Source organism: Gopherus flavomarginatus, chromosome 3, assembly GCF_025201925.1.
Source record: "Gopherus flavomarginatus isolate rGopFla2 chromosome 3, rGopFla2.mat.asm, whole genome shotgun sequence".
Lineage (NCBI taxonomy): Eukaryota > Metazoa > Chordata > Testudines > Testudinidae > Gopherus > Gopherus flavomarginatus.
The window spans coordinates 237,819,525-237,963,703 of record NC_066619.1 but is presented as its reverse complement, the minus strand read 5'-3'; the positions used below and the strand labels follow the sequence as shown (position 1 = coordinate 237,963,703).

Below are 144,179 nucleotides of genomic sequence, written 5' to 3'. Positions count from 1 at the left end.
CTGTAAGATTCTTCTGATTCAGCAGTTTATCATAGAGGAAACAGAGAATTAGAGCCCCACCCCCGAATTAGAGTGCTCCATTGCTAGGGAAGCACTCTATTCCTCAAAATTGCCATGTGTTTCCACTCCCTTTCAGAGAAACAGTTGCCAACAACCAGTGCAATGTTTTAGTAGCAATGGGGAGCCCCATTGTCTCTGATCAATAGTTGAATTAGCAGTCTTTGGTAGCTTCTGGTTCAGCTTTCCTGCTATCAAAAAGCTGTTAGTTGGTAGAGAGGAGTGAGGCAGGAGATGGAGGCCGGGGGAAGATAAGAAAGAAGGGAAGATGTTTAAATACTGCCCATCTTTTACGGTTGCAAGGAAATCTGGAAAAAAAGTACTACCAACATTAATTGACAAGTAGCTGCACAAGGAGATATTTTAAAGAATTATTTCCTTCCCCACAATAATATTGACAGAGGTCCATTTTTCAATAGCAACAAAACTGAGGGTGTGTGTCATGCTGGAACATCTTCCTATTCTCATTCCAATTTCAATATTGCCAACTCCCACAGATCAAAAATCGTGAGTCAGAGTCTCAAAAATCATGAGACTGGCCCAAAAAAGCATGCAATTTAAAAATAATAATCATAATCAAATCACATTTTTTCATCTGTCTTTTGACTTTAACTCTGCTCTATTCCTCTGCCAATGTGTGTGTGATAATTGCAGGTTGAAAAGCCAACCTTTAATGCACACAAAATTGCATGCCTCTCTGGCTGCTCAGATATAGACTTCACTTACCCTTTCCTCACCCCTAAGATAAGGGAATTGCCAGCCATTTCCTGTTGATGCCTCCTGCTGCCCCATGACTTCATTACCTGGGACCAAGCAGCACCACTTCTCTGACTTCACCCTTCCCTTGCTGCCTGCTGCCTAAGAACCCTTTCTTTGCTATAAGCCCACATAGGAAAGCAGGACTCGGTGGCAGGACAGGTCTGTGTCCTTAGCTCCAAGCCTTTTACACACAACTTTGCCCAGCTCTGAAAATCATGGGATCAGAGGAGCTTCTCACATCATACCTCCTAAATCCTGTGACTTATGAACAATTTACTAGAGTGGGCAAAGCTGCCTTCCCCTGGCTGCTCAGAGGGACTCCTCATACCCACCACTGCCCCAAGGCTGGGGGAGCTACCATTTTATCCCCTCAATCTCCCACTCCATCACTGTCCTCTGCACCTCCCCCAGCCTCCCTCTTCCACACCTAATCCCCTGCTTTACCCTATTCCCTTGCAACTCCTAAACCTGCTTCCTGTTTTCCCCAGTGCTCTGCTCCCCCTCACTCTCCCCATCCAACTTTCACAGTGTCTCTGCTGCTTCTCACAGTCCCTGTGTCTTGTTTAGCCCCTTGAACCACAAAGTGGCAGCCATTTTGCTTGTGGGGATAGCTTCAATCTCACTGGAAACATGGGGAGGTGGCAGCCAACATTGTTAGGAGAAGTCTGACTTCCACATGCAGCTAGACTGAGGGAAATGGTGGCCATCTTGCTTTTTTCAGCCCCTTTGACAATAATAGGAGATGGTGCCATTTTGAATAAGGGGGAAATTGTGACTTGGCACCTTTCATCATGTTTTCATGAGACAGGTAAAAACACCCCAATATGGCTAGAGTCACATTAAAATGGCTAGAGTTGGCAGTACTGTAACGTAGGTCTTGACCCTGCAAGCTGCTCCATGCGGTGAACTCCTTGTGAGTGAGTGGAGCCTCTTGACACATACATTGCATAAAATCTCTCTATATATAGGGCACATATGCCCAGAAAATATGCCCTGCTTTTATACTTTTATTGAAATCATTTTACTGTGTTACATCAAGGTGTAATTTTATATTTAAATACTGTATGTATAAGCTGTACAGCGAACAGATGTTCTTATATCCACTCTCATTAGACACTGAAGCAAACGTTTCATTTTGTACCTGCTCAGCATCTTCCAAAACTGCACACAGTTGTTATTTTACAGTTATGAACTTTACAATCTCATGACTTCTGCCTTACTGTACCAGTAGCAGTGTCGCTCCAAGGGCCAAACAGAAAACCATAGGCCCAGTCAGGTCTGTCTCATTCATAATACTGCCATCCGCTGGTTTTATTGGGTTTAGAACTGTTAATGTTTTCTGCCATATGTGATCAAAATTAATCCCCAGTTCTGCAAAAGGAAAGTTCCATAATTATCCATGATTTTTAGAAGCTTTTATATACAAATCCGCTAGATACCACAAGTCCAAAGTAACAAGATGAGCTGTTTTCTCCCCCCCGCAAGGAAATAAGAATGCAGTAGAATGTGTTCTGATTCCAGCTGCTCATACAGTGTCTTTAGGACTGAATTCTGACTTCAGGCTGGGATGATTAATTTATTAAATTGAATCTTATGTGATGGACCAAAAATACTGACAACACTGTTCACATGTTTGGTTTTCCTATTTTTACAATGTATATGTTTCTAAAATCTTATTAACTGAGACCTCAGATAATATGCTGATCAGCAGTAACTGCAGAATTCAAGGCTTTTTAGAACATCGAGGACATCAGAGATACACGTTTTAATTGTGAAAATCTGACAAGAGAAGTGTCGTAATGCTGTGCTGCTAGAGGCATTTAAAAACATGACACACTTCGCTTCAAGGAAAAGCAAAAATAACATACATAGGATTTTATGGGCTTTTTGCACTTGCACAATTATTCCTGTGGATCACTTGATGCTGGATGAAATCCTTCCCCATTGAAGTTAATGGGAGTTTTGTCATTGACGTCAGTGGGGGCAGGATTTCATCCTTAATCTCTGCATAAATATTCAAACTCTCTGGAGTAACTTTTTTTCCTGTGATGCTCCAGTACTGGTTAGGGCAATATTGGAATTGGCTAGCCAGCATTTGTGGGACCAACATCCAACTCAAAAAGCAGATGTCCATGTTTTGCACTCTGCCAGGCCATTTTTTTGAGAGAGAACATTGAGGCCAGATATTTCGCATGCACTGTCTATACTCTAATTATGTTACTGTAAATATACATTTTAACTGGAAATGGGCCTGACCCACATGCCAGATCTGAACACCTCTGGAACGTTGTGGATCAAAACAGCCTTGTTATAGGGTGAACTGCGTGTGGTGCTTGCTGCTTGCGGGTTTGGGACTTCTACATTCTATTTACAATAGGCACAACAATCTGGCTCTTATGGAAGTCAATGGTGCAAATCCCATTGACCTCAATGGTGCAGTATCCAGCTGAATTTGCCTAGAATTTACTTTGCTTCATTATGTTGAATCAGTGACAAATAAGTCCAATTTTACCCTTATCTATTTGTTATTCATAAAGCAGCAATATTTCTGTAAATAGAAAGAAATCTTCACCTGTTTATTAGCTACAAGTATTAAGGCTTGAACATACCTTGCTAATAATAAACAGTCCTTTTTTACAGTCGAATGGTCAACTAGCTGAAGGTATGCAGGGTGCACAAACTTTCTCCAGTTTTCCACTGAAAGAAGCCGCCTTAAGTCTTTTTAACTAGTAAATTTATTACTAGGTATGCAAACTTTATTATAATACATGTTTATTAATTATAGGTACCCTCACATGATGTCTTATTGTGCAATATAAATACAGAGGGGAAAAATTGCTATGAAGCCTTAATACAAAATTTATTGTTATGCCGTCACCTAGTGGTAGTAAAGTATATGATCTATGTGCCATAAAAATGAATTAATACTTTTATTTTCTATGCAAATTTTGGCACTGCCCTTCCAATCATAAACATGTGAATATGTTAGAAATACAAAATAACAAATCAACAGTAATTTTTTTCTGATTTGACAGTCTAGGATTGATTATTATTTTTTAAAATGCACAAGTAAGGATTTTGATTGTGTGCTGTCAACTAGCCAAGAGTTACAGTTCTTATACAAAAGCTTACCAAGTGAATTTTTACAAAGTCTGGCTTTGAGACAAGGTATGTCAAAGCAAAGGTAAATGAGGTGAGGTTTGGTTGGTTGTATTTATTTTGAAGAGGCTAGGGGATTTAATATTACTTCCAGTTTAGGACAATATCTAATACCTGTTCATATGTGACTTGGATCTGGGCCCTGGTACAAAGTTCTGCCTGCATGTATGCAATGCAGGAACTTGGACACACTCTCCTTTTTTCTCTTCTCTAAACCTGATCCTGAAATCCCCACTAAAGGGTATTTGGAGTGTGCAAGAACTGCAGGATCCAGCTCCTGGCAGATGTCCATCCTGCAGGATTCAGGGATCTTGGCTGAAGTGATGGAGAGGTACAGGCCAATATCAAGTCTAACTATTGGAGGCGGTGGCTCTACTGGATATTAATGTTTCTCTAGTGTCTTTCATGAGTTAGCAAAAAGAACCATATATGCAGCTGGTAACCACTTAAAGTTAATATTTTAATTCTTTACCTTCTAGCAAAGGAGGTTCTTCGTCAAAACTGTCAGCATAACTAGAGTGAGATAAAAACTCTGGATTGTATGTTGGCTGCAACATCTGGCCTATGTAACTTTGAGAAGACGAAAGCATTTCTAGAGGAACAAAAGCACCAGATTGAGGCGACTCCTGTCCCTGGCACCTACAACAATAAGTACATTTAGACATCTGGGTAAGTAGTCAGTCAAACAGGCAACTTGTGACAATCAACCTCACAATAATCCAAAGCTGTCCACTGCTGTATTTCCTTTGTGATCAGACTACCAGCTCCCTCCCTACCCAAATACCCTGCACTCCTTCCTCTTTCATTGTGTCCTTCACCCAGCACACTGAATAAGGAAGAGGTCTCCAGGATAAAATTATCTGTAATTTCATGATTACAAATGATCATAATACAGGAACACACTAGGTCATTTAAGGTTGCAGGGTTAACCTGAGCGGTTTTTTTTTTTTACTTTGCAGCCTCAATGACACCCTCAAGTTATTTATCTATTTTTAATGGAATATTATATATATAATTATTTCTGAATATATGTTTTTCTTAAACACCTGTAAAAAGTTCTAAAAATGTGTGATTAAAAATCTGTCTTAATATCATGAGGCCCAATTATTTCCTAACTATTATTATATAGTGTATTTGTATTCCTGTAATGCCCAGAGGCCCCAGCCAAGACTAAGCCCTCATTGGACTTAGCACTGCACGTATATATAGTAAAACAGCCCCAGAGACTTTATACTCTAGATAGTGAAGACAGACAAAAGATGGGGAAAATCCATGTTGCTGATGTGGCATGAGGTACAGAAAGAATAAAGTGATTAGCTCAAGGTCACCCAGAGTTGGGAGCTGATCACAGATCCACTGATCCCCAGTCTTAACCCACAAACCATTCTTATTCCCTGTGATTTTCAAGATGGAGGGGGCCTGATCCTTGGATCACTTGTACAGACTGGGAGAACTAATTGTTTCCCTGGCATCATTCAATTTAGCTGCAATAGTGTTGGGGATATGCAGCTGGGAAAATGATTGGCTGAAGGCAGCAGGGAAAGGGATTGTGGGGTGTGTTTCCCATAGGCAGTGGTGGCTAGGGGATTCCAAAGGAGTTGTGCTGTCAGGGAGCCCAAAGGGAACGGGGGAGAGTGATTAACCTGGCTTTTAGTAGATCACCTTGCCTCTACAAACTCTCTGATTAAGGGGGGGCCTGGGCAAAATCTCATCTGCTATGACAACATAGCCTCTGTCTTCACAAACAAGGTCAGCACCCAGACTGCTGCACTGGGACTGACCAGCCCTCTGTGGAGAAAGAAGTGGTTTGGAACTATTTAGAAAAGCTGGATGAGCACAAATCCATGGGGCCCGATGCGCTGCATCCGAGGGCGCTAAAGGAGTTGGTGTATGTGATTGCAGAGCCATTGGCCATTATCATTAAAAAAATCATGGTGATTGAGGGAGGTCCCAAATTACTTGAAAAAGGCTAATATAGTGCCCATCTTTAAAAAAGGGAAGGAGGAGGATCAGGGAACTACAGGCCAGTCAGTCTCACCTCAGTCCCTGGAAAAATCATGGAGCAGGTCCTCAAGGAATCAATTCTGAAGTACTTAGAGGAGAGGAAAGTGATCAGGAACAGTCAGCATGGATTCACCAAGGGCAAGTCATGCCTGACTAACCTAATTGCCTTCTAGGAGGAGTTAACTGGGTGTGTGGATGAAGGGAAAGCAGTGGACATGTTATTCCTTGACTTTATCAAAGCTTTTGATATGGTCTCCCACAGTATTCTTGCTGTCAAGTTAAAGACATATGGGCTGGATGAATGGACTATAAGGTGGATAGAAAGCTGACTAGATCGTCGGGCTCAGTGGGTAGTGATCGATATCTAGTTGGCAGCCAGTATCAAGTGGAGTGCCCCAAGGGTCGGTCCTGGGGCCAGTTTTGTTCAATATCTTCATTAATGATCTGGAGGATGGTGTGGACTGCACCCTCAGCAAGTTTGCAGATGACATTAAACTCGGAGGAGTGATAGATATGCTGGAGGGTAGGGATAGGATACAGAGGGACCTAGACAAATTAGAGGATTGGGCCAAAAGAAACCTGATGAAGATCAACAAGGACAAATGCAGAGTCCTGCACTTAGGATGGAAGAATCCCATGCACTGCTACAGACTAGGGACCGACTGGCTAGGCAGCAGTTCTGCAGAAAAGGACCTAGGCATTACAGTGGACGAGAAGCTGGATATGAGTCAACAGTGTACCCTTGTTGCCAAGAAGGCTGACGGCATTTTGGGATGTATAAGCAAGGGCATTGCCAGCAGATTGAGGGACGTGATCATTCTTCTCTATTCGACATTGGTGAGGCCTCATCTGGAGTACTGTGTCCAGTTTTGGGCCCCACACTATAAGGAGGATGTGGAAAAATTGGAAAGAGTCCAGCAGAGGGCAACAAAAATGATTAGTGGGCTGGAATACATGATTTATGAGGAGAGGCTGAGGGAACTGGGATTGTTTAGTCTGCAGAAGAGAAGAATGGGGGGGGGGAATTTGATAGCTGCTTTCAACTACCTGAAAGGGGGTTCCAAAGAGGATGGATCTAGACTGTTCTCAATGGTAGCAAGTGACAGAACAAGGAGGAGTGGTCTCAAGTTGCAGTGGGGGAGGTTTAGGTTGGATATTAGAAAAAACATTTTCACTGGGAGGATGGTGAAGCACTGGAATGGGTTACCTAGGGAGGTGGTGAAATCTCCTTCCTTAGAGGTTTTTAAGGTCAGGTTTGACAAAGCCCTGGCTGGTATGATTCAGTTGGGAATTGCTCCTGCTTTGTGCAGGGGGTTGGACAAGATAACCTCCTGAGGTCCCTTCCAACCCTGATATTCTGATTCTATGAACATCATTTTTGGAAAACTTGATCATAGGAACCTCCCAGACTCTTCCTTCTATCAGAGCCTCTCTCTATGTTTGTATTGCTACTGCATCCATTTGGCTAGTCACATAAAACCTTAAATGCCGTTGAACATTTTGACATCATTTCTGGCAATTAGACATTGTACTTTGTTGCTGAATGAAAACCCCTTTTTAAAAAATAAATTAATAATTTCTTCTTACATGAGGTACTTACTTTTGGCTTCCATAAAATATTTTATGGGCCCCTGTATCACTATAACCTTGATCTTGAATATCAGTGGCATAGTTAGACTGGTAAAAGTCTGATTCAGATTGCTCAAAGTTTGACATTCTGGGGAAGAAAAGATTGATAATATTGATGAAATAATGTTCATTAAAGTAAATCTCTCTATTTTTTTTTAGAAGTACTAAATAGAAATAACTCTAGTGCCTAAAATTTAGAGATGTAGTTTCTCTGGGTGAACTAACATTAATTTGAAGTGACAGAAATAAATTGAATTTGAGCTCACTTTTGGTATCACCGCAGAAATAATTTCTTACCTGCCAGCTCTCATGTGTGCTAGTGTGTATTACTTTCAAAACTTAAGAAGATGAAAAAAATTACTAACTCTGAAGAAATCTCATATGACTGCCTGCCTGGCAGTAATATCAAAAGTAACTCAGTAATTAGTCATCTTCATAGGCAACATCTCAGTCAACATTGGTTTAGAAAGATTCATTTTCCTATTTTAAAACAAAATGATGGCCATATCTGAGACTCAATGAGATGAGCTATTACTTTTTTAAAAAAACAAATGGTTTGGGAACTGAAGACAATAACTCATTGACTTTAAGGCTAGAAGGGATCACCACAATAATCTAGTCTGACCTCTTGCGTATCTCAGGCCATAGAACCTGACCCCCATACACATTCCTGTAGTGGCCCCAGGACCTGTGGCTGAATTAGTGAAGTCCTCAAATCTTATTTTAAAGACTTCAAGTTACAGAGAATCTGCCATTTATTCTAGTTCAAACCAGCAAGTTACCCACACCCCTTGCCGCTGAGGAAGGCAAAAACCCCCAGTGTCTTTTACAGTCTGATCTGGGGGAGAATTCCTTCCTGATCCCAAATAAGGTGATAATTTAGACCCTGAGCATGTGGGTAAGACAGCTGGGAAAGAATTCTCTGTAGTAACTCAGAGCCCTCCCCATCTACTATCACATCTCCAGCCACTGGAGATATTTGCTAATAGTTCATGGATGGGACATATGCCAATATAGGTAATCTCATGATACCACCCCTTCCATAAACTTATCAAGCTCAGTCTTAAAACAAAATTAGTTTTTTACCCCTACTGCTCCCTTTGGAAGGTCTTTGTCTAATTTCTAACCTTAACTTATTGATGTTCAGTTTGTATAGTTATATATAACTATTTTCTAAGTATTGCTTGTTTTAATATACTGCATAAGTATCATAAAATAATGGTCTGCTTAAAATTGGGAAATGGAAATGTTACAGAACTTGGTTATATGATTTCTATATATCAATACTCCAATTGGAGTATTGAAATTGGAGGACATGTATTTTAAGTGGTGATCTAAAAAGGGATGAAATATTGTATAATTTGGGTAATAAACTAGATATACAAAACCAATTCTCGTTTACACTGGTTTTACATTAGTTCCCCTAACAGCCCCGGCAGTTGTGGCACAGGCCAAGCAGAGGACAGCAGACTCTCTGGGACAGTTTGTTTGAGAAAGATTTTTTTACATCACCCCAGGAAGGGGAATACGTAGGATGACACACCCAGAGGGCCGAGTCATAGGCTGAAGTTCTTGGAGTGAGAGGGGCAGCAGGATGAGAGGATGATGAGAGAGACACCGCCAGAGGAGGATGTGGCAGCTGGAAGAGCTAATCTTAAGGATCATCAGGAGGAGGCACAACTAGCAGTGAGCTGACCCTATGATAGGGGCCCTGTTTTATTTGTTCTGTAAAGTGTCATGCATGTTTATGGCATTATAGAAATTAATAATATATTCTACACACTGTATACATCTTGCATTAGTAAGTCAGTTGCACTCTCAAATTTGACTGAGGTGCCTCTCCCACTCTAATTACAAGTAACTATGGTCCAATATACTGGTTCCAAACCTGCACTCTTACTCACATTTGTAATCCTATTTTCTTTAATGGGCCCACCACAAGATTAAAGACTGAGTCTCTGTTGTACAATTAGTACAAATATGCTGATATCCCATGACTGGCAAAGATGTTGATCCTTGTGCAGCCTCCCAAAATCGTGCAGTTCCTGCTCAGAAGAACTGCATTAGTTCGTGTGCATGCAGGGACTTAGGCAATGCAGAGCCAGTGGGTGAGCAGAGTTTGCCCCAAATGTGTATATGAATGTAATCATTTGGCAAGCAGTCTAGAAAATGCCAGAATTTAAAAGGTTAAACTCTTAATATTTACTGAAGTTAAGCAGCCTGATTCATAACCATGACCATGTCTGATTTGTTTGACTTCTTACTGGATTTTAATATTTGATTTAGGATTTGTATTATTTTCTGCATTCCTTACCTTGCCCTGCTTTCTGCTGTCATCCCACATTCCTGATTCAAAATATGCTTTTCACCTAGATTACTGTACAATTGGTGCCTAGCCTTTCCATGTATCAAGCACTCCTGCTCACAGAGAAGCTCTTTGCCTAAACAACTTATTAAAGTTAAAAATATCAGTAATTCCTTGGGGTGCACATGAACTGTGTATTCAAAAGTTTCATATTATATCGCGTAATCAGACTAATCTGCTAGAACCTGATCCCTTCACTTATCTGAAATGTTTAAAGTAACAATCACATCATAAATCGGTGTTTTCTTAACAATAAACAAGTCATAGGTTTCCCTAATTTAGGAAAAATTGATTTATGTTTGCGAAATTGAGTAACACATTTTTTTATTAGAAATCCGACACTAGTTCTGAGTTATGCACAATAAAAATTAGGAACTCAAGTATAATAAAATCTTAGAACACAATCTAAATCTTTTAAAATTTAATTTCTAGCATATCTTATGCAGAGATGCTTTTCACATTGCTCTAATGTGTGAAATAACTTTACAAGCCATTATTTTTCGAAGTATACTAAAATCCATGTATTACAGAAGGTGTAAACTCAATTTCTTAAACAATTTGGAAATAAATGTGGGTAACATACCTCTCAATATATAAGTAAAAAATCCTCCTGTATACTGAACTTACATGTTGGAAAAACAACTGATATCCTGTTGCATTAACAGAGATGAACTTGTGCTATTTATAATGTTCTAAATTTGTCCTTTGAACAGATGCAAATGATTGAAAAGAACCTGTCAGTATCATGGACAACATTTAATACCACTTGCAAGAGTTTACTAACAACAATACTAAGCAATCATTGGAAAAAAAAAAGTTCTAGGATTTTAAAACCCAATTTTAACTTAGATTGTAAAATCTTCAGGAGTAAAGTCTGTTTTTTTACTACATGATTATATAAAACGCAGTAAAATGAAGTCTTCAGCTAAGCCTCTAGGTGCTACTATAACTGTAATAATATATAGCATGCATATAACTTTCATTAATGCTGCATAAATGAATATACATATGGATGTGTGTTCTATAGTCTGGGTTGCTACAAAACTTCTAGTATGGTAAGGATTTACAAATAGGGTACTTAAGCAATCCCCAAAGATAACTCTCAATTGGCATGCATTTTAGCACCAGATATTTAGCCAATCATAACAATCTCTGCCTTTCTTGAACCATTTACCTGATCCTGTCTTGATGAGCACTCGGGCTGATTAAGGAACAGGACATTAAATGGGATGTATTATTGGGTCATTAATCTATGCCTCAGGTGCATTTTAAACTATTCAAGGTTAAAGGCCAGATTACTTCAATTTCACAAGAGGTGTATTAATGATCCATTAATACATGCCCTACAGTGCTTTAAAACTAGCATAATATAGGTGCCATTTCATTTAAAAAAAATACTGATATATTACACTTTCACTGCATATATGCCTCCCAAAAATAGTTGAGAGATGAAGGCTAGGAGAAAGTAGGAGAAAAATATAATAGTTTCAGCTAATTAAAAGGGTTTTCAAAAGTAATTTAAACTGTAATATTTATTAGGGCTGCTATTCAGGGCTTGTCTACATTGCCCCACAGTTCTAATCATGGGAATGTGGATAGCAGTGCGCACCAAAGTCCAGTGCTGCAACTGCATTGTGTGGATGCTGCACATGTGATCTAAAGGTTCCTAGTCTGCGTTTTGTAATCTCTTCAAACAGGATTACTGTGAGTGAACTCGGAACCTTTTAGTTTGTGCCTCCACCATCCACATGGAGGAGTTACAGCACACTGCTATTCAAATCTTTGTTTAAATAAGAGTTTGTGTTTTTTAACTGTTTCTTTCTCCTTTTCTTACTGGTATTCCCAAACTTTTTTACCTGTGTACCTTAAAATGATGTTGAGACTTGTATTAGAGAAATCCCAAATTTTACACTATTTTATGGAATCCCACAATAACTAAAGCTTGCCAAAGTTCTACAATTATTGGTTAAAGTTAATCTCACGATGACAGTATTTTGTCAAACTAGTATGAAGAAATCTTCCAAGTTCTGGGAAGCCAAATGGAATTTCACATTGGACATCAGCAATAGAAACTTCATTATTACATGACTAAATAGGCACACAAGCACTGTACTAATTCATGGGAATAGTGCTTGCTTGGTTAACATTGTCAGTCTGAGGTTGAAAAAGATGACAAATTCCAGAATGGCATCAGCAGATTAGAGCAGGGCTCTTATGCACTTACACCAAATCTCCTGATATTGACACTCTAGAAGTCAGTTTATGCTGAAAAGTTAAAAAAATAATTTGTCAGTCATAGGGTGACCAGACAGCAAATGTGAAAAATTGGGATGGGGGTGGGGGGTAATAGGAGCCTATATAAGAAAAGACCCCAAAATCGGGACTGTCCCTATAAAATCAGGACATCTGGTTACCCTAGTCAATCAAAATGGGACATTACCCCCTCCCAACCTCCCCACTTCCCCCCCAAAGAACCCAACCTTCCAGCTAGGAGTAAGGATTAATTTTAGTATAGTGCTGAGAGACTTTGCCACAGTCAGAAGTAACTTACAACCTAATACTGAGAAGTGCTGAGCACCCATATCTCCCATTAAAATCCACTGGAGAGGCAGGTGCTCAGCACCACTCAGGACCTCTAACTGTGAGAACTGGGCCTCAGCCATGGATGATTAAAGGGAGTGGTAAATAATGAAGGGGACAATATGCATTTTAATACAATCACCTCTGAAATCAAACCTTTAGGAACAAAGAATGCAGGCCATATTTACAGAATGAGAAACTCTATCCTGGGAAACAATGATTCTGAAAAAAAATTTGGGATCATGCTGGATGATCAGCTGAACATGAGCTCCCAGTGAGACACTGCAGGTAAAAAGGCTAAAGCAATCCTTGGATATATAAACAATATCAGTTAGGAATAGGGAGGTTATACTTGTTATTTGGCACCAGTGCGCTCACGAGTAGAATACTGTTTCCAATTCTGGTGCCCGCTCTTCGGGAAAGATGTTGAAAAATTGGAGAGGGTTCAGCGCAGAACAATGAGAATGATTAAAAGATTAAAACCATGCCTTACAGTGATAAACTAAATAGATTGAGCTCCTTGAGTCTATCAAAGAGAAGGTTAAGAGGTGACTTGGTCACATATATAAATGGGCAATGGAAATTTGGTAGTAGAGTCTAGCGTAGAAAGGTATGACACGATCTTGACTAGAAATAAAGTGCAAATTTTTAACAGTGAAGGCAATTAATCATGGGAACAATTTGACAAGGCTTATGGTGGATTCTCCATCGCTAGACATTATAAATCAAGATATGCTCTGCAACCACAGCTACTGGATATAAAGCAGGAATTAAATCAGGAGGTCAGCTTAGATGATCCCATTGGCCCCTTCTGGCTTTAAAATCTAAGAAAAAGAAATTAGAATACTCAAAGAGAGGTTAGAAGACATGGAGAACCATTCTTGAAAGAATAATCTTAGACTAAGAAGGGATCAGAGAGAAGTATTAAACAGAAGATGGAAAAGAGTCTGAGGTAAAATGAACACAATATGTTATCTTGTTTAAAATGGCTTCAAGGCAATGACTCTGAGTGATGGGACTACTGTACCCAACAGTTATACAAATATTAGCTGAATCACCACCGACTTACCACAACAAAGGAGGCCATGATACAACTGGATGTATTTTTAAACAGAAGTAATTACCTGTGCAGGCCTCATCACATAATACCTATCTAACCTAGAGACTTCTTCTAGTCACAAGTATGGAGAATGTTAATAACTTGGGAACAGACTGTCATATATAAGGATGAACATTTTATTGTCTGTTCCAAGGGAAGGTGACAACTGAAGCCACTAGAAATGATAATCATGTTTTGTGGGGGGAAAAATGAGATTTTTTTCTAAGAGAAAATCAAAATGGTATTGGTTTTCAAAATCAAAATTGGTTTGTGTTTTCTACCTTCTCTCTTCCTCCCAACCCTTTCCTCAGTGACAAAATTAAAAAAAGAGAAAGGGGAAAAAACAAAGTATTTCAGTTTTCAAAAACAGACATTTTAAATTTTCATTTTTTTCAGTGGGCAAAAGGCAAAACAGGGAAATTTTCAAAATGAAAATGTTTCATTAAAAAAAATCTGTTTTTGAAAAATTGTAATTAAACATTTCTATTCACTCTAGTGAGGACAAGAAAGCGATGACCAAAATGGATTGTTTGGGTTATGAAGATGCTATCTTATACTATATTAAATATTATAAGTTTCTTTGTTAGCATGGAGGATCAGTTATGATTATCAGATCAGTTATTCAATAGGTTTTTCAAATGATTCAATTAATCACATCAAGGAATAATTCAATAGTGAAAAGTAAGTTTAATTACTTACATTTACAGGCAATATTGATAATTTCATAAAATTTGCCACCATAGAACATAGGGTAACTTAATTATTTAATAGTTATGTAGTTTAATACAGCTATTAAGTAATTATTTACTGAATTATTTATTTACCATATAAAGTGCATACTAAGTTATTATTTATTCCCAGCATATGCCTGCTAACTGAATATATGCTAAGGGTCAAAAAATTGTTGCAGAAATACCCAGCCTAGTAACGTCACACATGAATATCTACAGAGCACAAACAGTTTGATAGACTTTGAATACACAGGTAGAAGGTATGGGTTCCTGCTCTAAAGATTTTATAAAGCAAGGCAGACAATGTATACTCAAAGGATACAGGAAGTTAGATGATTGACTAGCGATGCTTAGCAAGCCTCTTAAGATACATCTGCACTGTGATAAAAGACCCACAGCATGGCTGCAGTTGGCCTTTCTCAGCTGTCTCGGGATGGCAAGGCTTGGGCTGTGGGGCTAAAACTTGCAGAGGAACCACCTGTTAGTGCTGCTGTGTGCCTGTGCGTTGCTCCTCTGCTGTTCATGGAGCTCCTGCATTAGCTGCACCAGCGTAGCTTGCAGCTTGTTGATTCAGCAGACCTTGATGTTACTCCTAGAGAAAAACCTCAGGCTCAGTTCAGTGGCAAAGATGCTCGACTAGGTTTATTGTCAACAAAGCATTGTCCTAGAGCACCACAGAAGCTACAGGTACTCTAACACATATATGCCCATGACAATCAACATAACATGATGCTGTCCCCCACGCCAATACAAAAATGACTTCTTTTATACATTGAAACAAACAAGTTACATATTACACTCCAGTTGTTGTTACCATCTTGTACCTCATAGTTTGCATAGTTTCATGCCTTATCCTGTCATCCCATCCTTATCTTTGCGAAGGGTTGTGTGTTCTTGTACCATCCTCTCCTGTCAGAAATGTGCTTACTTGATTAGCTGGTATGTAGATGTTACTATTCTGACAAGGCCTATTTTGGTTCACTCAGGGAATGCAGAGGAATAAAAAATTGGCCACTTTTGGAGGGGCACTTTCTGTGCCCCTGAAGCGGAGAAGCTGGCTTCCCCCGACCCCTTCCCTGGCAGCCAGAGGAACTGGTTCTCACCTCGCAGCCCCATGGTCAGAGGAGCTGCCATCTCTTGCCTTGGTCCAGGGCCAGAGGAGTTTGCTCTTCTCGCCCCGGCCCCAGAGGAGTTCTGTGCCCCCTCTGATTGGGGGACCTGTGCCCCTGCTTGCCCTCCCCTGCCAGTGTACACCTCTGGTTCACTGCCTTTGGTTCATAGTGTTAACCATGCCTAGGAGAGGATAGGGGAGGGCTCCAGCAAGGCCTACGCAATCATTAACAACTTCAATTAAATTGGTGAAGACTGGATCCTTTTCTGCTGCCCCCTTTAGAGTCTGTCCTTTTTGGCTCCCCTCAGAATGTATTTGTTTCTGTATTTTATAGATGTGCGATCCATACCAGCCTCTACATTTGAGGAAATTAAATGACAAAATGACCACATACATCAGTTTATAAGCATATAAAGGAGAAAGTGAATATAAACCCCAGAAGAACTTTAATGCTTCAAGGCTTCAGCCGGCCACCTGCAGAAGTTGGGAGGAGATTCTCTGCCTCCTGCAAAAATTTATTCTGTTTTGGTTTTTTTTGGTGGGGGACAGGGAGCTTGATTTCTTTCCTATGAAGCACCAGGGATGGCCGCGCCTGGAGATGGGACACTGGGTGGGGTAGACCGGGCTCTAAGGTGGCACTGAGCATTCTCTGTCTCAGTTGCTTACCTGGCTGGTTCTTGCTCACATGTTCAGGGTATAACTGATTGCCTGATGAGAGGTTGAGAAGGAATTTCCCCCCAAGTCAGATTGACAGAGACTTTGGTGTGGGGGGGCAGTCCCCTTGCTCTCTGTGTGGGCGCGGATTGCTGGCCCGTATTACCTGGCTATGTCTCACTTAATCATTTCCCTGCCATTGCAGAGGCCTCAAGCATTGGTGCACCTCAGTCCCTCCTATTCTGTGCCTGTGGCCTGTGTGCCTGTGCCTAGTCTCATCTCATCTCCTATGTGCTGTAATACTTTGGTCTACTTTTGGTTGTTGGGTTTAGTGTGCAGGTGCTGGGTGCTGTTGGTGGCCTGTAATATACAGGAGATCAGAGTAGATTATCCCTTCTGACCCTAAACTCTCTGACACTCTATGAATGTAAAACAGAGATTTGTATTTAGGGAAGAAAAGAACAGCATGGTTAATATTTGAAGTGTATTTGTTTCCATTATAATTGTTTTCTCTTTATGTTGTATTTACATGTATATTAAACTAATCAGTAATAAAAGTAATATTTCAAATAGATTCATAATAAAAGTAATAAGTGATTTTCATCCATAGATCTAAGTGCTTTACAAAGGAAGTAAGTACCCTCTTTGTTTTACAGATGGGGGAACTGAGGCACAGAGAGGTGAAGTGAATTGCCCATGGTCACTCATCAAGCTGGTGGAAGACTGGGAACAGAACCCATGTCTTTTGAGTCCCAGTCCAGTGCTCTATCCACTATTAGAGATATGGAGTTTTACCAAATAATCTGTGACTGTTTCTAGAAGAAACCTTGAACAAACTCCTGGGACTGTTTGCAGGAAAAGCTGTGACATTATTTTGAAAAACACTATTAAGATACTCAAGTTAATGTTTGAAAAATAGGCTGCGTAGTAGTTTTGCTTTTCACAACATTCTTAGTGGATCCACAACTGCTTGAATAACACATCCTACATAATCATAATGATCCCACTGAAATTGTATTGGGATCAAGAGACTTGGTAGCATTTTAATGGAAGTTTCCTATACTCTTCCACTGAGGTTATGAGACTTCTAAGGCAGGACTGCCTGGGGGGGGGCAAGTGGGGCAATTTGCCCCAGGCCTGGGCCCTGCAGGGGCCCCCATGAGAGTTTTTTTGGGCCCCTGGAGAGGGGTCCTTCACTCTCGCGGGGCCCGGGCCCCTGGAGCTTCTTCAGCAGCAATTTGGTGGCCGGGGGTCCTTTCACTCCGGGACCCGCCACCTAAGTGCCCCGAAGACCCGCGGTGGTAGGTCCTTCCACCCTGGGACCTGCCGCTGAACTGCCGGGTCTTCGGTGGCAATTCGGCAGCGGGCCCCCTGAATCCTCTGGGCGGCCCTGTTCTAAGGTAGCACTGTAATGATTTCTTTACAATAGCATGCACAAACACTGTATACAACGTTAGCTAGAAAAGAGCAGCTACAGGGGGTCTGTGTTAATAATCAATGGATTAAGAGTTGCCCAAAGGGAGTGTAAACTACAGAAGATTTGTTCTAATTTTTGGGAAAAAATACATACTCAGGCCTCATACTCCTAAGGGGAGGTACAGCAGCATGGGAATTTTGGAGTAAAATCTCAGCTTCCTACCTGACCTTAAGTAGGGGCAGATGAGCATAGTTGGGCTCAAAGCCTTGTAAAGGAGCTGGACTGCTTTCAAGGGAAAAAAACCAATTTGGTTGTTTGTAAATGAGGACAGGGAACTCTGGAGACACAAGATGCTTTGTATACATTACTTTGTTTATATTGCTTGCTTAGAATTTAAACAATGTTACACTTTGTGAACCAAATATGGCTAGAGACTGTTGGTTAGTGTTATTTTGGTTCCACCTGGTGGGGGGAGTGGGGAACCCAAACCTTGTGAATAAACCTAAAACACCAGAAACAGTTTTCACTGATTAATCTGGGACTCCTGGTGAATTTCTGTTTAGCTGAGTGGACCCTGACCTTGTCAAAAATTGGAACGCACAGATAAAATGCAGGTTACAGTGGAAGGAAAAAGAGTCAGTCAAAACTGAATCACTGGTAGGAGAAATATGAACCAAGGATGGCCCATGAGCTGCACATATATAGTTCATGGCTACTTTGTCAGGTAGTCACTAGAAAGAATATGTCAGGTGGGGTGAAAGCTTCAAGCAAACGAAGTCATATGCGGTGTTCCCCCCTTCCAACCAGAGGAGTAATAGAGGGTTAATAGGACTGTGTAAGGCGTTACATGGACAAGCAATATGGACATGAAAAGAAATGGAACCACATACCAATCAAGAACCAAGTCTTTAACCATTATTGCACAGTAGGGTGCCAAATCAGACACAAGAGAGAACAGAGACTGCAGGAATCTGACCCTCCAGGATCATAATGCAAAGGGCCCAGCCTCATCAGAAATGACATAGGTCACAGAGTGTATACTCAAACATATTCCAAATAACAGATTGGCATTGCAGTAGGATACACTGTCAACAAAGGCATAAGTTGGTAGCACCATCTATAGTTAAGGATGACCAACACTCTCCATTATAAAAGCTGGTTTTCTGTTACTTTAAACTTTGCCAAATCTTAAATGCTCAGGCTGAAAATTTCCCATACCAGGTGTCTGCTTCAAGCTGAATGTTTTTTTAAGCTTCAGCAAGAATAGTTCACCCATTACTGAGAATGAGTTTAGAGAAAAATATGTTGTGGAAAAAACAGTATGTGATTTTGCAATTACAGACTATATTATAATGCGTACTCACAATTATTGTTATTTATTGCTTGTATTTGTTAGCATTATTTGTTCAAATTAAGGTTGCATGGACACACTTAATTCTGACATTTCCTAACTTTTAAATGCTTAACACACAATCTTAACATTTTTAATGTCGTTCTTGTGTGTATTTATTATTTATATTACAGTAGTATATGTAATTTGCTAGATATCCATACCATTTGATATCCATGCCATTAGGATCACACCAACTGGCCAAAAGTCAATAGCAAAAGTTTGACAGACAATTATGTCAGAGCATCCAGAACATCCACATAGAGCAGGCGAAGTTATTTGCAGCAAAGGACAAACAACATGTTGGTTGTGTGAATATCCAGAGGCAAAATTGGCAGCGGGAAAAATGCGCTTAGGAATGTTTATTAAAATGATCATTGTTCAATGTAAACTTTGCTAGAGTTGGTTCCAAATGAGAGAGAAGTCAGTCTGAGTTTAAACTTTGCTGGCAATTAAAAGAAGAGGAAGAGGTAAGAAAGCTCAATTTATGGTCTGGTTTGTATCAATTTACCACTTTCAAAACAGGCATATCTGATAAAACTCAGTTATTTTCAGAAAACATGTCATGATCTATTATGTTAAATAGTTCCTGATTATTATCATTTAGGGCTGCAGCAATGCCCCCAAACTGTGCTGTTTCCTAAAACAGTGGCAGACAGAGTACCTGCCCTGAAGATCATGCAATCTAACCAAAATAGATATTGCCTGCTTGTAGGAAAGTCACCGATCATAGGCCAACCATCATAAGCTTAAGAAAGATTGAGTGCGGGAAATCTTTGCTTAAACTTTCTCTGAAAAAAACAAAAAACACATTGTGTTGCAATAATCATCCACAAAATGGTAGAATTTTAAGTATCAAACCACTCTGGACAGACAGGATCCTTCAAGCCATCCCTTTGGGATATCTATATCAATCGATAGATATCTTAGAAACAATCCTCCCTCTTCAGAATGTTCAAAAGCATTTGGTTTACTTGTGACTCATATCCGGGATTACTAGCATTCTGAGATATAATTGACTGTCTCTGTCCATTGGATTAATCTAGCTGTATAACACAGACAATTTACTCCGAGAGAAAAGCAATTAAAATAGGGATTAATGACCTTGACTTGATCTGTGTCTGGAGGGAATTAAATGGAAATAGCAGGGAACATGGATTTTATTCTTTCAGACATGGATCATATGCACTCATAGATTACTGATTTGATCCTCCCAAATGCCTCCACATAATGTGACCTCATGTACAAGCAACAAAATGAAAATCTCTGACCATGTCATAATTTGTCATTTGTTTCCATTTCAGGCCTGGAAGACCTAAAGAAAAGAAGGTGTGACAATACTTTCCTCTTCCAAGAACTTTGGTTGGAGAATTACTTTAAAGATATATTTAATCAAAAGAAGCATAGTGACTGTATTATAGGAATCAAACTGTGTTATACCATGGTTGGGGGACTGTTGCACTAAAAGACATTCTCCCAGTATGATTAACTTTCCTATGTTGGTGGGCCCTTGGGCACAGTAATGAAATCCCAAGGCCATGGTTTTTCAATCTTGAATATTTAAATTTAATTGCCTAAATCCATATTTAGGTACCGAAATAATTAGCCTGATTTTTCAGCGACACTGGAGCTCCCACTGATTTCAATATGTTCTGACACTAATGCATGTTGTGTTCATGGTTGTAACATTTATTTTGCTGTCTCTTGACAAGCCCTCTTCAAATCAATGACCTCAGCTTAAATAGTTGTGTGTAAAAGCCTGTTGAAGTGATATACTTGGAAGAGGGTACGTGAGAAGGCTGGATTCCTTTGTAGGTTTGAAACTTGCATCTGTACTGCACAAAATCAACACCTATATTCTGCTTGAGCCACCATAATGCCAAGTATCATGCACAGGCCTGGGGATGTGGTTGACTTCTGCACTCTCCTCATTCAAATACTTCTCAGAGACCCACTTCCTCTGTGAGGCCCACATATTAAAATATATAAGGATAAGGAAATATACACAGAGTATATGAAACTTTCTTGTGACCATTCAGCACATTTTTTTCTATGTCTTTGTCTCAGATAGTGGTATCTCTTGGACTGAAAACTGGGACACAACTTCTGGGTAAGATTCAAAGCCCGTGAGTCTCGGTGTTATAAAACATGGCATGCTTGCTGTGTATGTGCCAAAGGGTCAATGTACCACATCAGGAACAGTGATCAAAGGACCACCCTCTATTGCCACCAAAATATTCTGGGCAAAGTGACAGAAAATCAGGACATTACCATGCTCACAAGCTTTGAAGAATGACAGGTCTGTGTGCTGCATCACTGCTGTGGGACTACCTGCCTTCATTCACACCTTACATTACACAAGCCTTCAATTGCCATGATAGTCAGACACTGATTAGTTAGTTTATGTTTTTTCAATACAGACATAGGAGGGTCACAGAAAAAGGGGGGGAAATGGGGCACAATATAGTTTGGGGAGAAATGCTCCTGGGACCAACAAGCAAAAATGCTGTTAATTTTCTGCACCACACGTATAGAGTAGGTAGAGTGCTGATAATTGTATGAGCATGCAGTCACCAAGCATGGCTATCTCTGAACTAACTACCATCAACCAACCCAACAATCATAGACTTCCATGTCAAAATGACTGGCCTCTTGCCATTGGCTACTCCATATGAACATCTCAGTTCCTTTGTCCTTTCCCGTCCCTTCTACCAACTAAATTAAGGTAGCTGTTCCCAGTGCATCAGGAGCATTTGCTGCCATGGGCCACCACCTGTAGCATATATGGCTTTGTAATGGTTCCCAGTCCCCTTCTTTATGGCATCATTTATGTTGTAGCTCACTGACAGATTGATAGAAGTCTTGCCTGCAGCATTCATAGCAAGCAAGCCAGCTCTCCAAGTGGCTATCTTCACATACTGTGGGACACTGCTCAGACCCATGCAGAAGATAGTGCTCATCTTGTTTATCACCTTCCCCATGAAGATGTTACACATGACTAAAATTGAGGTTTCTGCATTTCTCCTTCTCTGCATCCTCCCCAGTTTGCTGGAACAGAACTGGTAGAGAACCATTCTGGATTGTGTTTGGAAATTTTGCAGGAAGAGTATTGTACACTCCCAACGATGGATTCTTTGAGAGGCCAAGTGCCTGTGGAGCCACGGATGTCTGTTCCATAGGTTTTTCCACTTACTATGGCCTAACACAATGAGGTGATGCAAAACTGTGGGATATAAACAGAGTTTGCAACAGCAGCAAGTAATGATTTTACATCTTTCACTAGGAAATCGCATCACTTTTCACAGATAAGGACCTAGACATTGTCATACAAACTTTCATGTACAGCTTAAACCAATGGCTCTCAAGCTTTCCAGACTACTGTATCCCTTTCAGGAGTCTGGTTTGTCTTGTGTACCCCAAGTTTCACTTCACTGAAAAACTACTTGCTTACAAAATCAGACATAAAAATACAAAAGTGTCACAGGTCACTAATACTGAAAAATTGCTTATTTTCTCATTTTTACCATATAATTATACAATAAATCAATTGGAATATAAATATTGCTCTTACATTTCAGTGTATAGTATATAAAGCAGCACAAACAAGCCATTGTCTGTATGAAATTTTAGATTATACTGACTTTGCTAGTGCTTTTTATGTAGCCTGTTGTAAAACTGGGCAAATATCTAGATGAGTATGCCCTAGAAGACCTCTGCATAGCCCCAGGGAAATGTACCTCTGGTTGAGAACCACTGGCTTAGACTACTGCAATTATCTCTACCTGATGTTGAGCAACCCTCCACAAAAAAAAAGCTGAAGTTGGAATAGCATATAGTAGCATATTTCATATGAAACAAAGGCAGGTGCCAACACATTATACTTGTGCTTCACAAACTTCACTGGTTCCCCTTTCTGTTCAGGGCAGATTTCAAAGTCCTGGACTTAATTAATAAAGATCTTAAATGGATTATAATTGACTATCTCTGGACCCTTCTGACCCTGCAAGACAAATATAGTTCATAAGACAATTCAGATTGAAAGTCCAAGCTCGGACTGTTGGGATCTGTGGGCATGGTCTGATAATGCACTTTATGGGGTGTGATTTCTAAAGCACACTAACATATGCACTAATTGGTCTGTGTAGAACCTGCTGGTGTACATTAAAGGCTCCCTAATGTACTTTAATATAGTGCTGTTTCAAACAGCACTACGTTAAAGAGCACCAGCAGGTATGTTAAAGTATTTGTGCACTTTAGAGATCACACCCCGTAGAGCTCATTATTCCATGTAGACAAGCCCTAAGGGGCAGGACAATGACTATGGAACTTCTTGCCAGTAGATGTCAAGTTGATCTCAAGTCTGACTGTGTTTATGTCTACACCTTTTAAAGAAAGAATAGCACCTATACACTTTACCAAAAAACCCCACCACCAACAAAATAATATAAAACCTTACAATTTAAAATCACACACTCCTGTTCCCGGGAAAGGGGGAGAGGACATCATTTTCTCTATAGACTCTGACACGTCTTAATCTTGAGTATTGGGACTAGGGTGACAGGCATTTTAGAAATACCTAAAGCAGATAGATCTGTAGATTAAATTAAAACAGAATGCATCACTGAGCAAACCTCTAGCATCTTCATGATACAGTTCCAGGCCTTGCATACTGGTGATAGCAATGATGCTCAAAAGAACAATAGCCCATCAGAAATGTTTGCTTTTGCTGAAGGACAGGTAATTACAACAATCAGTATGTACACTGACAGAGGCATCACTTCTAAAGTTTAATACTAAATGGAAATTTGAACTAGCAACATCCATATTGCACAGTGAAATGAGACTCAGAATGTAGAAGATGTTTTCATTTTGTTGGTGCAGATTCTGTGCAGCAAACCAGAGCTCTCCATACCAAAATATTTTTAACTGGTTGGCCTTCAATCTCTTCAGCTGCTGAGCAGTCTATGGTGCTGCCACTTCATTAATTAATGCACTCTGCAGCTGGATGTGGTAGAATTATTCACTTTTAAAAAATTATTTATTGAGATTCCCTCTAGCCACATGTGTAGGACTGATCTTTTATTCCATTCCTCCTTTGCCCCTTCCCATTAACTCTGGAACATCTGCTTTCCAATTGTACAGTCAGTAACTGGGATGACATGGATGTACAATAACATTAGTTAAATCTGATCTGGAAAACCTGTATGTAAAGGTAGAATTTGGTTCTATAGCTTAGATTAATGCTAGCCAGTTTCTTATCCTACTGTTTGAGGGGATAAGGAAAGGTAAGTATAGTGCCAAAGTTTTGCGTAATAAGGCCCCAAATAGTTTTAAAAAGTTTGACATATATTTATTAAGTGGCTAAAAGAATTGGGATGTGATAGACAGAGATGGTTTTGTGGTCTAGAAGCCAGAAACATTAGCATTATAATTCAGACTCTGAAAAATGAATTTCCTATAGTGCTGAGCAAATAAATTGACTTGTCTACCTCAGTTTCCCCATACGCAATAACAGTACTTCCCCCAGCCTTCTTACTGTAATGCTAACACATAACGCGTAATCACCAAACTGTTACGAGGGCAGCACCTCACTTAAAGCGGACAAGTTTTAACAAAGGAAAGGATAAGGGAAATCAAAAATGATTTCTATTTTAATTAAATTGCAATATAGTTTTGGGTGTCTAAGTTCATACTGAAATGGAAGTAAAATGTTAACAAGTAGCATTCCACTCCTTAAATGCTCAAATGCCTGGTTAAGGAGCTTCAAAAAAACCCTTAATTCTATAAATGCTGCAAAGAGTCCTGTGGCACCTTAAAGACTAACAGACATTTTGGAGCATGCGCTTTCGTGGGTGAATACCCACTTCTTCGGATGCATGTATCCGAAGAAGTGAGTATTCACCCACGAAAGCTCATGCTCCAAAACGTCTGTTAGTCTATAAGGTGCCACAGGACTCTTTGCTGCTTTTACAGATCCAGACTAACACGGCTACCCCTCTGATCCTTAATTCTATATCTTCCCTATTCCTAGGATTATTCATAATCCTGCTAGGCTTTTTTACTTGTTTTCCTTTCACCATCCTAGCAGTAATAGTCTCAGGACTGCCCTGTATATTACTTCTATCAATGACTCTAAAACCAGAAGTAGAATAAAGGCAAGAAATTGTTTTTATAGTTAATTATTTTTGACAAGACCATGGAAGAGACTGCATTCTTTTGTCTCCCCCATCTTTATTTGTAACAGTAAAGAAATCTATGCAAGCTATTCAGACTGAACCTACTATAAGTTAGTATTAGAGGTTTGATTTTTTTCAGAGGTGTGGGTCAGGGGACAGCGGCAAGGATAGCCATTAAATTGAAATAAAACAATAAGAAAGAACTAAAAATGTTTTACACTTAAACACTAAATGTTTTTTTTAAATAATAGCTATAAACAAGAGTATAACTCATATGGACCTAATCCACAAAGTTCTGATTCTAGTTTTTTCAAAGATTGGAAGTGTTCAGATCCTGGATTTTGGTTCACTGCCATGTCTAATATAAAAAAATTTACTTTGTTAAACTTCTGATTTATCTATGTACACCATAATACATCAGTTGCAAAATATCTGTAAGATTTAGAACCTTCCTGAAAGATTAATCTGATAACACAAGGATGAAAACCCACTTTAAAAATGTCACATTACTATGCAAAAGAGGATTCATTAGCAATAAAACTTTTCTAATCAATAATGTTTACTGGTCAAATATTCTCTTCAATATGCAGTTTGTTAAAATGATGCAGCCTATAAATTTGTTTGAACTATTTTGAAATCACAAATCCAGAAGAATATGCCAACACTCTTCAGGCACACCCAAGGAATTCTAACCAATTCTAAGCCAAACTGGTTAGCTCATGTAAAGTTACTAATTACACTTTACATCCTAAGAACTTAATTTGGGGCGTGGGGAAGAAATAGCTTTCTGTACGGCTGACTAGGATGTGCTGGAATTATGAATGCTAGAAAGTAAATTAGAAAATAACTCTGCTACGCTGATGTTCCACCAAATGGACTGTAGAGGATGAATGCCATGTATGAGAGACCTTCCTGATTTCCCCTTTGCGTATCAAATATCTTTTTTTCTTAATTTTATCTGGTGCAGCTAAGAGGAATTTTGATGCCTAAAGGGTAAAGCTTCTCCATTTAGGGATATTACAGTGTCTATTGATGGTCTCCCATGTGGGAACTTGGTAAGGTCTTATATTTTATAAGTAGCTAAGTGACTCTCTCATTTTGGTACCTGAAATGTTGTGCCACTCCTTCTCTTTCCACATATGTTCACTATTCCCATAGACTTTCTTTAATTCAAGGTGATATATTCATGCTGATCACCAAGATAAAAAGACATCACAGCCTTGTCTTGCAAATTTCCACTCATCTACCTTTCACACTGACAACAGGGTTCTAACAATTAGGGCAGCATTAAGGTACTCTGATGTCTTAGCACACCATGACATGGCATCCCATGGCCCTGTCCCTGTGATCCTATCCTTTCTCTTAGAGTGGCAGAGGGGCCCCCTCCTAGAGAGGCAGGGGGAGAGGTGCAGGACCCTACTCCCTCAGAGAATGGCAGCAGCCCCCGCCCACACACACACTTGAGTGGGTGAGGAAGAAACATTGGTCTTTTCTTCCCTACTCTGGAGACCAAAGAGCAGCAACAAGAGAGCCCCCTCCTAGAACTTACCCAACAGTGAACGTGTTTCTGCTGGGGTAGGTGGGTTAGGCACATTGCATTCGTCTCCTCCTGACACAGTGCTGTGCTGGGATTGGCATTGGCATCTGCCCCCAACCTTTTGAGTGTGGTTAATGTTCTATTAGGATGCCCAGGGCAGTTCAAATTTCCCAGAGTGATTGTTTCAGGCTGGCTACACTCACATTTTCAAGCATTTCTTCACAACCACAAGGGTTAGAGAATTTACCTGTTTTTTCAAAAAATGAAAGCTAAGATTTTTGACATCATCACGACTCCAGAAGCTGGGGCCCTCAGCACAGGCCTATATTATCGATGCCTTATTCTGGGCCTGCTGAGATAAGCACCTTTTACATTGATCAAGAGGCATCCCTCCCTTCATCTGGAACCTAAAATGTGACAAGAAAGGGATCCTGCATGGACTCAGTGTGGTGAGCTTTAAATTTTAACAGGAAAGAACAGGAATATTTAGACTTACTGATTGGCATTTAGTGTTTTGGAGCAGCACAAAATTGGAAAGCAGCTTCCAAAGCATTGATTTCCCAATGGATTAACTGAGCTCTTCTTCAAGCATGCTTTATTGAAAGGGTCCTTTGGCCCCTATTAGTCAAAGCCCATCAGACCAGGGGTCTTGATCCAAAGGGGCCTGCCTCTGTAAAAAAGAGATTTGCAAAGTGGTCTCTTGGCATTCCACCTACTCATATATTAAATATTAGAGGATACATGCTAGTATCTTGTCTCACACACCTCATGGCCAGGGTGGTCTAAGGGCTGAAATCCAGTAGTCTTTTTTTTCCTCTCTTTCAAGAGTCAAAAGGTATATTTTCCCCTCGTTAATTCAGCTCCTTGGCGATGCTGGTTAAAGCCTATGAATATGGATTTTGGAGCTATCCCCAGCTGAAAAGGGTATTTTCTGTTTAAGTGTTATATCACTTCTCTGTGAGATTAGTTCAAGTTATCCTTATGCCTGCCCAGTTGTTATTCTGAACATGACATTTGATTTCAATTCATTCTGTGAGTGTTAGTTGTAGAGAAGTGACTCGTGTGTGTGGTGCCCAACAGAATCCATTATTTTCACAGAAACCCATTTGACAGATTAAAAAAGAAAAGTACTTTTCTTTTTACTAGCATCCTGGAGACTATTTCTATTCTCACCTTTTAATCTCCATAATCTCACAGTACTACTGCAGATTGCTCCCAAATGATTGTATTTGATTGAATTGAAAGAGGCATGTTTTATACTATGCTTAATAGATACTATCAATTACTGATCTGTTTGTTGTTGTGTACGCACCTATATCATGCTAAGCAATTTTGGCTGAATTTAATAAACTTGTATATTTCCATAAGGGGAAAAACTTGTTTACTTTTTATGTTATGTATCACATTGCTGTATGCTATTTTATCTCATATACTTTTTAACTGGTTGCACTTATGAGCATTTTGATGATGAATAAGATTACTGGTTTGTATAAATGCTTACTCTTGCAATTTGGTCAACTTATAGAAAAACAAAATGTAACACTTCCTGTCAAACCTGAGGTAATTCATGGTATGACAGCATTTCAATTAGGAGTCATATTTGCTTATATTGCTTTGGATTGCCAGTACCTCATGGTCTACATCTACCTGCCACCTGGTCTTCACTGGGGGCAGAGATTGATCTAAGTTATGTAACTTCAGCTACGTGAATAACATAGCTGAAGTCGACGTGCTTAGATCTACTCACCACGGTGTGTTCACTGCAGTGAGTCAACTGCTGCTGCTCCCCTGTTAACTCTGCCTGCGCCTCTCGCGGCGGTGGAGTACAGGAGTCAACGGTAGAGCACTAGACATGATAAATCAACCCCTCTTGGATCGATTGCTGCCCGCTGATCTGGTAGTATAGACATACACCATCAGAATGAAATTGCACTGATGAGCACAAAATTGAATACTAATTGATTGTAAACCCTTTGATTTCAATAATTGACAGTCCTTTCAACATTTCATCAGTGTGTAGCTACCTTTACCTTGCGAATTACCCAGGAAATTAAATCAATATATATTTGCATTACACGGTATGGACCTAGCTAATGTATCCTAAATATTGTGGGTTTTACATTTTAAATCCTGAATATCAATAAGTACCAGAATTTTTCATAACATGTAGCTGATTTCATGTTATGCAACATAACTAAAACAATTTACACAGACAACTTTTATTTACAGTACCTTCATATCCCCAATAACGGCTGGTGCAGTACAGAATATGCTAATTGAAGTGGTATGCACATCAAACATAATAGGATCATAAAGACCCTAAATTCCAGCCATGTACCACTCGTAAATTTATATGTAGGGAAGCACCTTGCTCTCTAATACTTTAGCACGTGTAGTTTTCTTTTTGAATGGGACATATTTTTATGACCGTACTCATGGATTGTTTATGATTGTGTATTGCTCTGTATTGCGATTGTGTATTAACTGCCTAACAATCTCAGCATTGCCTACATACTATATATTTATGTGCCCTAGCAATAGTAGGTGAAGATGGATGACATGACAATGACTCTACCATCTTATCATGCTTTTGCCTGACTCAGTGATCTGCTACCCACTTACCATGCTTACATGTTTAAAATACTGCACCTTATAATATGATTATTTGGTGCAGATTGTTGTATAGCCATACAATGCTGTATACTGTACCATCTCCTCACAGACCTCCTGCCATGATCCTTGATATACATATTGTAGTGTTTACTTGCACATGTAATGATTGTGTGTTAGTCTGCTGAAATGCAATATTTAGCTTCACCTGTGGGAGTGGTTTTTCTGGGCTCCTCTCAGATCTCATATAGATGCTATGTTGCGTACACACCGTTGTGGTGCTTCACCCCACTGGCCTACGTAAACGCATGAACACATTCCTTTAACACACTCAGAAACTGTGTCTGGTGATTTTGTACCCTTCTGCTGCTTGAACAGTCTTATGATGTGTCAAGACAATATCCATTGTATGTAATTTGGGACCAGATACTGCTGTATACTGAGCTCTCAATTGAATGGAAGGTGGGTGGTTGTTCTCATGTTACATTTGGTGTAGGGTACCAGGTATTACTGGATGGCTCTTGCAGTGAAAGTGTGTATATATGTTCTGCATCACTACATTCAGTTAAACCAACATTTGCAATGCATCTAACTTATTCACATGCAGCAGAAAAATGACTGATATATTCCTCATTTGTACCCTACGGATCATGCTTTTCTGGATTCATGGCCCTTGCCATACCCATTCTCCATTTCCATTGGACCTAGAGGTTATTTTTTTTCTCCTGCTGATGATAGCTCATCTCAGTTGATTAGACTTTTCCTGTTGGTATGCGTACTTCCACCTTTTCATGTTCTCTGTATGTATAAATATCTCCTGTCTGTGTGTTCCATTCTGCGCTTCCAAAGAAGCGAGCTGTAGCTCACGAAAGCTCATGCTGAAATAAATTTGTTAGTCTCTAAGGTGCCACAAGTACTCCTGTTCTTTTTACTTTGTTATAGATATTAAAGGCAACAGTGAGGCTTTTGCTTCTATTTATCATATAGTTTTATACTATTATGATCTTTGTTAGGCCAAATAACTAAGTTAAAATGAAAGTCTACCACAATTTTATTTTTAAATCATTATCTTCCTTCTATTAAGTTGTCTCTAAAATGGCATTACTCTCAAAACATACTGAATGTCTTGCTTTATTTGACATGTCTTTAGACAAAGAATTTGATACAAATCTTTGCAATTGTCTTAGCTGAGTGTCATGCTGGTATTACCTAAACATTTTATGCAATTACAGCTGAAATCCTGATTAGACTTGTCAAGGTATTTTCCCCCCAGTTTGAACTTTAGCGTCCAAAAGTGGGGACCTGCAGGGACACTTCCAAGGTTACTTCCTAGCTTAGATCTGATATCGTTGCCACCAGCCAAAATATAGCGTTTGGCACACTTTTTGTTCCCCTAAAACCTTCCCTGGGGAACCCAAGCCCCAAGCCCCTTGGGTCTTAAAACCAGGAGAAATAAACCATCCCCCCTCCTTTCCCCCTCCCAGACTTTCCCCTCCCTGGGTTACCCTGAGAGGCTACACTGATCCAAACTCCTTGGATCTTAAAACAGAGAGGAATTAACCTTTCCCCCTGCTCCTTTCCTCCCCACCAATCCCTGGTGAGTTCAGACCCAATCCCCTTGGGTCTTAAACAAGGAAAAAAAAATCAATCAGGTTCTTAAAAAAGAAAGCTTTTAATTAAAGAAAAAAGTAAAAATTATCTCTGTAAAATTTGGATGGAAAATGTTTACAGGGTAGTCAGATTTATATAGCCTAGAGGGACTCCCTCCCCCCAGCCTGATATTCCAAGTTACAGCAAACAGAGGTAAAACTACTTCCAGCAAAATACACATTTGCAAGTTAAGAAAACATACATAAGACTAATCCGCCTTTTCTAGCTAGTACTTACTATTTTGCACACAAGAGACTGTTTCAGAAAGATTAGGGAAACCTGGGTTGCACGTCTGGTCCCTCTTAGCCCCAAGAGCGAACAACGAACAAAAAAAAACAGCACAAACAAAGACTTCCCTCCACCAAGATTTGAAAGTATCTTGTCCCCCCATTGGTCCTCTGGTCAGGTGTCAGCCAGGTTTACTGAGCTTCTTAACTCTTTACAGGTAAGAGAGACATTAACCCTTAACCATCTGTTTATGACAAGACTGGACAAGTGAGAATAGAAAATCAAATATATCTAAACTGAGTAATCAGAGAAATTAGGCTCATAGACGTTCACCGCTCTCTGGGAAACATTTATACAATTTTTCCATGTAAGAAAAAAAACATGGACACTAAAAATATATGATAAGGGTTAAACTGAGGGAGGGGAGGATTTGAAGGGTTCCTATAAGATTCAAGGTTAAACAAGACACCAAATTATACTAAAATGATATCACACACCCACACACACAGATCACCATAAGCTGGTCTGAAATATGTGAAAGATTTGATAAGATCAATTTGCAATAATTAACATAAAGAAACACAGATAGGAGTGACAGTTTTCTTAAAGTACTCTTCTTGTAAAAAAAATTATTAAAGCAGAATGGACAAGCTTAAATAGCTATGCTTTGAGTTAGGTGTAAACAGATAACATCAGATAAAAATATGAAATGCTTTCAAGGTAACAAACTATTATTTATTATTTGTACTGTAGTAGCATTTAGGGATTTTAATTAGGAATCAAGTTTCTATTGTGCAAGGCACTTAAAAAATACAAACAAGGCAGTCCCTGTCCTGAAGAACTTACAAGTATAAGATGAAAGACAACAGGTGGATGCAACAAACAGATTGGGGGGGGGGGGCAAGACAATAGTGAGACAATTATGAACAGTATGTAACTATCTGATAACACAAGAGATTTGGCAAATAGTGAGAAGAACACACTCCACCAGTATTTCTGTCTCACTGAAGGAATTTCAGTGAAAGTCTATTACTAAGTTATTTCAAACATACTATACTATGTTATGTATAGTATAAAACCAGTGTAAAGTTCTCAAAAACACTGAAGGAAATGTAATCAGAAATGATCACAAGAACATATCTGTGGACAGCTCCAGAAGTTAAGAGAATCCTGGTAATAAAGAAAAGTATATTACTTTAATACATAGGAACAGAAAAAGTGCTTTCCTAGTTTTTTTATATTATCCATTTTTATTTTTTGAAATTGAAAACAAAAACTATTTAGAATGTTGACTCACATTTACTCTACATTGCCTATATTTTCTTTGTGGTTAACAGATAAAGAAATGTTAAAAATTAATTAAATGTAATACTTTAAATGGATTTCTACCAAAAGAGATGGTCCATTATGCGTACCTTGTTTTGGAAGAATATGATGTCAGAGTAAGGAATTAACAGTTGGGTCAAGTTATCTTATTTCTCCATTTATATGTAGGAAAGTTTTCTGTAGCAGAGACTTTCTTGTACATATTCTTATATATTATTAATAAACCTTATATTTCTTCATTACCTTTCATCTGAAATGCTTTATAAAAATAGGCCCAAATCCTGAAAGGGGATCCATTTAATGGATCCTTATTCATGTATGTACCATTTGTGGATTAAGGCCAAAATAAGCTCGCTCTTGTATAGAAGAATTTCATTCTCACTGCTGCACTAAAAATTTTACTGATGAATTTAAAGTATGATTTAACAGAGTCAAGGCATCCAGTAACATTACAACTAAAGATAGCCACATTTACTTTAAAGGCTTCTTCTATACAAATTTATTTAATCAATTATTTAGATTAACATACGTTTATTCAAGTATCAGACGGGTAGCCGTATTTGTTGCTTTTTACAAATCCAGACTAAGAGTCCTGTGGCACCTTATAGACTAACAGAAGTATTGGAGCATAAGCTTTCATGGGTGAATACCCACTTCGTTAGATGCATGTAATGGAAATTTTTCACCCACGAAAGCTTATGCTTCAATACTTCTGTTAGTCTATAAGGTGCCACAGGACTCTTTGTCGCTTTACACATTTATTCAGATTCTTCATTTTTACATTTTTATTATTTTAGTAACAGTGAAGGATGCATTTATTTAATAGATGATTAATTTTGTGCTTGTGATTTGTGTCAAGCTGCATTAGGATGGAAATAGGTTTTCAATTAAAAGTGCACAAAAATTGCATTTTTAAATTGTTTTTCATTAGTTAAACAAAACCACCTTAAGTATGCTAAACATACTTGTTTTCTTTGTATTTATCAAAACATGTTTTGCATTTAAAAATAACAGATTTACTAAAAAAGGAATAATGATCTCTAGTCAGGGAATTGGGTGGGATCCACAAATGGACTGAGGTGCCTAACTCTCATTTTAAGGCACCACTATGGTCCACAAAACTCCCAGTCAGCTGACACCAAACCCTGTAGGGGCCTATGATTTTGCCTCTGGACAGGCACATGGTAGCCTCACTCTATTGGACCATCTTAGCATGCACACTACTGCCTCATGATAGGCATCCAGATACCTATCTCCCTCCTAAGACCCAGACTGGTTCCCAAACTGGAAAAGATAGGTGTTTGGCTGCCTAAATTACACGTGGGGGCCCAATCCAATAGGAAGCTTTGCCTCCCTTTGAGACCTGCTGCATGACCCAGATGGGAGAAGCAGCAGGGACTAGTGAACGCGGCTATGATGCGCACAGCTCCATGAGGAAAGGGTGCATATGCAGAGCAGTTATCATTCAGCCGTGGTCTACACTGCAGTTAGTTCAATGCAAGTTAGCTTATGCTGACCTGTATCAGTGAACACGCTACATACAGTCTTGGTCCTGCTAATGTAAGTGCCCTACTTACACTGACATAACTCCACCTCCAGGAGAGGTGCAGGGCTTATGTCAGTGTACTCAGGGCAATGCAGTGTCCATGTAAGGTGCCACAAGTACGCCTGTTCTTTTTGGGGATACAGACTAACAGGGCTGCTACTCTACAACACCTAGACACTGTGTTACTTACACCAGCTGTTGGCTGTTATTCTTTCTTGACTTTCCTGTCCAATCCCTAAAATTGACAAAAGTCCCCCCTGCTCCCAGCCCGGTTACTAACAGGGCCTCCCATTTGGAAGAGGGCTGCTCCCGCCTCTCTGCTCCCGGTCTGGCTGCTGACTGCGGAGTTGGGCCACCCCCGAGAGCCGGGGGATGCCAGGATCCCAGCAGGGAATGGCGGGGGGAGGGGGGGGGGCGGCAGCAGCGTGCAGCCAGGAGCGGCGCGAGGCAGCCAGGCTCTGAGGGGGTGGGGGAGGAGCTGCTACGGACTCGAGAGCCCAGGCTCTCAGCCCCCCACATGGGGCCTCTTAGGTCAGTCCCTGGTGAGGACACGCACCGCCCCCCAGGAGCAGGAGCTGTACGTTGCCTTAACGCGGGTTGCCTGAAGGGCACAGGCTAGAGGTGCCCCCAGGGCCGGGACCAGGAGAAAAGAGCTGTCCCTCGCGTCGCCAACTGCCCTTAAATCCGACTTAGCGCATGCGCAGTGCTACAGAGGCCGCTGTCCCTCCTACTACCAGTCCCGCCCTTGAGCTTCCGGGTCAGGCTCTCACCAGCGCGCGCAGGGGTCGGTTTGGGACTGGGGCCTTGGCCGCAGGCAGCGCCTGGCTCGTGCAGCTTGGCGGTGAGACCCGCCTGCCCCGAGCGGCTCCTGCTCCTGCGGGCGCAGCCCCAGCCGGAGCTCTGCGGCCCGCGCCGGCAGGGCCCCCGGTGCAGGGACCGGGGGAGGCAGTAACAAGCCGGTGCGGCTGGCCCGGGGGCGGGCTCGCTCTCCTGGGCCCTCGTGTGACTCTGCTCCCGTCTCTCCCGCCGCTGACCGTGGGCGGGGCAGGTCCCGCTGGAGTGTCCCTGGATGGATCCCGAAGCTCCCCTGGTCCGGAGCCGGAAGGAGCGGAGGCGGCTCTGCGGAGCCCGCGGCTGAGCCCCGCGTGGCCTCTGCCTCCGTGCTAGTTGCGTGTGATTCCGGCCCCTTGGGACAGCATGTTGTCGCGTGTGACCAGGGCAGCGGGGGTCGGGGTCAGGCTGCGGCGCGCCTGTAACGCTGCAGCTTTGTTATGCTCTCAGCCGGGCATGGAAAAATGCCCTGCGGCTCATGTTGTGTTCTCCAGACCCTACAGTTCCCAAAAGGTGATGAGATTTTTTTTGTTTGAAATAGATACAACATTTGAAAACTTGTACTACTGTCGGGTAGGGGATGGAAATCCCTTTTAACCCAACTGGATGTCTCTTGGCCCTTCAGCTTTTAATTCTACTCTAGCAAGAAGGCCTCACTCACCCTGTTTAATCCATATCAGTCATTTCCCAAAAATGTTGTTTTGGTGCTTGCCTATTTTCAGTCAGTTGGATTTTAATATTGTTTGCTCTGGTTCAAAATAAAGTGTGAAACTCAACTATGTCTAATGGTCTGAGCTCAAATTGGGAGCATAGGTACTTGAATCCTAATTGTGGCTCTGCCACTTGCTATTTGAGGTGTGATTTAGAAGTATGCAAATATTGATTAAACAAAGCAGAGTGCTAGTATTACCATAACTTAAAAGGCTCCCAAATCTTTGGTAATAGATGTGGAAGGATAGCTTATCTATTTACTAAAGCATGAGCTTTCGTGGGTGAATACCCACTACTTCAGATGCAAGTGGGTATTCACCCACGAAAGCTCATGCTCCAAAACGTCTGTTAGTCTATAAGGTGCCACAGGATTCTTTGCTGCTTTTACAGATCCAGACTAACACGGCTACCCCTCTGATACTATCTGTTTACTGTTCTGAGGTTTTTTTATGCACTTTTTCCCTTGTAAAGAAGAAACAGAAGACAGGTCCCATTGTTTCTGCTGAACATAATGTGATAAAAATATTGCTATCACAGTAAATATATGCTTTTTTGCTTCTAACGGTACTCTAATTCAGTGCAGTTGGAGACTAAGCAGTCCCTAAACCAGGGATTGGCAACCTTTGGCACCCAGCCCACCAGGGTAAGCCTCCTGGTGGGCTGGGCCAGTTTGTTTACCTGCCATGTCTGAACGGTCGCTGCTCCAGCCCAATGGGAGTGGCGGGAAGCAGTGGCCAGCACATCCCTTGGCCTGCACTGCTTCCTGCAGCCCCCATTTAGGGTGACCAGATGTCCTGATTTTATAGGGACAGTCCTGATTTTTTGGTTTCTCTTATATAGGCTCCTATTACCCTCCATCCCGATTTTTCACACTTGCTGTCTGGTCACTCTACTCCCATTGGCTGGAAGCAGCCAGTGGGAGCCGCGATCAGCTGAACCTGTGGATATGGCAGGTAAACAAACCGGCTGGGCCTGCCAGGGGGCTTACCCTGGCAGGCTGAAGGTTGCCCAACCTCTGCCTTAAACAGTGCATGGTTTTGTTTTTTGGGGGGGAAATGAGTTACAGCATGCATAATATAGTGCCTGTTACATGGCCCACAAAATGCCATATATAGGAGACGTAGGGTCTGAACTTGCAGTCCTTATACAGATAGCACCCATGGAAGTCAGTGGAAGATTTTTGCCTAAAAATTTACATAATTTGTTTCTGAGACACAGTTGCACAATCTTTGTAGCTGAAGGAAAGCTAAAAGTCAGCCACAGAGCAAGGGTTGCTTCAGAAATGTATAACATCCTACCAAAAAGGACTTGAATGACCACTTGATGTACTTACCTAGCCTGCTGCAGAGTCATTCTGCAGAATTTAAACTTTTATTAAGGTTAAAATACGTTTGTCATAGTTGTAAATGTATTTTACAACTGTAAACATTTATACATTGTTTTTCCTGAGTCTGCAGACAGTTCGAAATAGTAGCTGTTAGATATTAACACTCCACAACATCAGTTAAACTTATTGGGATGTTAATACCAAAGACTATAACTTTAAAAGGCAGCATTATTTTATTTTGTATGTATTAGCAGATAGGATGGGGAAAGAGTTGGGTGGGGGTTAATTGCTGCAGAAAAGCAGATGTAGATGGGAGAAAGAAGCAGAGGAGGTAGTGAACCAAAGGAGTATGGGGAAGGAGAGACAAAAATAGGAGGGGTCATAAAGCTGAGCATATTTTCTTGCTGAATGGGCAATAAAATATTGACTAATTAATTACAATCTTAATACGTAGAGGTAGAGTCTTGCCAGAGTCTTTGCACCATACTTGCTGATATCAGTGGGTGTTCCACTTCGGATTGTTCATAGTATGCTGGCCTCAATTTATACCCTGGTTCTGACTACAGCTAAAAGTGGAATTCAGTCTGCTCCAGAACAAGTTTGACGCTCTTCGACTAAAATATACAGAGGGTCATAAGCAAGGACCATGTTCAGATTTATTTTATTTTGGTTTAGGTGACTTGGTCCTCTTCCATCTGTCTCCTCTTTCTAACTTTCTCCCTCCAGTGCCTGAACTGGCAAGTTGGTGACCAATCTGTCTTTGAAAAGCTGTTTGTGTCTTTTGTTTGCCCTCTAACCTTCCTTCCTCTTGGTAGTTTCAGACAGAATTGATACTTAGTAATTATTGGAGGAATTGTTCCCAAAAGACTAATTGTGTAGAGGAATTAATTTTTCTCAGGTTACACTTTTGCAGCTGGAAATGAAACTTGATAGAATGAAGAGGTGAGCCATAGCCTAATCTCAGCAACCTAGTGTCTGAAACACTTGCATTAGTTACCCTTTTCCCTAGCTTGTCCTCAGAATTATTTTAGAATGCTAAAACAACCTGCAAAGCTGCTTCAAAATACTCTAATGAATGTTCTATCAGGGGGCAAAAATTTAAATAGATTTAATGGTAGCTGTTCATGTACTAATCTCGCAAATGTTTGTACAAGTTAAGGAAACAGACACGAGTGGCAATGCAAACATTGAGGGGAAAACAAAGGAAGAGGAGATGAGGGAGAAATAAGGATGAAACTTTTTCAAGTTCCAAAGAAATGAGGAGTTACTAGTTACATGTATTAGGGTGACCAGACAGCAAGTGTGAAAAAAATTGGGACAGGCAGTGGGGGGAGTAATAGGAGCCTATATAAGAGAGATTCAACTGTGCCTGTAAAATCAGGACATCTGGTCACCTTATTCACGTATACAGGTATTCTGCATCCTGATTTGTGAAATTACACCCTAATCGCTTTTTGAATAGGAATCTCTCTACATTTTATGTTTTTCAGGAAAAACTGGATATGTCTATATTTCCTGTTGAAAATATTAGAAATTTCAGTATCATAGCTCATGTAGACCACGGCAAAAGCACTCTAGCAGACAGGCTCTTGGAAATTACAGGTAAACATTGTGATTTTAGATGTGTTTTTAGTTACCTTTACTTGTCACGTGGGCAGGTGCTGTGCAGACTTCCTAGTACAGTTCTACCACAGCATCTCTAATACCCATGCTATTCTAATCCTGGGCTTCTCATGCACATACACCATCACTTGTACAGCAGTATAGATTTTGGTGTATTGCAAACAAATCTCAACTAGACAAAATAAAACAAAAGGGGAGGGTAGAAAGAACCAAGGAAGTGATGTGTTGGGGAATGGGATGAATAGATTACATTTCTAAATACAATGTTCTCTGTGCAACTCTTGATACACGATAAGTAGGTCAGTCCCTACAATATTTATTGTACTTATAGTCAGAGTTTGAAGGGCATAAAAAATTTTGGGCAGTCAGAAGGGGACTGTTGAAACCTGGAAACTTAAGACAATGGTTTTAGGGGGTAAAACTTAACACAGGTACTTCATGGTTAGCCCTCCCATTTCAATGGAGAGAGAGATAGAACTGACTTACTTTGGAGCAAAAAATCTTTTGTATGGGCTTGGGAAATGGAATGGTCAGGGGAATGTATGCATCATACATTTTATAGCTTGGTGTGCTGGGCTGGGATGTGGGAGATCCAGGTTAATCTTTCTGCTCCGTCTGATTTAGAGCAGAGTTCTTCTCTAAGTGCCCCAGGCTCAAAAACCTTCCTGGAAAAATGCTACATCTCTATAAAACATTTAGGTGTTAATCATACAACACATTACACAGAAATTTCATTTAGATGAAAATATTTCAACCTACTCTAGTTCACATCACTCTTACGATGAAATAGTGGACCTTGTTTCATGACTATGGAGGTGTAGCTTGTATTGAAATCAGTATGGTTATATTATATTCTGTGTGAGTCTATGCTGGGAATGCACACCCATTTGTTGACCTGGCTCTGCCATGTGCACATTAAGAATTCAGTGTGGATCCTGTGGATTCTCTGTTATGCAGATCTGCTGACTGTTTCATGCCTCAAGTAGAAAGAGTGCAAATAGCAGAGATGCTGCTTCATTTGTGAGTTTGGATTTCTAGTAGACATGGAGGGACTGTGCTGCTATTGAGTGATCCAAGGGGGAAGGATTCCTTCAACCCCGACCCCAAAGGAACTCTCAGGCTATGATCTGGAGTATGATTTATAGGTCTTAAGCCTCCCTCAGTGTGTCTGTAGATCCAGAAAGATATTACTCATCATTTCATGTTACAAGAAGTTATTTTTGTAATCACCAGATCATGCAACAATTTTATTTTAATTGAAAGCTTAGATTCTGCATAAACTGATAGATAAGCCCCATCTCATGAAGGAAAGTGCCCTGTGTGCCTTTGGAAAGTGAATTTGTCGAGCTTTGCTCTTATGTAAAAAGTCACCCTTTAGATCTAGATTTAAAATTTTGAGGGAAGGAATCCTTTCCCCTTGGATAACTCGATAGTTTCCAATGGTCTGTATTAGAAACTAAACAGAAGCTACCATACTCCTTTTGGACAATGCAAAATTATACTTGTTTAAAATTCAATTTTTAAAACATGTTTTTAGGAACAATTGCTAAAACTGACCAAAATAAACAAGTGCTGGATAAACTGCAAGTGGAACGGGAAAGAGGGATCACAGTTAAGGCACAGACTGCATCTCTCTTTTACAGTTATGAAGGAATGAACTACCTCTTAAATCTCATTGACACACCAGTAAGTAAAGTATAAATATTGCTAAAAAATCACATGAATCTAAATGTCTTCACTTTAAAATACTCACTCTTTTGAAATGTTAGGTTTGCCCATTATTCTGTGGTATTAAATTTGTAAGTTAATCCTCAATATTTTTCCTCCTCAGAAGCTTGAGCTGATGTGTTATCATACAAATGAAATCAGAGATTGTTACTGCAAGTGACTCTAGTTAAAGTTGTACTTGGAGTTCTAAATACCAATTTTTCTCCACAGGGTCATGTAGATTTTAGCTATGAAGTATCACGGTCACTGTCTGCCTGTCAAGGTGTCATTCTTGTAGTGGATGCAAATGAGGTAGAGTTCCAAATTCTCCTGTTCTATGTAGTAAAAAGTATTACCTTACGAAGTTTCCCAAGTCACTTAAACTTGCACTTTGTTACCCTTTTACCCTTTGGAAAAAGCGCTATTGTCACCTCAGACAAAGAATAAGAAAGCGACTTAGGAAGTACCAATTAGATATGTATCTGTGGATACGCTCGTCCTATGAAATGAACATGAAATAAGCTTAACCAGTAATATTGCAAGATTAGTGCCCTGCTTCCTACAAAGTGCTGAACTCATCCTCTGGGCTGATGAGGGCCTTCAACTCCACAGACTTTACTGGAGTTGAAGGCACTCAGCTTCTTCCAGGAAGTGCTCAGCAGCTCACAGGATAAAGCCCCCAGAGCCAAGTTGATTCTGGAATTCTGATGCAGTAACAATGCAAATCAGACCAGTGTTAAGACGAGTATACTCATTTTGTTTAGTTTTGTGATACAGTCTGCAGCACTTCAAACTGTTGGAGATTTTGAATTTAAAATTTTGCTTTGGGGAGACATTCCTCACTCTAGCTATAGTATAGTATTACTAAAAACATAAGCACAAATGTCATTAAAAGTTGTGCCTATTTAGAGGGACAGAAAAGATATCTAGTAAACAGTTATTTACAGGAAAATTAATCTTGTTAAAGCAACAGGATATCAGAGAACATTAGATCTTGCTATATTTCTGAAAGTGCACCTAAGTCAGTAGTTGTAGGCAGGTAAATAGTGTTAAACTGTGTTTAATTAAACTTTAATTTCAAATAAGATGTGCAGTTGAAATCTGAAGCGCTTCCCAATAATGGAGCTATAGAACACTGAAATGAGATTGATTTGTACAAGTATGTCACACTTTATATTAAGGTTTCATTTATAAGTAGTTTATAAGGAGTTAAATGATTATTAGCTGTTATAACCATGTTTCAAACACTAATATCATCTGCAAACTAAGTGTATTCCCTATGCCATGATCCAAAACATTTATGAATATATTGCATATGTTTCCCTTCTCTTACCATTCTGTTAGCTTTTTTGACTGCATCTGAGTGGATGTTTTCAGGGAACTATCCACGATGATTCCAAGATCTTTCTCGAGTTGTTACAGCTAATTTAGACTGCATCACTTTGTATGGATAGTTGGGATTATTTTTTCCCCGTGCACATTAATTCATACTTAACACTGAATTTCATCTGCCATTGTTACCCAGTCACCTAGTTTAGTGAAATCCCTTTTTAGGTCTTTGCAGTCAGATTTGGTCTTAACTATTTTGAGTAATTTTGTATTGTTTGATAAGTTTGCCACCTCACCGTTCATCTCGTTTTCCAGATCATTTTTCAATATGTTGACCAACACAGGTCCCAGTACAGATCCTTGGAGTACCCTGTTACTTACCTCCCTTCATTGTGAAAGCTGACCATTTATTCCTATTCTTTGTTTCCTAACTTTTAGGCAGTTTGCTGATCCATGAAAGGACCTTCCACCTTATCCCATAACTGCTTACTTTGCTTAAGAGCCTTTGGTGAGGGACCTTGTCAAAAGCTATCTGAAAGTTCAAGTATGCTATATCCACTGGATCACCTTTAGCCACATATTTATTTGTTGATCCCCCTCAAAGAATTATACAAGATTTATAAAGGGAAATCATGCTTTACCAAAGCCATATTGACCCTTTCCCAACATATGTTCATCTAAAGTGTCTGATAATTCTGTTTTTACTATAGTTACAATCAATTTGCCTGATGCTGAAGTTAAGCTTACCAGCCTGTAATTACCAGGATCCCCTCTGGAGCTTTTTTAAAAATAAAAATAAAAATTGTGACTTAGCAACAGGGTCACTCACCACACTGGCGCCTCTTGCTGGGCGTCTCAGGAATTAGCTCAGTCCCAGTGGGTACACTCTTAGGTGGCGGCAGCAGCGGCTCTCTCCTCCTCGCCTCCGCACCCGTTATAGCTCCTTTCTCTTGTCATCTGCTTCATGGCACAGCCCTCCAGCCATGTCAACATCTGGTCCCCTCAGGGGGACTCCTCCAACAAGAGCTGAGCCACTTCTCACAGCAGCTTGGCAGTCCTCAGCCAGGCCACTCCTTCCCTGCTAGCACCTGCCCATTCTCTGGTACTGAAGCCCTGTAGGAGGCCAGTCTTCTCCCTAGGGCTCCCTGCAGTAGACTAACTCACTCTGGTCTGCGGCTTCCTTTTATATTGGCCGGCTTTGCCGTGACTGTCTGGTCCAGCTGCCATCTTAATTGTCTGCAGCCACCACCCTAACTGGCTGTTTTGCCTGCAGCCACTCCTTTGGCTGGCAGCTGCTCAGCCTGGATATCTGGCTGGTCACAGAAGCTTATTTAAGTGATAGGCTATGTAACACAATTAGTACTTCTGCAGTATCCTATTAGTGTTCCTTCAGAGCTCTTCAGTGAATATCATCTGGTGCTGATGACTTCTTATTGTTTAAGTTATCAATTTGTTCCCACACCACCTGTATTGACACCTCAGTCTATGACTGTTCCTCAGATTTGTCACCGAGGACATCAAATGGCTTCTCTGTGGGGATCTCCCCAACTTCCTCTCAGTGAAGACTGATGCAAAGAAATCATTTAGCTTCTTTGCAGTGGCCTTGTCTTCCTTGAGTGCTCCTTTAGCACCTCCATCATCTGGTGACCCCACTGATTTTTGGGCAGGCTTCCTGCTTCTGCTGTACTTAAAAAAAAAAAAAAAAAAAAAAAAATTCTGCTCTTCATTTTTCTGTCCTTAACCAGCTGCCTCTTCAAATCCTCTCTTGTCCTGTTACCTTATACTTTTATGCTTGATTTGCCTGAGTTTATGCTCCTTTCTATTTTCCTGAGTAAAATTTGATTTCCAATTTTGAAAGGATGCCTTTTTGCCTGAGACTGCCTCTTTTACTTTGCTGTTCAACCATGGTGGCCTTTTTTGGTTATCTGATTGGGTTTTTTGTTTGTTTGGGGTATACATTTAGTTTGAGCCTCTATTACAGTGTTTTTAAATAAATAGTTTCCATGCAGTTTGCTGGCATTTCACCCTTATGACTTTTAATTTCTGTCTATGTAGCTTCCTCGTTTTTGTGTAACCCCTCTTTTTGAAGTTAAATGCTACTGTGGTGAGGGTTTTTTCATCCCCTTCCTCTCCCCCTCCCCCAAGGATGTTTAAATTTAATTACATTATAGATGCTGTTACTGAGCGGTTCAGCTATATTCACCTTTGAATCAGATTCTCTGCTCCACTTAGGATTAAATCAGGAATTGCTGCTCCTTTTGTGGGTTGCAGGACAAGCTGTTCCAGGAAGCAGTCATTTATGGGGTCAGCATCCCTTCCTTAGGTGACATATACGTAGTCGATATGAAGATAGTTGAAATCTGTTACTGGGAAGGTTTCTGTTTTTGTAGCCCTTTGAATCTCCTTGAGCATTTTGCAGTCAGTCAGTCATTCATCCTGGTCAAGTGGTAGGTAATATATTCCTATTGCTGTGCTGTTAGTGTTCAAGCATGGAATTTCTATCCTTGGAGATGCTATGGTACAGTTTGAGTCATTTAAGATTTTTAGTTTGACTCTGTGCTTTCTTTCACATACTGTGCCTCTCCTCCCCCACTCTGTCATTCATGTATATTGGGATTACCGTATGCCATAGATTATCTTCATTCCACCAAGTGTCCAGGATTCTTATTACATCAATTATTTTCATTTAATGCTAGGCACTCCAATTCACCCACCTTAGTACTTAGACTTCTAGCGTTTGTGTATAGGCATATAAATGGGCGTCACTCACCCCCGCGGCGCCTCCTACTGGTCGTCCTGGGAATTAGCTCAAATTCCAGCTCGGAGCACCCTCTGCAGGCTGGTGATCCGCCTTTTGGCTACTGGCCCCATGTCCCTTTTATGTGGGCTTCTGCCCCCCGGCAGTAACCTCTTCCTCTTTCTTAGGGGTTTCCCCTCCCTGGGAACCCCCCCACCCTCTATCCCCACTTTGCCTCAGTGTCTTGGCAACTGCCCAGTCATTAGCTAGCCCCACGCCCTGGGGAAGACTGCAGTATTAGCCTCTCATCATCGGCAAAGGGGGTTGGACCTGCTGCCTTGGCCTACCCCTGGGTTATAGACTCATAGACTTTAGGGTCAGAAGGGACCAATATGATTATCTAGTCTGACCTCCTGCACAAAGCAGGCCACAGAACCCTACCAATCCACTTCTATAACAAACCCCTAACCTACATCCAGGTTACTGAAGTCTTCAAATTGTGGTTTGAAGACCTCAAGCTGCAGAGAATCCACCAGCAAGTGACCCATGCCCCACGCTGCAGAGGAAGGCAAAAAAACCTCCAGGGCCTCTGCCAATCTGCCCCAGAGGAAAATTCCTTCCCGACCCCAAATATGGTGATCAGCAAAACCCTGAGCATGTGGGCAAGACTCACCAGCCAGCACTCAGGAAAGAATTCTCTGCAGTAACTCAGATCCCATCCCATCCAACATCCCATCATAGACCACTGGGCATACTTATCTGCTGATAATACTGCAACCCCAGTACCTCCTGGCCTAATCCTAGGCTGCAGCCTGGGGTTCCAGGCAGGAGGTCCCCAGCTCCTCTGCCTTTCCGCAGCTCTGCTTCACCCTAGGTACCTTATTTGGTTCTCTACAGCCAGGCCCGTCTCTCTCTGAACCCAGAGAGAGACTGTCTGGGCACCTGGCTTCTCTGCTCTTATATAAGGGCCTGTTGCTCAGTTTGGGGCATGGCCCCAGCTGCTGCCACTTCCCCAATCAGCCCAGCCTAAAAGGCTGCTTTCTCCAGCCCCAGCCCTTATCCAGGGCTGTTTTAACCCCTTCCAGGCTGGAGCAGAGATCCACTCTGCTACAAGGCACTTGTACATTTTGTCAATATTCAATTGCTTGCCTTCAAGTGTAATGTTTAAATGGAACTGTGTTTCATGTGACTGTTCCACACTAGCGCCTATCTCTCCTTTATTAACATCTTACCTATCCTCTTTACTTGGATATAGAGTTCCCCCTTTAATAAATTCATTCTTAAGGGATGTCTTTGGCCAAATTGTGTGTACCTCTGCACCAACTAACAGATCAGTTATTTGTACAGCTCTAGTTATAAGTACATCAGTAGAAGGTGTTACAGGTGATTATTAGCAACCTATTGACCTACTGGATTCTATAACAATTGCTTTATTAAAATATCTATTACTTTTTAACCTTTTATAAACAGAACCTTAATATTAAGTGTCATCCAATTATCTTTTAAACAAGACTAGGTTCATACAGTACTGTAGAAGGGAATTATTTTTGAGCATTAATACATTTACTATTACATTATTTCCATGTTTTTTATATTACCATTATCTAAAAGTATATTATTGAAACCAATTAAAGAGAATATTACCTCCCCAAAAGAAGGGATATGTGTAATAGAAAAATAGGCTTCTTATCTGTTAATACCCTAAACACAGAACATAGTAGTAGTGGGTGATAAAATGTTGTTTATGAATGCTTTCCAGGGTATTCAAGCACAAACGATGGCAAACTTCTATCTTGCTTTTGAAGCACAACTGGCAATAATTCCTGTTATAAACAAGGTAATAATGTTTTAGACTTTATATATAGCAATTTTTACATAACCATGACAAAACTATGAAATACAAGAAATGTGTCACCAAATTGAAAGATGCAACAAAAGATGGAGTGAAGTTTACTTGTGTTTTAAGCTGCCAATCCGTAATAAATATGGTATATTAGTATTTTAAGCTATTTGCAGTGAATTTTAGACACTGTGAAAGGTGTCAATTTACACAGTATGATAGGTAGAAACTTTACTTGGGTGACAGCAGTGAAAGAGTCCCCACACAGTGGGTGTTAAGTTTATACAGCCTTGTCTATGCTAGATTTTTAGGACATACCAGAGTTTTAGCTAATGTGTTTGAACAACACACCTTAAATCCTAGTCAAGGCAAAACCAAACTGAAGGGTGTACATTAAACTGTCCCCTCACCTCGTTTACTGTGAATCTTTAGCTCATTGGGTTGTAAGTTATGTTAAAGTAGGGTACTTGGGAACATGGAACTTGCATCGCTTCTGAGCTTGACTCACTCTGAATCTTAGTCTGGAGAAACAAGAAAACAGCATTGTGGGTGAGATGATGTTCCCTTGCTCTATTCAGTCCTTTACCTCTGGTGAAATGATGAAGAAAGGTAAAATGAATGTTAAATGTGATGGTACTTTTTCTTGATAGATTTGCTTGATAACATTGCAGCCCATCGTGATGATTTAAAACACTGTATGTCAGTCTGCTACAAAATTCTCTATCTTTATTTTAATTTCTGGTAAATCACACAGCCAGCTTTCTACAAAGATCACTTAACTTCCACCGTGGTGTTCATTGTATATGAGCATGCTTTTCATTCCCGCCCCGCCCCCCTTCTGTTTTCAAAGGTGATACATGCGTGAGAGTATTTGGCTTGTCACCTAATCAATATTCAAGAAATATACTTTAATGAGCTTTTAAGAAAAAGACTCCACAAATGACAAGCTCTACCTGTAGGGTTGTGTGAGTGGAAAAGCAGGAGATAGGTTATTGATTATCTAATCAAGTGAACTGAAATGTGTAGATGTAAAATTTTCTCAATATCTGCGCTGTAAATAAGGCTGAGTAGTGTTTTACCCTTGTGCTAGATGCAGACTTGCAACATCACATGAATTTTTCCAACTGAGGTACAAAATCTACCTCCCTTCTTTTTATTAATCATTTTTTGTTATAGTAAAGCATCCCCTTCAAAGGTACCAAAGGGAAAAAATAAAGTATTGCCAGAGGTGAATAAGCAAATAGAACTTTACAGTGCTGGGCTATAGCATAGTTTATAAAGCTGTTTTGAAACTTGTAACCTGTCTATACCTTACTAGCAATCTTGTTAGCAGTATTCTACAAGAATTGTTGTTATAAGCAGGTCTCTAAAAGATTCATAGATTCATAGACTCTAGGACTGGAAGGGACCTCGAGAGTCCAGTCCCTTGCCCTCATGACAGGATCACATACTGTCAAGACCATCCCTAATAGACATTTATCTAACCTACTCTTAAATATCTCCAGAGATGGAGATTCCACAACCTCTCTAGGCAATTTATTCCAGTGTTTAACCACCCTGACAGTTAGGAACTTTTTCCTAATGTCCAACCTAAATCTCCCTTGCTGCAGTTTAAGCCCATTGCTTCTTGTTCCATCATTAGAGGCTAAGGTGAACAAGTTTTCTCCCTCCTCCTTATGGCACCCTTTTAGATACCTGAAAACTGCTATCATGTCCCCTCTCAGTCTTCTCTTTTCCAAACTAAACAAACCCAATTCTTTCAGCCTTCCTTCATAGGTCATGTTCTCAAGACCTTGAATCATTCTTGTTGCTCTTCTCTGGACCCTCTCCAATTTCTCCACATCTTTCTTGAAATGCGGTGCCCAGAACTGGACACAATACTCCAGTTGAGGCCAAACCAGCGCAGAGTAGAGCGGAAGAATGACTTCTCATGTCTTGCTCACAACACACCTATTAATGCATCCTAGAATTGCATTTGCTTTTTTTTGCAACAGCATCACACTGACTCATATTTAGCTTGTGGTCCACTATAACCCCTAGATCCCTTTCTGCCGTACTCCTTCCTAGACAGTTTCTTCCCATTCTGTATGTGTGAAACTGATTGTTCCTTTCTAAGTGGAGCACTTTGCATTTGTCTGTATTAAACTTCATCCGGTTTACCTCAGACCATTTCTCCAATTTGTCCAGATAATTTTGAATTATGACCCTGTCCTCCAAAGCAGTTGCAATCCCTCCCAGTTTGGTATCGTCTGCAAACTTAATAAGCATACTTTCTATGCCAACATCTAAGTCGTTGATGAAGATATTGAACAGAGCCGGTCCCAAAACAGACCCCTGCGGAACCCCACTTGTTATACCTTTCCAGCAGGATTGGGAACCATTAATAACTACTCTCTGAGTACGGTTATCCAGCCAGTTATGCACCCACCTTATGGTAGCCCCATCTAAATTGTATTTGCCTAGTTTATCGATAAGAATATCATGCGAGACTGTATCAAATGCCTTACTAAAGTCTAGGTATACCACATCCGCCGCTTCTCCCTTATCCACAAGACTCGTTATCCTATCAAAGAAAGCTATCAGATTGGTTTGACACAATTTGTTCTTTGCAAATCCATGCTGGCTATTCCCTATCACCTTATCACCTTACAAGTGTTTGCAGATGATTTCTTTAATTACTTGCTCCATTATCTTCTCTGCCACAGAAGTTAAACTAACTGGTCTGTAGTTTCCTGGCTTGTTTTTATTTCCCTTTTTATAGATGGGCACTATATTTGCCCTTTTCCAGTCTTCTGGAATCTCTCCCATCTCCCATGATTTTCCAAAGATAATAGCTAGAAGCTCAGATACCTCCTCTATTAGCTCCTTGCATATTTTAGGATGCATTTCATCAGGCTCTGGTGACTTGCAGGCATCTAACTTTTCTAAGTGATTTTTAACTTGCTCTTTTTTTTATTTTATCTTCTAAACCTACCCCCTTCCCATAAGCATTCACTATGTTAGGCATTCCTTCAGACTTCTCAGTGAAGACCGAAACAAAGAAGTCATTAAGTATCTCTGCCATTTCCAAGTTTCCTGTTACTGTTTCTCCTCCTCCTCACTGAGCAATGGGCCTACCCTGTCCTTAGTCTTCCTCTTGCTTCTAATGTATTGAGAAAAAAAGTCTTCCTGTTTCCCTTTATTCCCATAGCTAGTTTGAGCTCATTTTGTGCCTTTTGCCTTTCTAATCTTGCCCCTGCATTCCTGTGTTGTTCGCCTATATTCATCCTGTGTAATCTGACCTAGTTCCCATATTTTATATGACTCCTTTTTATTTTGTAGGTCATGCAAGATCTCGTGGTTAAGCCAAGGTGGTCTTTTGCCACATTTTCTATCTTTCCTACCCAGCGGAATAGCTTGCTTTTGGGCCCTTAATAGTGTCCCTTTGACAAACTGCCAACTCTCCTCAGTTGTTTTTCCCCTCTGTCTTGATTCCCATGGGACCTTACCTATCAGCTCTCTGAGCTTACCAAAATTCGCCTTCCTGAAATCCATTGTCTCTATTTTTCTGTACTCCCTTCTACCCTTCCTTAGAATTGCAAACTCTATGATTTCATGATCACTTTCACCCAAGCTGCCTTCTACTTTCAAATTCTCAACGAGTTCCTTCCTATTTGTTAAAATCAAGTCTAGAACAGCTTCCCCCCAATAGCTTTTTCAACCTTCTGAAATAAAAAGTTGTCCGCAGTGCAGTCCAAAAACTTATTGGATAGTCTGTGCCCTGCGGTGTTATTTTCCCAACATATATCTGGATAGTTGAAGTCCCTCATCACCACCAAGTCTTGGGCTTTGGATGATTGTGTTAGTTGTTTAAAAAAAGCCTCATCCACCTCTTCCACCTGGTTCGGTGGCCTGTAGTAGACTCCTAGCACGACATCACCCTTGTTTTTTACCCCTTTTAGCCTAACCTAGAGACTCTCAACACTTTCGTCTCCTATGTCCATCTCCACCTCAGTCCAAGTGTGTACATTTTTAATATATAAGGCAACACCTCCTCCCTTTTTCCCCTGTCTATCCTTCTTGAGCAAGCTGTACCCATCTACACCAACATTCCAATCGTGTATTATCCCACCAAGTTTCAGTGATGCCAACAATGTCATAGTTGTATTTATTTATTAGAATTTCCAGTTCCTCTTCGAGTGCTTGCTCATATCCATTCCAGTTAGGTGTGCACGCACCGTGTGCACGGTCATCGGAGATTTTTACCCTAGCAACACTCCGTGGGCCGGCAGGGCGCCCCCTGGAGTGGCGCCGCTATGGTGCCGGATATATACCCCTGCCGGCCCCTCCGCTCCTCAGTTCCTTCTTACCGCCCGTGTCGGTTGTTGGAACAGTGGAGTGCAGTTTGCCTGACGTCCACCTCCTTAGCGATTCGCTCGTTTCTTTTCTAATTGTGTATATAGTTCGATTGCTTCAAGTATAGTTAGTGTTAGTTATTAGTTCTGTAATAGTTATTGTAAATAGTTTGGAGGGATCGGGGATTAACCCCTTCCCCTTCCCCTGTACCGGGGCTCATGCCTGGCTCACCGGGCTTCAAACCGTGCTCGGCCTGCCATAGGCCGATGCCCACAGGAGACCCGCACAACTCCTGTCTTAGGTGCTTGGGTGAGTCTCATCTTACGGACAAGTGCCGCATCTGTAAGGCGTTCAAGCCCCGGACTAAAAAAGAGCGGGACATTCGCCTAAAGCAACTGCTGATGGAGGCAGCGTTGACTCCCCAGTCCTCGGCACCGTCAGTGGCACCGGGAACAAGTATCTCCTCGGCACCGGAGCGCACGCCAACGGTGAAGGCTCCTCGACATCAGCCTTCATCGGCCCAAGCTCCCACCCGGCACCGTTCGCTCTCACCAAGGAGCAAGAAGCACAAGCCTCCTGTGGCGGCTATATCCACACTGCAGTCCGAGCGCTTAGACAAGTCAGATCGCCCGGCACCGTCAACTGCCGCAGCACCGACGTCCTCCGCACTGTTGATTCCGGCCTCGCAGGAACCGTTGAGTCCGTTGCTTACCAGCTCCCCGGCACGCGCCATAGTTGAGCTTACTGTGCCATCCACTCCGGAGATGTTCTCCACGGCACAAGACTTGATCGCCCTGACGGAGCCTTAGCTGCCTCGACCCCTGACACCGCCGGTGCGGGTCCCTCAGTCTATGGGCAAGCCGGCCCTTGTGAGACCTTCTTTGCCCGGTACCACGGAGCTTCGCTGGTCCCGGTCCAGGTCCCGCAGGCACTCCCGGTCCCGCCATCGATCCCGGTCCCACGGCTGCTCGCAATCCCGGTACCGTTCTTCGTCGAGGTACCGGTCGTACTCGCGGTACCACTCGAGGTCCTGGTCGCCGTCCAGATACTACCAGCACCTCTCCAGATCTCGACACCACTCGCGGCACCGGGTTTCTCGCAGCCGATCTTGGCACGGGGATTAGACGCCGGTCAACTTCCCGGCACCACGCTGGTCGCAGGTCCCAGTCCCACTCCCGGCACCGTCACGACTCTCGGTACCATTCTCCGGCACTGCGTAGAGGCGGTCCGAATGGATGCAGAAACCCACATCAGATGGTCTCCGTCCCACCGTGGCCATCCCGCCATCCGTCAATCTCCTCTCATGCAGAATCTGCATCATGGGGATTCAGATAACCACCAGTGTCCTCATCAGTGGCATTTTTGGACACTTTGGACCTACCATCAGAACCAAGGTGATCCGCATATTCCACCGCGCTCCGCCCCTTCTGAACATCGGGCACCAGAATCCACTGTGAGCAGACCTCCCCCGGCGGGTACGGAGGAATCTACAACCCACGTACCAGATCCACAAGATCCGCAGGACATCCCCCAAGACCAGGAGTCGCTCCAAGACCTGCTGGTCCCCGGGGTTTCATCCTCTTCTTCACCGGATGAAGCGGTGGCGGGGACGGCTACATCTGGACCGCCCCCCATTGACCTTAGGTCGCACCAGGACCTCTTGCGTCGCGTCGCCCTCAACATTAACTTACCCGTTGAGGAAGTTCCTGAGGTGGACGACCCGGTTGTAAGCATACTGTCAGCGGAGGCTCCAACCAGGGTAGCCCTCCCCTTCATCCGCTCAATACAGGCGCGAGCGGATACCATCTGGCAATCCCCGGCATCCGTACCACCCACAGCCAAGGGGGTTGAACGCAAATATATGGTACCATCCAAGGGGTATGAGTACCTGTATATACACCTTCCTCCTTGTTCATTGGTGGTTCAGTCCATCAATGAACGGGAGCGCCATGGCCAGCAAGCCCCTGCGCCTAAATCAAGGGAGGCCAGGCGCATGGATTTGCTGGGTAGGAAGATCTGTTCTGCGGGAGGCCTCCAACTCAGGGTGGCGAACCAGCAAGCCCTCCTGAGTCAGTACAACTATAACACCTGAGAGGCAGTAGGGAAGTTTGTAGAGCTCGTCCCGTAGGACTCCCGCCAGGAATTCACAGCTCTCCTGGAGGAAGGGAAGAAAGTTGCGCGGACCTCCCTCCAGGCCTCGCTGGATGCCGCCGATTCGGCAGCTAGAACCGTCGCCTCAGGGATTGCCATGCGGCGTATATCGTGGCTGCAGGCGTCAGGCCTATCACCTGAACTCCAGTATACCATACAGGACCTACCCTTTGATGGCCAAGGCCTCTTCTCCCAGAAGACGGACCCTCGCCTCCAGAGTCTGAAGGACAATCGCGTAATTATGCGTTCGCTGGGAATGCATACGCCACAGACTCAGAGACGATCTTTCCAGTCGCAATCTCAGCGCCCCTACCCTCCACCTCGACCAAGGCAGGACTTCATCAGAAGGCGAGGTTGTACCTCTCGCAGACGAGAGTCTGGACCTCAGGGGGGTAACAACTCTGGTCCTACCAAGCCACCGGCGGGACCGAAGCCAAACTTTTGAGGGTGCGCCCGAGAGCGCCGTACCAATTACCTCCCAGGATCCTTTTCAGTTTGCCAACCGCCTTGCCGTATTCCTCCCTGCACGGTCCCAGCTGACTTCGGACCGTTGGGTCCTCCGCACGGTGGAGTATGGCTACCGTCTTCAGTTTATTTCAACCCCTCCTTCCCATCCTCCCTCCTCGTCCCTCTTCAGGGACCCCTCTCACGAGCAACTCCTTCTGCAGGAGGTGTTGAGGCTCCTTGCAATGGGAGCTATAGAGGAGGTTCCAGAGGAGTTAAGGGGCAATGGGTTCTATTCCTAACCTAAGGGGATATTTCCTAATTCCCAAGTCGAAAGGAGGCCTCTGGCCTATCCTGGACCTGCGAGGACTGAACAAATTCATGAGAAAGTTCAAGTTCCACATGGTGTCCCTGGGAACCATCATCCCTTCCCTGGATCCCGGAGATTGGTACGCTGCTCGCGGCATGAGGGACGCATATTTCCACATCGTGATTTATCCTCCGCACAGAAAGTTCCTATGCTTTGTGGTGAATCGTCAACATTATCAATTTGCGGTCCTTCCCTTTGGCCTCTCCTCGGCCCCTTGAGTGTTCACGAAATGTATGGTGGTAGTCGCCGCCTTCCGCCGCCGTCGTCGAGTACATGTCTTCCCATACCTCGACGACTGGCTCATTTGAGGGACCTCCGAGGCTCAGGTCACCGCCCATGTGAACGTCATCAAGGACCTATTCACCCATTTAGGCCTGATTATCAACCTGGACAAATCCATTCTGCTTCCCACGCAGAGGATAGAATTCATAGGGGCCTTGCTGGACTCCAATCTTGCAACAGCCAGCTTACCCCCACAGCGGTTTCAGGCTATAGTCTCCCTCATACAGAGGATACAAAGCTTCCCAACAACCTCTGTTCGCAGCTGTCTCGTCCTCCTCGGGCACATGGCTGCGTGCACTTTCGTTACGAAGCACGGAAGACTGCGCATGCATCCTCTTCAGACTTGGCTCGCCTCAGCCTATCGTCCTCACAGAGATGCCCTAGACATGATAATTACGGTTCCACCAAGTGTTCTGGGCTCCCTCAACTAGTGGCTGACGCCTTCCCTGGTGTGTGCCGGTCGTCCATTCCACCCGGCACAGCCCTCGGTGTCTCTGACAACAGACGCTTCCTCTCTCGGCTGGGGTGCACGCTTAGGGCACCTTCGTACCCAGGGCCTTTGATCCTCTCCGGAGCTGGGGCTTCACATCAATGTCTGAGAGCTGAGAGCGGTCCGACTGGCATACTAGACCTTCCAGCAATACCTACAGGGCCATTGTGTTGCAGTCTTCGCAGACAACACAACGGCCATGTATTACATAAACAAGCAAGGAGGGACACGATCTTCCCCCCCTTTGTCTAGAGGCGATGCGACTGTGGGACTTCTGTATAGCCCACTTGATAGAACTGGTAGCCTCCTTTCTCCCAGGAGTCCAGAACTCTCTCGCGGATCACCTGAGCAGATCCTTCCTGTCCTACGAATGGTCCATCCGTCCGGACGTCCTCCTTTCAGTATTCCGGAAGTGGGGCTTTGCCCAGATAGACCTTTTTGCCTCCAGGGAGAACAGGAAATGCCAGGTGTTCTGCTCCCTGCAGGGTCGCTCCCCAGGCTCCCTCTCGGACGCCTTCCTAATTCCCTGGGAAGGTCGTCTACTTTATGCCTTTCCGCCCTTTCCCCTTGTTCACAGAGTCCTGCTCAAGCTCCGCAGGGACAGGGACAGGCTAATCCTGATCGCTCCGGCGTGGCCGAGGCAGCACTGGTACACCATGCTGCTCGACCTATCTCTGGCGAACCCGATACCTCTGCCACTCTACCCGGACCTGATAACGCAGGACTCCGGCAGACTTCACCTCCCAGACCGGCAGTCCCTCCACCTGACAGCTTGGCTGCTGTCTGGCTACACCAATCCAAATTGCACTGTTCCACCCCGGTGCAACAGGTCCTCCTAGGAAGCAGGAAGCCTTCCACGCATGCGACATATCTTGCCAAATGGAAGCGCTTCTCCCATTGGTGCGCCCAGCGTAACCTTGCTCCCACAGGTGTATCGGTCCCCATTATCTTAGACTACTTATGGTACCTCAAGGAGCAGGGCCTGGCGTTCTCTTCGATAAGGGTACATCTGGCCGCGATTTCCACCTTCCATCCTGGGGAATCCGGCAGTTCGATCTTCTCTCACCCGGTAGTTTCCAGGTTCCTTAAGGGCTTGGAGCGGCTCTGCCCTCCGGTTAAGCGCCCTTCCCCTACGTGGGATCTCAACCTTGTTCTAGCTAGGCTCACGGCCCCTCCCTTTGAGCCGTTAGCCACCTGTTCGCTGCTGTACCTGTCCTGGAAGACGGCCTTCCTCGTTGCTATCACCTCGGCCAGACGAGTATCGAAGCTTCGTGCTTTGATGGTGGACCACCCGTCACGATCTTCCACAAGGACAAGGTACAGCTGCGACCGCACCCGGCTTTCCTCCCCAAGGTGGTCTCTGCCTTCCACATCAATCAAGACATTTTTCTACCGGTCTTCTTCCCGAAGCCGCACGCATCACGCCGGGAACAACAGCTGCATACCCTGGATGTCTGCCGGGCTCTTGCCTTTTACATTCAGAGAACCAAACCGTTTAGACGTTCGCCTCACCTATTTATAGCGGTCACAGAGCGTATGAAAGGCATGCCTATCTCCTCCCAGAGGCTATCATCATGAGTGACATCCTGTATCCGGACGTGCTACGACTTGGCCCGCGTCCCGATTGGCCATCTCACTGCCCACTCTACTCAGGCTCATGCCTCGTCTGCCGCTTTCCTGGCCCATGTTCCCATCCAGGAAATATGTCGCGCTGCTACCTGGTCTTCCATCCATACTTTTGCATTCCACTATGCACTGGTCGAGCAGTCTAGAGACGATGTCGCCTTTGGCTCAGCGATCTTATATTCCGCAACATCTCGCTCCGACCCCCCCACCTAGGTAAGGCTTGGGAATCACGTAACTGGAATGGATATGAGCAAGCACTCGAAGAAGAAAAGACGGTTACTCACCTTTGTAACTGTTGTTCTTCGAGATGTGTTGCTCATATCCATTCCACACCCGCCCTCCTTCCCCACTGTCAGAGTAGCCGGCAAGAAGGAACTGAGGAGCGGAGGGGCCGGCAGGGGTATATATCCGGCACCATAGCGGCGCCACTCCAGGGCCCACCGAGTGTTGCTAGGGTAAAAATCCTCCGAACGTGCACGTGGCGTGCACACACCTAACTGGAATGGATATGAGCAACACATCTCGAAGAACAACAGTTACAAAGGTGAGTAACCGTCTTTTCTTCCTGCTTATTACCCATACTTCTCGCATTTGTATATAGGCATCTAAGATACTGGTTTGATCTTGCCTCCTAGTTTTGCCCTGACCCTCCTTTCTCTCTGCCATTATAGCCCACGCTCCCTCTTGTTTCCAACCCATCTCCCAGGTCTCCATGTTCCCCACTTGCCTGTGGGCTTTGCTCACCTGTCCCCGTTGAACCTAGTTTAAAGCCCTCCTCACTAGATTAGCCAGTCTGTATGCAAATAGGGTCTTTCCCCGCCTCAAAAGGTGAACGCCATCTCTGCCTAGCAGTCCTTCCTCGAATAGCGTCCCGTCGCCGAGGAAGCCAAAGCCCTCTTGGCGACACCATCTTCGCAACCAGGCATTCACCTCCATGATGCATCTGTCTCTGCCCGGGCCCCTTCCTTTGACAGGAAGAATCGAAGAGAATACCACCTGCGCAGCAAACTCCTTCACCCGTACTCCCAGAGCCCTGTAGTCACTCTTGATGTGCTCAGTGTCACACCTCGCAGTATCATTTGTGCCCACGTGGATGAGTAGCATGGGGTAGTAGTCAGAGGGCTGGATAATTCTCGACAATGCCTCTGTAACATCTCGGATACGGGCCCCCGGCAGGCTGCATACCTCCCGAGATGAAATGTCAGGGTGACAGATGGGCGCCTCCGTCCCCCTCAGCAGAGAGTCTCCGACCACCACTACCCTACGTTTCCTATTTTCAGTGGTGGCAGCAGACCTCCCAGCCTTAGGGGTACGAGGCTTCTCCTCCTTTACTGTAGGGGGTGATTCCTTCTCTCCTGTATTAGGTAACCGTTATGCTCTTCTTATTACCACAGCGGGAGGGTTCGGAGCAGGGTGGAGCACTGCCCGCTGCCAGAAGTAACCAGCTGCCAGTGTCCACCCTGAGCCATCTCCTCTTCCACCAGTGGTGTCAGCAGTCCTGTGTACTGGGACAGCTACCTCAGTTGTCTCCACATGGACACTGTCCAGGAATCGCTCGTGGGTTCGCATGCTCCTCAATCTAGCCACCTCCTCCTGTAGCTCTCCGACCTGCTGTCTGAGAGATTCCACCAGTAGGCACCTTTCACATTGGATGCCACCCCCCAGCCTGCATATCAGTAAGTGGAAATTGCAAGTTACAGTATCTGCAAAACCACACCAGGATCTGGGTAGAAGCATCCATGCTCAGGTGCTCTGTCTGGCTACAGGTGCACGTGGAAGAGACAGAAGCAGTGCTGGCACAGGTGTTGCGAGTCTTCCTAACCATTGTAAGCCTCCCTCTGTCAAACTCCCCTGTCTGCAGCTCCCCTGGTCGCTCTGCCTCTGGCTTTTAAAGCCTGCTTGCCTAGGTCAGTCCCTCCCCCTCATGGGAGGACTGTTTTAAGACTCATTTTAGGGAATGCTTTAATAGGATCCTTCTGATAAAGACAGCTGTTTATTTACTTGCTGTATTCATGATCCCATTTTTTTTTTTTTTAATTTTGGTGATCTAGAATTCTGACATGCAAGAATTGTGTGTGTGTGTGAGAGAGACTTGTGTTTCAAATGTGTAACAAGAATATTGTTTTGTAGATTGACTTGAAGAATGCAGACCCTGAAAGGGTTGAGAAACAAATTGAAAAGCTATTTGATATCTCTAAGGATGAATGTATTAGGGTAAGATCTTTTAAAAAAATTTAAAAATCTGGATGTTTAACAACTGATTGATTATTAGACTTTTTAAAATCCTGTTTGGAGCTCAAATGAAAAATCTGCACTCTTCAAAAAAGTAACAGACTAACACGGCTACCCCTCTGATATCTTAAAAAAGTAAATCAATTCCTGAAGTTTGTTTTGTTTTATTTATTTATTTATTTATTGACATGCAGTGTATATTTCTTCTTACTCTGTTAAGAAGAAGGAAAAGGTCCTTTTTGAGATTAACGTCCATCTGGAAAACAGAAGAGTAATGAAGACACTTTCAAATAAAGTATCAGATTTTTTCGGACTAATGGATAGAGGCGTCACCGAAAATTTTGAAATTATTTCCTGTACTGTGTATATGCCAGATTCTGTCATGTTCTGTTTCCCTGATGTCTTTGCCTCTGCATGAGATGTGTCTGTTTCTCTACTATGGAATGTTTGTGACACATCAGGTTTCTTTAATAGTTTAACAAAGGCTTGAGTTAATATGCCCAAAAGCTTGCCTGTTGAGTCTGTAGCTAAGCATCATACTTTTAACATGTGAAAATTAAGATGGCTTTCATTTTCAGTGTAATAGCTAATGTATATCAGCAGACTTATTCCCAATAAAACTTTTTTCTGAACTTGTTCTAGATTTCTGCTAAACTAGGAACGAATGTGGAAAAGGTGCTTCAGGAAGTTATTGAAAAGGTTCCACCGTAAGTCTTACTGTTTTATGAGTTTTATGGAGCCAGTGGTAGAGTTTTTGCTTATTTATGATGGTAACTAGCTAGATTTTTGAGCTGCCCTTTTAAATTCTTTATACCAAATCCATTCTGCATGAAATTTCTCACTTGTGATTTCCTGTTACTGGATTGGGAGGGCAGGATTCCTATTTTTGAGGTGACTAGGACAAGATTTCATTTCATTTTGACAAATGAAATTTGGAGAAAAGAGATTTTTCATTGCTTGGTAAATCCTTTCAACCATGTATGTATTCCTCCCCTCCCATTATATGGGAATTACTAAAGATGAATATAACACAAAAACCATTAACATAGGTGATATTATATGAAGTGGAGAGAGAGAGAAAATCCATACATTCGAACACTACTGGTGTAAGCCTACAAACAGGGGAGCAGAGAGAAAGCAAGGCAATTTTTGTGATTGGTTATTTAAATTGCCTTTTTAGAAATGATGTACTTTCCCCAGATGATATTTTGTAAGTAACTGGAGATCAATCCAGGGAAGCACAAATATCTGAAATACTTAATTTAATCAAATGTTTTAGATTTTCACTCTCTCATCTGAGCATTACATTTAGTTAAAATTGTTCCAGGGCCCCGAGTTACCAATACACATTTTCAACTTTTACAGCCTGAACTGCAGTTTAATCAAGACTTTTATTTGGGAATTTTGACCATTGTCAGCATGACAAGAATGGCTGCTAAATCCCAGTTCAACTTTAAATCAGCATTTTGCTTTTAATTCTATTTGTTTCTTATTAGGTAATACCTACAGTGATAAATGCCAAACAGAACCTAAATGATAATGAAGTCAGTGGGAGATAGAAGAACTGTATCAGTATGATATTCTTGATGATGAGAGAACTTTAGTGGGGAAAAAACACTTTAATGGTTTAAAATTAATTTCTGCCATCATGAAATAAAGCTCAACGACAAGAACAAAATATACGGTTAATTTGGAACATTAATATTATTAGGAGATCAGTCTTCTGGCATAGGTTTATGATCAGAAACGGAAGTGTGGAACGGCTTAAAAATCTTCTCATAATATTCTGTATGCCCTGAATAGCAATTCTATTTCACACAGCTTCAAGATTTTTGTTTTCTGCACTTAGGCTAGCATCTATTTTTGTATGAACATTTTGTTTGAACGTTTTGAAACAGATGAATTTAAATTTGACTTTCAATGAAAAATAGCGTACAGTTTCTCTTCTCATTTAATATATATTAAATGTATTTTTTACATTTTTCTTAATAGACCCAGTGTTAACATTAGTGACCCATTGAAAGCCTTGGTGTTTGACTCCACCTTCGACCAGTACAGGGGTGTCATAGCAAACATTGCGCTCTTTGGTGGAGAGGTTCAGAAAGGACATAAGATTGTGTCTGCTTACACAAGGAAGACCTATGAAGTTAACGAAGTAGGAATTCTGACGCCAAATGAACAGCCAACTCATAAATTGTAAGTAAGAAGTTCTTTGGGGGAAAAACCATAATAAATAAGTATTAGAATAATCAGATATAATATCTTGAATCTCTAGATCATCTGTTCAATTTTAGCCTTGGATGGTTGAGACGGGGTTGGGGTACATTTTTGAAAGCACTCAGCATTGTTTCTCACTGTTCCATTTAAATTTAGGCCAATGCTGAGCATTTTGAAAATTCCACTCTGAAATTCTTTGTCTAGGAGCTTCATGGCTTGAGTTGCTATTCTCAGTCAGTTCTAGTAAGTAAGTGTCCACAACACATCCAATGCAGACCACCAACTTCACTTTTGGGACCCTTCTTTGCAGCGTGAGCAGAGAGAAATCAAGGACTGAATGGGTTTGGTGACAGAACTACCTTTTCATCTATAGAGTTGGTCTCCTTACCAATATGACTTAGGCACAAGTTTAGGTTAGGCGCTTACTGCATAGCTGCTGCTCATTGTATATCGGTTCTTCAACTAAAAAGATAATTTAAAAATGCTTAAGTGACTTAGGAGTGAAAGGTTTCAGAGTAGCAGCCATGTTAGTCTGTATCCTTGAAAAGAACAGGAGTACTTGCGGCACCTTAGAGAGTAACAAATTTATTTCGGCATAAGCTTTCGTGGGCTCCAGCTGTAGCTCACAAAAGCTTATGCCGAAATAAATTTGTTAGTCTCTAAGGTGCCACAAGTACTCCTGTTCTTTTTAGGAGTGAAAAACATTGTTGACTTTCAATGGGATTTGTGATCAGAAGTCACTTTGGCACTTTTGGAAAAACACCCTCAGCCTCCTGAGTTATCAATCCTGCACCTTTAATGATCAATCTGTTCACACATGTGTTGAGTGTGTAATAGATGATAAAAACTTTACTTTCAAGGACACAGTGTGCCTCTCGTTTGACAACACAATGCATTGCCATCAAACCAAGAGGTTTGGCAATGTGATATCACATTAATGTAATAAAACTGGAAGAACAAAATGAAATGAGCCACCCTCTAAAAATCCTGAAGTCTGATTAGTATTTTAAAATCATAAATATAGTTTTAAAAGGTTTTCAGAATGCATAACTACTCCTGTGTGTGAATGACAACCCTTGAGATAAAATAATGAGAAGAGAATAAAGGCCATTTGGCTTGGGAGCCTCCTGCTAGCTTCTTTAACAATCATGGGCATCTGCTTGGTGTTAGAAACTATATACTAGGGGAAGAGAGAGTTAGAGGAATGGGCATTTTAGGTGTAAAAATAGGTAGAGGTTTTATTTATTTAAGATAGGGAAACATGATTTCTTTTTAAAGGGTGTCTAGAGCTAAATGGGCAGCCTGAGTGCTGATGGTATTTTAATTATTGTGAAAGCACTCATAACTTTGGTGCTCACACTTGTTATGGAGCACAAGTAAATTGTACACTGGGTTTTTCAGGGTTTTTTAAATTTTATTTTATTTTCCTGGGGGCATTGATCTGATATCTTGGGCACAAAAGCCATCAGAGCAGTGTTTGAATAGCATACTGAACATGTAGTCTGAGCCTCCAGTTCACCCATGGAGGCTATCTTGGGTAAGAGTGGAAGGTGGGGGCATCATCTTATAGTTGGTGCTGGGACACCTATTGAAGTTCTGTGCATAAGTGCAATGCAGAACAGCATGGAGAGTGGTCTATGGTCAAAGCAAGTGAGGCAGGAAGCTGTTTATCTACCCAAACAGGGAAGGCCTTTAGTGTAAGTGTCCAGGTGCAACTGCTGTTGGAAACTAGTTCATCTCCCCTGTAGTGTGAGGGAAAGCAGGTAGCCGTAGTCAAAGAGTGGAGGTAAGTTCTGACAAAATTTGCAGCTGAATGCTGATTAAAGGCCCTTCTCAGAGGTTTTCAGTGAAGCTGGGGAAGGCTGAACTACCTGCTTTGCTGACTGCACAACTCTACATTTAACCATCTACCTTGGATTCCCATACCACCAGCAGCATACGATGGTGATCCATCTGCTTCCACAACCCAAGTAGTTACTGGGATATGAGGTCAAACAGAGGGGTGACATTGCTCCTTTCCCAAGCAGTCCTTTCCTTGTATCTGGAACTGGCTTTGTAGTGTGTGGATAGTACTTTGTCTTCTGTGTCCTACATGTCAGAAAAGTACCTCCCAGCCCCTGCCTTGAAACAGTGTAGGGCTGGAAATCCAAAAACTCAGCCTCAAATAGACATTTAACCTCGAATAGTAACTAGGTCTTAGATCCATCTGTAAAGAGACTCTTTAGAGATGGAACAATTTGGGTTGAGTACGTGCACTTTGGGGGAGAACCTGTGCTTATATTCCTGACGGGGCGAACTGCAGAGGCAGATACTTGAAATGTTGTTAAACAAGATAAATATTTCCACATAATGCCAATTTTATTTAGATATGCTGGACAGGTGGGCTATCTGATTGCTGGGATGAAAGAGGTTACGGAAGCCCAAATAGGAGACACGCTGTATTTACATAAGCAGCCAGTGGAGCCTTTGCCTGGCTTTAAATCAGCGAAACCAATGGTCTTTGCAGGTGAGGAGTATATTGATTCAAAAACTGGAAGCAGTTTTATGTTACATACAGGAGTAGGAGAGCTACTCAGGCAACTGAAATTTAAGAACATGCATCCACATTAAGAAAGCACACTAGCAGAGTTACTCTAGAGTGGTATGTGATGCCTATATAACCTTGTAAAACTTTCCTGTATTTGACTTAAACAAGACTAAGAAAACTTGCAGATTGCTTTTAAATAAGAGGCTGACACTTATTTTCGCTATGGGAGGATCATCTTTGCTCACATAGGCCTGTCATGGCTGAAAATAGACTTGTACATCTTCAAGAATCGTGTCACTAATTTGGACTTGTTCCTCCTGATAAGCAATTTCTGCAGTCTGAGAACCATTTTCCATGGGAAAAGCCTTATTTTATCATTAGCAACCCTTGTTTCACACCTTTAAAAAAAAAAAAAAATGTGTGACCAAAATTGGTTGTCAAAATGATCCTGCAAAACATTTAAGTGTATGCTTAACTTCAAGCATGTGAGTAGTGACGTTGACTTTCTGTCACTGCCTGCTCTAGTAGGTTCACAGAAGGCAATATTTCTGTCTACAGAAGATGGGGAAATAATTGTAAGGAAAAGCAGCAGAAGAAAAGAGCCACATTAATTATCTTCTGAACCTGTGTTGAGAGAATGGAAAAAGTTCACGTACTTCCTCAGATGCATGATCATGTTGGAGGCTATAAAAGAAGATAATTATCTTGGGATAATTTGCAGTGTGCTTCTGCAGTCCAGATCTTGTTTGCCAAGATATGAAGCTAAAATATATCTTTATGAAATGACTGTGGATCTAATGTAAAAATAATAAAAAACAAAAAAAAACCCCAGAATTTCAGGGATAGGTAGTTCACATACAAGTCTTCCTTTCTTTAAAAGCTTCAGATCAGTCTTACCTTTGTAACAATTGTTTTCCTTTGAAGTTGGAAAAAATCTGAGTGTCTTCTATTCTCACAGGCCCTTAGGCTTTTGCTTGGTTGCTGCCGCGGCAGCGCTTTGAAGTGTGTGTGTGATCAAAGCGCCAGCGCTGGGAGAGAGCTGTCCCAGTGCTGCACGTAAACCACATCCCTTACGGGTGTAGCTTGCAGCGCTGGGAGCCGCGCTCCCAGCACTGCGGCACTGATTACACTGAGGCTTTACAGCGCTGTATCTTGCAGCGCTCAGGGGGGTGTTTTTTCACACCCCTGAGCGCGAAAGTTGCAGCGCTGTAAAGCGCCAGTGTAGCCATGGCCTAAACTTTTGAGGGTTTAACTTTGAAACCTTAATGTCCTTCTAACATTTTTTTAATGGAATAATGCATAGAGTCATAGAGTTTAATGCCAAAAGGGATCACTCGATCATCTAGTCCAGGGGTTCTCAAACTTCATTGCACCGCAACCCCCTTCGGACAACAAAAATTACTTCACACACCTAGGAGGGGGGACTGAAGCCTGAGCCCGCCCAAGCCCCACTACTCCGGTTGGGGGACCAAAGCCTGAACCTCATCGCTTTGGGCACGGGGGCCAAAGCCTGAACCTCAAGGGCTTCAGCCCCAGGCAGGGGACCTGCAGCCTGAGCCACACCACACAGTGCTGAAGCCCTCGAGCTTTGGCTTCAGCTCTGGGCCCCAGCAAGTCTAGGCCAGTCCTGGTGACCCCATTTGGGGTCCTGACCCACAGTTTGAGAATTGCTGATCTAGTTTGATCTCCGGCATATCATAGGCCACCACCACCACCCAGGACCCACACATTAAATCCAACAGTGGAAATGAGACCAAAATAAATGAGACCCACAGGAAACTAGACTATTAAGTGCCAGAGGCAAGAGAATAGGACAAACCGAGTTGTACCAGTGCGTGAGGCCCCTACAGTGGCAGGGAAACAATTAAATGAGATATACCCAAATAATCCTGGTACGTGATCCACACCCACATGCTTCTGTGGAAGGCAAAAATCCCAAGGGTGCTGCCAGTCTGACCTGGGGATGGGGATTCCTTCTTGACCCCACTTCTGGTGATCAGTTAGACTGAGTATATGAGCAGGAACCAGCCAACCAAGCACCTGAGAGAGACAGAGAGAGATAATTCTTGGTGCCACCTCAGAGCCCTGGCCCACCCTGCCAAGTATCCTGTCTCCAGCTGTGATCATCCTTGATGCTTCAGGGGAAGAAGATTAAAAATCGTCCCAGAATTTATGGACATGAGGGGTGTGGGGGGGGGGGGGAGAGAGGTGTTGCTTCCTGACCTGCAAGTGGCTGGCTGAATCCTGAAGCATGAGCTTTCGGAACATAAACTGGAAGTGAGCACCAGGGCTGCTGTTCTCTATCCCCCACCATCACAGGCAAACCTGTCATACAACTGCACTCATAAATGTGTCCTGCTTTCTCAGAACTAAAGTGTTTGCCCCCATAGCTACTACTGGGAGGCTGTTCCAAAATCTCACCCTTCTGATGGTTAGAAACCTTCTAATTTCCAGTCTGAATTTGTTCATGGCCATTTTATATCATTTGTTCTTGTGCCAACGTTATCCTGTAGCTTAAATAGCTCTTCTTTGTCCATGGTACTTACCCTCTTAATGTATTTATAGAGAACAATCATATACACTCTCAGCCTTCTTTCTGCGAGACTGAACAAGCCACGCTCTTTTAGTCCCATCTCATAAAATAGGCCTTCCATTTCTCTGTTCATCCTAGTAGCTCTTGTCTACACTGTTTCAGTTTGAATTAATCTTTCTTGAGCATGGGTGACAAGAATTATACACAGTATTCCAGATAAGGTCTGACCAATGCCTTTTACAATGGCATTAATACTTCTCTATCTCTGCTGGAAATGTCTCATCTAATATGCCCTAGGATTGCATTTACCTTTTTCACAGATGCATCATGTTGCTTGCTCATCCTCTGATCAACCTACACCAGGTCTCTCCTCTGTCATTTCCAACTGATGAGCCACCAGGTTGTAGCATAAATTCTGATTATTAGACCCCAAATGCATGACCTTGCACTTTGTACTATTGAATTTCATCCCATTTCTGTCACTCCAGTCTTCAAGGTCATTCAGATAATCTTGTGTAATAATCTGATCCTCCTCTGTATGATGATGTCTCCAAACTTTATATCAACAGCAGATTTTATTAGTGCACACCTACTTTTTGTGCCAAGGTTATTAAAATTTTTTTTGAATAAGATTGGTCCCTAGACTGATCCTTGAGGAACTCCACTAGTATCGTCTCTCCAGTCCAATAATTCACCTTTCAGCACAACCCAGTGCTATTTCCGCTTTGGCCAATTTCTTATTCACCTTACAATGCTTGTATCAATCCCTAGCTTGCCTAATTTAACTAATAATTTTATGTGTAGTCAAATGCTTTACTGAAGTCTAATTATTTTCAATCTTTTAGATAATCAAAATGCAGTAAAAGTTATTTTCTCAAAAGATGAAATTAGGTTAGTCCAGCAATGATCTACCATTGGTAAACCCTTTACCATTAGCCTGTATAAGTTTAATTCTTCTTTCCTTCATGATTTGTTCTGAAACCTTGCATACCATTGAGGTCAGTCTAGCAGGTTTGTAATTGCTGGATCACATTTTTTCCCCCTTTCTTAAAAATAAGTATAGTATTAGCTGTTCTCAAGTCATGTGGTTCCACCCCTGAGTAGATAGATTTATTTCCTTAAATCCTTGCTACTGGACTCTCAATCTCACGTGCCAGTTCTTTCAGTAGTCTGGGAGGAAAATTACCTGTTTTTCCCTACTCCCCTTTCACCCAACTTGAACGCATCAAGCTCTTAAGTTTTCCTTCCATCTCAATTGTGGTAATTTCCATTTCTGGACATTCATTTTCATCAGTCATGGTGCCTTCATGCACATGTTCTATATGATCATAATAATTGAAAACTGAGGCAAAGTATTCATTTAGGGTTTGGACCATACCTAGATTACCTTCAGTCCCCTTCCTATCTATACTGCATAGCTGCCAACATCATCCTTCCTTTCTCTTTTTTTTATTTATATAACTAAAAACCCTCTTATTTTAATTTTTTTGGTAAGAGCTAATTCAGCTTGACTTTTAGAAATTCTCACTTTATTCCTGCATTTTCTAACCTCCATTATGTATCTTTCTGTGCTGGTAATCCCTTTTCCTATCCTTATAGGCCTCCCCTTATTCTTAGTAACCTTTTTGAGGTGGTTATTCATCTAGCTGGACCTGGAGCCTTTCTCCTACAAGTTTTTTCCCCTTCCTTGGGATGCAGATTTCTCAGATAGTTTTTGTATAGTTCATTTGAAGAAATTCCAAGCCTCCAAAAGTCATTGAGCTCTTCAGTCCAGTTGGCTTCTTTGGAAAATTAAGGTTATTAGTTAAAATCTGTCCTTTTACAATAAAAAAAATTGTTGACAACCTGATTTTGATTATCCTTCTATTTAATATATCAATTTGTGATCACTTGATCCAAAGCTATTTCCTACAACCAGCTCTTCTACTTACTAAAACTAAGTCTAAATTTGCATCACCTCTTGTTGGTCCAGTGACAATTTGATGAAGAAAACTGTAATCTTTCACATCCAGGAATAACTGGTCCCTAAGAGCATTACTAGTATTTATTCTCCAATCTGTATCGGGGAAGTTAGTCTCCCATTATGATATAATTTCCAAAACTGTCGCTGATACTAAAGAGAGAGCTATCCATATCCGAGTCTGACCCTTGGTGGAGAGGAGGCTATAAAGGACCCATAACACTATACCAACACACCTCTTTTACAATCCTTCCTCAAACTGATTGTGACCAGATAGATTTTGTTTTTTCCATACTATCACTTGTATTTCTTTACGGTTTATAGCTTCATTGGTGTACAGTTCCCATCATGTTTACCTTTCTTTCATTCATTCTTTAGTTGGTTTGTTCTTTCTTTCTTTCTCTTTCTAACAGCACATTCTCTTCTATACCTATATTCCAGTCATGAGTGCTATTCCACCATGTGTCTGTAATCCCTATAATTTCTGGTTTGATCTCCTGCAACAGTAGTACCAATTCCTCCATTTTATTCCCCAAACTCCTTGCATTCTTGAACAAGCATTTCAGTTGTTTCCTTTGGACCTCACCTAATTTTCTAGCTTATGGCGTTCCATTATCCCTTACCGTGTCTTCATTTAGCTGATTTTCCTGCTTCTGTGTATTGATGCCAGACGTGGAGATTTTACGAGTCTCTCCCAGCCTTCTTCCCACATCTAATTTAAACCCAGGTATTCAAGTGGAGTCCATTAGTTGAGAAGTCTTGTTTCCCTAAATGCATCCCAATGGTAGATCATCCCAAAACATTCCTTGTTGCACCAATACTTGAGCTATTTGTTGATCTTAATTGTCTTGTCATGCCTTCTCCCTCCTTCTCTAGGGACCAGAAGTATCCCACTGAAAATCACCCGAGGTTAAACTTCTTTTAGCATCTTACTCAGCTGAGCATAGTCATACTTGATCTATTTCGATGAGAATCTAGCAGTGTCCTTCATCTTGACTTGCAGTACAGCTAGTGGATTTTTACCCACGTCTATCAGGATCCTCTTTGGCTCACAACCACATATTGTATCCTGGCTTCTGGGACATAGCACACTCTTCTGTTCTCTGGATCTGTTCTAGTTATAGGCCTGTCAATTCTTCTGAGTATAGGGACCCTGATCACATAGACCTGTCTGTTCCTGATATTAGTATGAATACTTGTATGTTATCCTCCATTTTCCTTAGGCTCAGGTCCATCATCTCTTCCTCTTTTCTGCAGGAACTGGTTTCCTTTCTTTTCTTTCTTGCCACCACGTCTTCTGCCTGTTTTTAATTGTCATTCTCCAGTGCAGCAAAACTGTTACTCGACTCAATTTCACCACCTCTAGGTGGTCTCTTCCTCTGCTTTGTCTTTATAGTTACATCTTTCCATGTGTCAAAGTTAGAATCGGGACTCACAATTTGTCAGACCACTCTGTTTTATTAGCGCAGCGCTCCGGCAATATCACCCAGATAATGTGAGTGGCCATGCAAGACCCAAACAGTCTTATTTATACAGATAAAAGAGCGGGAATTAGACAAAGGGACAAAGAAAGCAAAACAGTAAAATTCACTTGGGGCACAGCGTGCATATCCTATTTCCTTACTAACTCTTATCGATCTAAGGCTAATACTTCACCAATTGCCCTTAAAAGGTGCAATTGGTATATTTTAATGTCTGTATTCCTGACACCTGGATTGCAGCATTCCAACAATTTTGCTTAAAGGTACAGACAGCATTTCTTTAATCCTTTCTATTTTCACAATATAATTCATTCTACTTTCACACATGGATCTGGCAGTCTTCCCTTTAGCTCCTTTTGTTTGGCAGTTGTCCTCAGATCTTTAGTTGCTGTACCACTTTCTCTGTCCTCTTCTGCATTATACCTTTAAATCTCCTTCTAAATTCCATCATCATCTCCAGCTTCATCTCTAATCCTTGGATCCTCTCTGCCATGAGTTCTGTCAAGTGACGTTGCACGCATAAGTAGCTTCCACCAGATACTCCCTCAAGGATGATGTACGTCCCCCAGCTTCTGCATCTAACCATCTTCTTTCCTCTCCTCTCCTCAGTAGCCATCATTATTTTCTGTTCCTAGATACTGTTCACTGCTCCCAGGGCCGGCTCTGCAGTTTTCGCTGCCCCAAGCAGCGCACCGAATTGCCGCCGTGGATGGCGGGGGCAGTCCATGTGCCCTTAGGGCGGCAGGCATGTTTCCGCGGCAGCAGCAATTTGGCGGCAGAGTCTATGTTTAGCGGAAACCACCGCGGAAACGCGCCTGCCGCCCTAAGGGCACACGGACAGCCCCCGCCGTCCACAGCAGCAATTCGGTGCGCTGCTTGGGGGCAAAACAAGGGGGACTGCCGCTACTTGCAGATTGCTGCCCCAAGCACCAGCTTGGAATGCTGGTGCCTGGAGCTGGCCCTGACTGCTCCAGTGTTTGTTAGTAACTGGCTTTTAAATCTGGCCAGACTAAGCTCCCCCATTAAGGAATATTAGCAAGCACATTTAACATAAACATTCTTTAGAAGACTTGATTGTGCTTTATGAAATCTGATTATGAATACTTCCTATAAAGCTCTTATTGGAAAATACAGTAAACACTTATGGCCCAGATTGCATGTGCAGGTAAATGGAGAAATAGTACAGTGGTACTTCTGCCATGTTCAGCCTGGCAGTGTGCACCAGAGAGGGTGGGCCGTGTTATTTTCACTCCTCTGCACTGTCCTTCAGATCTGTACCAGCACCAATACCATTGAGGAGGATAGCAATGCTAAGATATCCGCTACATTGAGAGAACTCCAGGAGGTAACCTGTGTCTAGGAGGGGAGTTTCTTGGTGCAGAGCAATCTACACTGTTGCCAAGACATGGCTGTGTCATAGAAGCACAACAGATCCTGTAACTAGCACTAATTATGTGAACTGTTTGTCACTCTGACAGTTTCACTATTTAAATGTTTTCACTTTTAATGATTTGATGTGGCACATTACTTTCTTGCTTTTTGTGCTGCACATGTATTTGGAAGGAGCGTTTCATCGAAAGGCGTTAATTCTGTTTGTGTGATATAAATTATATGTGTAGGGCAGGTTACAGCAGGAGTTATTTAAAACTACAGATGTTGTTTTATTGCTTGGGAGGCATTTGAGTATTAATCCCTTACAACTGATAGATGCCCTCCAGTAATGCTGCAAATGTGCTAATAGGCCAGAAATGTGTGGGTGTACCTTTCAGAGCCATTCAGTTTCCCATAGAGTAATCTTATTTGTCGGGTTTGAATTGTAACTATTTTTCATGATATTTCTATCTCAAGGGTTCTCAAACTGCGTTCGGGACCCCTCAGGAAGTTGCGAGATTATTACATGAGGGGTTGCGAGCTGTCAGCCTCCATCCCAAACACCGCTTTGCCTCCAGCATTTATAATGGTGTTAAATATATTAAAATGTGTTTTTAATTTATAAGGGGGCTCGCACTCAGAGACTTGCTATGTGAAAAGGGTCACCAGTACAAAAGTTTGAGAACCACTGCTCTATCTGAAGTAATTCTAAAACTTTAAAGTTGCAGTTGAAATGTATTCACCTCATCATGGTGAATTTCTAAGAATATGACCATCTCTGGACATTCAATTCTTTTTAACTCTTTCATATGGGATGCATATTTCTGTAGGATAGGTGAATTAGAATGGAATAAAGGTATTACCTATTAATTACATTACTTATATTTAGGTATTTAAATGAAAGATAAACTCTGTCAAGATGTGGCTAAATGGCTCAAAAGGGTTAACTTGTGCGGCTAGATCAGGTTCTTTATCATGACAAGTTTGACTGAATGTGAACAGCATAATGTGTTTCTACAGGAATGTACCCAGTAGACCAGTCAGAATATAACAACCTGAAAAGTGCTATAGAAAAACTGACACTAAATGATTCCAGTGTAACTATTCATCGGGATAGCAGCCTTGCCTTAGGAGCTGGATGGAGGTGAGACTACAATTACTACACTTTAATTTTAGGAAGTGTCTTTTAATATATGTGGGGACTTGTTGATTGTATAGGTCTTTTATTTCTGGGGATTTTAATTCTAATTGAGATTAGGCCTAAAGTGAGTACTTGATCTTATTTCTAGTCCATATTCATGTACAGCACACAATTTATCTTGATTGGCAGTCTTTCTTCAAGAGAAGCCCTGGAGTAGATCTGGGAGAAATTTCTCAGATGAATAGTGGATTTATGAAAAAGTTCAGAGTTTGGAGGGGGAGGGCAGGAGGGGGCCTTCTCTGTCTCACTAACCACTGGGCTAAGGGTTATAACACAATTGGGCATAGAGGAGATTTGAATCCACATCTCTGACCTACCTTACCTACCACCCAGGTGAGTGTCATGATCACCAGGCTACAGAGCCATTTTCACTCTCTGTTGCAGTGAGTTTTATACAAAATGAAACAGGAGAAATTGAGATCAGTCCATTCTAGAATTGCCTGTAGCCTGGTGGTTAGCATACTCATCAGGGTGGGTGGAGATGCCCTGCTCCAGAGTGGGGATTGAAACCGGTCTCTGCCACGTCTCAGGCAAGTGCCCTAACCACTGGGTTAAAGGTTATAAGGGACCACATTCATTCTCTCACTCTCACATGCTGTTCTGAAGCTGCCTGGAATGAAACTCTTTTTTGATTTGCTGACAAATTCTAGATGCAAACAAAATTTTGGAAGGTTTTGGTCCTCTCTTCTTCCCAGTCCCTTTGCTGGCCAGCAATTATTTGCTCAGCTCTATCCTGGAGTCAAAGGGCACAGATGTCATAGTCAAGATTAAGGATTGCCATTACCATGCTTGACATTGGCAAATCATTTAGTCTCCTAGTACTGTATTAATAATGTAAAATAATACCATAGGAATACGGTGCACATTTTGAATACCATTTTTTTTTTCAGGTTGGGGTTTCTTGGTCTTCTACATCTGGAAGTTTTTAATCAGCGCTTGGAGCAAGAATACAATGCATCTGTCATTTTGACTGCACCCACTGTTCCCTATAAGGCTGTTCTTTCCTCAGCAAAATTGATAAAGGTATTTAATTTATTTACAGGAGCTTGAAATGAACATCAGCCTAAAACATTTTCTAAACCAGTAAAATAAATTGTAGATCAGCATAGTCTCTCTTGTTTAGGTTCCTTAGCACTATACATTAGAAAAAATCTTCAGGCTTTGGGTTCTTTCCCCCTCCCCACCCGCAAAAACTCTAGTGTCTCTGTAGCTTGCAGCACAGCATTGTAATTTGGCAGGGGATAGTCCTGGAAACGAGGCTCTTTTTGCTGGCTCTATGTGCACATATACGGAATTTGCTGAGTTACAAGCTCTTGAAAATTGCCATTTATGCCCTGTGTTTGTATTGCTGTGAAAAACCTTGCATGTTCTATATGTGTTTGGTAGGGCTGTCAAGCGATTAAAAAAATTAATAGCGATTAATCGTGCTGTTAAACAATAATAGAATATCATTTATTTAAATATTTTTGGATGTTTTCTACATTTTCAACTATATTGATATCAATTACAACACAGTACAAAGTGTACAGTGCTTATTTTATATTTTCATTACAGATAGTTGCACTGTAAAAAAAAAAAAAAAGAAATAGTATTTTTCAATTCATCTAATACAAGTACTGTAGTGCAATCTGTTTACTGTGACAGTTGAACTTACATCTAAAATTTTAGAGCCTAGAAGTCCACTCAGTCCTACTTCTTCTTCAGCCAATCGCACAGATAAACAAGTTTGTTTACATTTGAAGGAGATAATACTTCTTGTTTACAATGTCACCTGTTTTGGATCGTTACAAGCAGGACCCGTCATCAGCATGGATGCATGTCCTCTGGAATGGTTGTTGAAGCATGAAGGGACATACGAATTTTTAGTGCGTCTGGCACGTAAATACTTTGCAATGCTGGCTACAAACATGCCATGCAAACACCTGTTCTCACTTTCAGGTAACATTGTAAATAAGAAGCGGGCAGCAGTATCTCCCGTAAATGTAAACAAACTTGTTTGTCTTAGTGATTGGCTGAACAAGAAGTAGGACTGGGTGGACTTGTAGGCGCTAAACGTTTACATTGTTTTGTTTTTGAATGCAGTTATGTAACAGAAAAAAATCTACATTTGTTAGTTATAGTTTCACGATAAAGAGATTGGCACTATAGTACTTGTTTGAGGTGAATTGCAAAATACTATTCCTTTTGTTTGTCATTCTTACAGTACAAATATTTGTAATAAAAAATAATATAAAGTGACCACTGTACACTTTGTATTCTGTGTTGTAATTGAAATCAGCATATTTGAAAATGTAGAAAAACATCCAAAAACATTTTAATACATTTCAATTGGTATTCTATTGTTTAACAGTGTGATTAATTGCAATTAATTTTTTGCGTTAATCACGTGAGTTAACTGCAATTAATCGACAGCCCTCGTGCCTCGTCATAACTCCATAATCATGTCTGTGGGGGCATGCGAACCTTATCCGTGGGGATGGATGCATGGAAACCTGATTGATGAGGATAAACCTTCTCCACATGGAGACATGCTCTTCTGTTAGATTTTGTACTGCAACAGAGAACCGTTCCTGTGGAGCTGCTGACAGATAAAGGATTCTCTCCCTTGCACTTTTGCCCCCCCCATGTCTGCCCCCTCATCCAGTGTCAACTTGCAACTGAGCTTAACAAAACAAGAAACAGACTTTGTTTGGAAGCAGTTAGGGTTGCTACACACCTAACGTGCCTGGTGTACAAACCCATAGAAGCATGGAAACAAAAAGTTAAGCCGCCTAACAGTACATATTATCTATCTTTGCGCCCACAGGTACATTATCACAATTACAATTACAGACCACACATCACAACTGTAACTGTTCATCTACAGATGCCAACCTTCCAGACTCCCTTTATCCACCCTTCAGCATACACTGCTCCTTGCTAAACTACTCTCTAAGCATACCAAACATCCACAACTGCTAGTGTTGGAGAAAACATCTGGAAAAGGGATGTGTGCAGAAGGCGGCAAACAGGGCAGAAATTAAGGCTGCAATATGTGGCATGTGGTGTTGCACTAGTTGTGATAATGGTAAATTGTGTGCTTGTGGGTGGAGGGGCAAGCTATTCATATTAGGTCAAAAGTGAAGGTGTTGAGCTATTTCTCCTAGTCTGTGGCTTTACTTTGCATTTCCTTGCTTTTGTGGGTTTGTGTCTGGCATTTTTGTGGGTAGCAACCTTAACTCCTTCACAGACAAAAAAAAATGTATATTAATTCCGTGGGCATGGCACGCGTGCTCACGTGCCACACACAGAACATTACTGGGACACCGATAATATAGATTCTGCACCAATTGCTGATGGGAACCAAAGAGACATGAGCTCAAGTCTCGCTTGTTCTACTGACTTATGCCCTTCAAAATTCTTATTATTCAACAAGGCCTCCTATCCATTGAGAGTTGACACAAACTGGGGTTAAAATATAGGTCTCTGATATGGCAGGATCCTAGTGTCAGGCTGGCCGTTCAGTCACACTGTTTATAAAAAAAAATTTCAAATCTATCTACTCAGCTAAGATGTCTGTAAAATGGGAAAACATAATTTGTGCTCATGTAACTCAAGACCCATATTATAATGCATCTGCACAAGGGGGCAGAATTAATGTTGCACAGACAGGTAACTTTAATTCTGGCACTTCCTAACTTCAGGCTATGAAATCCAGCACTCAAAATAACATTTTTAGTTTTGTGTAATTAAGTTTACATTGTGCTGCCTGTGGGAGATCCTATCTCTAAGTGACTTTGGATCTTAGTGCTGAGAGACTGATATTATACGGATAGCAATTCCTCCCAGTGACAGTATTTCCCACATTTTTCTCTCCCAAAAAGCTGTAACAAGATTTGAATTGAACTATGAAAAGACTCTCTTGTGATTCATCTGTATAATTTTGTTTTGGCAGGAGACACAGAGCAGAATTATTTTAATTGGAATACAGTCAAGAATAAAATGGCAAATTTTTCAGTTGTTCATGAGTTTAGTGCTATCTCATGTAAAGTGAAGGACTTCTGCAGCATGCTGCTCAAGAACTCATACGTTTTCCATTGACTTTAATTTAAAATTTCTGGGTACCTGTTCCATGAGAGCAATTTACTTTTCAGTACCCCTCATCATGCGTTCCACAAATAATGGTTCTAGCAATACAATTATGCAAAATATAGAAATTGCTTTTCTTCTGAGCTGTAGCCTTTCAGTTACAGTTCAGCACAAACATAGCATGCAATGGGATTCCATCTCTTCTCACTTTCCTGAAAGTGACTAAAATTGGCATTCACTGGAGTTCCAAGTGAGGGGAGAAATACAGTAATGCCATGAAGCAATTTCTTATCATAGTCCATGTGGTTCTATGCATCCTTTTAGATAACATACAACCCCTCTATTGAAGGGTGACTGTTTCAGAAAAGTGCAGGTCATAAGGATTCAAAGTTATGTTGGCCTGAAGTCCACAACTTGTAAGACCAATGATAAAATAACACTCCTGGAATGATGGGACTATTGACTGATTTCAGGTCCATTGTCTTGCAGACTGTTAGGGCTATAAAAATGAATGCTATGCAGTGCTGGACAGCTTGAAAATGTACCATTAATTTCTTAGCTTACTAGGTCAAGATATCTAACTTAAAAATAACATGTTCTGAGTATCATCTTGCCTTTTCCCAGCAACTTCAATTTTGAACTGATTTTGGTGGCTGCTATCTCAAATTGTTTAAAACCAGAACGAAATCTTTATACCATCTAAAAATCTGGAATCCCATCAGTCAAATGGTGTAAAGCATTAATCTGTAACTCAGCATTTGAGACTCTTGCTTCCTACTTGTAGCAGAATTTAGTCAATAGGCAGTGAATAATGAAAGTGCCATTTTTTCAGTGTGGGGATTGGATGTTATGCAGTGAAAACAAGGGGACCTCATATTGAACAACGAGGATTAAAAATATTGAGCAAATGCTTTATTCACTGATCATCTTTCAGCCTTAATGGTCTTTTAATGTAGTTTTTGTGTGAAATTCTTCTTCATTGGTATTTATAATAATCTTTCTACATTATGCTTGGACAGTGCATGAATTTTCATAGTGAAAACAAGAATGGCTTTTAAAACTATCTTTTGCAGAGGTACAGTGCTCTTACATTTCAGCTGCTCCTTTAATCTAACATTCGTATTATGATTACCATTGACGGTACACAAGACTGTATGGTATTCAGAAGATTTTAATTACATTGTATTTTATTCCTATACTTCTGAATGGATAATAAATCAGTTTTTCAGTTCAGTATCTAAACATACTAATTTAGATGGCTGACATTTAAAAATATGCATTCAAGTACTTCTATGTCTTTGACTGAAATGCGATGTCCAGCAGTGCTTTAAAATCGTATTTGCGATGAATTTGGGATAATCTCATTACCCACAAGTGTTTCCCCAAACAATTGCAATAAAATTTATATAATCTCACAGCATGGAATTTTGTGACACTTTCCCCCCTTTTTCATGTATTTTAAATGGGAAAAGTCTTGTAGAAATACTCCCACTGACACATAGGGTGGGACCTAGTGATATTTGTAAGCGCAGTATAAAAAGTCATTTATATATATGGAGGTCAGAGTAGATGATAATGATAGTCTCTTCTGACCTTAAAGTCTGTGAGTCTGTGTTTTATGTGATAATTTTTCATCCATTGTAACACCTCTGTAGATTTTTTACAGTTAAAACTAACTCAATTTAATAAATTGAAAAATTGAGCACTGATTATCCTTCCTCTTTACTTTCAGTGTATTTTAAATTAACCAGAATGAACAAAAATGATACATTAGTCTATTGTAAGCCACCACAACATTCTGAAGAGAGGTTATAGATGCTCTGCAACAATGCTTTATTGATTCAAAATAAACATTGATTTAACTTTCTGTTGACAAAGGGCTTGATTCTGGGAGTTTTGTGTGAAAAATGCTTGCAGAATTGGGATCACAGTCATGATGCCTATTTTTTAAAAAGTAAACACTCTATTTTGGTCCACTACATTTGGCACAATAGTAAGATAGAGGTAAAATTTTGTGTTTTAATCTACTTGATATTGGACATAGTTACCTGCCTTACTGTACCAGACAATCATAAATACATGAGGTTTCAAAGGTAGTTTAACATTCTAATGTTGCTACTTCCTTATACTTAATGAACATCAAAAACTTATGAAACAAGGAATAATAATGCAAATGTTCTTATTTTCATAAATAAATTTCCAGAAATGTCTTTCCTCTAATCAGTGGTCAGAGAATAAAGTTCAGTAGAAGTACTTGTAAAGGGACTCTTGTGGAAGCAAGTTCTTGATTTGGTTGATGTCTTTCCTTTTGTAGGAGCACGGAAAAGAGGAGTTAACTGTTATCAACCCTGCTGAGTTTCCTGATAAATCTTCAGTATCAGAATATTTGGAACCAACCATTTTGGGGACTATCATAACACCTGATGATTTTATTGGAAAAATAATAATTCTGTGTCAGGTTTGTATAGAATTTTAGTTTTGTGATTGCACTGTTAAACCACATGTGGTATCTAGATACCACAGCGATGGGCATCATAGGAATGTTTAGTAATAATACTCAATAAAATCAAGATTTAAAATGGTCAGGTATGAGACACATCACTTTTCTGAATTATAAGGTCATCTAGAGAGGTAATATCTCTTATTTGACTAACTTCTGAAGAAGAGCTCTGCGTAGCTCGAAACTTTGTCTCTCTCACCATCAGAAGTTGGTCCAATAAAAGATACTGCCTCACCCACTTTGCATCTCTAATGTCCTGTGATGAACACGGCTACAACACTGCATACAAGATCATCCAGCGAAAGATAGCTGCTCAAGCTCAACCCCAGAGAGTCTTTTTGAACAATTGCTCCAGCTCTTAAAAGAGAGGGGATTTTGGTAGTTTTTCACTGTTAAGGAGGGGAATCACCAGTAGGAGATGCAGGTGGTATTAGGTACAGCATATGTAGGAGTAATTTAATGAAACATAATTTCTATCCACAGATCTGAATAACAGCAGTTTCTCTCGCTTAACTTGGGGAGTTTTGCAGTTTCTTGTCTCTCTGACAAGTGTTGTAGATTGAGGCCTGGTCTACACTATGCGTTTAAACCGATTTTAGCAGCGTTAAACTGATTTAACGCTGTACCCGTCCACACAACGAGGCCCTTTATAGCGATATAAAGGGCTCTTTAAATCGGTTTCTGTACTCCTCCCCAACGAGAGGAGTAGCGCTAAAATCGGTATTACCATATCGGATTAGGGTTAGCGTGGCCGCAAATTGACAGTATTGGCCTCCGGGCGGTATCCCACAGTGCACCATTGTGACCGCTCTGGACAGCAATCCGAACTCGGATTCAGTGGCCAGGTAGACAGGAAAAGCCCCGCGAACTTTTGAATTTCATTTCCTGTTTGCCCAGCATGGAGTTCTGATCAGCACGGGTGGCGATGCAGTCCCAAATCCAAAAAGAGCTCCAGCATGGACCGTACGGGAGATACTGGATCTGATCGCTGTATGGGGAGACAAATCTGTTCTATCAGAGCTCCATTACAGAAGACGAAATGCCAAAGCATTTGAAAAAAATCTCCAGGCTATGATACAGAGTCCACAGCACAGTGCTGCGTGACAAGCGTAACAGAAAGCCAAAGAATCAAATGGATGCTCATGGAGGGAGGGAGAAGGTATTGAGGACTCCAGCTATCCCACAGTCCCCAGCAGTCTCCGAAAAGCATTTGCATTCTTGGCTGAGCTCCCAATGCCTGTAGGGTCAAACGCATTGTCCGGGGTGGTTCAGGGTATAGCTCATCAATTTGCCACCCCCATGAAAGAAAAGGGAAAAAAATCGTTTCTTGACTTTTTTCGGTGTCACCCTATGTCTACTGAATGCTGCTGGTAGACACGATGCTGCGGCAGTAAAGAGCAGTATCCGCTCCCCTCCCCTCCCTGGTGGCAGACGGTACAGTGCAGTAGGACTGGTAGCTGTCCTCATCAGCCCGTGAGTGCTCCTGGCTGGCCTCAGGTGAGGCCGGCCGGGGGCGCCTGGGTAAAAATAGGAATGATTCCTGGTCATTTTCAGTAGATGGTACAGAATGGCTGGTAACGGTCTTCATCATAGCAACTGGGGGCTGAGCTCCATCAGCCCCCTCCCTTTCATGTGTAAAGAAAAGATTCTGTACTGCCTGGAGTATCATAGCAGTGGGATGCTGGGCTCCTCTCCCCCGCACCGCTTAATGTCCTGCCTGGACTAATAGCAGCTGGAGGCTGCTTCCCCCTCATTTTATCTCACTAACAAGTCAGTGTTTCTTATTCCTGCATTCTTTATTACTTCATCACACAAATGGGGGACACTGCAACGGTAGCCCAGGAGGGTTGAGGGAGCAGGGAAGCAATGGGTGCGGTTGTTGCAGGGGCACCCCCTAGAACGGCATGCAGCTCATCATTTCTGCGGGATCTGACACGGAGCGACTATGCTCTCTGGTTTTCTAGTACACTTGCCCCATATTCTAGGCAGGACTGACTCTATTTTTAGATACAACATAAAGGAGGGAATGACCCGGGGAGTCATTCCCATTTTTGTCTTTGCGCCCCCAGCCGACCTCAGCCAGGGGCACCCATGACAGCAGCAGACGTTACAGAACGACAGATAACTGTCATCTCATTGCCAATTTACAATGGCACAGCAGACGGTACAGAACGACTGATAACTGTCTCTGCTATCATCCAAAGGCAAATTAATGCTGCTGTGTAGCGCTGCAGTACCGCCTCTGTCAGCAGCATCCAGTACACATACGGTGACAGTGACAAAAGGCAAAACAGGCTCCATGGTTGCCATGCTATGGCATCTGCCAGGGCAATCCAGGGAAAAAGAGCGTGAAATGATTGTCTGCCGTTGCTTTCCCGGAGGAAGTAATGAGTGACGACATTTACCCAGAACCACCCGCGACAATGATTTTTTGCCCCATCAGGCACTGGGATCTCAACCCAGAATTCCAAGGGGCGGAGGAGACTGCAGGAACTATGGGATAGTTACAGAATAGTTACCCACAGTACAACGCTCCAGAAATCGACGCTAGCCTCGGACCATGGACGCACACCGCCGAATTAATGGGCTTAGTGTGGTTGCGTGCACTCGACTTTATACAATCTGTTTTACAAAACCAGTTTATGTAAAATCGGAATAATCCCGTAGTGTAGATGTACCCATAGTATGCTTTACCTGACTGTGCCATGTACAGATGTGGAACAAAGCAGGATGATGGAAAGTCTAGTCATTGATTCAAATAATCCCATTCTGATAGAAAACAGATTGTTTTCATTGATTACATTTGCAGTGCACATTTTTAAAGCTTAATTCTTTACCCAAACACCTCCCCCTGTGCATTTGCAATATTTTACTTGATTTTTTTTTTTAAAATATGGGTACATTAAAAATAAATAAAACACTGTTCCTAAATGCAGTATTTTATATGGTTTTGTATATACAGACTTTGTCACAAAATGCTCTGTAGTATACAAAATTACAGTATACGTAATTCAGGATAGTATACCAGTATGTCTGTTACATTAGTGCCCAAAGTATATATGGGATGAAGACATTGTATAGTAAAATAAATTCATAAAAATAAGACTATCGAAAGGAGTTGGGCCCTGATCTTACAAGCCCTCCCTGCATGGGTAGCTCTACTGTGTCTAACAACCTTGACTTTATTGGAGCTGCCTGTAGGTGTAAAGCCTACCCGCGAAGAACTGCTTGCAAGATTAGGAAATTAGGGAGCAGGAGCAGAAGCTCTTAAGATTTTCAGTGATGAGGCAAGAGGCATTAGGAAATATATACATGGGATGGATCTCTAGACCATTAGTCCAAAAATGGCCACTTCTTGAATTATGATGCTGTAATTCTCCATGAATTCTGGGAATCGAAACAAAATTAATTAATTAAAAAATACTCAAACTGTCTGATGGCTTGTTGCCAAAACCTCTCTGTGTACTAATAGCCCCATATTTGCCTGTTTGTTCTGTATTTGTGTTGTGAGATTTTTCTACTGAGGAGTTCATTCTTTTAAAGTCTCATATTTATTAGACTCGCAGGGCTGTTCAGAAGGACATGATGTACATTGATGAGCACAGAGTTATGCTGAAATATATCTTCCCGCTGAATGAAATTGTGGTGGATTTTTATGATTCTCTGAAATCCCTCTCTTCTGGATATGCTAGGTAATTTCTTTCTTTTTCAAAATACAGTTTAAGAATTTTGGGTGAGATATTCAAAGGCACAAATGGAAGTAAGTGCTCAGCTCATTATCTTTAAACGCTGTATTCAGGGAAGCATATCCATGTGTAATAGCATTTCCTCACAAAGTTTACAATGTAGATTAAACATAACAGAGAAATGGATGACAGATGTTGGGGATGGGGATATGGCAAGGACAAGGGATTCAACACTGAAGGATTGGATAAACTGACTGTTATGTTCATGTTTGATTCAAACAAATACATCTTTGCTCAGACTGCTACCAGAAAGCTTAAAAGAAAAAAAAAGTGGGGGTGGGAAGAAGGTTACCAGTAGATGTTGAATGTTTCAACCAAAAATAAGAATTTGTGAAATGTAGGAGATCTTGAATTGTCTGTCTGTTTATAATAGTGTGTGTGTGTGTGTGTGTGTGCTATGAATATTTTGCATACTTAGTGAGGGCAACGTATAACAATGTTAGAAATAAAATTCTACTAAAACAGCTTCTTTCATAGAAGCTGTAGAACATTCCTGTGGAATAGGAAGATATTAAACCCATTTTGAAGATGAGCAAACTGAGGCATAGAGGCATGGCCATACTATACATCACTGACAGAAATGGGAATAGAAACCTGACTTATAGACTCTTTTCTTGTATATCAGTTCTGAAATAGCAATGACTAAATGACACACACATTGTAGAGAGAAACCTTGTATAAGGTGGAAGTGCAGTAGTTCCCACCCATTTTGGGTACTGTGATCATTATTGGAAATGGAATTTCCTGTTATCAGTTCTTCATTAAGTTAGACTTAGACGTGCAGGCAGGAACTTGAAAATCCCAGCCTAATAAATCAGGTTATGTTATGAAAATCAGTGGCAGTCAGCTTAGAAATCAGTTAACAAAATTTACTGTGATATGTAACTATCCCCTTGCCAGCTGTACATTGTGCAAGTGTCCAGTGTACTGTAATGTGAGAAATAGCATTATCTACTTGTCAAAGGGACCCTTGACAATGTACTTTTATTCATTAGTTCTTCTTTACAGTGTGAGAAGGAAACCTTTCAAAATGTTAATTCATTAATACAAGTCTGAAACCCAGATGAAAGGGGTATATTCTCAACTTTGTTCTGGGAATTAAGCAAATAATTTTCTGCACATTGAGATGAAATTTTGTTCCTTCAGGTAAAATAATCTTTACATCTGGTAGCTATAAAAATATGCAGATACTTACCAGCAGCCTTTGGGAGTTTAGCTGAAAGAAATATGTTGCTAGATAGATGGGATTTAAGCCAACAAACACTGTGTGCCTCTTATTATTGAAATCTGATCTCAGGAGATTTGGTAGTAAGATGCATTATGCTTTGATACTGGTCTCATGATTGGATTTTTAATATCCACAGTTGTGTTAGACACTTTACTGGCATAAGAATAACAGTTCCCTGCCTAAAAAGATTGCAGTTTAATCAAAGTTCATATAATTCAATGGGTAGCAAGAGAGAACTCTTTGATTTACTGTGACAGGATTGCAAGATTGGTGATTCTGCATGTTGTGGTGAGATTTAAGGACAAAAACAAACATGTTTTATGAATATAGGATTATGATTGGGTGTTGTTTTTTTTTCTGTGTGTGCTGTGTGGCTGAACTGGTAGGAAGAAAGAAAACGGAATGGGAGAGGGTGGATAGAAAGAAAAATGAAGGGGAAGGAGAGCCAGAGGAGGATGGAGGGAGGTGATTAAAAAGGGGTGTGGTGTGGGGTGGAAATGAAGGTGAGAGATGGGGAGAAGCATGATGGCTGGGGTGGGGCGAAGGGGAATAGAGAGGGAGAGGTCTGGCAGCAAATTGAGCATTGGAACCGGACAGGAGTAGGAGGAGAGCAACTAATTAGTCAAATGGAATGCATATAAAAACCAGTTCAGAGTTTGTTTTGAAGTTTAGGATTCTCATGACATCAGAATGTATAAAGACTCTGCTGCAGCCACTTGGAGGGGAAGCTTCAAGAGCTGAGGCTTTAAGGTTGGTCCAGAGAAGCTCCTCACACTGCTGCTGTCATGTTGGCTTGGTGGGAAAGAATCTGTATTCCTAAGTGGCTCCTAGAGAATCCAGTGGGGATGGTGGGTCCTGATTAATCACTGCTGAGTAGCTAAAAGAGAAGGTGCTGCCTGCCTGCCCATGTTTTAGAGCAAGCTTTTGCTGACAGTGTACTTATAATTCAGTTTTGGAGAGAGAACGGATTTACTAAAATACAGTTAAAAATGGCAGTACCCTCCTGTAATGAAAATACAAGTGTTTTATTAAAATGTGTATACAAAACAAATTCTAAAGGCCTAAAAGATTCCTGGAGTACAGAATATAGTATCAATACAAGGTTGAAGTTGACTTTTTTTTTTTCCCCTATAGTTTTGATTATGAAGATGCAGGATACCAGGCAGCAGACCTTGTCAAAATGGATATTCTTTTAAATGGAAACTCTGTTGAAGAATTGGGAACTGTTGTACACAAGTAAGTAGATTAACTGGAGTATCCCAGTCAGTGAATGAAAAGGTTTCTTCTTTATATTTTCAGTATATATTGGTGAAAGAGCAATGAGAATTTCATCATTCAACCACCTTCAGGAATGATCTGCAAAGGAAAAGAGATGTTTTATAATTAGGAAAGAATTAAGAATCAAATATTTGTGATTTTAGAAAGAGATTCAAATTCTTAACTAGAAAAACAGGAAGCAGAGGTTAAAAGGAGGATAGGGTAATTGCCTATAAGCAAAAGGTTCACATTAAGGAAAAAAGTGTTAATCATTTGAAGAGAGCTTAAGATAGGGCAAAGACTAAAAGGGGGGGGGGGCAGATCTTGTGGAGAGGATTGTTGAAAATAAGGGAATCAAACTTACAAAAGGTACACAATTGAAAGTTGTCAGTTGTTTCATGCTCCAGATTACGTCGTCATGTACATTTAATATTCTCAGTTTAATTCTGTAACGAGACATTAGATGCAGCATTTTGAAGTTGCAGAGGAATGTATAAATTGTAAAGTCAGGCATCTTGTTGCAACTTCCTGCCGTACATGATGTTTTGGTTGTGTTCCTCATGTTGAGTCTCTGTCCTGTTTTTAAGATAGTCTCTCTCACATTTGACCTTTTGTTGGTCTTGAGCTGTGAGGGGAGTAAATTCACCAATGAGACTTGGAAAATGAAAAAGTTTGAAGGCCTCAAAGGTGAGAAGAGAGGTCACAGAATACTGGGAAAATAGGAGGTCACATAAAGGGTAAACATTTAGAAAATGGAGGCAGAAACATCCCCATTATCTCAGGAAATATTATTAACTGTACTAAGTTCTAATTAACGAACCAGGTTTCTTACATGTAATTACGACAAGAAAGCTAGTGTTTGCAGATTTCTGCATTCCTTGGTGGAATCCTACCTTTTTATTTGCTGCTGTCATTTCTGATGGAGTCTTTATAACTTTCCATTTGTTCTTCCAACTACTGTCTTTAGTAGTGTCCTTAATTCTCCTCTTTTTTTTTTTTCCTCTTTCTTCCAGGATGTCTGAACTTTAATCTGCAGTTCTGAAATTCATATTTACACTTTAGTTATTTCTGTTACAACAAACTACAGTCTTTCCTAAATTCTTTGATTCCTTAACTTCAGAGGGTCAGAATAACAAAGCCAGACTGTCTTGCTCCAGGAAGATTGTTTCATTCATCCTTGCAATCAACTCTCTGATTTAATCTTCCGACTTTCAGAATTTTCCATGGGTTCCCTAGTCTCTCACATTAAACCTATTCCTACTCATTTTCCCACTTGTTCACACTGTTCCTAAAAATTTGGCATTTTATCTCTCGCCTGCATCTCTTTATAGTTAGTTATTGCTTTTAAACACGCATTTCTCTGTTTATTTGGGAGCTCACTCCTGAACTGCTTCCTTTCATCAGAACTAACCTTGAAATCATTGTTTCTGTTAGCCTAAAACTGACACTTAAATCCCACTCAGTATCATTTCCCCTTATCGCTGCATCTTTTCAATCTCTCTCCGTGCGCTGTAACTAGATTGCATATATTATAATGGAAAGTGTTAGGTAACCTAAATATGGGGATTGCTACCAGCATCTCCTATGATAAATATACATACCCATCCACATTTTAAATGTATATATTTATAGCACTAAACTGCAGCTATTTATTTTACTGCATCTATTGTACAGATAAAGGGAAGCCCAAATGTTGCTATTTACAGCATCAAACTCTAAAGCATATATTTTCAGCTAGTGCTTGCTATAAAATGTTTTGATACAGGACAATATAAAATTATTTTTCTTTGTTTTCAGATCATAACAAAACTTTCAACACATACCTTTGTTTTCTGGCCTTTTTGGAGCTTTTCAGTGTAAATTAGCTATCTCTGTCGTTTCATGCCTTCAAAATCTGAATATGTGCTAATGCAGAATGCCTTTAGATAATGTCTACTAATGAGTTAAGAGAAACATTTAAAAATGTTTCTGAATGCAACTGTTTTGTGAGTAAATGTTTTTGAGAGAACTGTACTGACCTATTAAACCTACAAATAAAAAAAAAACCCTCCCCTTATAAAAATCTAATAAATAACTACTGAAATTATAATATTCTTAAAGCTATGTCTGGATTATGCCTCAATCCATAGAGGCAGCCTTTTATTTCAGTTTATTAAGCTCCTAGTCAAAGTCTGAGCTATACGTTTTTTTAAAAAAAGATGTACAAGCATGCCAATTGAAGTTTTCCACCTTGCCCAAAAAATGTGTTCCCCTTCAACATACTATCACCCACACTTCTTATCTTCCACAAATAAAATCCTCCCATCTCAAACCACTGAGACAAGTTGAATTTCTTCCAGACATACTCTCAGGCTAGCCAGACACATTTTCTTTGCTATAACAGCATTATTAACTTTTAATGTAGAGTCCAGGATTTGAGGAAGTCAAAAAAGGACCAGAATTCTCAATTTGTATACCTTGCATCAAAATGCTGAACTATATTACATTTATTTGGGTTAAGTCTTCAATATGATACATGTTTTATAACAGTCTACACATTTAATTACCAAAGATTATTTGAAAAGCGCTTCATTAATGTAATCATATCTTGTGTGAGCTGATAGATTGCAGGTGCAATAGTCTTTCTCCTCACCTTGGATAGAGTATTATGCTATGATCAGAATATCTTTGATTTTAATAGGGAAATAAACCCTTTTTAGGAACAATACTTACTGTCTAGAAAACGGTTAGTGATAATTCTCTTAAGTTTATTCGCTCAGAAAATAATAGTAAATTTTCTTTTCAGAGACAAAGCATATGCTGTTGGCAAAGCCATGTGTGAACGTTTAAAAGATGCTATTCCTAGACAGTTGTTTGAAATAGTCATCCAGGCTGCTCTTGGCAGCAAAGTCATTGCAAGAGAAACGTAAGTTACATCTTTTTTTTTCCTGGCTTTAGCTATCTTTTTAAGATATTGTGATGAGGAAATGTTTCTTATTTACCTAAATATTTTTAAAATTTGTCCCCGCAGCCATAAACAAACAGATTTTGTTATATAATCTAGCCTGTTTAGGGCGAAACAGCAGGAGGTACTGCCCCTCATTTGCAGCCAGTAGGAAAATTGCTTGTTGTGGCCTACATTTTTCTCTCATTTATATAGTACTAGTCTCCCAAAATAAAACAAATATTTGATCTTCAGATTTGAATCTAATATTCTTTTGATGTCAATAAAGTTGAAGAAATAATTGTCATATTGTAATTTTATTTAGTATAAAATTAGATAAGAAAATGTTTCTTAATGAATCGAGCACAGTAAATCACAAGAGAGTGATTTCTGGAACAGGTAGAATAGTCTCCCACCAACAAAATCAGGTCACCGTGCTGAGTGCGTGGTGAACACTAGGATCCCGGAGACTGAGCAAAGGCAATTGTTTCCACATACTCACTCCAAGGGAAGTCTAATGCAGGGTCTGCAAGCCAGCTGTTCCCTGTCAGCACCTACAGTACTCCCACTCCAAACCAACCGTGGTTTCTTGGCGTGACCCCAGGGCAGTCAGCTTTTGTTGCTGCAAAGCACTGTGGGATTTGGGTAGTAATAAGTAACCCTGTGTGGCTTTTGGGTCCCAAGTGGAAATAGATTGAGAACCACTACTGTAATATATGCTAAAATGTATGAATAGTAAGACTCATAGCACACATTTAATAAGCTAATCATACAGATGGTAGGGCATTGTCATCCATTCATTTACAGTAACACTATGCCACTGGCTCCATTAGGTTCTGTTTTTTTGCTTAGTAACAGTATTGTAAACTTTTGAGTGTTAAAGTCAATTTGAAATAAGTCACAAGTAAGATCATTAACTAGAAAAGAGATTGTACTGGGCTAGTTATTTTATATATACCCTTTAATGGATGCCTCCAGAATTCAAAAATATCTGAGTTTGAGGCTTAGCCTCCTAGCTGACTTGGATTAGAGGATTTTAAAAGAAACACTGGTGATATGTGTAACAATACCCAAGCATCCTAGAAAAACTACCTCAAAAACATAGATTTGGGTTAGTACCGGCTACTTCTTGGAATATATTAGGGCTCGTGTGTTTGAAATGTACTGTACTGTACTGATATATATAGATAGAATATGGTATCTTCTCTCTTACAGAGTGAAAGCTTACAGAAAGAATGTTCTGGCAAAATGTGTAGGTATTTTTCAATTTGGGGAAAGGGGATGTCTGATATTTGAATACAGACACTTTCAGTGGCCCAACTAGGGGGGTATGGTCCATCTCTTTACTCTCCCATGACCCTCTCCATACCACAGTTTCATTTTTGTACTTTGCTCTTCTCTGGCTCACTTGTCCCTCTCATGTTCAATCTCCAGTGACAAGGTCCTCTTATGTATAGAATTATGTTGTTTAGATTTTCATTCTAAAATACAATTTTCCCAATTCTATTGTCTGTTTGCACTATATTTACACTGTGGTTTAGAGAAACTGACAGGTTTTTTCCAAAGCTCCACATCTACTATATACCTAACAGTCTCAATTCACTATCGCCCAGTCTTTCCCAAATGACTTGGGTGAGTGAGTTTCCCTGTAGACTGGTTGTGACTAGGCTTGACTTTGGCTTTTTCATTGCTCAACCAAGATATTAAAGAATGTAGTGCTTAACTGTTCAGAACTAGAGAGAACTACAGAAAAAATTGATTATGCCTGTCTCTGAGGACACGATGAGTTACAGAAGAACCCTTTACTTTCCTTAGTCATAGTAGATATCAAACCAATATAGCCTCTCTTGACAGGCTCATGTGACAAATGAGATAATGGAAGAAACCAGCTCCCTGCCTGTGTAAATGACTAAATTATGGGTTGTTCACTGGCTCCTCTTTGCCCTCTTATATATGGGTAATTTAGCATGAGTGGTGGGAGTTAGATTGACCTTAGGTTACATCTAATATAATTAGTCTTTTCAAAAACTGATGGCTAAATAGCTACTGATACTGTATAGCATAGCTCTTAATGTTTTTTACACTGTACTATCTAGACAATATACCAAGTTACCACATCTTTCCTTTTTAATAGTATGGTGGAGATATTACACGGAAAATGAAGCTTTTGAAGAGGCAAGCAGAAGGAAAGAAAAAGATGAGGAAAATTGGCAATGTGGAAGTGCCAAAAGATGCCTTTATAAGTGTTCTAAAGAGACATTCTGAAAAATAATTGGAGACCAAAACTCTCCAACTCTGATGCTTCTATCTAACTTTTGCTGGGCAAATGGCAGGATGAGGTTAATGTATAACGTATTGCTGGGGTTATGTTTGCGTGACTTGTCGTATTTAATTTTGTACAGCTGGTTACAGCTATGTGAGGAATGAATTTTAATTGGAGGAACGTACTTGAAGTCTACATTTCAGATTTTATTACCATACACTAATTTGTAATGTATACAATGAAATTCAACTAGAATGACTGTGGGTAAAATGGAATCCAATCTCAGGAGGAGGTTGCTTCAAGGCACTGCAGGTGTAGCCAACCCCCAACTTACTTTTCTAACTCTCCCCACAACAAATAATAGATCAGGGGTAGGCAATCTATGGCACGTGTGCTGAAGACAGCACACGAGCTGATTTTCAGTGGCACTCACAACCTGGGTCCTGGCCACTGGTCCGGGGGCTCTGCATTTTAATCTAATCTTAAATGAAGCTTAAGTATTTTAAAAACCTTATTTACTTTACATACACAACAACAGTTTAGTTCTATATTATAGACTTATAGAAAGAGACCTTCTAAAAACGTTAAAACCTTATTTTTAGAGTGAATAAATGAAGACTCGGCACACCACTTCTGAAAGGTTGCTGACCCCTGTAATAGATGGTGCACATTGGATCTAAAATTCGTGGAAGTACATTCTTTGAAGTTCAGAGCAATATAATTGATTATGTAAGTACAAGGAAAAGGGCACACCAGCTCCACATTGGTGAAACAGAAGCTAGACCGTTACTCCATCAGCAAGTGTAAAATACATTTATTTAGGAACTGACAATTAGGAGAGAAATCGTGCACCTCACCACAGCTCCTCTCTCTCAAACAGACAGTTGGCCCAGTATTAGGAGACCTTAAGGCTTCTGAAAACAGCAACTGCACAAGACTAAGTACTGGGCATTACTGATCCCATTTAACTCCCTTTCCTATCACCTACTTCATGGGTACAGGTAAGTGGCAGCTCACAGGGCATACCCTTTGTCTAGGTAAAAGTGAAGACATACACCTAAGTTATGGCAAGAATGTGAAAGACAAGTATGAGATGCTTCTGAAGGATCTGATGTCTATTTCAAAAATGTACGTGGGGCGGGGAGTTGTTTCAAAATTAGTCTTTTGTTTGTTTCTAGTCCAGTCTGTAGAGGGAGCTCACTCACATTCAGCAAATGGTATGACATGCCTCATCTTAGGCCATGTCTACATCTAAAATTTTGCAGCGCTGGTTGTTACAGCTGTATTAGTACAGCTGTATAGGGCCAGCGCTGCAGAGTGGCCACACTTACAGCAACCAGCGCTGCAAGTGGTGTTAGATGTGGCCACACTGCAGCGCTGTTGGGCGGCTTCAAGGGAGGTTCGGGGAACGCGAGAGCAAACCGCGGCGAAGCTGGTCTCCTTTCCCGGTTTGCTCTCTCGTTCCCCGAACCCCCCGAACAAGCAGGTCTCCTTCCCTGCGGTTTGCTGGGTGGTTCGGGGAACGCGAGAGCAAACCCGGGAAAGGAGACCAGCTTCGCCGCGGTTTGCTCTCGCGTTCCCCAAACAAGCAGGTCTCCTTCCCTGCGGTTTGCAGGGGGGTTCCGGGAAACGCGAGAGCAAACCGCGGCGAAGCTGGTCTCCTTTCCCGGTTTGCTCTCTCGTTCCCCGAACCACCCAGCAAACCTCAGGGAAGGAGCCTGCTTTCTCGGGGTTCGGGGAACGCGAGAGCAAACCGTGGCGAAGCTGGTCTCCTTTCCCGGTTTGCTCTCGCGTTCCCGGAACCACCCAGCAAACCTCAGGGAAGGAGACCTGCTTGCTCGGGGTTCGGGGAACGCGAGAGCAAACCGCGGCGAAGCTGGTCTCCTTTCCCGGTTTGCTCTCGCGTTCCCGGAACCACCCAGCAAACCTCAGGGAAGGAGACCTGCTTGCTCGGGGTTCGGGGAACGCGAGAGCAAACCGCGGCGAAGCTGGTCTCCTTTCCCGGTTTGCTCTCGCGTTCCCGGAACCACCCAGCAAACCTCAGGGAAGGAGACCTGCTTGCTCGGGGTTCGGGGAACGCGAGAGCAAATCGGGGAAGGAGACCAGCTTGATTACCAGAGGCTTCCTCAGGTATGCTGGGATACCTGCTTATTCCACGGAGGTCAAGAAAAGCGCTGGTAAGTGTCTATATTTGATTACCAGCGCTGGATCACCAGCGCTGGATCCTCTACACCCGAGACAAAACGGGAGTACGGCCAGCGCTGCAAACAGGGAGTTGCAGCGCTGGTGGTGCCCTGCAGATGTGTACACCTCCTAAGTTGCAGCGCTGTAACTCCCTCACCAGCGCTGCAACTTTCTGATGTAGACAAGCCCTTAGTAACAACCTCTGAAACAGAGTTTAGAAAACTGTCACGCTTATAGGAATGAATTCCTTAATTCCAGCCTGTTGAAGGGGACAGACTTGCTTTGTAGAAGTGTTATATAGCACATCACTACAGCAAAGAGGGTTTTGTTGTTTTTTTTTCTGGGGAGAAGCTAACTATTCTGTACTAGGCTCCAGCTAAACTTGCTGCTGTCCAGACAAATTGAGGGACAAGTGTCCTTTGAAAAGATTCTAGGCAAATTCATTCAATTAGAAAACTTGCTTCATGCAATGTTTTAAAGTGAACTGATTTGCAACTTACACAGGACCCCCTGTTTTAATCCAAACAATACCAAAAGAGGTATTGTGTCAATGTTTAATTACAGCCATAAAACAATCATGTTGCTATTACTGTGAGAAAGTATTCTCAGCTGGAGGACTGAAATTAATCCTTTTTCACAACCTTGTACAACTTGTCTTCACTGGCTGCTATTTTAGAAAAACTGTATGCATAAACCAGCAGCTGTTTGGCCAGTTTTAGTAGATCAGTAGTTCTCAAACTTTTGTATTGGTGATCCCCCTTCACCTAGCAAGTGTCTGAGTGTGACACCTCCACCCCCTTAAAAATTAAAAACACTTCATATTTCACACTATTATAAATGATGGAGGTGAAGCAGGGTTTGAGGTTGGAGGCTGATAGCTCTTGACCCCCCACATAATAACCTCGTGAGCTTCTTAAGGAGTCATGACCCCCTATGTTTGAGAATCCTTGTAGTAGATGAATGCTGCAATTACACAAAAAAATCTGAAGCATGTAAAATCCTCAGCGCTCTCTGACACAGGTCAGTGTAGGGTGGATCACACTTAAGTCTTTCTGGAAGTGTTAAGTAAAGGATTCTTCAGCCAGTTCAGCAAAGGAAAGGTTATTTTTGCATTTAGTTTCTATATAATACTATAGTTAACAAGAAGTTGGTAGACTGCTCGAAGCCTATGCAACTATAAATCTACATTTATGGCTAAAGAATAGATTTCAGTTTTTCCCCTGTAGAAAATTACTATTTTGAAAGCCAAGACTTTTAAAATATTACAATAGATGAAGAGGAACATACAATCATATCCAGCCCATCTCTTTCAGTGGATATTTTAAAAGGGAATTTACTGCTGGTATAAAGGAGCTAGTCTGGCACAATAAGTTAGCTTTGCTGATACCTACAGAAAGGCACGCTACCCTTTCACTAAACCTGTTTTTGAAACCTGAAATGTTTATTTTCAGACTACAGTTCACATCAAAAACAAAACAAACATGGTAAGGTTTTTGTGAATTTAAGCTTTACTTGGAGTAACGGTAGAAAAGAGTGGCATTCTTAGTAACAGTTCAACATTTATGGCAATCTCCAATGCAAAGTGGTTCTGTTTACAGTCAGACTTGTTTCAATACTAGCCATTTGGATTTTTAGGCATTCTTACTGTAATTAACCTTCTTTTACAATGATTGGATCACAACATAATTAATGTAACTAGGCTATTCATCTCCAAAAAGGAACATACTGAGTGTATTCATTATCTATAGAGTTCATAATTACCAAAATACAAAATTCCTAAATAAACTTGAAACATGTAACAAAAGTGCTATGGCAGAAGTATAATATGCACATAACTGAAGAATAAGTTATTTTAATTGTTTGAGAGGGTCTTCTACATTTTTAGGCAGTTTTCATACTTATTTGCCTGAGTATTGTACAGTAGGACTTAAACGCCCAGAAGCTATTGGTATAAGATTAATTTAAGGCAACCAAAGTGCAAAAGTTCAGTGTGTATTAGATATAAACAGAGCACTTCATAACCAAAGTTGTGCATCTGTTCAAGTCCATAATGTTTGACATGTGAAAGCCCAAAAGCATTTTGCCTATATTGAGACACAAAAAAATTAGAGGTGTATTTTGCACTGGTGGAGCCATGGAATTTTGCTTAAGCTAAAGTATAATTTTCTCCCACACAGTCAAACAGTACATTGCTGTGCTAAGAATACACTTCTTGTTTTGTTTCTCATAATATGTAACTGCCATTTACATTTACTCTGTTCTTGTTTACTTACTGTGGAAGCCAATGAAGTCACATCTATAAAATATTAAAACAAAATGCACAATACAACAATGTATAGAGATGGAATGTAAATGTATAGATACTGGATTTTTAAAAAATACAGTACTTTAGATTTCCCATTTTAACCAGTTTCAGCATATTGTATAGCAGTAACTTTGTCTGCTACCTAAAAATGTTGCTGTTTACCCACATGGAGTTCTTCAATTCCTCCTTCAGTTTTCTTCTTTCATACTGTACAGCGGGTCCACAAGTTTATTGTGAACATGCATTAAACCTTGGGGGGAAAAAGCAACAGTGCCAGTTTTACATTCGTTATCAGCACATTTTCTATCTACATTGTTTGTTTGCTGTTTTTAACTTCACAGAGGTATATACATTAATATTATGCATTGAAGTAGAGAAAAGCAGAATGGGCATTTAAGAAAAATCAGCTCTATACTGGCACCTAGATATTAATTCAGGTAGGCAGAAGAAGTAACATATTGTTCCTGTGTTATTCATGGACATTATACCAGTACTACATATGAATGAACTAAATAGGGACATGAATGGGGAATGTAACAATTCTGTAATCAATTATCAGATATGCATGCACGTCCATTATTTAAGACTTGTTTCAATTTAATTTTAAGTACACACTGATAAAGATTAACAAAAGCAGCTATGTATTTGTGACCAAGTTACAGAGTGCACAATATTGCTGCATGAGTCTCAATTTCTGGTGATGAAACACTATGGATTAAGATTATACAATACTTTGATATGCTCATAACACACTGTTTTAACATTACTGGCAGAAGATGTTTATTACTACACCTTATGGTATCAAACTCTCAGAACAAAGACCAATTATCTGAAAGATCAAGAATACACAAACATACTACATGCATATGAAGTGGTCAATTAACTGTTGCTACAGAAAGAGTAATATGTATTTCCTTTAATGTTGAAGTATGTAACCTTATATCATGGATTACTTTGAAAAGGAACCATACTGAAAAACTTACTTATGCACCATCTGCTCATTTAATGTCATTCAGGGTCATCAATTCATTTAATGTCAAAGTGCAATTTTTACTAATTTTCACTCGTGTTAACACTTTGGCACTGGCACAATTAGGAAATCAAACTAAAGATTCACTTCTATTTTGTGCCTGATCAAGAGAATTGTTTACTAAACTTCAGTCAGTTATTTCTGTGCAAACCTAATGAAGGCAATATATGATAGTACACATTATCTGAGGGTAGTGGACTTGCTCAGGTTTAGCTAAGCATATTACTTATTCTGAAGAACTTTTATTACAGTGCTGACGTGAAAGGTGGAAAAAGCCAAGCCCAGAGCCGAGGCTGTATTTCTAGGGCTAGCAGTTTAAAAAAAAATGTAAGTATGAATATGTTACTACATATGTTTGATACAAACGATGGTTGATAACACAGAGAAATTCACAGTGACACTTACAGCCACTCTTAGAACATAAGAATAGCCACACTGAGTCAAGACTAATGGTCTATCTAGACCCATACCTATCTTCCCAAAAGTGACCAATGCCAGGTGTTTCAGAGGGAATGAACAGAACAGGCAATCATTGAGTGATCCATCCCCTGTCATCCACTCCCAACTTCTGGCAAAGATGCTAGGGACACTCATAGCATGGCACTGCATCCTTGACCTTCCTGGCTAATAGTTATTGATGGACCTATCCTCCATTAACTTATCTAATTCTTTGAATGTGGTTATATGTTTTATCCTTCACAGTATCTCCTGGCAACAAGTTCCCTGTGTGTTGTTCTTCAGAGTGGAGTCATACTTTAAAGAGGCATCTACACTTTTTGCATTTGATTTCCTGATTTTCTGTTTTTTTAAAAAAAAAAAGGAAGGCGGAGGGGGGGGAGCATATGCCCCAATTTGTGTTTCCTGAAGGCACAAAGAGTATTTTTTGATAAGCACTGCTGCTTTTATGAAGCATATCTAATTTTCCCATTAAATGTGCATTTCAGGAAGAGCATATTTAGAGCAGGGGTTCTCAGACCTTTGTACTGGGGACCCCTTTCACATTGCAAGCCTCTGAGTATGACCCTCCTTATATATTAAAAACACTTTTCAATATATTTAATACCATTATAAATGCTGAAGGCAAAGCAGGGTTTGGGGTGGAGGCTGACAGTTCACGACCCCCATGTAATAGCCTTGCGACCCCCTGAGGGGCCTGACCCCCACTTTGAGAACCCCTGATTTAGAGGCACAAGTCTGATATTTACAAGCTCCACCTATTAGATGAGAGCAGAGTGAAGATCCATTCTTCACAGAGGCAGCAGAGTTTAGCATCAGGATCACCCTCCCAAGAGGTATCAGTTGGAGACCCACTTCCTGGTTACGAATTTCAGGTTTCCTAATTTTATAAGTCCCCGTCCATTCTGGGGTACAAAGCCCAAGGTACTTGAAACAGATGATTCAAATGATTATGCATTTAAAACATTACCTGGAGGAGGAGAAGAGGCGTAAGTTACTGGATGGGTTGGATAAGGGCCAAGTGAAGAGAGAGCAATTGGACTGTCTACTTTCTTGTTAACCTCTTATGGAAAGTATGCACCTCCTGAGTTGCTCAGGCAACCACAGTCCCTCTTTCCTAAAGTGTACCCTACAGATTCACAAGTTTTCAGTATTTATACATGGTACACATTTTAAACATGTAAAAGTTTAAGAACTTAAAGCATTCACTCCACTCCTGTGAGGATATTTTATATGCCACTGTTCACAGTTCAACTGTTTTTGCTGTAAGTGGATTAAGAGTCTGGTTATTTGTTTTCGGCATACGTATTTTTTTTGCATTCTACAACAAAGGCAGATGAAAAATTCCCCTTCCCCCCACCCATGTACTTTCAAAAAAACATTATTAGACAGCAAGTATGGAAGATTGTGGCCCAAAGGTGAGGTTTTTGGAAAGTTATGAATGAGTGAAAAGATGAGAGGCTACCATTAGAACTAGCTGCTCCAGTTGCTATTGACTAGCTCTGTAAACAATAATGCAGATGTTACTGTGCTAGAGTTTGATGTATAGAACCAAATTTTACAAAAATGACTCAAAGTGTTGGAGATGGTGAAAGAGTGGTAGGTAAGTGAAACAAATAGGATAGTCATTTTTGAAACATATCTGTTGAGGCCCCAAAAAGAGTTAATAATCAGAAGACCAGGATTCAGGAACTCCTAATTACTAATCCTGGAAAACACTGCCTTTCCTCTGTGGCCTGAAGTGAGAAAACCACCTCCGTCTCCCCATGTATAAGTTGAGGTTGTAAGTTTAACACGATTAAGAATATTTCAAAAAGTAAAACACACAAAGAAGCAGTATATTATAGTGTAACTGATCAGAGTAATCAAGAAAAAGTTTGAACACTTTCATATACACAATGCTTATATATGTGTTTGTAAGCGACAAGATTATTAATCAAGAGCTATGCTAACTAGTGCATTGAGTCAAAGGAAGCAGTTTTAGTATTCAGTATGTCCAGGCAATCTTGACTAGAATTCTAGATTACAAAGACTAATGATAAAAACTACATTCAAAGAAGTTCAATGCTGATATTCACTAAATTTACTTTTTCAACAAATAGCCAAAACATACACATAACAGAGCAGTGAGATACTCATAATTTAAGTCAAGAAGTGAGCTACCAATGATATTGTCAAAAGAAAACCCAGTGGCTTTTGGAAATCCCAAAGTGTGGCTGGCCTTTCTTAAGTTGACAGTATCCATGGAATTGTGTGTTTGGAGGAAAAAAATACTTTCAATTCAAGTTAAAAAGCCAGCAGCCCAGATCTCATGGACACCTCAAAATAGTAAGTGTTCATGCCCTGGAGAGAAAGAGGTTCAAAAAATAAACTTCAATTTCTATCTACCATAACATTAACACTGGGAAAATAACTACATTAATTTCTTATCCTCAACATCCATAGCCTAATCAGTAAGAGAATACAACAAACCTGATTGCTGTGAAACAACCTTTGTTTTAAGCAGCAATTTACATCATAAGTATAATTGTAAAAGTCACTCATTGAAAGTGCATTAAGGATCAAACATAAACAAGGTAGTGCAATTAGTGCTAAGAAAAGAAGCTTTAAACTAAATATACTCGATCTAATTATTGACACACAAAACCAACATAGGAATCTCACTAGATTACATAGTGCAGATTCAGTTATGGAAAACACAGTAGGCAAAATGTCTTCACAAACGATTTCAAAGGCTTGAATAATACATTTGGGCCTTAGCAACTTCAAAATTCTGGTTTACTGAACTATGCATGACAAATATGTCAAATGGAAAAATACAGCAAACCATAGCAGAAGCAGCAGCTTGAAATGATTTGGGATTAATCTCCATTACTTATCAAATTTTCTATAACCTGAATTTCACTTTCCAGCGTTTCTGAAATCAATGAGTTACAGCAACAAGTGATGTCCTATAAAGGGAGAGGGGGGGAGATAAAGCCAATCAGCAGGACTTCGGCAGCAGCTCAATTGTCAGTGGTATAGCAGGTCCCTTCGCTCCCTCTCTTCCTCTTCTGCGGCAGCTCTAAGAGGAAGAGAGGGACTGAGGGACCCACTGCCAAAGTGCCGCCGAAGACCCCGACGTGCCACCCCTTTCCATTGGCCGCCCCAAGCACCTGCTTCCTTTGTTGATGCCTGGAGCCAGCCTTGCTGTAAAGTCAAGTTTCCAAGATGCTGCTGTTGAGGAACACATGGCTAATAGATTACATTCAAAGAAAGTTGACATGAGAGACATACTAATGAAGGATTCTGTATTTTGCTTCTTGCATGAAAGGAACGCGACTAAGCCTTTTAGCCGCTGTATTATATTATATTCAAATACAGAGTTTAGCATTTCATATTTGAATATGGCAACTATTTTCAATTGTTCATGGTGCACTGGAGACTAGGATTTAACCCCCAGTCATTTTTAACTTATTAGTCACACAAAATATTCTGTTTCAATTCAGTGCTCACCTTTGAAGTATTTCACAGTTTTAACTCTTAGTTCTAAAGTAGCATCTTCATCACATACGAAGATAGTGCGGGGGTGCTGCTGGAAAGCAGAAACTGTCCACATATGATTAACCCCTTCTTCAATTGCCTTGTACAAAGCAAAAGCTTTATGGGCACCTGTTATGAGAATCATAACCTGGAAGATGAACACAAAAAAAAAAACACCACATACACAAAAAAGAGTGAGTTTTCCATTTACCTTAAATTCCCAAATCAGTTTTTAATTACTAGTTAGATAATGGAAGCCTACAATATTTAAACATCTTAAGATGGACAATTCTTTAACTTACACTTCACTGAAAACCTACCACTTTTCAGAGAAAAATATACCAGCATATTTTAATGTGTCCATCATCATATCTAATATCCAAGCACTAATATGTTCCCACGTGACTCCACATTACGAGACGTCAGCCGAAAAAGGTGATATCTAATGGTCAAGAACTGCCAAAAGTGCCGCATTCAGGATGACACATCTACACACACACATCATACAACATAACATTGAATTACCCAGAGTACTCATTATTATTATTATTATTATTACTGTAGTGCTTAGTGAAAGTCAGAAAGTATGACAGAAAACTCCTTTGTTTTAGACTTTCATGCAACAGCCCCTAACTACACAGTAACTAAAAGGTGACCTGTAAAAGTTAAGATATCAAGTCCTAGCAACTTTACCAGTTATTGTCTCAGTAAGCCAGTCCAAGAAGACATTCAGAACATTACCTGACAACACTTATTTCACAGTTCCACAGATGGCTGTACAAATCTTCCTTATAATAAAAATCTTACAGTATTTTTATATAAAATAAAATAGATGGAGCTTTTAAAAAAATGCAGAAACTATACACAGGATTAGTTTAGTTATCACTGAAATAGCCACCTCTGGGAAGAAACAGTAACAGCAGAACAGTTTCAGAGTGGTTAATTCTGTAACTCCCTATTAAAATTACTGGGTGAATTTAGGTGGACAATATAAATGAGAATATGGCCAAGACACTTCCATTTTTTTTAAAATGAAGAATTCTACAGGTTCTATAGGTTTCAGAGTAGCAGCCATGTTAGTCTGTATCTGCAAAAAGAACAGGAGTAGTTGTGGCACCTTAGAGACTAACAAATTTATTTGAGCATAAGCTTTCGTGGGCTACAGCCCACTTCTTCGGATGCTGACACACTTCATGTTCACACACTTATTCTGCTGTAAGTATGGTACTTTTTTGTAGTACAAGTCTCTTCTAAAGCAACATACGCTAAACTGAAAAAAACCCAGAATACCATAATGTGTCACGGGATGATATAAGTATAATTATATTGGTTTAACTTCACCCTGAGATAACACACAAAACACTTTCCCCACGTACGCAAATCAGTGCAGGGGAACTGGTTCAGAAATGGTTTGGAAGAGCAGAGTATTATTGGTATTAACATTAAAAGAGTCTGACGAATCAGGCACTATTAAAAAGGATCCTTTACTCTCTATGGGCCTTCTCAATGGATCACCTAAATTCTTAGACTGATATTGTTGCCATGTTTATGCTGTAAGGAATGAACACTACATGCCACCATTAAGAAATTTATCCATTCGTAGCATTCTAAAGAAGCCACAAAAACTTGTAATAATTGCTTACTACCAGATGCCCAGTTTAAGTAAACCTCTAATTAATAAAAATAATAAAAAAGTATTGAAATCTAGTTGCAGATTCAGTAATATACTGTTAACTAGTGATTTATTCATTTCCAGATCCTTCACATTAGCTCTATGGTAACCAAATGACAAAAAGTAACGTTGCGTGTAATTATACTGATGAAGCTTTGCCGTAGCATCCTGAATATAGACACATGCAAATTAAACTAACAATGAGTTCTTACTTCTCTAGCATCCATCACTGTACCAACACCAACAGTTAATGCCATAGTTGGCACTTTAGATAAGTCTCCATCAAAGTATTTAGCATTTGCCAAAATGGTATCCATTGCTAAAGTCTTTAACCTTGTTCTTGAAGCCAAACTTGATCCTGGTTCATTGAAAGCAATGTGGCCATCTGGACCAATGCCTTAATAAGACAAAAAAGAGTCAATTATTCAGGGTTCCTGATAAGGCTACAAATATTGTAAGACAAGATTCATGGTAGAGTTTCCTTACTTATTAATGAAAAAAATAAGGCAAGAGTCAGAACTAGTAAACTAGTAGTTATTAAAATGTGGACAGTAACAATTCTATAATTTCAGGTTCAAACTGATTCTCCATGTTAGTAGTAGAAGCCTCCCTTTCTTAAACTGTCTGCCTCAAAATGAAATACATTTTTAGATACGTTTTGGAAGTGCTGACATAAAGGGATTCAATACATGTATTAAAACCATGACAAGCGATCATCGCTAGAGTGTATTCTCATACCTCCAACAAACAGATCAATTCCCCCAGCTTCTTCAATTTTTTTTTCAAATGCATCACACTCTGCCTGTAGGTCTAGAGCATTCCCATCAAGGATGTGAGCATTATTAGGATCTATGTCAATATACTTAAAGAAATTATTCCACATATAAGAATGGTAACTCTCTGGATGATTTCTTGGAAGCCCTGGAAACAACATTTAAAACAAAATGTAAACGGATTTTACTCAAATTAAACTTTCAGATTGACATAAAAACATATGGTGGACAAGAAATATGCAGTAAATTTCTTAAATTCTGTCTCACCGGATCAAATAAACTGAAGCATTTTATAGACTGGATATGATTCTCCATTTTCATGCACCTTATGTATACAAGAGTGTAAAGTGGATAGTGTTTTACACTCACTTTGCACAGGCATACATGAGAATACAAAATATAAGACAGGAAAATTTGGCCCAATAATCTGTTCCTAAGTACCTTTCATAAGAGAGTTTCAAAACACTTCACAAACATTGAATTTAGCCTCAACATCCACTTAAATTGGGTAAGTATTATACTGATTTTGCAAATGAAGACCCTGAGGCAGGGAAGTTAAAGAGACTTGTCTAGCGTTACACAAAACTTGCAGCAGAGGCATGAACGTCATAACTCTCAGTCCTGTGCTTTATTCAAAAAGAAGACACTGATTTATAGCTTTAATGCAGAAAAAAATGGGAATAGGTCGTATTTCTTAAAAATTGAGACATAACTTACCTACATATTCATCCATATTGAAAGTCTTTACATATTTAAAAGAAAGATCTCCATTCTTGTGATATTCTATCAGTTTTTTGTAGCATCCCAAAGGTGTGCTCCCTGTATAAAATAAGCTTATTATTCTGATGTTTTGAATGCCCGTAAGACATTTTTAGATGTATTTGCAAAGCTATAAAGCATAAACTCTTCATAAGTCAAATTACACTACCATGTTAGTTTGTAAACCCAGTGTCATTACATATTTAAAGTTCTGATAAACCTCATCCTTCTCCCCAGGGGGAAAAGAAGGGTTTTTTCACTTTTCTAAACTATGACACACAGAAATATTTATAAGAACATAACATTTAATGTTTGTTTGACTTAGGCATGTCTGAACTTTTATGCCGTTATGTATCTATTTAATTTCTAAGACACCTATCGCTGTGGTTAACTAGGCACCAAACAGTTCTGTAGATACTGAATTACATGAGTTTACAACAAAAGACTTATTACCTGTTGGTAAGCCAAGCGTAAAATATCTTCCCTGACTTGGTTTGAATTGGATAATGCAATTACAAATGTACTTTGCTGCCCATTCACTTGCCAAATCATAGTCATCAAGAATTACCAGTCTCATTGTGATGGTGAACAGCTTACAGGAAAAAAATGAGGTTAAACCTGTGAAAAACATTGAAACAGTTTTATTAGTCTCATAACATGAAAAACAGAACAAAAATGTAGGTAGGGTTAGTTTACCCTTAGATGTTATTTTAAAAGACTGTGCAGATCTAAAAATCCAGCTTCCCATTTCTAGAATATAATTCAGGGTAGACAAAAAGCATGTTCTTATGTATTTATGCACTCAGTCAATGACTTCAGCGGGGATTTCAAATCATCTGTCTTCCCTCAAGTTCCAGTTGGACAACAAATTGCAACATTTTAGGTCACTGAAAAGGCTACAGAAGACCAGGAAACAAAACTTGAACAGTAAACATAACCTACTTTGTCCATTAATTGAAAAAAACCTACTCTAAAAGGCAAAATTGTGAAAGAGTAAGAGAATGAGAGGATAGACACTTTCTTTTTTAAACATAGTACTCTAGATCCCAAGTTTTAAAGACTTACATCTTGATCTTGCAAACACTTACACAGTTTTATGAAATAATACTTCCAATGAACTCAAATGAGTTCAAGGGGACAACCCACACATAAATGCTTGCAAGATTAGACACGATCTGTCCCCTAGTGGAAAATGCGGGCATGGCCAGTAGCTTGTTTTATGATTATCTGAGAAAGCAAAAAAAATCAAAAGTTGCATAACATTGTCAGTACAAGGTGAGCTACCTTTAAGTAATTTTTATGAAGAATTTTTTTTGAGAACTTCTTGTTCTTCCATAATTGGTTGAACTTGAGTGCCTGAAGTTAACTAAGAAGTGATATCAATGACAGGAAGTGGAGACAAAAGACTGGCAGGTTTAATCATAATTATATCACTAATGTATATGATTCAGGACTATTTAGAAAAACCGGATGAGCACAAGTCCAGGGGACCAGATGCGCTGCATCTGAGAGTGCTAAATGAGTTGGCAGATGTGATTGCAGAGCCGTTGGCCATTATCTTTGAAAACTCATGGCGATCGGGGGAGGTCCTGGATGACTGGAAAAAGGCTAATGTAGTGCCCATCTTTAAAAAAGGGAAGGACGACGATCCGGGCAACTACAGACCAGTCAGCCTCACCTCAGTCCCTGGAAAAATCACGGAGCAGGTCCTCAAGGAATCAATTCTGAAGAACTTAGAGGAGAGGAAAGTGAACAGGAATAGTCAGCATGGATTCACCAAGGGCAAGACTAACCTAATTGCCTTCTATGAGGAGATAACTGGCTCTGTGGATGAGGGAAAAGCAGTGGATGTGTTATTCTTTGACTTTAGCAAAGCTTTTGATACGGTCTCCCACAGTATTCTTGCTGGCAAGTTAAAGAAGTATGGGTTTGATGAATGGACTATAAGGTGGATAGAAAGCTGACTAGATCATTGGGCTTAACAGATAGTGAGCAATAGTTCCATGTCTAGTTGGCAGCCAGTATCAAGCGGAGTGCCCCAAGGGTCAGTCCTGGGGCCGGTTTTGTTCAACATCTTCATTAATGATCTGGAGGATGGCATGGACTGCACCCTCAGCAAGTTTGCAGATGTCACTAAATTGGGGGGAGTGGTTAGTACACTGGAGGATAGGGATAGGATACGAAGTACCTAGACATATTAGAGGATTGGGCCAAAAGAAGTCTGATGAGGTTCAACAAGGACAAGTGCAGAGTCCTGCACTTAGGACGGAAGAATCCCATGCACTGCTACAGACTAGGGACCGACTGGCTAGGCAGCAGTTCTGCAGAAAAGTACCTAGGGGTTACAGTGGACGAGAAGCTGGATATGAGTCAACAGGGTACCTTTGTTGCCAAGAAGGCTAACGGCATTTTGGGCTGTATAAAGGAGGGGCATTGCCAGCAGATTGAGGGACGTGATCATTCCCCTCTATCTGACGTTGGTGGGGCCTCATCTGGAGTACTGTGTCCAGTTTTGGGCCCCACACTACAAGAAGGATGTAGAAAAATTGGAAAAAGTCCAGCGGAGGGCAACAAAATGATTAGGGGGCTGGAACACGACTTATGAAGAAAGGCTGAGGGAACTGGGATTGTTTAGTCTGCAGAAGAGAAGAATGAGGGGGGATTTGACAGCTGCTTTCAACTACCTGAAAGGGCATTCCAAAGAGGATGGATCTAGACTGTTCTCAATGGTAGTAGATGACAGAACAAGGAGTAATGGTCTCAAGTTGCAGTGGGGGAGGTTTAGGTTGGATATTAGGAAAAACTTTTTCACTAGGAGGGTGGTGAAGCACAGGAATGGGTTACCTAGAGAGGTGGTAGAACCTTCCTTAGAGGTTTTTAAGGTCAGGCTTGACAAAGCCCTGGCTGGGATGATTTGGTGGGGGACTGGTCCTGCTTTGAGCAGGCGGTTGGACTAGATGACCTCCTGAGGTCCCTTCCAACCTTGATATTCTATGATTCTATGAAGGTCCAATAGAAAATGACCTGCTAAAGCTAGAAAAAGCTTTATCCCACTGGAAAGATAAGAAGTGAAGGTGTGTCACAAGATACTAAACTTCGAAAGTATATCACCTTTTTCTCTGTAGCTGTGTTTTCTGGCATTGGTCCAGGACTGAATATAGTACGCCCTGGATTTCGAACAAATCTAAGTTTTAATCCATAACTAACATACACAAGTATTTTGTCTGATTTGAGGAAAAGGTCATGCTTGGAAGAAGATAACATGATGTAATTACACCTCTCACACTTCTGAGTAAGCGACTGTTCCTTATATATGAGGTAAGGACAAACGCCCTACCAGGCATTTTTCTTCATTTGCAAACCCCTAAGAATTTTTGAATGGAAATGCAGAACCCTTTGGAAATCTTAGACATAGTCTGCAGACACCAGGGGGTCCACAGACCACAATTTGAAAACCACTGGCCTAATTGAAAGTTCCTTGAGCTTAAGTTCCTAGATGCCTAAGTCTCCTGAAAATGAAACAGTATCCTAAATTACTTAGGCTGTCCTTCAAACTTTTAAAATTAATAGCTCTCATCCCCCTCCCCCTCTCCTTGTTTTTATTCATAGACTGGAAGAGAAAGATACGTCTCCCTGCTTTTTCAAACTCCCAACTGATTTTTTAACTTAAGAGTCTTTTCTTCATTTGGACTAATTAATTCATTCTGTGCCTGGAGAAGAGGCTACTTCTGTCAAAAGCTGATTTAGCACTTCCACAAATTCTGCTTTTTCACTGCAGTGATTTATCTGTGTAGAGACAGAAAGAGGTGGTTGACAAATTAGTGAATTTCTGTTTGTATCGCTGTGCATGTATGCAAGGAGACAGAGGAAGGCCATTTACTTGAATGCCCAGAACCACCCAAAAGCAAGGACTGGCAGTTACCGGGAAAAGCAGTGTTTTCCCATGAACTGTAAACTTTCCATGATGGGTGGAATTATAAATATTCATAACTTGATAATTGAATCAATCAGAGCTCAGGTAGTGAGAAGCTGTAAAATGGGAGTATGAAAATGCCAAGGTGAGTGCAGTGAATGACCCTGAGGAGATACAAGATGGTCTCTGGAGTCACAGAACAGTTTCCAGTGCCTGTGATGCCTTTGCAGGTCTCTTGCACCCAGTAGTACAGTTCCTGGGTCCCCTACAGGATGAAGCCCTTTATACAGTACATGGCCTACTGTGCCATATTTATGAAGTTTGACCTCAAAAATAAATGTTTTCTTCCCTCATTCTTCTTCTACACAGACAGGAAGCCTTTAACTCTAAGTTTTTGATAGAAACTTGTGAATTCAGACTATTTTTTTTATTTAAGTGTTGTAAGAGATCATGAGACATTTAGGCCATAACATATTTTACATTAAAAATTCAGATTTCATTTTAAACAGATTTTTAACAAGAAAAAATTAGTTATTTAAATAAAAAACCTGATTTAAATTTTAAAAGTCTACTCCCTCCACCAAAAAAAATCAGTTTACCCAAACTGGAATCTTTAGCCTCAAAGAAAGGCACATTGCCTCATTCAGCAACCTTAGCTGGGTACCTAGGCCTATACTCCAATGGCACCACAGCCTCACACCCGAACTACAGCCCTCCTCCACCGACCAATATCCCCCTATTACCCAACTACACCCACGCTTCCCTCGGTCGCAGACCAACACCCCCCATGTCCCCTGTAACCCACTATAGTCCCCCCCCGACCAAAGTTACCACAACCGCCCCCACATACCTCTGTGACCCATCACAGCCCCCCACGACCAAAGTTACCGCCATTACTCACCACGCCCCCCCAATAACTCCTTCCATTACCCACCCCAGCACGGCTCGACCTTAGACTGATCCTTCCTCCTTCTCTCCCCCACAGCCCAAGCCACCTACTACCTCCCTCTGACCCCATCACCCGGCCCCGGCCCAGGCCCAGCCGCGGGGGCAGCACCCACGGTGAACAGGAACCCCGTCACCAGGGTGACAAGAAGAGGCCCCCGAGGAGAGAACTAACCAACCTGACAGTGAAATCGAATCAATTTCAGTTCAAGCTGAAGCTGGAGCGTGACCCGGAAACATATGGGAAGGACCGGAAGTGACTGAGAGAGCAGCGACGCGCATGCGCTGAAGTGACTATATCGAGAGAGGCCCGCGCCTGGGCAGGCATTTGGGTTTAGTAGAGTATGTGCTGATGTGGGTGGGTCTTTGTAGCCGCAACGCAGGGGGTGGGCGCCGGAGGCTACCCCGAACTGAGCGCTCCCCGCGAGCTGTGGAGCGGGCGGGCCGGCAGCCTCGGGGCGCGGCTGCAGCGGGGAGGAGGCTGGGTCCTTATAGCCGAGATCTGGACGGGAGGGGCCCGTGTCCTGGGGGAAGGTCTAAGCCGTAGGAAAAACCCTCCCAAGTAAGCTACGGCTGGAGGTCCGCGCGCGGCCCGGGGAAGCCCTGCGCTGGGGAAGGAAACCAGCCAAGGGGTGTGTGTCACTAGTCACAGCCAGCCGTTCTGTAGGATGCTGGGCAGGGAAACACACAGGTTTAGAGATTTGCAGTATTGTGGTAGGCCCGTTGGCCCCAGGCTATTAGACAAAGTGGGTAAGGTAATATCTTGTATTGGACCAATTTATGTTGGTGAGTAATACAAGCTTTTGAGGTACATAGAACTCTGCAGTCAATCACTGATAAAAGACGCAAGCACCATATTCCCCTTGGGTGAAGAGTTTTCACAGAATGATCACCCTGTCTGATTATGCTGTCCTCATCCTCAAAAAAAAAAAAAAAATCTGCACAGTTCCTTCAAAAGATTATCTTGGGAGCATAAATTCACCATTAGACAATACAAATAATGAACTTTAATAAAGAGATTGAGTTTATGGCTCATTACAACAATCTGAAACACACCAACCTTCCTTTGACTGCAGATGTGTTAACTGCTCACTTCACCTTGCATGATCTTTTAAAACCGGTTAACACCTTATGCCAAACGGTCTTTTCCACCTTGTCTTTAGGGGTGAGGGTCTGAATACCTTTCCCAGACCTGAAGAGCTCTGTGTTAGCTCAAAAGTGTGTCTCTTTCACCACAAGTTAGTCCAATGTAAGACACTGCCTCACCCACCTTATTTCATTCATTTAGAAGATGCATGTCAAATATCTTTTTGAAAATATAAAATGTAATTCACAATACTCTACACTATGAGTATAATTTTGCAGTTCTGATCTCAAAAAAGATAGGAAAATACTTCTACATATTAAACCAGACTGGCAATTTTGTTACCTTTGGTTAGAATTTGATACATTACCGGCACAATTGACAAGTGTAGTTTCATACCTATGCATGCAATTTGTTGTGCACTCCTGACTTCTGCAACGTACTTCCTGCTAGATACATATTAACAGGATGCAGCTTTGTGCCATCCATACACATAGTCTGCAGGGGCCAATATATCTTTCTTCTGTCTGGGGAGTTTAAATATTTCCTCTACTGGGGAGGTTCCAGAAAGTGTGTTTCTCCCTCTGAGGATGGCAGCATGAGCTAAGAGGTGGTGATTCAGAGATGTCAAAAGAAGTTGAATTTGCTGGTGCAGCTCAGTGGAAGAGAAGAAAATAGTTGATGGGTGGCACCAGTTTGCACAATGGCTGTTGTAGATCTAGAGACTTCATTTGGTCTGTATACATGGAAAATGCCCATGTTTCTGAGCATATGAAATGGTTGGTTTATAATGTGCAGAGACCCCAAAACACTACCATGTCTCTTTTTTTAAGAGATGGCTGTTGAGGTGTCAGGAGATATTTAGACACTTTGTTACCCAAGAACCTCTGGATGTCAATTCTCAGAAGGAACTGGAATATAAAAGGGTACAGGGCTCTCCTGGTTTCACCAAAAGAATATCATACAAAGTCTCATGAAAGTGTATGTCATATGGGTCCACCCTCTTAATCTCTACAAGATGTATGGATGATATTTAAGGAGTTATGTATCCGTATATAAATTATGTTTTTAAAGCATGTAAAGTGACATGCCTCAGAATGGTTTCACTAAACAGGAAGTACATGTGAATGAAGTATTCTAACATTTACAGTGGAGGCACATGTAAATATTGAATCAAATGCTAACAGAAGGATATGAAATCAACTTGAAGGAAACACACAAGCAGAAACAAGCTGCTGGAGGTTTATCCTGTTTCCAAACTAAAACAAGGTTTTGGGGATTATTACTAGGGCGTGCAGGTTGAACTCCCAATTATTTCTTCAGTCTTTGAGGACAGGCTTCTGGCAGGCTTGTAATTATGAAAGGGGTATCAAACTAGGACTGTCGATTAATGGGAGTTAACTCACATGATTAACTCAAAAAAATTAATTGTGATTAATCACAGTTTTAATTGCACTGTTAACAGAATACCAATTGAAATTTATTAAATATTTTGGATGTTTTTCTACATTTTCATATATATTGAATTTTATGTTGTAATTGAAATTATATAGATACCTTTCTACCTCGATATAACGCTGTCCTCGGGAGGCAAAAAATCTTACCATGTTATAGGTGAAACTTCATTATATCGAACTTGCTTTGATCCACCGGAGTGCGCATCCCCCGACCCCCTGGAGCGCTGCTTTACTGTGTTATATCCGAATTCACGTTATATTGGGTCGCGTTATGTCGAGGTAGATAGAGGTGTATATATTTTGATTACAAATATTTGCACTGAAAAAATGATAAAAGAAATAGCATTTTTCAGTTCACCTCATGCAAGTACTGTAGTGCAATCTCTTTGTCATGAAAGTGCAACATGCAAATGTCGATTTTTTTTGTTACATAGCTGCACTCAAAAACAAAACCATGTCAAACTTCAGAGCCTATGAGTCCACTTAGTCTTACTTCTTGTTCAGTCAATTGCTAAGACAAATATGTTTGTTTACATTTACAGGAGATAATGCTGCCCTCTTCTTATTTACAATGTCACCTGAAAGTGACAACATGGCACTTTTGTAGTTAGTATTGCAAGGTATTTACATGCCAAATATGCTAAACATTCATATGCCCCTGCATGCTTCGGCTACCATTCCAGAGTAAATGCTTCTGTGCTGATGATGCTTGTTAAAAAATAATGTGTTAATTAAATTTGTGACTGAACTCCTTAGGGGAGAACTGTATGTCCCCTGCTCTGTTTTACCCGCATTCTGCCATATATTTAACGTTATAGAAGTCTAGGGTGATGACCTAGCACATGTTGATCATTTTAAGAACACTTTCACTGCAGATTTAACAAAATGCAAAGAAAGTACTGATGTGAGATTTCTAAAGAGAGTTACTGCACTCGACCCAAGGTTTAAGACTCTGAAGTGCTTTCCAAAATCTGAGAGGGATGAAGTGTGGAGCATGTTTTCAGAAGTTTTAAAAGAGCAACAGTCCGATGCGGAAACTACTGAACCCAAACCACCAAAAAAGAAAATCAACCTTCTGCTGGTGGCATCTGACTCAGATAATGAAAATGAACATGTGTTGGTCCGCACTGCTTTGGATGGTTATTGAGCAGAACCCATCATCAGCTTGGATGCATGTCCCCTGGAATGGTGGTTGAAGCATGAAGAGACATAGGAATCTTTAGCCCATCTGACATGTAAATATCTTGCAAAGTTAGCTACAACAGTGCCGTGTGAACACCTGTTTTCACTTTCAGGTGACATAAACAAGAAGCAGGCAGCATTATCTCCTGCAAATAAACAAACTTGTTTGGCTGAGCAATTGGCTGAACAAGATGTAAGACTGAGTGAAATTGCAGGATCTAAAATTTTACATTGTTTTATTTTTGAATGTAGTTTTTTGTACATAATTCTACATTTGTAAGTTCAACTTTCATGATAAAGAGATTGCACTACAGTACTTGTATTAGGTGAATTGATTACTTTTGTTTTTTACAATGCCAGTACTTGTAATCAAATATAAAGTGAGCACTGTACACTTTGTATTCTGTGTTATAATTGAAATCAATATTTGAAAATGTAGAAAACATCCAAAAATATTTAAATAAATCGTATTCTATTATTGTTTAATAGTACAATTAATTTTTTTTAATTGCTTGGCATCCCTAAACCAGACTGTTTGTTTGAAAATGCAGAGGAAAGAACTTGGGGTAAGCTACCTTGTAGGAGATGGGGAATGCCAAGTTAGTTAACATTAGTCTAGAGAAAGTGTTTTATATGTAACCATTTGATTCCAATATTTGCTATCCCTTGAATTTCTGTTCTTTGGTAATTTTTAAAAGGTTTATTGTGAAAGCATCTGACAAATGAGAAACAGGAAACAATGTATTTCCTCTCATTGAAAGTGAACAGGCCTGTTCCAACCTTTTCCCAGGGTTGGGCTGGGATTTTATAAGGTTGTAGAGTCTCCTGTTGATCACAATACCCTTTGCACACAAAAGCAGCTCTCCCTTAGTTCTACCCCACCATGGCCTTTCTACTCTAACGACCCAATTGAGAGGACATGGATTCAGTCTTCCTCTCAAAGGTTTAACACTCAGGGAGTAATTTCTTCAAAAACAAAATAACCTTTATTTAACACAATATTCCCTAATACAATAAGTCTAATCCATATACTGAAAGAATAAACTAAACATAACAGCATTAATTAGAATACCAACAAACTCTATCAACATATACATATTCAAATATTCAATATTATAATACTCAAATACCCGATACTATACAATTAACAAAGTTTTGATTGGTTACATTCTGCATGCAATGGACAGTCACATGCAGAATGCTGATAGCAAGGCATTAAACATATACACACAGACATCTAGCTTTATTAACTCAGGCATATGCATACAAATACATGCTTCAATTGAAGGCTAATCATCATTAGGCATACTACTTCTGATATCTTGACTCCCTCTGAAAGGGTCTTTCTGATCTGTCAAAACCTGGTGTTGCTGCTACTTCTGCCTTCTTCCTTCTCTGATTTTTAGCTCTTTTAGTTGCTTTTCTTCTTCTGATCTGTTTATTCCTTTCACTCCAGTGCACCTTCCTCTCATTCCAATGAGTGGTTGCCAAGTCTCACAAGATGATAAAGCTGTACTGCCTTTCAAAGCAAGCCCCAAACAAGCCAATCCATGTACCAACAAACAATATTGGACATAGTTACAGTAGATAGAAATAAAAGTATTTTTTCAGTAGTATAACCCCCCTGTACCAGATCAACCAACCACCCTGTACCTACTAGTCCAGGTGGCCATGGCAGCCAGCCACATGGAGTAGTCAGTGAGGCATGCAGCACGCAGTGACTAGCAAGCAAGCACATGCAACAGCTATCCGTACCCCCCCCAAATCATAACCCCCCCTGTACCAAACCAGCCAGCCCCCCTTTACATAGTAGTTGAGGCAGGAGGTCAGTGGAGAGAGAGAGTAGGCACTGCAGGGTATGCAAGAAGCAAGCACATGCAGCAATCTGACACTCAGGGGGGACAAGTTCCAAACTGCCCAAAAGCAAAAGGAAAAAAAACAAAACAGAAGCACTCAGCTATTAAAAGCTTTTTGTTTTTGTTTTTTGTTTTGTTTTTGTTTTAAAGTGCTAATAAGCCAGGAGCCAATCACACTGTACTGCAGGAAATTAAAAAAAAAAAAAAACAGCAGTCACCTCCCAGAAAATCCCCCAAACAAGCAACAAGATACTTAAAGAAATGATAAGGCAATTACTTCCAGAAACAAGCCAATTTCCACTTGCTTTAGGCTGACTTAGAAAGCTGTCAGCACTCTGGCTTATATACAGGTGACCCACTAATCAGCACTGAGCCCTTTCTAAAGCCCTGATTGAAAACCTGCACCTTGGACCTGTTTGAAGACGTGTTTTCTACCTGACTGACCCCTCCCTTCAGGAGTGACCTTTGTTTCACCCCAGTCTGCCTGCCTGTCACTGGCTGAACATTCTAAGGTCACTCTTTTGGTTTTCACCACTCTGATTCCTTGTGCTTACCATTTTGTTTTCCCCACTGTGACTGCTTAAAACTATCTTTATTAATTATTTAAATTCTTATAATTACCAAACAAATTATATACTTATATACACCTTATTATGTTTCACTGTCACCACTCCCATTTTGCTAATTTACATAAGCCCAAATCTCGATCTTTTCTCTGCTTTAGTTAATGGTGACAGATCAGCACCATTGATGTTGGACAGCACCTAGTGCTGAACAGTCTTTTCGGCATACAGAAAGCAGCTGAAAAATCCTCTGTATAATTGGCTTCCTCACAGAGACATGCTCACTGCTGCTTCTCTCCCTGTCTGCTGGTTTTCTTTTAGCTTTCTGATTGCCCTCTGTCTCACACACAGCTGTAACCAATCAATGCCCCAACCCCTGTGTTTACAATTGGTTCCCAGGGAAACCCCTCAGCCCACATGGCTTAGCTTCTGTTCAGGCCTTGCTATTCTAGGTAGCCCATTGGGCAGTGGCTTGCATAGTTTCAACTGTCACTAGACAAAGGGACATTTAATTGCTGCTTCCATTTAGCCTGGTTAAAGAATGCTCAGTACACCCATCACCTTTAACAGGTCTGTGATTGATGACAGCCATTAATACCTTCCAACATCATAATACACTTACTGGCTCATCTCAGGCCTTGTGTGAAGTGTGTATCTGTCTCATGTTGGGTCTTAAATCTGTTGGGATCGTTACCCTTTAAACAAAATTCTGTATTGCACCCACAGTTTGTATCTTGCCTGATAGTATAGAGTAACTTTCTGTGGCACTTGCTCTTTGTGTTATGGCCAACTCTGGAGTTCGTCATTTTGCTGCCTGTAGCACTTCATCCTGGTTGGTCCTTTGTTGGATTGCCTGGAGCCTCCCATCAAAGATTTGAAGGTATGGTAGCATGTTAATAGACTCTTGTCTCCTGTTTCACAGAGCTATCTGTGTTATACTCTGGCAGGTTATCTGCCACCAGTACTTTATCCTCCAATCATAGCACTAGAGTCTCAATAACATGCATTGCAGTCAGTTGGCTGTACTCAGCAGTATCTTCTTTATGATAGAGTTTGATCAGACTGCACCCAAGATGCCCAAAGGTGAACTGATAGAATCAGTCTGTTGCAAAGAGCCCAGTGAGTAAGTGGCTTCTTTTCTCTATGAGAATATCCACTTTGTGTTTGTCAGAGCTCTGTTACCAAAGGTTGTGAGCTACAGGCTTTGCATCAGTGCTGCTCCTGTTCTTCCTCCTGAAGCATCACACTGTAGCTCTAGCTGCTCTGCAGAGTTATAGTACTTTAGGACCGGTGCCTCATTAATGATTTTCTTTACTCTTTCAAATACCTATTCTTGGGTCTCTGGCCATTCCACGGCTGCATCATGGTATATGAAAAGTCTCAAAGGTTCACAGGTTTCTGATAGATGTGAGCAGAATCTGGAAAGATTCCTACAAATTGCTGGACTTCCTTCACATCCTTTGCTTTGCCTAATGGCTCTGTTTTTCAGGATCAGACTGGAATCCCTTGGAGGTCAACAGATGTCTGATTTAGTGGACCTCAGTTCTCTTCAGCTTATCTGCATTCATCCTCGTATCCCACTTTTGGCACCTGTTTAGGCATTGTTGCAGCTTGGTATATAGCCTTGGATTGTCTCTTCCTTGATATCTCCTTCACCTACAATAAGAATGTCATTAGCCTCACTGTTAATGCCTGGAAGTCCTTATAGTACCTGGTTCAGTTTACACCAAAACACCTCTGGGGCCAGGCTGATGATGCCCATAGGCATTTGTATCCAGTAGTACCTGCCAAAAGGTGTAGCAAAGGTTGTCAAATGGCTGGATGACTTATCTGGCTCAATCTATCAGAAGTTAGATCCTATTCTTGACATCACAAAGAGTGAACATGTCTGCCCTGGAAAATAGGGCTGTATGTCCCCACTTTTGGTAAAGGGTAGGGACTTTTATTCAGTGCCCTGTTCACTGGAGGTCTTCAGTTTACCTGAAGGTTTTCTTGCCACTGCAAGGCTGCTGATCCACTCTTGGCTAGTTTCAACAGGTTTAATGATGCCTCTTCTTTGCAAGCTTGCCAGTTCCTTCTTCAGTGGCTCCACCAAGGCTAATGGACCTCTACATTTTGGTAGACTCATAGGCTTCACATTGGGGTCTATTTCTAACTTTAGTTTGTCATCTGGGTGTCCATCTCCTTGAAGTATGTCTTTATAATCTGTCATAGTGTTAGCCAGAGCCCACAGTGACTGTTCTCGCGGCTCTCTCAAATTGAGGGTATTTTGGTGTTTTACTGTGATCACATCCATGACTTGCACTGCCTTCCTTCCCAACAGTTGGTGGTATCCTGTGTGTGAGCACAAGTGTAACAGAGCCAATCTATGCCCAGGCAAAATGATATTATAGGGAACTGAGCATGGATCAGGTGCATGCAGTTCCCTACATGAAGAAAGTCTCCACCACATGTGCCTTCATATCCAAGGACCAATGTGTATCCACAGGCCCAGGCACAGATGCTTCATCCATATCATCTTCAACCTCTTCATCTGGGAAGCACTCTAGTGTCCTCAAAGAGGGATATATGATGAGATATATGGGAATCCAGAGGCAACGTTGTTTCAGAATAGGGAGAGGAAACATTTCATAACATCAGCCAGTCCCCACAATCATCATGCTAGCAATGAGGTGCCTGGACAACAAGGCTGGATATTGATTAGGTGTAAGAGACATGATATAATCCTGGGCACCTAGCCACCATGTCTGTGATTATCAGGCATGCATTGCAGACAGCCATCATGTTCAATGAATAGATCCGCTTCTATTCATGTAGGCATATGCATCTTCTCTTGAATTCCTGTGTCAACACCCATTATCAATCGATCTCAGTACTGATGGGATGTTTGCTATTTCATAGAATTCTCTCATGCTCGTGTCTGGGTGTGTGTTTCAGTGTTTGTGTAAATCAACATATGTCTCAGGAGGACCCTTAGAAATTGGAATGGTATATATTTTCACTTCTGAGGTTTTCACTAAACAGCAATTTGTTCTTCTGTGTGCTTTCTGATTGTACCAGCACCTTCATTCCCTCCCCCCACCCTTTACAGCAAATGGAACCGGATGCAATGTGTATCAGGCAATCCCTTACTCATTATTTTTGCAATCTGATTTTTAAATTCAGGATCTGATAACCCCAATCTTGAAAGGAAATTCTTGTTTTGATTTCTTCTTAACAGTAGATGTCTCTTATGCATCCTCTTTAAACCCTGTCACCTGAACACCAATACAATTTAACTGACTGCTCTGGAATAATAATTTTCTAACGTGTGCAGCATTCTGGAAGAGAGTGGGAGTCTGAGATACTTAAATGCACATGAAATGCAAGTTTCTGTCCTAGTTCACTCTTACTTTCTTCTCCATTTTCTTCTTCCTTTAACTTTACTGTTACTGGAACATTTAGATCCAATTATATTAAGCCCATGCTACCTAAAAATAATTTAAATTTTAATTTAAAATCTTAATTTACAAGTTATCTAACATGGTAACTAAGATAGTGGCCCACCCTAAAGGAATTTCCAGGATATTACCAGGGTGCTTGTCTCTGTTATACAGAAGGCTCCCCAGAACAAACTAGCCTTCTGTTCTGTCAGTAGGGTCAATGTCCGCTTCAGCCTGCTCCTTCCCTCACTGCTGCTGAGGTAGCCTCTCAGTGCTGCTGAGGTAAAAGTTGTCCTTCAGAGGCAGAGACAGAAGCCCGCTTGGCTGTTGGAGTAGCTGCTGCTGCAGCCCCCTGGGTTGCTGGAGCAGTCGTTGTCTGTGGCAACCTTGGAATTCTATGGTTGCTGCTGCTGCTGCTTCTGTTGCTCCTTTGCAGATAGGTTCTCTTCTGTAGAGTTCTATTGCTGCTGCCACTGCTTCTTAGGTGGGGCTTCTTCCTTGCAGGTATCTCACAGCTTCTGCTCTCCTTCAAGGGTCCAATCCCACTACAAGGTCAGCCTGCTAGCTGTCAGCCTTATATACTGCTTGGTCTCCCAGGCTCAGTCAATCAGCTTCCAGATTTTCTTTTCTCCACCCACTAGCCCCAACCAGTCACGTGTACCTACATGTGACAGGAACGTTCATGTATTGCTATGGAAGGGCTTTTCTGCTGAGTCATTCCCCAATGGAAGTGATGCAATAGTGTATCTCTATTGCATCATCTGGAAATGATGCAACAATGTACCTCCATTGCATCATCCCTGTAGCCGCCATTACTGGATTTTCTCATTTTAAACTGGTATTAATTCTTTTTTAATTACAACTTTTATCTTAAAATTAATGACTGTTTCATGCATTTCAAAAGGTCCTGATATTATCCCCACTCTTTAATTGTCTAATTAGAAGTTTTAATTTTTTTGCCAAATTGGAAACCCCTTCTGAGGTTTTTCTGCAAGCTTTAATTTAAGGAGTTTATAAGGTAATTCAATCAGCTAGAGGCAAAAACTCTTGCTACATTACCACTACTCCCTGATGGACAGAGTGGAACCACAGTACTGCCAGATTGGATATATAACAAAAAGTCTCCCCAAATAGTACAGTATGGTGGTATATTCTAAACAGTTATCTATTCCTCCAAGAAAACACTTAAAATGATCATTTCTGCTATGTTTGCTTAGGCAGATGCTGGACCCTTTTTAAAAATAGGTATTGTTCATGTGAATTATCAACAGTTTCATCAACTTGGACCCAAGATAAAGAGCTCACCAATCTGTGGCATAAGTAGCAATAAAACATGAATCTACACATCTTCAAACTTCTGCACCATATCCCCTGGACTATGCTTTTGTCACTTTTCCTACATTACTGTAGGGGATTTTTTCACCTAAAAGAGAATGGTATAGTGAAGATGAGTAATGATAAAATTTTATGTAAGCTTGTAAATCACTACATTCAAAAGGTTAATCTATTTAATGGTAAAATAATTCAATTTCATTGTACTTTTATATGAAAGTATGTCAAGTCAGGGAGATTTTTATTATGACAGGTGTAAGTAATTTAACAGAATTTTAAAAAGATTGACAATACCGTCTGAGAAGCAGGGATGTGATGTGAACATGTGCACTGCCATACTGGAATTAAACTAGTAGTTCCATTATATTGCACACCTTCCGGGGCAAGGGTGCTTTTTTCTTATGTTTATACAGTGACTAGCACATTTGGATTCCTTATCTCTGATGGGGCTCCTACATGCTACCACAGTACAAATAATAACCTACTGTAGTACAGTAATGTCTCTGCTATGGCTAATGCTAAATATTTCTGAGGAAGACCTATCCTCTCATAATATACCAAATTGTGCTATACCATAGTTTCTTCCTGACCACTCACAGTGATCAGTTTATGCCCTAAAGTGTGATAACTGGTAATCTTTTTGATTTTGTATTTACATTGCTATCATCATACCATTTGCTATTTTATATGCTGTAACTTTCTCATAATTTCTTTCAAACTACAGGAGATACACCTGACCATTTTGATTTGTCCAGGGTGTGAAATAATTTTGGGGAAGGAAACGTTTTCCAGAGGTGCATGCATTCTCTTTCTCACCCTATTTATGGATTTGTGTAAGTCAATGCTGTTTTTCAGAGATAGTACTGTTATCGGAAGATTTGAACCCAACTCTCTTTTTAATTTAAAACTCTATTTTCAGTTTGCCTATTCCAGTATTAAAGACTGTGACCTGCCCTGTGGATTTTCCAGAGAAATGCCGTTAACCAAGGTCAGCTAACTTTCCCCTTGAAGGACACGGATACAGCCCTCTGATCAATAATAGGCAGCAAGCAGTAAATTCCTCAAAAACAAAAATAATATTTATTTAGAAGTGAGAGTTTACAATAAAATTGTGCAGAGATATTAGCAAATTTGGCAGGCGACCAATTTGGCTTAACAGTGAAATCTTCAGTGAGCTTAAACTCAAAAAGGAAGCTTACAGGAAGTGGAAATTTGGATGATGTCTAGGGAGGAGTATAAAAATATTGCTAGAGCATGCAGGGGTGTAATCAGGAAGGCCAAGGCACAATTGGAGTTGCAGCTAGCAAGGGATATGAAGGGTAACAAGAAGGGGTTCTACAGGTATGTTAGCAACAAGAAGAAGGTCAGGGAAAGTGAGGGACCTTTACTGAATGGGAGAGGCAACCTACTGACAGATGATGTGTAAAAAGCTGAAGTACTCAATTCGTTTTTTGCCTCAGTATTCACAGACATGGTCAGCTCCCAGACTGCTGTGCTGGGCACATAGTAAGGGGAGATGAGCAGCCCTCAGTTATGAAATAACAGGTTAAGGACTGTTTAGAAAAGATGGACATTCACACGTCCATGGGTCCAGATCTAATGCATCCAAGGGTGCTGAGGGAGTTGACTAATGTGATTGTAGAGGCATTGGCCATTATCTTTGAAAATTGGTGGTGATTGAGGCAAGTCCCAGACAACTGGAAAAAGGCAAATATAGTGCCCATATTTTAAAAAGGGAAGAAAGAGAACCGGGGGAACTACAGACCAGTCAGCCTCATTTCAGTCCCTGGCAAAATCATGGAGCAGGTCCTCAAGGAGCACTTGGAGGAGAGGAAGGTGACTAGGAACAGTCAACGTGGATTCACCAAGGGCAAGTCATGCCTGACCAACCTGATTGCCTTCTATGATGAGATAACAGGCTCTGTGGATATGGGGAAAGAGGTGGATGTGATATATCTTGATTTTAGCAAAGCTTTTGATACGGTCTCCCACAGTATTCTTGCCAGCAAGTTAAAAAAGTATGGATTGGATGAATGAACTATAATGTGGATAGAAAGCTGCCTAGATTGTCGGGCTCAACGGGTAGTGATCAACAGCTCGATGTCTAGTTGGCAGCCAGTATCAAGCGGAGTGCCCCAGCACTTGGTGCTGGGGCAGGTTTTGTTCAACATCTTTATTAATGATGTCGATGATGGGATTAATTGCACCCTCAGCAAGTTTGCAGATGACACTAAACTGGGGAGAGAGGTAAAATAGGGGGGATTTTATAGCAGCCTTCAACTACCTGAGGGGGGTTCCAAAGAGGATGGAGCTAGGTTGTTCTCAGTGGTGGCAGATGACAGAAGAAGCAGCAATGGTCTCAAGTTGCAGTGGGGGAGATCTAGGTTGGACATTAGGAAACACTATTTCACTGGGAGGGTGGTGAAGTGCTGGAATGGGTTACCTAGGGAGGTGGTGGAATCTTCATCCTTAGAGGTTTTTAAGACTCGGCTTGACAAAGCCTTGGCTGGGATGATTTAGTTGGTGTTGGTCCTGCTTTGAGCAGGGGATTTGACTAGATGACCTTGTGGCGGAACGATGACTCACAGGTTCAGCACCTCCTGCTGGTCGTCCTGGGATTTAGCTTTTCCAGCCCAGAGTGCCCTATACAGGCCGGTATCTCACCTGCCGCTGGCCACGTGTCCTTCCCAGACCCCGGTGCTCTTTGCCCAGGGTTTCTGACCACTGCAGTACCCCTCACTGGGTCTCCCCTCCCAGGGGAACCCCCAACCCCCTATCCCCACCTTGCCTCAGTGGCTACTGCCAGTCACCATTTAGTCCCCGGTCACTGGGGTAGATGGTAATCTGTAAACCATTCATCATCAGCAAGGGGGGTTGGACGCTCTGCCTATTCCTGGGCTGCCCCTCTGCAGCCCTCACACCCTTTGGTGGGCCCTTAACTCGGCCTGCAGCCTGAGGCTTTGCTAGGCTGGAGGTCCCCAGCTCCCTCTGCTCTTCCCCAGCACTGCTCCACCCTAGATACCCTCCTCAGCTTCCCAGGCAGCCAGGTCCTTCTCTCTCTACTTCCCTAGAGAGAGAGAGTATGTCGGTCTCTGGCCCTCAGCCCTCTTATAGGCCTGTGGCCTGATGGAGGCGTGGCCCCACCCCTTGCTGCTTCCCCCAATCAGCCTAGCATTTCTCCCTCACAGCCCTCTCCAGGCATGCGAAACTTTAAATTAGAGTGAATAAATGAAGACTTGGCATACCACTTCTGAAAGGCTGCGCATCCTGCTATAGAGTGTTAAGTGAATGTTCATGTAATAGATATTGTTAGAGTATATGCTCTGGAGTTAAATGGAATTGTTATTGGTGTGTTGTACTTTTATTTATTGTGCTGCTTCCTTTACATTGTATCTGTAACCTTTACTGTTTTATTTTATTATTTTTATTTTTACTTCTATCTCTCCTCTTTTATCAGAGAATCATAGAATATTAGGGTTGGAAGAGACCTCGAGAGGTCTGTAGCGGGGTAGTCACCCCGCTTCTGCCCTGAGGGGGTTAAAGCAGCCCTGGAGAGGGTTGTGGCGGAGAAATGCTAGGCTGATTGGGGGAAGTAGCCAGAGGTGTCTCTCTATAATATATAACTAAACTATTGTTGTATGTAAAGTAAATAAGGTTTTTAAAATGTTTATGAAGCTCCATTTAAAATTAAATTAAAATGCAGATCTTAACAGTTTAGTGTGATCTTTGCCCTTGCTTTTCCTTGCTGAGTTTTCTAATGTCTGGCACGTATTTGGATACTTTAAGTTGCACACAGGCTTCTGAGTGATCAGTTGTTAACCGGCTCCCAGAGGGACAGAGGACAGATTTCATGTGTGAAAATACCTGTTTGCACAGGCATGTGGATTGAAATGCTGAAAGCATTGCAAATGCAATTTTCTTCAAACAGTTAAATTTCACTGGCAGGGATGTCCAGCAAGGCAGAATAGAGGCCTCATGATCTCTCTTGATAGCTTCAAGTGCGCTCCTCAGATCTCCAAACTTCGATGCTCACAATTCTGAGTTTTTTAACTGAATGAGCTTCATTTCAAAATCTTCAACACCCATCCACTGAAATACTGACAAATCCAAGCCACTTTCATTGAACTTTTCAGGTTTAATTAGAAAAGAAAGCACTGGGCCAAATCGCTGGAAATCTTGAAATCAGTCAGAAAATTCTGATTCCAGTTCTTGCATGTACATTCCAATCTTATCGACACTGACAGAGCAACGTGTCAATTGCTGTTTTATGTGTTAGAAGTAGCAGAAAGTCGAAGTTTGAATAGCTCGAGAAAAATCTGCTAGTATTACAACAAATGCCTTCCAGGTTTCATAAAACTCCAGACCATTTGCCCTGCACTCTGGAGACGGAGGTTGAGTTTGTTTAGGTGAGCGGTAATGTCAGTTAGAAACATGAGCTTACACAGTCACTTACATTTGTCATTATCCAGTTTGGGGTAGTTTTGTCCTTTTTCCAACAAAAAGGCCTTGATTGCATCAAAACAGGTTACAAAGCACACCAAAGCCTTGCCACAACTTAGCCACCAAATGTTGCTATGAAGTGGAATGTAGTTATAAGCACTGTCCATCTCTTCTAGCAGTGCTTGAAACTGTATGTGAGTCAAAGCAGATCAAGCAGCAAGGAAATGCACAATTTGCACCACGGTATTCATCACATTATTAAGCTCTGAATTAGAAATTTTAGCACACAGGTTTTCTTGATTGATGATACAGTGAAATTTGACTGTCAGATGGCCAATTTGATCTTCAAGTAACTTTACAAATCCCTTCTGTTTTCCGACCATGGCAGGAGCACCATCTGTTGTCACACAAAATATTTTTGTGATGTCAACTCCTCATTCTTCAAAATGGTTTACAAAAGTTTCTGCTAATCTTCCCCTTTCGTTGTGCAATGCAGGGGTTTTAGTCAATAAAGTTCCTCTTGGATTTAATTGGGAGCACAATATCTTGCAACAACTGCCAAACATGGAACTTTGTTTATATCCACGCTCTCATCAACTGCAGTGCCAAACGCTGCTGTGTCTTTTAAATCAGTTGTCTGCTTGTCATTAATGTTTTCTGCCATTTTGCTTATGTATCTCTCAACTGTTTTGGCAGAGACAGGCAGTTCTTTTATTCTAGATACGATTTCATCTTTATTTGGCAAATCATTGAACAAAACCACCAAACTGCTGAGAAAAGCTTTTTTATATATTTCCCATCTGTAAACAGCTTTCTGTTTTTTGCAATTCACTGTGCAATCTTGTAACTTCCTTCTGTGGCTTGATTTTTACTTACACTTAAGCATTTTAAAAAAAAACTGCTTTGTTTCTCATCTCCTGCTACTGCCTTTTTGTTCAATTCAGTCTTGTCTTCTTCATCAAGAAAGGTTTTCTCATGCTTCATTTGAAAATGTTGTTGAACACTTGATGTGCGACAAAAAACACTTTCACAACAGAAAGCACAAACAGTACAGTCCTTCTTTTGAATAAATCCAAATATGTCTGTCCAAGAAGGCTGAAATGAATGGACATCTAACTTTGCTTTCTTAGGAGCTGACATTTTGTCAAATGTACCCCTCAACTTACAGTGGAAAAAAAAATCGTGACAGATGGCTCGCACAATGTCAAACGTGTTGTTCCACGTGATGTGATAGTGATGTAAGCAGCAAATCAGGACTTAAAAATATCTCAGTATAGTGGTGCTGGAACAATTTTTAAGGTGCTGAGCTGTGCCCTGTCTTGCCCCTGTCTGCACCCCTCACTGCCCCCTCACTGGGGGTGGCTGCAGAGCCCCGGGCCGAGGCCAGAAGCAGAGCCCCAAGCCAGCAGCCAGGAACCTAGGATGGCAGCAGAGCCCCCAGGACTAGTGTCCAGGACCCGGGTCTGGCAACATGATGAGCGGTGCTGACAGATGGGACCCCAGGTGGCAGGGGGCTGGTGGTAGGACCCCTGGCCGGGAGCAGAGCTCCGAGGCCAGCAGCCAGGACCCGGGCAGCATGAGTGCCACTCAAAATCATATCGCATGCCGCCTTTGGCATGCATTCCATAGTTTGCCGATCCTTGGTATACAGGGAAGTTTGAGATTGCAATGGTAGATTAATCATAGTCTTGTATAGCCTTATGCCCACACTGGCAGTGATAGGATTGATCCTCAGAAGGAAGACTAGCTTATATAGTGTGACCTGTATATGAACTACATTCAGTTGAGGGACTTGTTGTTTAGATGCATGTTGTATTAGTCATACTAGTGGGAACAATCAAGTTACAACATTTCTCAGGCTGCTTGGGCCTCCTCCACTGAGGGCTTTGAACTTTAATCTAAACCTTAAGTTAGACTCTATATTCTTGAAAATTTTAACATTTCAACATTTCGGGTAACATCTATGCAACTTAAGTAGTCAGACACATCCATCACAAGGACCGTGCATCCCATTTCAAACAAAGGCTTCTCAGGGTCATTTTCTTTATATGACTATATCCAGTTTGATCACTGATTTTTTTCATTTTGTATTTTTAATATCTCATAAATACTTATTCCAGAGGACATCACAAAGAGAATTTAATTTGTTTTAAATTAAAACAAAAGGTTACTGTTTGCTATTGCTGATATTAAGTCAAGAGGGTAAAAGTTGTTTGTTTTTGGTTAATACTGAGATGTTTGAAGATATATTTAGGCAGGCATTATAAAAGCACAGATAGTATAAAAATACCAGGAGAGTTAGGGAATTCTAAATTTAATCACATTAGAATAAAACCATCTCAAGGAAATAATCAAGAAAGCTCAGCTGGCATCATAAACTATAAGATCATAGGACTAGAGGTTTCTGGATGATAGAAGACTTCAAGATTAAATAACTGCAGAACTAGATACTAGAAGTGCATTGCTGTACTGTATATAATTTTTTTAAAAAACTGTAAGGAAAAGCCAGAATATAAATAATAAAACACATTTCAAATTTAAATGGACAGAAAATCTTTAATATTTGCAACAGAAGTTGAGAAAGCTTATTGGGCAGAGGAAGGGGGAATCTTTTAAGTTGTACAAGTGGAGATGGTTATATTGGGGAAAATAATGAAAACCTGCAATACTGTTTTCTGGTGCTAGTTAATCATATTCTAATGACAAAATATTGGTTTGATCACTGTAATATTTGGAAAAAAGCTAGACAAGAACAGCATGTGTTGAATCAGTGCTAAACTTTTCACCCAACTACATTAACGTTCAGCTTGGTTGGTGTGATGCAGCATGCTATTCTTCACTGCGTGCAATAAACAGGCATGATGTTTCTGTCTGAAAGTAGGAGCCAAAAGCATTTACAGATATGGCTTTGTGAGAATGGGATAATGTCTTGCAATGACAGAAAAACATCAGTTCATGCCACCACTGTAAGGTACTGGAAATTTAAGTGTATAATACACTTAATAATAATATACCTAATGCAAAAATACAGTGTGAAATATATGAACATATTTTCATGTTATACTACTACTCTGTTATACTGTAGTTAAGGGTTTATAGGTGTTCATACTATAAAAATTGCTTTATAGGTGTGAATATATTCCAGTTGTAACAAAAGGTGTCCAAGTGTCCACTTCAGGGTTGAAAGACATGTTTTCATACAATTTGAAATGATGATTTCATCAGTATTAAGATTACTTTTATTTATTGTTGGGTGTCTCATTTGCTTTTTTGTTTTTGTTCTGGAGTTCTGTTCAGATAATAAACTGGAAAATGTTACATCTGGTTTACTGAGGAGTCAGTTGGGCAAATTTTTTGCAATAAACTCTGGAATAGAGTTTTTGTATGTTCACAGAAATGCTGAGAAACACAGAATACCTATGACTGACATTCATCCCAGTGTAGAGGGTCAGCACAAGGATCTAAACACAATATAAGCTCTATGTTAATTGTGCACATGGTGTGTAAGGTCATGTGTGGTATTGTGTATTTCCATCAACCCCATAACATTTAAAAGGAGGGATTTTTTCCTCCTTATTTATGGTACACTGAAATTAATACAATAAAATTCTCTTTAGGTGAGTACATAACAGAGGGAACAAGAATGCAATCTCAACAGCAGAGATTTTTTACATTCACAATCAGGGGGTATCAGACTTTTTAAAAAATTCCCTACTTTAAATATTAAATAAGAACAGGTGAGAAATTTTAAGATTTTGACAAAGCAATAAAAGCCTGAAAATTAATCCTTGTGTGTTATGGTCACCACAGGTCCAAAAGCTTTGTGAATAGCAGCCATGTTCCAAAGTGGTATTCTTATTTATTTGGATTGTTGTTCTTTTTTAATCTTTAATGTCTTTCCAAAATCTTCAGGCACCTTTGATGTCACATTAAATGTTCAAACAAATTAAACAAAATAGTGCAATAATTTTCTCAACCCATAAAACTCCCTCCCCAGAAACCATTTGTCCCAGACAAAGCACGTTTATTGCAGCAGCTAATTGATATGTTATAATTCAGGCCAGTTATGCAACTAAATGGAATCTGTTTATAGGAGGGATGGCAGCTTGCAAATCAGCCTGGAGATAATTGCTAAATGAGGTAGTCTCATTTCAAAGCCATATTCCCATATAAACTAATATAGGAATTACATTTCTTAGCCTTAGGTCATAACTTATAAAAGATAAATCCATGTTTTAAAATCAACACGGCTAAAAATATGGATACAAATTTTAAAAATACAAATACTAAAAACATGAGATTAACTTGTCTCCTAAAATCACCCCTACGCCCCTCTGAAACTATATACAAAAATAAAGTAACAAGGGTTAAATGACAATATTTCATCTAGGTCATAAGAAGTCTCTCTTTCACATACTTTTTGCTTGTTTTTGTTGCTGACCAGGAAAATACAGCCAATATAATCAAGACATTTTCACTATGTAATAGGTATTCTGTTTTTTGAGCTGGTGCAGTAAATGGCATCTAAGCCAGGAATTGGGATGTTTATTTCTCAAGTGACAGTACAGGTTACAAAAAAAAGTATATAGTGTGGAAAATCTTCAACCAGACAGACTGCCATGAACAAAGACAATTATGTCTCTCAATACCAGCATAACTCCCTTCCAAATGGGCTGTTTGCATAAGCCCTCCTTAAAATATTATTCAAAATATTTATTGTAATTATAAATACCTTTTAAATGAGAAAGCCAAGGGGACATATTTATTGTATGGACAACCGTCATGACTGGTTGTTTGCAAATATCTACTGCTCTAAGCTTGATTAGAGATTTCACACCCAAGCCAGGTCAAGTTCTAAGAAGCCCAAGGAATATGAAGAACAACGGATTTGCAAAAGCAAGGGGAATGGTAGGGAGTGTCTTGTTAAGCTGTTCCTCCAGACATAACCTTGGAAGATGCTGTAGATTCATATGCTGAATATGCAGCCAATAATCAATATAAAGGTAGTGAGTTTTAGTTGAAATAGCACTGTCCGCTGTCTCTGCCATAAGTAAAGCAGCTATTTGGGAGGGTGATATTCTCCTTAAAAAACTGTTTTGCATTCTAACACTCTCAGGTCTTTCCAGCCCCAGATTTGTTCACCATATAATATTTGGGCATGGACTTTAGCCTTGAAAACTCTGAGAGCCAGAGTTGTTAAATTTCCCCCATGGATCCAATGAGAAGAAGCACTATTTGAATATAACTGAAGACTCTCTTCTTTATTTCCTCTATATACCTTCTCTTATGTCATTGGCCATTATATGTGAAATGAGTACCCAGATAGGGGAAAATCTGACCGGTTCAATATATCCACCTTCCATTTATAGAGCCTCGTCTGTGGCCAGAGGAAATTACTTTAGTTTTCTGATCGTTTATGATCAGGTGTTCCTGCTGGCAAAAAGAGCTGAAATCCTCTAACATGTGCTTCAAACCTACAGGAGTTTGGGGCAGCAAAAGCATATTGTCTGCATAAAGAACGACTGACACAAATTGGTCCAAAACTTTGAGAGGGAAATACTACATCCTTATATACTAAAATGTATATGGCAATATGATTAGGATGGGAGTCCTCCTAAAAGCAAGGTTCCTGAGACCCTAAGTGGAGAGAAGGGCTTTAGTGGAGTGGAGGGTTCGGGGGAGAGGAGAGAACGGAACACAATTTCCCTGGAATTATAAAAAGACCTTTTTCTCTTCGAGCAGCATTTAGTTGAGACAGCCTAATGCACTTATTTACAGAGCTATACTGTAGCTTGCTTATTACTATCAGGTTTCTAATTCCAATTTATCATAGCATGTCACTAATACATTGTAATAAGGTATGATAAAATATATCATAAACCCTGATTTAAACATGAAATTTAAATTTAAATGTTTTTAATGTTAATTTTATTTACAAAATAGTGCAAAAGCACTTGGTGTTTGGTTAGTTCTTATGCTTTTGCATGGACAGTGTAGAGGCCACTGACTGCATTATGCTCCTACATGATGTTCTGTCCTGAACCAAATCTGGGATAGGATGCCTGTGAGGGACAGATGTCTGTTGATGCCATCCAGTCATCACATTTTTTGATCTTCCAGGGGGTCTCTTCTATCCTGCTTTTATTGAGTCAAAGTCAAAGATGATTTTCATGGGGAAGTTGGTAGGACTGTTGAGCAGATGACCAATCACCTTAGAGAGTGCTGAGTGACCGTTTGAGAGAGCACGGGACCTGTTTAGTTAGAAAATGGATCTCTTCGTTTGACTTGAATTTGTTCCATTTGATATTTTTCAGTCATTCAGAGATGCTTCAGTTGAATGGTATCCAGCTTCCTTTCTGTCTTTGAAAAGAAGGTGCCATGTTTCAGTCCATGGGTCAGAATATTGGATTCAACCCCTTTTATAGTAAGAGGAGATGGTGGCATTTCAAATATTGGAAAATTCTTGATTGGCAGCCTTTCGTAAGACAGGTAGAAAAAACACCTCAAAAAGCACCAAACACCAAAGCATTATATATCCTCAGCTTCTTCTCTCTACCTATGGTGTTTGGTTTGTGAAAGATGTTCCTGGTGAGGCCCCCATTACTGAAGAACCTTTTGCAGTGTGGGCTTCAAGTTCTCTCTCAATGCAGCCTATGTTATTGACAACAAAGCCAAGGGAGGTGAAATCACTGATAATCTTAACTGGATGGTCACCTATGAAGTTGCTGGAGTCTGCAACATGTTGAAAATCTCTGACCAGAAGTTTTACCTCAATTAATGTTCAGGCCAACTTTTGCCACGGAGCTTTCCAGGGCTTAAAGTGACACAACTATCTTGTCTGCTGCTTCAACAACTAGAGCTATGGAATCTGCAAAATTGACATTGGTGAAGTTTTTATCATCAAGACATGTGTAAAATAAATCTACTTAATTTCTGGCCTCGGCCAGCACATCCCTTGGCCCGCGTCACTTCCCACAGTCCCCATTGGCTTGAAGCGACGAACTGTGGCCAGTAGGAGTCGCGATCAGCTGAACCTGTGGACGCAGCAGGTAAACAAACTGGCCCAGCCCACCAGGGTGCTTACCCTGGTTAGCCGCGTGCCAGATGTTGCTGACCCCTCGTTTAGACATTGCTCCAAAATATTGTCCCTCTGAGTTTAATTTATTAGCCAACACTTCTTCATCTATACTATTTAATATTTCCAATCTTGTACCTGTTCTTCCTAATATTGTATCCATCTACTTTTCAAGAAAAGTAGGGTTTCCATCCACCTTTTCCATCCTTGAAATAAAGTACTAACATTTTTTACATTGCGGATTTTGATGCGAAATATCCATTTCTTACTTTAGGGAGTAGGTGGGATCTATTATTGGTTGTTTCGTGGTGTCTTCTTTTACACATATGGATCAATATCAGTTGACTCAGGTGTAGATATCCATGAAATAGTAAAAGGATAACTAAAGTGAGGTTATATTTATATTACCTTCACACCATTAGTGAAATAAGATTTGACCTGAACTTACTTCCGTGCACCCACCTCTTTCAATTACATGTGCATAGCAAGGCACTTGTAGCTTCAACTGGCTTTTGAATATAACTTCAAGTCATCATTTGCATAGAATATATATTTTACTAGTCCCTCATCATGAATCGATAATCTGAAATTTAGTTTCTGTTTGATTAATAATGTTGTGATACCATTGTATAAGTATCATTCTTCTACTTTTTATATTCCACTTAGGGACATACCAAGCCACAATAACACATAAAGAATTTTGGTCTGGATATATTTTAAGATTAGATGAATGTGCAATTGTTGTAGGTCCATCTATCACTACACGTTGCCATTGCCCAGCTCTTATTACTCTTCCATATATTCTACCCATGTTATCAGTAGCATCCCAATCACAGTTTGATGGTTTTGGCAAAGTATGATAATCAGGATGAGTTATTAAGTGTCCTCATCCTTGAGAGGCATATGTAATAGAACACTTCTGAGTATCATAATAACTAGGAAGTTTCTTATCGTCCCGATTCAGCTCTTCTGCTTTTATGGACCCTATCATAATTGTTATTGCTCTAGACTTATTGTTCTTTAGAATTGTAAATGCACACCCTTGAATACAGTTGACAGCAGTTGTTGTATTGCGTCTGATCCATTGTATCATCGTTTTTACATCTGCGAGAAATGCTTGGGGTTGATGGTTTACTATTCTCATTAAAAGATTTGGTGAGTGTGCAATTATATTTAATCTCTCCACTAATACACACAGCCATCAGCCAATCCTTACTACTCTACTACATATAATTCCTATCCTTCATTGGATTTCCACGTACAATTTGAAGGCTGTGGTGATTTCTCACCAGACCTCTGCCACATCAATACTCCTTTTCTTTGAGTTTTGACTCAAATATCATATTTGTGGGCATCATCAGTAAATAAGTACCCTACCCATATGATTTTGTGCCATGAATTCTATAATTGTGACCAGTCCCATTACTACTTTTACTGCCCTTGGTTTTTTCTCTATCGTTGGGATTGTGAAAACACATTCCTCAATATCACTGGCAAAGCCTTTATTATCAGGATGGGACTTAGCCCATTGGATTGTGGGTGTCTTGTCTGAATTCGCACCACCATAGCAGACAAATAGACATAAATATCCAAATAGACACAAAGAGCCAAGATGAATAGAACTTCATCTTCTATCATCTAGTTTCTGAAAAATAAAAAGAACGAGAGAGACCCTTTCCTTTCTACTACTTACAAAAATAAGCAAAGAGTCCTGTGGCACCTTATAGACTAACAGAAGTATTGGTGCATTAGCTTTCGTAGGTGAATACCCACTTAGTCAGATGTATTCACCCACGAAAGCTCATGCTCCAAAACTTCTGTTAGTCTATAAGATGCCACAGGACTCTTTGCTGCTTTTACAGATCCAAACTAACACAGCTACCCCTTTGATACTTTACAAAAATTAATTTATTGTATATTTTTTTCTTTAACAATAATACTTTTAAACACATCGTTCTCCTAAACTTATATTTATAATATTAAATTATTTCCCCCCAACTACTTTCTTCTAATTCCATCTATTTGGTCTAATAACTACTTATCTTCTCTAATATATCTTATCTATTCATATTAGTCTAACTACACTCTACTACCTTAATAATCCCACACACTTATATTGACTATATCCTATACTACTATTGTCACTAAAATTATTTTAAACAGTGATATCCATTTCCTTAAATATAAAACAAAAGAGACTTTCGTTCCACACCTCCCAAATAACTTTCATTAAAATCAATAACCTCTTGCAAATCTCCCAAAATGCCCATTCCAACAATTCCATAGTCCTTTTGTCCCCTTTCCATTAGTGCAAATCGGTGACAGAATTGATAACAGCCAATACTTTTGTTTCTCATTTGTTACTTTTCCTTAACAACTGATATTATGGGCTAGCTTTGTCTGCATAATTCTCTACAAATTCTCTTGAAAAATTAGCCATCCCTAAAAATTACTTAAAATAGATACATCTGTTGGAGCCGGTAACTTCTGTAATAATTCTACCCTTTGTTTGTCTGGTGATCGTCCTTCCTGTCCTAGTGTCACTCTCACGTAGGTTACTTGCTGCTGACATATCTGAGCTTTTTCTGGACTGACTTTAAACCTTGTTTCTTTTATTTTTTGTAATACTTTGTCTAATATTTCTAAACCCTCTACCAGTTTTTGTGCTGATAAGGATATCATCTACATAAGGTATGATGTTGTCCTTATTAGGCATGTTATCCCACATCTTGTTCAAATGCATATGGCAAATAGCAGGGCTATTATGAAATCCTTGGGGAGTTCTAGTGAAACAGAACTGTCCTCCCTGGAGTGTAAAGGCAAACTTGTATCAGGAGTCTGGAAGTAGAGGAATTGCAAAGAATGCATTGGCTAAAACCAGAATGGTGAACTACTGTGCTCCTCCCATAATGGAAGCAATTACTTCCGAATATTTTGCTATTACTGGAGCAGTCATTGGACTTACTTTATTAAGAGGCCTAAGACTGATAGTTAACCTTCAGGTTTTACCATCTGCCTTTAAAACTGGCCAAATAGCAGCGTTATTTGTGCTTCATCGTTCTACTATAACTCCCTGATCTAAAAGCCCTTGAACAGTCTTCATTAAACAGGGTTCTGTCTCCTTAGGATATTTAGACTGTCTTTGAGGTGAGGGATCTGGTACAGCGATCAATACTTCTGCTTCTATTTTTCCACATTTGGATTTATTAGTAGTCCAGACTTCCTTATACTTCTTCTCTATTTCCATTATTTCTGTTGGCCATTCAGGCCATTTTATTTCCGCAATAGTCTTGATAGCTGGTAACCTATATCCTGCCTCAATAACAATTGGTTGATCCAAAGGCATTTCCCATAATACTTTATTTACTAAATCTACTGTTACTTTAAGTTTCCTTAATATATCAACACCAATTATTCCATCATCATCTAAAGTCATCAAACCAAACTGTTCCCTTCCTTTTTTTCTCCCTAGTTGAAAATGAACTGGAGCACTAAACAGTACTTTACTTGTTGCGTCATTAAATCCTTGAAGCTTCCTGACTATTACAGCAGGTCCAAATAAATTCTTATTATTTGTACGTACTAAAAAAAATGTGGCACTTGTATCTATTAACATGTTCTGCCCAAACACTCCCCTATTAAACTCCACATACACAGAGTCATCTTTGTGTTTTCTTTGTCAGATGAAATGTATTGACATGTCTCTGTGGCTCGGAAGAAAAACTGTGCTCCATGTAATAAGGCGTCACATCTCAGAAAACAACATATATCTGACAGATTATCCAAAAAGACACTAACTACTGTTGTTCTCCCTCTTGCCCCAAAAGATTGTTAAATCTAATGGGTCAGATTCATTGCTGGTGTAGCTCCACTGAAGCCAATAGTTACATCAGGCTTAAATATTTAATTCTGTTTTAAAAGCTTTAAGAAAAGACACATTTAGTATGGACAAAGATCACCCAAACAAAGCAGCAGGCAGCTCACGTTGGCAGAATCAGTTACAAGTGCTGATAATTACTCTCTACTCTCAGGTCCATATTCTCTTGCGCACAATACTTGTGTACTATTTTGAGATTGATGGGATTGACTGAAGAGAAGAAAATGGCTATGGATGTTCCACTGTCTGTTGGTTTATTTTTCCTGCAGCCATCCATGTTGCTTCCATGTCATCTTATCTAAGAAGCAAAGAAAACTGAAAAAGCCTCCATTGTCTTCCCAGTGCCAGAGTTCTGGGACTTGGAGAGAAAACAAATGTTTTAATGTTTTGGTTTGATCCAATGGTAAATGCATTGTATTTTAGGATTTCAGTTGCTGTAAGCTCTGAGAGTTATTACTGAAATAAAAACTATATTTTATTGATAGTTGGATTTCATCCCCTAAAACTTGTTTGTTTTTATCCGGATCATTTCTACTACTGCTGGATCCGTGGCAGTATTAGCAAGTTTGAATTTTTTCACCAGAAAAGTCTTGAGTCTGTGGATAGAGACAAACAACTTTCAATACATATTAAATGCCTCATTCATCTCAATGGAATGCTAACATAATTTCACTGGTAATAATTTTAGCTAAAACCTCCAGACGTTCTGGACTTATGTGTGGAAATAGAGCACCACCAATTTTTTTTCTGCATTCTGATTCCTACGCAACAGTAAAATTTCAATCAATAGAGAAATGTAGGCTTGAAAGGGATGTGAGAGGTCATCTAGTCAATTTCTCTGTGCTGAAGCAGGATCAAGTACAGTAAACCTTGATATAATGCAGTAGTTACATTCCTAGAAAACCACATATTATATATAAATGTGTTATATAAACTGAAATATAAATGGGAAAAATAGGGTTATGTTCCCAGTTATGACACAGTTGTACATTATTATGAATTTTTTATTACCTTGAAAATTATGAATTGGTGACTTGCTGAAGACAATAATCTCGGCTGAGGACTGGAATGCTGAAATTTATGAGTCTGTTGACTGGTGTGTAGAGGGCCTGATGTCAATGATGAGACTCTGCTTTGCCTGACTCAGCAATGACTTGTACAGCTCATGATAGGGCAGTATTGATTCCTTAATACTTCTTTTGCATGTTAGCCTCCTGTTTGTATTTGGATCTTTCTCCATCAAATTCCTTATGACTTTTTCTATTATATGTAAATTTTCCCTTAAATATCCTGCTGTAAGTTTCTGTTCCTCTTGCTCGTCTTCGTCTTCACTTTCACTGTTGGTGGCCTCATACATCTCCATGAACTCCTCCTCAGTCAGCTCCTCCTGGTGTGAGTTTATCAATTCTTCCACTTCAGTTTCCTCCAGATCTGAGAATCCCTCACCCCCAATATTCCTGGCCATCTGCATTATCTCCATAACCTCCTTGTGTACTGTGGAGAAGCCAGTGAAATTATTCATCACTGACGGACACAACTTGTTCCAACAGGCATTGATATAGGAACAGTGATCTCATCCCAGGACTCCTTGATCCTTTCAATTGCATGAGTGATGTTATATGAATGTGAGAAGTCTGGTACACTGTGTAGAGCGGAGCGGCCACGGTTTGTCCCTCAGCGGGGCTGTGGGGTATCCCACCGCCCTCAGTGTACCACCCGCAAACCAATGGCCTGGTGGAGCGGTTCAACCGCACCCTGAAAGCCATGCTGCGCAAGTTCTTTCCCGAGGACCTGTGCCGATGGGACCAGTTGATCCCACCGTTGCTCCTGGCCGTCCACGAAGTACCCCAAGCCTCCACCAAATTCTCCCCCTTCGAGTTGTTGTATGTCCGGCATCTGAGAGGGCTCCTGGACCTCATGAGGGAGACCCATCACCCCATCACCCGCCGTTGATTTGTGGGTGGTACACTGAGGTGCACAGCTGCTTAATCCCGAGGAGTTCACAGACCTGCCGCAGCAACCAGGAGGTAAAATTGGTACTCTGGTCAGTAAGGATTTCCCGGGGCAGGCCCATGCGGGCAAAGACCTTGACCAGTTCCTTGGCAATGGTCCTCGCCGTGATGCTCCGGAGCGGGACAGCTTCGGGGAAACGAGTGGCATAGTCCACGATGACCAGGATGTAGAGAAACCCAGCCTGGCTTCTCGGGAGGGGTCGCACCAAGTCCATCGCCACTTGCTCAAATGGCAACTCCACGATGGGCATAAGTATTGGGGGGCCGGGGCCGTCCGTGAGGGGGCAGCCAGCTGGCACTCTGGACAGGAGCTACAATAATTCCACACCTCCTGGTGCACCCCGGGCCAGAAAAACTGGGACAGGACTCAGGCAAGGGTCTTTTCCTGGCCTAAGTGCCTGGCTGCTGGGACGTCGTGGGCAAGCCTCATTACCACTCGTCGGTGGCACCGAGGCACCAACAGTTGTGTCTGGACCTCCCTGGTGCAGGAATCTCGATCTACCCGGTAGAGGCGGTCATGACGTAGCTCAAACTGGGGCCAGCTCTTAGCCCAGGCTGGATCAATCAGGGCGCCGTCGACCGCCACAAGTTGTTCATACGCCCTGCCCAGAGTGGGGTCCTCCCTCTGGTCCCGGCAGAAATCTGTGTCGATCATGGGGCTGTCAGTGGGCGTCAGCAGGAGGTCATCCGACGCGCCGTCCTGGCTCTTAGGCCCCGCCTCTTCAGCCTCCTCTGGTGGGTCCTCGGGGAAGTCCCCTTCCAAGGCAGGGGAGACCTCAGGGTTTTCCTGCGTATGTGCTGTCAGGACGCCCGGAAACTCTGGCCAGTCCTCCCCAAGATCACGGGGTAGGCGAGTCGTGGGGCCAGGCCGACTACAATGGTTCGCGTGACTCCATCCACGGTAAGTGGGACCCGGACACTGGCGTATGGTAGGAAGTCACCATGTATACATTGCAGCTGGATAGTTCCCAGTCGAGGGTCTTCAGGGAAGCCGAGGCTTTGGCAGACTACTGTCTGCCCACAGCCAGAGTCAACCAGGGTCCGCGTCTGGCAGTCCCCGATGACTACGGGCACGGTGACTTTGGCAGCCTGAGGCAGTCAGGCACAGTTTTCTGTGGTGCAGACATGCCCACAGCTGCACTCCGTCTCCGTGCAGTCCTGTTGGAGGTGCCCATGCTTCCCACAGGAGAAACAGGGCCCAATTTCGGATCGTCCGGGCCAGGTCAAACCACTCTTCTGGCTCGTAGCGGGACTCCGCGAGGCGCGGCCATTCCTGGTCTCGGTTCCGTAGGGGTTTGCCATGGTGGAGCCTTGGGACACCTATAGCAGGGTTCTGGGGGAGTCTGTGGCTCAGCGCAGGTACTCACCCGTCTTCTGGGGTTGGGGCACTCAAGCCCTGGAGGGTGACCCCGCGTACCCAGCCCGACCAGGGTTTCCACCCCAAAGAAGTTCTCCATAAGGGTGACGGCGGCTGCCACGGTCGGGAGTCGGTGACGGAGGACCCAAGCCCATCCCTGCGACGGGAGGATGTGGAGGAACTGCTCCAGGACAATTTGCTCCATGAGCTCTGCGGGGTTCCGCCTGTTGGGCTGTAGCCACTGCTTACATAGGTCTCTCAGCTCCTGAGCCACCAACTGGGGGTGGGCACCCGCGTTGTAGGTCAGACTCTGGAACCACTGCCGGAATGTTTCCGGGCTGACGTCTAAGGAGTCCAAAATTGTCGCCTTCACCCTTGTATTGTCCCTGGCATCTTCCGTGGATAAACCTCAGTACACTGTTTGCGCCGTACCCGTCAAGTATGGGGCCAGGAGGGTGGCCCACTGGTCAGGGGCCCACTCGGCAACCTGAGCCACCCTTCGAAAGTCAGCAGAAAGTCCTCGGGGTCATCCAATGGGCCCATCTTAGTCAGTCTTACGGGTGGGGTTAGCCGAGGGGTCCCATCCGTGCCTCCTGGCTGGAGCTCCGAGGCCCAGGGCAGCGCTGTCGCTAGCTGCTGCAGACATTGCCACTGGAACTCTTGGTTCTGTACCGTCAGGTCCTGGATCAGCTGCTGTCGTGCTCCCAGCTGCTCGACAAACTGTTGTTGCTGTTGGAGCTGGGCGGCCTGCTGTCACTCCTGGCTCTCCGTCAGAAAGGTGAAAAGCTTGGCCAAATCCATATCTCCTGTGGGGGATCGCTCTCCCCCAGACCCTTTCTCACAGGGGTTAAGGGCTCGTGCCCACATTCTGGGCAGAGTCCCCACTTCTGGTACCATGTGTAGAGCAGTGCGGCCACAGTTTGTCCCTCAGCAGGGCTGTGGGGTATCCCACCACCTCGCCCTAGTTCACCGGCCGGTGGCCCTGCTGTCCTAGGAACTAATGCACACTCAATTATGGGGGTTCAGACCCCGGAGCGGGGCTGAGTCAATAGTCCGAAACCGGCTCAGGCCCTAGGTCAGGGCGGAACAGCAGGCACTGAGTCCGAATGCTCAAACCCTCAGGCAGGGCTGAGCAGTAACAGTAGTCTTAAGCCCAGCCCTAGGTCAGGGCGGGGCAACAAACACTGAGTCAGAATGCTCAGGCCCTCAGGCAGGGCTGAGCAGTAATAGCCTTAAGCCTGGCCCTAGGTCAGGTCAGGGTAGGGCAACAAACACTGAGTCAGAGTGCTCAGGCCCTCAGGCAGGGCTGAGCAGTAGTCATAGGCTTCGGCCTCCTCAGGCCAGGGGAAGGGGGAGTCTGCCACCCTGGAATGGGGTGGCAGGGGGGACGCAGGCCCTCCCACTCCACTGCGTCCCAGCCCGGGGCCCTAGCAGCGGCAGAGACTTGCTGCTATCAGTGGGGATCCTGGCCGCAACACACTGACATTGGCTCTGGCAGCGTAGCAGCCAGACGGGGGTTGGCTGCCCCCGGGCTACTTCCGCACTCCCCCTCATAAGATAACTGAGTCGGCATAGCGTCACCGGTGGTCTCGAACGCCATCGGCTCCTCTGGGTAAGTAGCCAATGGTAGGCTCAGCAGCTCCTCGGGGTAGCGGGCAAGAGGCAGGCATGGCTCTTCCTCGGGGTAGCTGGAGCAGGTAGACCCGGCCAGTCCTCCTTGGGGTAGCTGGCGCGGGACAGGCTTGGCTCTCCCTTGGGGTAGCTGGAGTGGGGTGGTCCCAGCCAGTCCTCCTCGGGGTAGCGTGCATGGGGCAGGCTCGGCCAGTCCTCCTCAGGGTAGTGAGCGCAGGGCAGGCTTGGCTGGCTGGGTGTGAGCTCCGGCTGCCAGCGGCTGCAGACATCTGGCCCCTGCGGTGGCTGGGCCTTGACTGAGCTCTGCAGGTGAGTTTTTATACTTCCGGGTCTGCGCCGTGACCTCTGAGGGGCAGGCACAGGACCCAGTGGCTCCGCCCACAGTGGTGGTAGGGGAGGTTTGTCCCTCAGCGGGGCTGTGGGGTATCCCACCACCTCGCTACACACCAGTTTCTGAATTTTCCTCCAATGCCTCTAGTGTCTTCTTGACAGTGCCCCTTGTATAATAACATTTAAATGTCTTGATCACACCTTGATCTAAGGGTTGCAACAATGAGGTAGTTTTAGGAGGAAGGAAAACCACCTTGACATTTTTGTTTGCACCCTGTAGAGCTTCAGCAGAGTGGCCTGGGGCATTGTCCAATAATAACAAAACCTTGAAAGATATGTTTTGTGACTTCAAATAAAGTTATACCTGAGGCACAAAACATAAAGTAAACCATTCTGTAAACAGTTTAGATGTTACCCAGGCTTTTTTGTTAGATCTCCAGTAAACTGGCAAGAAAGACTTCAGCTTGCCTTTCAAGGCACGGGGGTTCTTGGCATGTTAAACAAGCACTGGTTTACACTTACAGTCCCCTGATGTGTTGGCGCAGAGCAACAAAATAAGTTGATCTTTTGCAGCTTTAAATCCTGGTACTGAATACTCCTGTTGAGTGGTGTAGGTTCTGGATGGTGTTCATTTCCAGAACAAACCTGTTTCATCAGCATTAAAAACCTGCTGGGGCTTGTAATCATTGTCCTCATAGTTTTTTGCCAGCTCAGCAGGGAAGAGTTCTGCTTCTTAGTGGTCAGCTGATGCACATTCCCCTGTAAACTTCACATTATGGAGGTTAAAACGCTTCCTAAAATTATCAAACCAGCAACTACTAAATGACATTCCTTTGGATGGTTCACTTTCCTTCTCACACACAGCTGCATACAATTTCTTTGCCTTCTCATGAATGACTGCCACAGAGTGGTGCCCATTTGAGTCTGATCTTCAATCCATGTGTTCAACAAAGTCTCTGTTTTATTTAGCTGAACATCCCATCTCATCATCCTGTTGATGGTAAGACTAATATTACCTGCAGCCCTAATGTGCTCCAATACTAGATTTGCCTTTCCTAAAGGTGCGAATCAGAGATTCATTCACACCATACTTCCAAGCAACTGTATTGACTTGGGCACCAACACGGAGCTTGTCCAATATCTCAGTTTTCTTAGCTAAAATCATTGTTTCCCATTTCTTTTCGCTTCTCATTCTCTTCTTCTCATTTTCTTTAGGACTGCTACTCCTCTTAGGTGGCATGATGAATGCAAATGATGAGAGTGGTTGTGATATAATGTCCAAAAACTTGGTACAATGCAGTGTCAACAACACAAAGGCCATGGGTATAGCTGGACAGAGGAGGGAGCTGAGTTAATGGTTCTCTCACCCAACTTGAGTGGACAGGTCCATGTCACGTGAATGCTCACTATATAAAAATAGTACTTGCAACATAAAAATGGGTCATTACATGAAAGCAGACTTATGTAAAAAAAACACCGTATAAACACGCATTATATAAGGGTTTACTGTATAACTAGACCATTTCTGGCAGATATTTGCCTAATCTATTCTTAAAAACTTCCAAGAATAGGGGGGATTCCACAACATCCCTTGGTAATATATTGTTCTATTTAAATATCCTTATATTTAGAAAGATTTTCCTACTATCTCACCTAAATTTCCTTTCTTGCACATTAAGCAGATTAATTCTTGTCCTGCCCTCAGTGGACATGGAAAACAATTGATCACAGCCCTCTTTATAACAGCCCTTGCATTTTTGAAGATTGTCATCAGGTTCCCCCGTTCTTCTTTTCTCAAGACTAAATAGCTTTTTTAACCTTTCCTCATAGAACAGGTTTTCTAAAACATTTATCATTGTTGTTGCTGTCCTCAACTCTCTCCAATTTCTCAAGATCGTTCATAAAATATGGTACCCAGAACTGCCCACAGTTCTCCAGCTGAGGCCTCACCAGTGCCAAGTAGAGTGGGACAATTGCCTCCCATGCCTTACATATGACATTCCTAGTAACAAACCCCGGAATGATGTTAGCCTTTTTGCACCTGCATTACATTATTGACTCATATTCAACATGTGATTCATGATAATCCCCTAGGTCTTTTTCTACAGTTCTACTACGTACCCAGTTATAGTCCATTTTGTATTTGTACATTTGATTTTTCCTTCCTTAGTATAGTTCTCTACATTTGTTATCATTGTATTTCACTGTATTAACTTCAGACCAATTTTCCAATTTATTGAGGATCTTCTGAATTGTAGAGCTGTCCTCCAAAGTGCTTGCAACCCATCCCACCATGGTGTCATTCACAGATTTTATAAGGATCCTCCTCAATCCGTTATCCAACTCATTAATGTGAATATTTAATAGTACTGGATCCAGGACATACTCCTATGTGTTCCCAATAGATACACCCTCATCATAAACAGATAGCTAAGGGTTAATGTTCTTTTACCTATAAAGGGGTAACACCAGTAACCTGAAACCCCTGACCAGAGGACCAATCAGGAAACAAGACTTTTTCAAATCTGAGTGGAGGGAAGTTTGTGTGTGAGTTCTTTGTTCTTTGTCTTGTGTCTGACCCTCTCGGCTCTGAGAGTGATCTTTCTGTCTCCTGGCTTTCTAATCTCTGTTTCCAAGTTGTAAGTACAAGAATAGTAAGACAATAATAGGTTTATATTGTTTTCTTTTGTATTTACATGTGTGTAGTTGCTGGAATGTTTAAATTATATTCTTTTTTGGATAAGGCTGTTTATTCATTTTTTTCTTTTAAGCAATTGACCCTGTATTTGTCACCTTAATACAGAGAGACCATTTTTATGTATTTTTCTTTCTTTTATAAAGCTTTCTTTTTAAGACCTGTTGGAGTTTTTCTTTAGTGGGGACTCCAGGGAATTGAGTCTACAGCTCACCAGGGAATTGGTGGGAGGAAGAAGTCAGGGGAAAAATCTCTTTGTGTTAGATTTACTAAGCCTGACTTTGCATACCCTCTGGGTAAGGGGGAAGGGAGATTAGCTATCTCGGTACTTGTGTTTTCCAGGACTGGAAACAGGGAGGGTGGAGTCCCTCTGTTTAGATTCACGGAGCTTGCTTCTGTATATCTCTCCAGGAACCCAGGGAGGGAACACCTGGAGGGGAGGAGGGGGAAGGGAAATGGTTTATTCCCCTTTGTTGTGAGACTCAAGGAATCTGAGTCTGGGGGTCCCCCAGGGAAGGTTTTGGGGAGACCACAGTGCACCAGGCACTGTATAAATTCCTGGCTGGTGGCAGCTTTACCAGGTCCAAGTTGGTAACTAAGCTTGGAGGTTTTCATGCTAACACCCATATTTTGGACGCTAAGGTCCAGATCTGGGAAAAATGTTATGACAACCCTCTCAATATGACAGAGGACCATTGTTACATAATAGAGTGATAAGTAATAGCCAACATGGATTTCTCATGAACAGACACATTGCAGGAGGAAGAGGATATGGATGACCATGCTCTGCCCAGGGGTCCGCCATGAGAAGGTGGTCATGGAACCCCACTCCCTGTCCCTGAACTGTGCAGGGTACACAAAGTATGGGACAGGTTGCTGCAGGAGGCTTTCTAGGAAGCAAATGTAAAATATCCAGTTAGTTGGGACAAAGCCCATCCCAGCATTCCGAAACTTCCATCCCCATGAGATTGAATGATGAGGTAGGCAGCTACATAACACCTTCCTCAGTTCTGACTATTTTGCTAGGTAGCAGGCCCACTTAGAGATTTTGGCCTTGTGGTGATGAATGGGACAGTACCTAAGTCCCTCTAAAATCTGTCCCTTTGTGATTAAATATTTAATTTTGCTTATAAAGAACAATATTAGAGATTAGAAATATTTAAGAAAAAAATGAGAGAGAGCATTACAACATCAAAAATACAAAATTCTTCATGCTCTCCCAGAGTGATTATTTATAGCAATATTGTACTGAGGGTATTTGTTCTTATTGTGAGTTTTGGTGGTATATGATATTAAACTTATCTAATTATGTGAATCCACTTAACTAACTAACAAACAAACAAACAAATACACAAACTTTTCAGAGAGGAACTGTTGCATCCTTATGTACCATATCGTAAATTTTAGGTCAGCAGTAACTTTCATGGTGTGATTACACGATGGAGTCAGGAGATGGCAGCATTGTGTCATTTTTAAATGCTTGCTCTTCAAAAGCTTCTTGTGATTTCAGAGACTTAAAATATAAGAATTTCCATACTCCATCAGTTCAGTGGTCCATCTGCAGAGGCCAGAAGATGCTTCAGAAGAAGGTACAAGGTACAAGAGTAACCCATGACTATAAGGAAAAATTTTCTCCTACTTGTCAGTTTGTCGTTAACTTAACCCTGAAGAATGAGGGTTTATATTCCTTACATGTTTTTCTTACCTAACATAACTGTGGATGTTTTCATTATCCATCAGAGGGGTAGCCGTGTTAGTCTGGATCTGTAAAAGCAGCAAAGAATCCTGTGGCACCTTATAGACTAACAGACGTTTTGGAGCATGAGCTTTCGTGGGTGAATACCCACTTCGTCAGATGCATGTAGTGGAAATGTCCAGGGGCAGGTATATATATGCAGGCAAGCTAGAGATAATGAGGTAGTTCAATCAGGGAGGATGAGGCCATGTTCTAGCAGTTGAGGTGTGAAAACCAAGGGAGGAGAAACTGGTTTTGTAATTGGCAAGCCATTCAGTCTTTGTTTAATCCTGAGCTGATGGTTTCAAATTTGCAGATGAACTGAAGCTCAGCAGTTTCTCTTTGAAGTCTGGTCCTGAAGTTTTTTTGCTGCAGGATGGCCACCTTAAGGTCTGTTATAGTGTGGCCAGGGAGGCTGAAGTGTTCTCCTACAGGTTTTTGTATATTGCCATTCCTAATATCTGATTTGTGTCTATTTATCCTTTTCCGTAGCGACTGTCTAGTTTGGCCGATGTACATAGCAGAGGGGCATTGCTGGCATATGATGGCGTATATTACATTGGTGGACGTGCAGGTGAATGAACCGGTGATGCTGTGGCTGTTCTGGTTAGGTCCTGTGATGGTGTCGCTGGTGTAGATATGTGGGCAGAGTTGGCATCGAGGTTTGTTGCATGGATTGGTTCCTGAGCTAGAGTTACTATGTGCGGTGTGCAGTTATCCATGCAACAAACCTCGATGCCAACTCTACATGCATCTGATGAAGTGGGTATTCATCCACGAAAGCTCATGCTCCAAAACGTCTGTTAGTCTATAAGGTGCCACAGGATTCTTTGCTGCTTTCATTATCCATGTAAATGTTAATCATTCATTGAATCCTGCTCAAGCTTCAGTGATATCTGGTGGCTCATTGAGTTTCACAGATTTATGTGTTGCGTTTTTTTCTTTTTTTAAGAGCAACATTCTCTTTTCATTCCTTTAACTGCTTTTGTTGCCCATTTCTGGACCCTTTCTAGATCATCTATATATTTTTTACACATGGTTATTACTGAAAATAGTATTTTAGAAATTATGAAATTCTCAGCATTATTTTCAAATCCATTCCTTTTGTGGCTTAAGAGTTTGTTTGCTTTTCTTACTCTTGCTTTTATGAGAGGAACCAAGCATTTAGAGAGAGGATTTTAAAATAGTCTACACGTGTCTTTTTTGCCTGTAGGCTTACTATACCTAGATGGT

At 41.3% G+C, this 144,179-nt stretch overlaps 3 protein-coding genes across 12 annotated transcripts in view; 1 reads left to right on the top strand and 2 right to left on the bottom strand.

Moving 5' to 3' along the window:
• YIPF7 (Yip1 domain family member 7) overlaps nt 1-10,640 on the bottom strand; it is a 20,099-nt gene extending 9,459 nt beyond the window's left edge. The window contains exons 1-4 of one of the 2 annotated variants that reach the window (XM_050948043.1): nt 10,557-10,640; nt 7,567-7,696; nt 4,448-4,614; nt 2,042-2,187 (exon numbers count right to left, since the gene is read on the bottom strand). In XM_050948043.1, coding sequence (XP_050804000.1) covers nt 2,042-2,187; nt 4,448-4,614; nt 7,567-7,649 — 396 coding nt within the window. In that variant the 5' untranslated portion in view covers nt 7,650-7,696; nt 10,557-10,640. The remainder of the gene's footprint in view (nt 1-2,041; nt 2,188-4,447; nt 4,615-7,566; nt 7,697-10,556) is intronic. The other variant, XM_050948042.1, reaches the window with a different exon arrangement.
• Nucleotides 10,641-34,941: 24,301 nt separating this feature from the next.
• On the top strand, nt 34,942-89,668 carry GUF1 (GTP binding elongation factor GUF1). 5 transcript variants are annotated; one of them, XM_050947640.1, is made up of 17 exons: nt 34,943-35,372; nt 38,388-38,499; nt 40,058-40,206; nt 40,459-40,539; nt 46,053-46,130; nt 57,962-58,045; nt 58,706-58,770; nt 60,056-60,259; nt 62,647-62,786; nt 71,173-71,296; nt 72,244-72,376; nt 77,736-77,879; nt 81,480-81,613; nt 84,030-84,131; nt 86,938-87,057; nt 88,291-88,327; nt 89,210-89,668. In XM_050947640.1, exons 1-17 carry the CDS (start codon nt 35,226-35,228, stop codon nt 89,345-89,347), a joined length of 1,992 nt encoding a protein of 663 aa, XP_050803597.1. In that variant the 5' UTR covers nt 34,943-35,225; the 3' UTR covers nt 89,348-89,668. The 5 variants fall into 5 exon arrangements, with proteins under 5 accessions (XP_050803600.1, XP_050803597.1, XP_050803599.1 ...); XM_050947643.1 differs by lacking the exon at nt 88,291-88,327 and having other exon boundaries at nt 34,942-35,372; nt 89,210-89,320; XM_050947642.1 differs by lacking the exon at nt 40,459-40,539 and having other exon boundaries at nt 34,946-35,372.
• A 3,339-nt stretch (nt 89,669-93,007) lies between these two features.
• GNPDA2 (glucosamine-6-phosphate deaminase 2) lies at nt 93,008-107,149 on the bottom strand. Of its 5 annotated transcripts, none has more exons than XM_050947938.1 (7): nt 107,077-107,149; nt 102,493-102,657; nt 101,998-102,099; nt 101,246-101,428; nt 100,720-100,904; nt 98,809-98,983; nt 93,008-94,077 (listed from the first exon to the last, which is right to left on the bottom strand). In XM_050947938.1, exons 2-7 carry the CDS (start codon nt 102,614-102,616, stop codon nt 94,016-94,018), a joined length of 831 nt encoding a protein of 276 aa, XP_050803895.1. In that variant the 5' UTR covers nt 102,617-102,657; nt 107,077-107,149; the 3' UTR covers nt 93,008-94,015. The 5 variants fall into 5 exon arrangements, with proteins under 5 accessions (XP_050803895.1, XP_050803897.1, XP_050803896.1 ...); XM_050947940.1 differs by having other exon boundaries at nt 102,608-102,657; XM_050947939.1 differs by lacking the exon at nt 107,077-107,149 and adding an exon at nt 105,151-105,871.
• Nucleotides 107,150-144,179: the final 37,030 nt, after the last annotated feature.

Bases quoted from the DNA above. Each gene is read 5' to 3' on its own strand.
- GUF1 (XM_050947640.1), top strand. From the start codon at position 35,226: ATGTTGTCGCGTGTGACCAGGGCAGCGGGGGTCGGGGTCAGGCTGCGG. The intron at 77,880-81,479 runs GTTTGTATAGAA...CATATTTATTAG, and splicing joins AAATAATAATTCTGTGTCAG to ACTCGCAGGGCTGTTCAGAA. The intron at 84,132-86,937 runs GTAAGTAGATTA...TTTTCTTTTCAG, and splicing joins TTGGGAACTGTTGTACACAA to AGACAAAGCATATGCTGTTG.
- GNPDA2 (XM_050947936.1), bottom strand. From the start codon at position 102,670: ATGTTTTTCACAGGTTTAACCTCATTTTTTTCCTGTAAGCTGTTCACC. The intron at 98,984-100,719 runs GTAAGAACTCAT...TTCATCTTCCAG, and splicing joins CAGTGATGGATGCTAGAGAA to GTTATGATTCTCATAACAGG. The intron at 94,078-98,808 runs GTGAGCACTGAA...TTTCCCCCCAAG, and splicing joins AACTGTGAAATACTTCAAAG to GTTTAATGCATGTTCACAAT.